The sequence below is a fragment of the Apteryx mantelli genome, chromosome 13, assembly GCF_036417845.1.
Source record: "Apteryx mantelli isolate bAptMan1 chromosome 13, bAptMan1.hap1, whole genome shotgun sequence".
Classification (NCBI taxonomy): Eukaryota; Metazoa; Chordata; class Aves; order Apterygiformes; family Apterygidae; genus Apteryx; species Apteryx mantelli.
In genome coordinates this window covers 3,318,387-3,446,744 of record NC_089990.1, presented here as the reverse complement: position 1 = coordinate 3,446,744, position 128,358 = coordinate 3,318,387, and the positions used below count along the sequence as shown (strand labels likewise).

At 55.2% G+C, this 128,358-nt stretch overlaps 3 protein-coding genes and 1 long non-coding RNA gene across 4 annotated transcripts; all 4 read right to left on the bottom strand.

The window, feature by feature from the left end:
• Positions 1-3,689: 3,689 nt before the first annotated feature.
• Positions 3,690-11,110, bottom strand: RAB9B (RAB9B, member RAS oncogene family). The gene is made up of 4 exons (XM_067304141.1): positions 11,037-11,110; positions 8,382-8,452; positions 8,090-8,210; positions 3,690-7,174 (listed from the first exon to the last, which is right to left on the bottom strand). The coding sequence occupies exon 4, from the start codon at positions 7,127-7,129 to the stop codon at positions 6,524-6,526; it is 606 nt and encodes a 201-aa protein (XP_067160242.1). The 5' UTR covers positions 7,130-7,174; positions 8,090-8,210; positions 8,382-8,452; positions 11,037-11,110; the 3' UTR covers positions 3,690-6,523.
• Positions 11,111-23,450: 12,340 nt separating this feature from the next.
• Positions 23,451-38,047, bottom strand: LOC106485372 (ribose-phosphate pyrophosphokinase 1). Its single transcript, XM_013943711.2, has 7 exons — positions 37,768-38,047; positions 34,602-34,785; positions 34,171-34,269; positions 32,131-32,255; positions 29,097-29,270; positions 28,171-28,330; positions 23,451-25,809 (listed from the first exon to the last, which is right to left on the bottom strand). Exons 1-7 carry the CDS (start codon positions 37,887-37,889, stop codon positions 25,717-25,719), a joined length of 957 nt encoding a protein of 318 aa, XP_013799165.1. The 5' UTR covers positions 37,890-38,047; the 3' UTR covers positions 23,451-25,716.
• A 9,121-nt stretch (positions 38,048-47,168) lies between these two features.
• Positions 47,169-70,857, bottom strand: FRMPD3 (FERM and PDZ domain containing 3). Its single transcript, XM_067303897.1, has 14 exons — positions 70,710-70,857; positions 70,523-70,625; positions 69,919-69,964; positions 69,587-69,691; positions 68,627-68,734; positions 68,091-68,222; positions 67,630-67,749; positions 67,150-67,286; positions 66,136-66,262; positions 65,525-65,614; positions 63,809-63,988; positions 57,690-57,834; positions 52,005-52,826; positions 47,169-51,160 (listed from the first exon to the last, which is right to left on the bottom strand). The coding sequence occupies exons 1-14, from the start codon at positions 70,855-70,857 to the stop codon at positions 48,297-48,299; spliced, it is 5,127 nt and encodes a 1,708-aa protein (XP_067159998.1). The 3' UTR covers positions 47,169-48,296.
• A 50,846-nt stretch (positions 70,858-121,703) lies between these two features.
• LOC106489767 (uncharacterized) lies at positions 121,704-123,584 on the bottom strand. Its single transcript, XR_001293473.2, has 3 exons — positions 123,267-123,584; positions 122,571-122,682; positions 121,704-121,848 (listed from the first exon to the last, which is right to left on the bottom strand). It is a non-coding gene; the product is annotated as an uncharacterized lncRNA (long non-coding RNA).
• Between the last annotated feature and the right edge of the window lie 4,774 nt (positions 123,585-128,358).

The window sequence follows — 128,358 nt, the reverse complement described above, 5'->3', positions numbered from 1 at the left end:
CCGGCCGGGGCAGCGCTGCGCTGCGGCATCAACGGGGCGCTTTGTTCCCCGCGCCGCCAGCTGCCATCGGCCTCCTCCCGCCGCGCTGAAAGGGGCCCTGTGTGCGCCGCCGCGGGGAACAAAACGCCGTCTCTTCTGCCTGCCGGGGGCCGGTGCCCCCCCGGCGGCGGCGAGGGCCGGGGACGGAGGCAGCCGGCGCGGCCAGGGCTCCCGGCTGCTTTCCCACCCGGGGATGCGGGACCTGTGGTCACGGCCCCTTCCCCCCCAAGCACCCGGCGTCCCGCAGGAATCGGCCCAGGAAAGACAAGGGGTAAAACCTGCCCTGCCCCAAGGTGCAGCTCTGCAAACTGCTCCCATCGCCGGGGCTCCAAGGCGGGAAGCTCCAAGGAAGCTCCATCGCGGGGTCTCCAAGGCGGGAAGCCGACCGCGGCCCAACGCCTCCTCCAGCTCTCGCGGCTGGAACGGGGCTGGGGCAGAGCAGGGGGTCCCGGAGCAGCCCTGGAAGAGCAGACTCCCGTGGGATCCCTTGCTGGCCACTTCCGAGCTCGGAACCCCATCCCAAGCCTGAGCCCTCGGGGATGGGTTCCCACGCCGCCGCTGGCAAGGTACGCCGGGCAAGCAAGCCGCCTGCCGTGGGACAGCGAAGACGGAAAACCGATGGAAATCCTTTCACCTTCTCCTGTGCAGGGAAAGAAGAAGGAAGGGGATCGCAGCCCGGCGAGGACGCCGATACCCCCACGGCCCGGGGAGGGCGAGCAGGCCACGGGGACGGTGCCCAGGTCGCTACAGCGGCTGCCTCCAAGGGCAAAGCGCCACCAGGCCTGATGCTCCTTTTCGCCTCCGCTCTCGGGGAGGGAGCAGGTTCCTCATTTCCAGTCTTCCATCTCCTCCTTGTGGCCGCCGGCCGCAGCACGGTGCCGGCCCGGAGCTGGCGCTGCCGGAGGGGGCAGGAAAAGCAGCACCGAGCAGCAGCGCGGGGGTAGAAGGGGGGTCAAGCACCACAGGCCTCTGGCCCTGAGCCCCAAATCCCCGCCGCTAGCACCCTCCTCCGGCTCCTCACCCCTGGGGCTCCCCCCACACCTGGAGTCGGTTCTTGGTGCCGGTGCACGGTCAGTGCTTCTCCGGGTGAAAGCGGCACGGTCCAGAGCCTCCCCAGGGAGCAGGGCGCGAAAGGCCCCGGGAGACCTCCGCACCCACGGAAAAAATAACCACCGTCTCCCTCCAGTGCCTTCGTCCGAGCTGGGCTCAGTCCATTCGAGGCAGCAGAAAAATAAAGGCCGCCCTAAATTCTCGGGCGCTTTTATTCCAAATCCCATCTGAGAGCTCCTGCGTAAGCCCCTAAACGCACAGCCAAGTCCTCCGAACCCGCAGGGACAGGAAAAGCCCCCTGCCTCGCCATCGCTGCGAGAGCACAGCTCAGCCCCGGCTCCCTGGAGCCCTGGCTTCGGTTAGGACGGGAAAAGGGATGCAACTGGAGAGCAGTATAAAGGCTGGAGCTGGCGAGCAGCCCTGCCTGCCGGGGCCAAGGCCCGGTGTTACGGGGGGCAGATCCATCTGGCCTGCCGGAAGGTCCCACCTGCCTCTCGGGCACCCCGCTGGTTTCTCTCCGTTCCTGCACGTGGTTTGGATCCGTTAGCACGATGCCCAGGGACGAGGAGGGGAGAGGGAATGGCGGGGCCTCACCGGAAGGACCGACAGCAGCATGAGCAGGTGCCGCGCTTGGCAGCCCACGGAGACCGGAGCCTTGTGTTTGCACGTGGCCACGTGCGCTAGCCCCTGAGGGACCTCTTGAAGCCACCGGAAGACAGCTGCTCCGCCGGCCTTGCAAAATCCCGGCCCCCTCCTGCAAGCCCTGGCGCCCCCAGGGTTAGCTGCGCTGCCCATCTCCGATTGCTTTGGACCAGGTAAACCAGCATTTCCCTAATTTCACTGATTGTCCCAGGCACCAGTGAAGTGACTCTGACTCACCTGAGACCTTTGGGCAACCGCTGTCAGAGCTGGCATCGGCTACCGCTGCATCCTCCTCAGCAGAGTCGCGAGCGCTCCTTACCCCGGAGCAGAACGTGCCAGTGCCACTGGTGCCAGGGCTGCGAGGAAACTCCGAATAAGATCTGCAGCCTGGAGCGGGGTTCACAGAGGCTTCCAAAAGGACGGTTTCAGACTCTTCACATCTTTTCCCTCCTCCTTGGACGCATGCATGAAGACGCAGTCCCTGGAGAGCGTGTGCACTTTCTTACGGGTGTCCTGCTGAGAGGAGCCAGCCTTCAGGTAGCTCCGAAAAAAAAGCGGAAGAGCTGCGCTCAGGAAACGCAGGCCGCGTGAGCTGACCCGGCACTCGGTGCACAGCAATCCCATGGCGCCTGCAGCCATGCGGGGCTATTTGGCTAACGGTTCTAGAGAAGATTGCAGTTTCCTCAGCCCGCTGAGCAGCTCTTCGGCCTTACTGCTGCCCCGAGCAGCAAAATCCTCAGATCTTAATCAGGGTTTAAGACCAACTGGCAGCATCAACGTTAATAGCAATGAATAGCGAGGGCCGAGCCATGCCCACCAGGAACAGGGCTGCAGAAGAGAGGGACCGGGAGACCTCCCGCCACTGCTACACCTTTGCAAGCATCCAGGGATATTTACAGCCTCTGTTCCACGCAGAAGCAGCACGCGCTCTCCTTTAGAGACACTCTTTTGCCCTCTGGGGACTCATCCTCTCCCTGACTCCTCACGTCAAAAACCACTGAGCCCTCTGCTACTCCTTGCAGCGGCCAAATGGGAAGCGAGGGTTTAGCCTCACCACCATGCCTGCCTCTGCCCCCCTTTGCTCACAAATGTCTCAAATCGCTGGAGTCAGAGGTTACGATGGCCTGAGATCAGATCCTCGCTGACCCCAGGCCCAGCCCTGCTCAACCCCGCAACTTCTCCAGGGCTGGGAGCATCTCCCACCAGGTAGCTTTGGCCCTCTGTTTTCAACTGTATTTTGAAATGGCTGAAATTAGATGCTGGAGGCCCTCAGATACCCCAGCAGCACATTTAAAAAGCAGCATTTCCAAGGACTTGAAGCCCCACGTCACCACCTCTGCTAGCACGGGCAGGAACCCACAGGCAAGCGGACGCAAGAGAAAAATAAGCCAAAGGTTCTGCCAAGGCAAACAGCAGGCTAGGACTCTGCAAATACAGAGAAAGCCTCCAAAAATAGGTGACCATCTGCAAAAGATGAATGCTTACATGGCCACTGGTAGGACAGCGGAAGAAAACAGTCCCCATATGCTGATTTCTTTCTCAGCAACCTATGGAAATGATCTCTGACTACAACCCCCTGGAGACTGAGGGACTGATTCCAAGATCACAGGAAGAAATCAAAGGAGAGCACGGTCTGTTGCTGCGAGCCCAGGCTAAAAAATAAATTGCAGTGACAGAGGGAAGCAATGTGAAATGTTTGTTATGAAAGTGTTTTCTCATATACGCTTGAATAGACAAATCCGGTCACTGGATTCAGCTTGCAAATGAGTTATATTTCTTCAACTGCTGTTCTAGCTAGATACATCCAGAAATAACCAACCGTTTTGTTTAAAACGAAATGCTTTGATCCCTTGGTGACTTTTCTCTGCCAGTTGGTATAACCAACGCAGCTCCACATCCCTCAGGAAAACAGGAGCTGGCTTAAACTTTGAGAGGAAAACCAGAAGCCACTTCCTGAATTCATTTGAATACATCCATGTTTTTATTTGCTTAAATAAAGGTAGAATCTCAGTTTTACAATTCCAGTTCTGTAACAGTAGCAACGACTGCAGCAGCACGAGTAGACACGAAGAGGGGATGGCTGTTGGCATTGAACTTTGCAACGAAGAAAGAGTTCAAGATCCAGGCTCCTTTGGAAATTGTGCGTGTAACAGTTTAAAATAAATTAAACAATTTAAATGTAATACAAAACACTATACTCTTTCTAAAGCATTTTAAAAATACACGGGGCTAATAAAATAGTTTTAAAAAATAACATCAACTATCCAATGTTGGCTGGAAATAAAGACAAGGTACCGTGCAACACCCTCCAGGGCATACGTACTGCCTGCACAGCGCGTGCGCTGGGAGGTTCTCAAGCGTCAGCTATGAGCATCGACACGCACCCGAGGTCCTGCAGAGAGCACGCTGCACGCGTCCCTCCTGCCTCACAGCTTGCTCAGCCCCTGCCCTCTCTCACAGGAGGCGCCAGTCCTCACGCAGGTCACGGGAGAACAAGGCTGGGAGAGCAGCACGGTTTCACCCGGAGGGAACTCACCCAACACCCACTCTAGCAGGAGGGGATACCCTTAAAAACACAGCCTGCGAACGAGGGCCTGAACGCATCCAGCCCCGCTGGAGACCTGCACAAATCAGCTCAAGTGGAATGTACATTTTCGGAGTTGTTAACCAGGACCACAGGTCACAGTGTTTAGGATCTTGAAGGAAACATCAAGCGGTGTTAAACTGAAGAAAAATCTACAGAGGCCTGTAGAGGTCAGAGATTATTAAATAAACAATAATTTTACAACCTTGTAAAAATCTGTTGCACCTGTGGGGGCAGAGCCTTCTCTCACACTTCAAGGGACCCGATTCTCCAGAGGCTGCAAGCGCTCCCTGCCCACCCTGCGGACACTGTGGGTGTTCAGCCCTGTTTAGAAATCAGATCCCTCCAACGTGTACTTTGCAGTAAAGCTTCAGTCCCTTCCCCATGTGGCTGCCCCGGAGAAAAGGGCAGGATCACCCTGAGTGCCCACGGAGGACATACCTGCAAACTCGGAAGCTGCCAGGTGGTGGGATTAGCTGCCACCAGGCGATGTGAAGGCAGAGACTGCTTTGCTCTAAAGCACAGCGTAAACGCGGCTGCTCTATTTGAGCTGCACGACGTGCCACCCAGTAGCTATCACAGGGGGAACTGCACTCCGCAGCTAGCTGATACACGCTCAGGGGAGCTCTCCCCCGGCAGGTTCCTATGTGCTCATGGGCAAGGTCATCAGAGCAGAGTCTTGGGCAAACATATGCACGGGGAGTTGCAGGACATGAGGTTATAATGGAAAAACCAGCAGCCGGCAAGCACTGACCTCTTTGCTGCACACAGACAGCTTGGGACTGAAACCTAGCAGGGGCAGGAGCTGGGATTAGCAAAGCCGGGGGTCCTTTCTTGAAGGTTTCCTGCCCCTCATATACCGTTTTTCAGCAACCTTGAACAAAGGTGGAATCAGTCCAGATCTCTCCCCGTCAGACAGAAAAAAGACAGCCATTAACAAAGGCCAATTAACTGCGTGGATCCTCTCTACCAGTAAAGTCTGTCAGATGAGCTACAGATAAGATGCACTGGACTCCCCTGTCGGCAGGAGGAGCCAGCACAGCTGCTGCGCTCAGCAGCACTGTCCCGGCAAAGGCGAACATTTCTATGTGCCGCATCCAGAATGAAACATCCAAGTTCAAGTGACTGAAGACACTGATCCGTCCGTCAACTAACGAAGCACAGCGGTCGCCAGCCCCACGCACAGAATGAGCGGCTTTAACAGCTGACCATGCACGACTCCCCCAGCCACCTGCACGCGCAGGAGACATCCCACCCACCTTCCACCCGGCCTGCTAGAGCTCATCCTCTGGGCACAGCAATCACTTGTGACAGAAACCAGCCAGCCGGTCAGGGTTCATGCTCCAAATCTACTGAGCTCCTGAAAAACTCTAAACCCTCTGACATGACCAGCAGGGTGTCCACACAGGTACCTTCCATCCAGGGCTATCCAGGCGGTGAGAAACAATATCTGATGTTGAGCCTCCAGAAGAGCTAAGGAAACATATATTAAACAGGAAGCAGCCAGTCTCTCCACAAAATAACACCCATAACAAGACAAAGTTAGAGGTAGGGAAAAACAGACCAGAAACAGGCAGTCACAAAGAACCGATGCTGCAGCATTCAAGCACAGTTCCTACTCCTTCATATGCTGTTTCAAATCATAGTACTAACAACTCTCAACACAGTTCAGTCTCAGGACAGGATGCACTTATCCAAAGCAACAGATACACACATCTCAGTCGCTCTAGGGTTTAGCATTCTCACAGTCACGTGGGCTAAGGTCTCCCCAGCAGGTTTTGTTCAGTATGCTGAGCAGACTTTCCTTTGGCAGTAAGGTCATGAGTTTAGCGGGTCTACTATTTTTCAGTTCAGGACTAGAATACTTCAGGAGCGTCTCGAGCTCTCTCAGCTTTGTTCTGCAGGCAGTTCTTGGTAAGGACGAGATTCACTCTCTTCAGCTCAACCCAGTCCTTTAAACCTGCTAAAAACGGGCAGAGATGGAAGCAGGACTACATTCACGTGTTCTTTGTTCGACAGCTCCCTCCGGTAGCTATATCCCCTGTGCCTGGAAACTCCAGCTAGAATTCAGATGGAAAGGCTGCAGCTCCTCGGTGAGCTATCCACCTATTGTCCTCGTGGTCGCCCTCCTCAGAGTGCCCTGAGCCGCTCGTGCTTATTCCTCTCCAGCCGCTGGTTCAAGGGAACTTCCCCAAGTGGCAGCTACTCTTAACAACAGGAAGAGCCAGATTTGGAGCTGGAATGCAGGTCAACGGTATGGCCCAGCATACAGTGCTCTAGCTGTTCTTCTACTGCCAGCACCTGTCGCACAGCTTCCTCAAAGGCCACTGCCACATTGGTGTCATCCTTGGCGCTAGTCTCCAGGTAGGGATAGTTCCCATTTTCCATGCACCAGGTCTGGGCCTCCTCTGTGCTCACTTGTCTTTCAAGTTTGTCTATCTTGTTGCCCAGAACTACAAACGGGAAGTGTTCAGGGTCCTTCACATCGGCATAATAGACAAACTCCTTCTGCCAGTTACTGAGGTTCTCGAAGCTTTGTCGGTCGTCCACGCTAAAGGTCAGCAGGCAGCAGTCTGCCCCCCTGTAAAAGGGGGTTCGCAAGCTCTTGAATCTCTCCTGCCCTGCAGTGTCCCAAATCTGGAGGGTCACAAAACGTCCATCCACCTCCAGGTCCCGGTTTAAGAACTCCACACCGATCGTGTGGAAAGCCTGAGAGTCAAACTTGTTGGTGACATAACGGTTCATGAGGGAACTTTTCCCAACTCCACCATCCCCAAGAAGAATGACCTTCAATAGCAAGGACTTCCCACTCATTGCAGCAGGACGGAGGGGCACAGGACCACGGCAAGCTACAGTGTTCTGAAACAGTACAAAATAGCTATTTGAATCACGGATTCTGCAGAGAGTCACGCAGCTCAGTACCTAGAGCTCCTGGCTCCTCTGCTGACAGACTGACCTTGTCCCCACAGGCACTTATTACAGCTGAAGGAAAAAACACTGAGTCCCTGAAATCTCCCTCGGTTGTTCTTTTCCCCTTCAGAAATTAAGCAGCACAACACTGAGACTGTGGAGCAAGCTGGAACAAAGAATGCGAGTTTTGTGCTCCTCAAAGTTACAGTGGTACTCCCTGGAGTTTTAGGAAATAACTGGAAGTCTGCTCTGGATTCCAAGCAAAGTATTAACAGGATCTTTCTACTATTATCCTATCTTCACATTATTTTGGGGAATGTAGAGCAAAACTCCAACTTTCGGATTTTGCTAGGGATGAACAGGAAAGACCTTGAATAGAACAAGGTATTGCCATCCCTGTTTCTCAACAAGTTTTGTAAATAGGAGGCAATTTCTCTTATTAGAGCAACCAGTAGAGCTAGGAATTAGGCAAGCTTTCAGGCACACAAGTCTTCCATCAGGTCTGAAATGGAAGCAGCAGGTCTCCAAACTAAGCGCAAGCTGAGAACAACTGTTGAGAGTTTAGTTAAGTGTGATATAATTGATACGTATCTAAGAGAAGGTTTTGTATTTCTGAAAGCTTATCTAGTTTTTACAAACATATCATCACTAGTTAAAAATCCTACCTTGCCTATGTCCTCAGAAACAGCAAAATATCACTGGGGATCTCCATCACCAGGCCTTCTTTTTCGTCATACACTTACTAGCTATTTCATTTGTTCTGTCTGACTTGCTATGCTGCAAGGATGTAAAAGATGCACAGGCCTAATAACAACGTAAGTCATCCAGCAAAGCATTTTTAATCACCCCAAAATGCTGACTCACCTTACAAGCGGAGCCGTGCTTGTTTCCTGTGTGCGATCTCTATAGCTCTGAAGGGGTTTCCCAGGCTCAGAGGCAGCTTCTCTGCTGCTCTTTTCGGCAATGCTTTTTGCAGTCCAGTTTGCTAGGAAACAGTTGCAAGTTCACTTTGCAAGAACCCCAGGTTCCTTAGTCAGCAGCCACAAATGAAAGGCCAAGTGCAGACTAGTCTGCTCCCTCCCAGGGGTGTTCTGCAAGTCAGGGTAAAGGTCTTACATGGAATGAGAGACCTGTTTTGCTGCTGTCTGTACTGTACCTGCTCTAGCAAAAACAGCACTTCTGTCTCCAAAACCGTCCAGGGAACACCTTCCTCCAGCATAACAGTCACTAAAAAACAAACGTCAGTCAGTGAGGTTGCCAGAGCTGGGCTCAGTGCGCTGCCTTTGAATTTGTAACATTGAGCCAGGGTGGAAGAACAAGCTGAATGTGCATTACTGATAACGGGAGTAAAACAGCCAAGAACAAGGTGCTGAGGACACGGTTTCTCTTGCCTTAAGTAAAGTGTAACACATCTCATTTCTGACCAGGGCAGAGCCAGTGCATCATGGATGCTAAACCTGAATAACAGAAGAATAAATTGAAGGCGCTCTGGCATGAAGGCACAGGCTGTGTAACCTGTTTCTCATCCCAGTCCTGAGGAAGTCAATATTCTAGGAAGCTGATTGCTTTGAACTGCTTGGCCTGCCTACCCACACACTCTGGAATCTGATCTGAGGGTTGAACATGTACCTAAATCTGCTAACCAGAAGAATGAGCCAGCTGGCGCGAGCCTGGTATGAAAGACGAAGGGATTTTGCTTGCTTACACCTGCTAGCAACATTCCTAGGAGGGGTGTGGACATGTGGTGCTGCTTCGTGATGACACCACCAGACCAGCCTCTGACAGAAACATAAGCACTTGCCTCTGTTGGGATCGGCACTCTGATTCCTTCCAGGGCAAAAAAACACTTTTTGCATTAACCCCACTGGGCCCTGCTCTGCTTTGTTTCCTCCTGCTGAGAGCTCTTTCAGCCAGCGCCTGCCACAAAGCTAAAATCAGTAACTTCTGTTTAACTCTGTGGGCAGCACAGAAACTAAGTAAAGGAGCACCAATTTCACTTCCCCAGCACAAAAATACCCCAAGTCAAAGCCTTGTCGCACAGCTGAGCTGACTTGATGGGTCTGGGGACATTTTAGAAGCATCTGTGCAACCAAGCGGCTCTAAGGCAAAGAACAAAATGACAAATGTCCCAAGAGACAAACAGGAATTGCAGCACAGCTCCCTCTGGGCTGATGATTTTGGAAAACTCTCCCCTGCGCAGGCGAGCTGTTCAAGCCCCCTGCTCTCCCTATTCCAAACCCTTGCTAACCAGGGTCCTTGCCCTGTCTCCCCTTTGCCCGTGCCAAAGTCCTTCCTGAAATAAGCCATCAGCCCCGACAGGAGGCTTCCATTTAGAAAAGGTTTACAGCAGATAAGAAGTGACTAAGAGTCACAGATGCTTTAAAAATGACTAATGGGTTATTACAGACTACCCCAAGCCTGGCAGGTCAGCAGACTACTGACAGCCGTGACACAGCCACGACACCGACAGGCACACAGCCACGCACCACACCTACAGCGGTGCCAGTGTCTGTAGCCTGTGCAGCATCATTAGCCCTTTACAAGCTATTTATAAGGACAACCTCAGCTTCCAGCAAAACATAAAACAGGCAAACGAGCGCATCCTTGGTGCAGGATACGGCACCTGTTTGTAGATAAAAACAGAAGGGGGCACGTACGGGTGTCGGGGAGTTGTATGCAGGGCCTCAGCTGCCTGCTTGAGAGGAGGCGAGAGCTTCCCCGGGACCCTGCCGGGGCTGCCAGGCACTCGCCAAGCCCCGCACGCACTGCCAGCCGCCGGCGGGACCAGCTCCCGCAAGGAGAGCCAGACCCCCACGCAGCGCCAGGCCGAGCGGTGCCCGACAGCCCCACACCCCAGCGGCGGAGCAGAGCAGGGGGGACAGGGCCCCGGGACGTGGCAGGGGGGAAAGGAAGGGGGAACGGGGCCAAGGAGGACTGAGACACCCTGCAAGAGAGGGTGCTGGGGAGGAGTGTGAGGAGACTCCCCACAGCCCCAGAGGGCTGCTTAGGGGGAACAGGGATGGGGGGGCACCCCACGGCCCTGCAGGACTGCCCGGGGGCAAATGGGGATGGGGGGCACCCCACAGCCCCTCAGGGATGCCCAGGGGAATGGGGATGGGGGGGCACCCCACGGCCCTGCAGGACTGCCCGGGGGCAAATGGGGATGGGGGGGGCACCCCACAGCCCCGCAGGGCTGCCCAGGGGAACGGGGATGGGGGGGCACCCCACAGCCCCGCAGGGCTGCCCAAGGGGAAATGGGGATGGGGGGGGCACCCCACGGCCCCGCAGGGCTGCCCAGGGGAACGGGGATGGGGGGGCACCCCACGGCCCCGCAGGGCTGCCCAAGGGGAAATGGGGATGGGGGGCACCCCACGGCCCCGCAGGGCTGCCCAGGGGGGGAGGCTCCCCACGGCCCCTCACGGATGCCCAGGGGGGAAATGGGGATGAGGGGCACCCCACGGCCCCTCACGGATGTCCGGGAGGGGGGAAACGGGGATGGGGGGGGGCTCCTCACAGCCCCGCAGGGATGCCCAGGGGGGAATGGGGATGGGGGGGCACCCCACGACCCCTCAGGGATGTCCGGGAGGGGGGAAACGGGGATGGGGGGGGCTCCTCACAGCCCCGCAGGGCTGCCCGGGGGGGGAATGGGGATGGGGGGGACCCCTCAAACGCGCCGTGAGACCCGGGCCCCACAGGGCCAGGCTCCCGAGCGGGAAGGGGGCTGAGGAGAGAGAGCCCGGGGGGAGCCCACGGCGGAGAGGGGCAGCGGCGGCGGGCCCGGGAAATGGCGGCGGCGGCGGCCCGCCCTTACCTCCCCTCAGCGCCGCCGCTCCGCGCCCACCTGACCCGCCGGGGGGCAGGTGCCGGCCCCGCCCCGCGCATGCGCCGCGCGCGTGCGCGTTCCCCCCCCGCCCGGCGGCCGCGCGCAACGCCCGCGGGGCGGGGCCAGAGCCAGCCCCGCCCATGCGGCGCGCCCCGCCCCTGCCGGACCCGCCCGGACCGGACCGAGCCGGATTATACCGGACCCTCCCGCCCTTCCGCGGCCCCATATCGCCCTCTCCTGTCACCCTCCTGTCCCAGTTTGTCCCCAGCTCTTACCCTGCTGTCACCCCGCCGCCTGCTGCTGTCCCCTCCTGTTCTTCTTCTTTCCCCTCCCTGTCACCCAAATGTCCCTTCCTGTCCCCTCGCTGTCACTATCGTGTCCCCACAGTGTCCCAGGCGAGGTGTTGCCATTGCCCTCCTCGCCCTTGTGGAGGCCCTTCTTGTGGTGGCCCTCCCCCCCCTCGTGGTGGCCCTCACCCTCATGGTGGCCCTCCTCACGGTTGCCCTCCTCGCCCTCCTGGTGGCCCTCCTTGCCCTCCCAGTGGCCCCTCACCATCGGTGGCCCTCGCCCTCGTGGTTGCCCTCCTCACGGTAGCCCTCCTCGCCCTCACCGTGTGAGGAGCCCACACGAGGGGGTTTTGCCACTTCGCCAGGTGGGACACGAGAAAGCCACCACCCAGCGGCGGGTGAGACGCTGAGCGCGCCCGGGGTGACTCGCCGGTGCCTCCGAGGGGACATCAGCCCTGGCGGTGCCTTCTCCAGCATCCGCACGGGCCGCTCGCGGTGCTCAACGAGCCTTCACAGCGCACGAGGGGCTAGTTGCAAAAAACCCTTTAACTGGGTTCAGCTGGTGTCCGGCAAAGTCCCGTACAAAACACCACCCCAGGCGGACGCGGAGGAGAGCGTCTTCCCGACCTCACTGCGGCGCTGTGGCCCCCGTTCCTGGCACCTCCGCCGCCCCGGGGTGCCACGCGGGGAGGGTGACGGGGGGAACATGCCGCGGAAATGCAAAGGACGGTTTTCCAAATTATTTTTTTTCCCAATTATTCACGATGACATTTGGGCCGGCTCCGGGCTCGTCCTTCCCGCTTTTCCGCAGAAAGGAGCTCTGCCGCTCGCTGTGCTGGAGCCCAGGTGCTGCTCCGGGAGCTACTGTTGCAGAAATAAAGCAGTAATACCCTAAACAACCTTTCCGTGAGCAGATGCGTGACTGAGAGCTGGGCTGAAAGGACCCAGAATATCCCCGTCGGGCACCAGGGAGTCAAAGGCTTGGCAGCTGCCGGCACCGGGGGGAGCAGAGCACCCGTTTCGCTGCATCTCTGCACCCCTGGGCGCACCTCCGCGGGATGAGGGGGTGCTGCGTTTGGGGGACCCACGCCGGCGCCAGAGCAGCGCTCACACGCCTCCCCCGGGTCCCTGGCCCGCGCCGGCCTCGGAGTCGTTCAATCCCATTATTCCTCATGACTTATTTATTAGCAATCTAATTCAGTGTGCAGGAACACTGAGGCCGGGGGGGACGAAGCTTCTCCGGAGCGAGACCCGGCCTCGGGGCGCAATCCTGCAAAGGGCCGCGATGCTTCCAGCGCTGCCGGCCCAGCTTTGGGTCTCTTTCCGATGCCAAGCTTCAATCCGCATGCGTTTTAAATTTCAGGTAAAACAAACAGCTTTCAGACGAGGGCAAATAGCCGCTGCCGGGTCCGACGTGCTGGGGATGCGCCCCGAGGTTGTGCCGGAGGCGCCGGAGCAGGGCCCGGCAGGCAGCTGGGGCCTGCGGCGTCCCCGGGCTGAGCTGCGGGGCAGCGGCAGCAGCTAAACATTAACCAGCGAGCGGAGCCTGGGCAGGGAAGCTGCCGGGCAGGTTTTGCTCTCGGCGGCTGTGCACAGGGCTCGGTTTCTGTGCTGGAACTGCACGACAGCCTGCTTGGCATCCCGGGGGAAAACATATATGTTAAGAGGGGGGAAAATGCGAGGTGCTGCTTGATGCTGGCTGGGGGAGAGGGGCGAGGGAGGGAGGAGCGGGCTCGCAGGGGACGGAGAGCAGCACGCAGGGCTTGTGCTTCCCACGGCGGCTGGGAACGGAGCCCCAGGGCTCAGGGGTGCAGGAGGGATGAGCCCATCCAGGCACGACCCATCGCTTCCGGTACGAGCCGAGGTAGGGAGCCCTGATACAGCTTTCACCCTCGCCGGCAGCCTGCGGCCACGCAAAGCACTGCCAGCTCACGCCCCGATGAACTCATCACACGTCCCTCGCTGCAGCTGCGCCTTGGGCTGCTGCCTTTGTTCCCAGCCCCGCACCCGGGTCTGCAGCTGCCTCTGCCGGCCCCGCGCCCGACCCGCAGCTCCACCGCACGGCGTCTCCGAGCTCTCACAACACCCTTCCTCATCCCCCACCCCAGGACGTGCTGCCAAGCCCTGGGGTGCCGCGAAAGCTCCGCTTTGCTGGGGGCTCGCCTCGCCAGCGCAACGTGGGGAGCCCGGCACCGCCTCCCCGGCGCCGGAGCCGTTCTGCAAAGCCTGGAGCGGCGGTGGGTGCGGGGAGCCCTCGCAATCCCTCCCTGCTGAGCTGGGAGAGGTGCGGGAGCGGCGCCGGGGAGATCAGTGTGCCCCCGCTGCCGAGCCCCTGCCCCGAGGCAGGACGCTGCAAGTGCTGCCTGGTCCCAGCTCCGACACTGCCACCCCGGGGCCCTGCGCCCGCAGCAGGAGCACATGCTGCTGCCGGGCATCCCCGCTGCTGGGCATTCCTGTTACTGGGCATCCCGATTGCCGGGCATCCCCACCGCTGGGCATCGCTGCCACCCACTGCGCTCCCACCACTGCCCTTGCCACTGCCCCAGCAGCTCAGCGCTCCCCAAACGGCCATCCGGGATGCAGCACCCCAGGGTGGGGGCTCAGGCCAGCGGCTGGGAGAAGAGGTCCCCGTGGGGGACTGTGCCCTGGGCACCTCCCCATGCTCCCGAGCCCTGGGGCGCCGCAGGGCTGGGCTCTTGCTCCCATCCCCAACTCATCCTCTGTAGACCCCCGGGCTGCTGATGGGATGGGATGGGGCCGGGGCGGCTGAGTCCCAGCGTGCACAGCACCCAGGCACCCATCCTGCGCTCGCCCGCACAGCGACGGGGGGAGACGGGGTCCGCCACTGCTTTGACCTCGGCGCTCACCCACTGGCTGATCCCAGACCTGCAGCGCACAGCCCGGGGCATTACCGCGTTATACTATATATAATATTATATATTTTATATATATAATATTATACTATACTATAATACCCATTATCGCACCGACACCGGCACTGAGCAACACTCGAGTCCAACAGCCAAGTTAACACCCAAGTCAAACACCTGGGTAACACCCGAACCCGCCCTGGCCCCGGCGCCGGCCTCGCTGCCAGCCGGGCGCGGGCACCGCCGCTGCCGTTTGGGGGCGAAGCAGCGTCCAGCTGGCTGCACTTCTGCCGCGCGAACCTCCGCCAGCGCCGTCCCCACCGCGTCTTGCTCCGGTTCCCAGCTCCCCGCTGGCTCCCGCGCTGTCGACGTTGACTGGCAGGCCCTTCCGCTGCACCGTGCCCGTGCTCCGCAGGGCAGCCGAGCCGGGAGCAGAGCTGCAGGGAAGCGGGAAACACAGGCCGGATCCGGGCGCAGAGCGGGGAGGCACCAGCCGTCGTTCCCCCGGGGCTGCGGTGGGAGCACGGGTTCGGCTTTTGGAGGGCACAGCACGGGGCACCTGTTACAACACGTCTCTCCCATTCCTGGAAAGACGTGGAGGCGGTGGGCAGGAGCTGACTCGCTGCTCGGCTTCCTCCTGCGCCGCGAAGGCTGTTTCGGCACAGCACGCGGCGATGCGGAGCCAGGCCAGAGCCTCGGAGCCAGCGTCCAGGCTCCAGGATCGGTCCTAAATCCTGTCCTCTGCCTGCCCCGACACCTGGGGCGCTGCCCGGCCCCTGTTATTTTCCTATCTCTAATCACATCGCCGATATTTGGCTCCGCTTTTCGCTCGGCTTGGTGCAAAAGGTGATTCCAGGGGAACTGGCAAAGGGCCGTCGGGGCTGGCAAGGCTGGCCGGGAAAGCCGCCCGTGCCGCAGCACGGAGAGGCCTCGGCAGCCCTTTGCCCCACGCGTCCCAGCGCCTTTCCCCAAAGTGCCCCCGCCAGGCAGGCAGCACCGGGCGCAGGGGGCCCAGCGCGCCTCCGGAGCGGCGCCAGCCCTCCCGGCTCCTCGGGGCGCCGCGCCGCAGCTGCCGGCCGCGGAGGAGCAAATCCCGGCGCGAGGCTGCGAGCAGGGAGCGAAGCAACAAAACCGCTTTTCATGCCCTAATCCCTCGCCACAAAGCCGCGGGGCAGGGGAAGGCAGGGGACAATGTCTCCTGTGTGAGGCAGCTGCTCCCGAAAACACCGGGCCCCCCTCGGCCGGCAGCTGCTCCCAACCCGGCGCAATGCTGGAGCTGCCAGTGCCGGCACGCGTTCCTCGCGCCCCGGCGGAGGAATTTGCTGCAGCGCTTTCCAGCCCGTTTCCACATCCCTGGGGAATGTCCAGCGTGCAGCGGGGGGTGGGAGACGAGCCGCTCCGGCTGGCTTTTGGAGCGAGCCGTGACCGCTGCAAACGCCTGGGGACCGCGAAACCGGAGATCCTTCCCTGCCCTTCATTCCGCCGCCGTTTCCCTCTTTTGCAGCGACGCGTCCGCATGCGCACCTGAACGCATGCCGGCAGCCGACGCGAGGGGCTTTTCCGCGCGGCGCGGCCTCGCCGTCGGGCCCGGCGCTGAGCACGCACGCACTCGCTGCAGCGGCACGGGGCGCCGAGGGCCCCGCCGGGGCAGCTGGCAGCCTCGGCTCGCCCTTATCGCGTTTGCTCTGGTGATAAACCCACACCCTAACCGGGCACGTTTGTGCCTGCAGTCGGAGAAGATGGGGGAAAACCGCAGGTCACCGGCGATCCGGGCTGCAAGTTCCCCCTGCGGTGACTCACCGCCTCCTGCCTCCGTCGCCGCCCCGGTTCGGGACATGCACGGATGTCTCCGCCAGGCACCAGAGAGGGAAGGTCCGGGCCTGGGCGAGAGGGAAAACGTTGCAGCAAACGGCTTTGCAGCGGCAGTTTTCCCCCGCTCCGGTAATCCTCTGCTGGCAAGAGGGACGCCCTGGGCGCCGGATTGGGACGGGGCTCTCGCCGCCCTCGCTGCCGGGCACGCGGGGCCAGGACAGTGCCGTTAGCAGCTCCCTGGCCATCCGCTCGGCTACCGCAGCCCTCGTCTCTCCCAAATACCGGGAGCGCAGCGAATGGGAGCGGCTGCCAGGAGGGGGGCACGGCAAAGCCGCGGCCTCCGGCCAAGGCAGGCACCAAGGCCGCGACAAGCCGCCGGCAAAGCCACAGCGAACGGCAGCCTTCAGCGCTTTCGATTCTGCTTTTTAAAGGGTAAACGCAGCTGCAGCCAGGCACCCTCGGCGTTCGCCCCCTCGCCCTGGGAGCAGCCGGCGCCAGGCGGGTACAGCAGCTCCACGCTCCGCTCCAGCCGACCAGGCTGTCCGGGGACACTGGCCAAATTTGCCGGTTGGCGAATCTGTCTCCACCTCGCTCGGTGGCCCTGGAGGCCACGCGGAGGCAAGGAAACCCTGGCAGCACCAGGAGGCCTCGGCACACAGACACGGGGGGTCACCAGCAGCCCTGCTCCCCCCTTGCTGTGCCAAAGCCTTGCCCCAGGACACAGGGATCCCCGCTCCTGCAAGGTGGCACTTCAGACAGCACAGAAGGCACCCAAAGGGTCACGTCTGTAAACCCATCCCTGCAAGCCTGGAAAAGCCTCCCCCAGCCAAGGGCTGAGGCTGGCTCAAGTTGAAGGAAGGCCATGCCAGGAGCACCAGCAGTAGCTGGGCCAGCAGCCACGCTCCCAGCACATCCAGGCGTGCAGGCGAAGCCAGCCCAGGCCCCCAAGGGATGTTTTAGGCAGAAGACACTGCTCTGCTCTTTAAAGCAGCAGGCACAGCCAAGCAGCACCCTCCAGGCGAGCTGGACACCAAGCACAGGGCAGGAGGGATGGCTTCTCCTCAAGGGTGCCCTAAGTGCCATGGGGAGGGGGCTGCTGGGGCAGGCAGCAGCCTCAGCCTTGGGCCAGGGCATCCCACTGCAGGAAGGTGTGAGGGGGTGCCGCATCCTTCCTCCCAGGACCTGAGCCCAATCCAGACCCTCCTGCACCAGCGCAGGAGCCCCCAGCCTGGCCTCCACAAAAGCCCCCCAGCATACCAGTGCTGACACCAGGCCACCAGAGCCAAGCCCCACACAAGCTGGGAACCATCCTGTGGCCCTCTGAGCAACACCAAGGCCCCACAGCACCAAGAGACCTTCCCACCCCACTGGGCAAGCCAGGCTGCAAGCCTGCACCTTCACCAGGGAAGAAGCCACAAGCCTTAGGTAGGTCATTAGATTTTTTTTTTATTTTATAATAAACTTCTCATTTTTTTTTCCCCCAAGGAAGACAAATTGTGAGTGAGGCTACAGAACACCATCAGTGAAGAGTATGCAAGACAGACCCAGGCCACAGGCCAGATCAGAAAGGATCCCTGCTCCCCCATGCCAGAGGGGTCCATCCCCAGGAGCTCCACAGCCCTTGCTCATCTCCCCACTGCACCTGAGCAAGATCAATGCTGAAAACAGGAGCTGGCTGGGCAGCAAGGATGAGGCTTGGTCAGGTCAGGTGATCAAGGATTCGGAGGGGACCACACTTTGTCCCCCTCCACCTGCAGAAGCTGCCAGCAAGGTGGGACAGTGGGTTAGATGCAGCTGTTTTCTATACACATACATGATGTAAAATTTAAAAAAACAGATGATTTAATTCAAAGCAAAAAAATTAAGTGTTGGCTCTTCCTGCCAGGCCATCTCACTCTAGGAAGACTTCACACACTCCTTCTCCTGCTCAATGGCTGAAAGAGAAGAGACAGCTCCATTAATCTCTGGGTTTTTCAGAGAAACGCCCATTGGGGAAGCCTGCAGAGCAATTGCAGGCTTTGGCACCCAGTTTCAGTTTGGCCCTAAGCATGTAGATAACCAGTCAGAGGGCAACAGGGGACACAGGCATGGGCAACAGCAAGATGGGCATCCACCTTCTGCTTTCCTCAGGGAAGTCAAGCCCCAGCACAAGCTTGGGGCAGCTGCTCTGCACACCAGGAGGTTCCCACTGCTGTGGGGGGTGGCAGAACCCCCCCCCCAGGCATCCGAGGTCTCCGCAGACCCCAGCCCTGCCTCTCCAGGACTCCAGACCCAGAGGAAAAAACTGAGCAAAACTGCCTCTCTCCACCGGATTCCTCGGCAGTGAGGTCAGCACATGAGACGCCCACTCCATGGCTCCCACAGGGAATGGCCGCTCCGGGAGCCCAGGGAGGGGCTCGCCGGGACGCTGGCCCCGGCCAGCTCCATGCCCTGCTCCCGCCTGCCCGGCCCGGCCCCGGGGGCTGCATTTGGGGCACGGTGGCTCCGCGGGCACCGAGCCCCGGGAGGCTGCGGAGCGACGCTGCCCTCGCCGCCGTACTCACTCTCCTTGGAGGGGAGCGTGTTCTTCTCCTCCGTGTTGGTTTTCTTCAGCTTCTTCTTGTCGAATTTCTCCACCTCCGAGAGGTCCGGCTTGTCGCACATCTTGCCTGCGGGCACCAGGGCGGTCGAGGGGGGGGGGGGGGTGCTGGATTAGGGGGGGGCGGTGGCGGCGCAGACAAAGGCGCCCCCCCCCGCACCGCGGACAATAGCGCAGGGCGGGGCGCGCCGCCGCCCTGGGCACCGCGCTGAGCCCCCCCCCCCGGCCCCGCTCCTCGGTGGGGCGGGCACCCCCCCCCTTCCGCGCCCCCCGCTGCATGCATGCACCCTCCCGGTGCATGTAGGCATGCACGCATACATGCACGCATGCATGCACGCACTCCCCCCCCAGGCCGCGCCCCGCGGGCACAACCGGGAGCCCCCTCCTTGCACCAGCCGTGGCCCCCTCGGTGCACGCGGCCCCCCCGCCGCGCACGCAGCCCCCGGGCCCGGGGCAGCCCCGCCGCGCCCCGGGGCCGCACCTCGGTGCCGCTGCGCTGCGCCCCGCTCCGCCGCCGCCGCCGCCGCTGCTGCCGCCGCTCGTCCAGGTGAGTCTGGAGCGCGCCGCGTGGGGCGGCGCCTTATATACCCCGGCCGCCGCCCAGCCCGCGCGCTCCCATTGGCTGCCCGCTGAGCCTGCTGGGAGCTGTAGTTCTAGCCCCGGCTGCCGCGCCCGCGCCGCCCCTCCAGGAACTACCGCTCCCGAGGTGCCCCGCGGCGGCGCTCGGGGGCCGCGCGGCGCGCGCGAGTGTGTGTGTGTGAGTGTGTGTGTGTGAGTGTGTGTACTCAGCCATGGGTGTGTGTGTGTGTGTGTACACAGCCGTGTGTGTGTACACAGCCGTGGATATGCGTGTGTACACAGCCGTGGGTGGTGCCTACACACCCCTTATGGGCACCCATCGACACAGCCTGCACAGCCCCCCCCCCTCCGTGCCTACACCCCTCTGCGCGCGCACACACACACACACACACACACACCCAGCACGGCGCACACTCTGTGCACGCAGACACACACAGCTTTGCACACCACACCCTGTGTGCACACACACACACACACACAGAGCTTTGCACACACCTCTTTGCACCCCCGGTCTGCACACACAAGCACACTCCCGCCCCGCACAGCCCGGCGCACAAGCACACGCCCTTGCACGCACACACACACCTTGCACACACCCTCGCAGCGCGGCCCCGCGAGCCCTCGTGCCTGCATGCCCCACGGCGCAGGGGCCACTCACCCCGGGGCAGAGGGGGAGCCCTGCGGGGCCGGGGCAGCCTGAAGGCCCTGCCTGGCGCCCGTCGGCGGGGCTGGGGCACGTGGGGAAGCACATGGGGGCGAGCGTGAGCGTGGCAGCCCCGCGGCCCGGCATGGCCCAGCACGGCTGAGCGAGCGAGCAGGATGCAGCTGGGCAACCCAGCAGGGCCACGGGCGCTGAGCAAGGGGCAGCCAAGTGGCACCTACATGCCGGGGGTGGCCGGACCCTCACTGCCTGGCCCGGACACGGGGGCAGGCCACGGTGCAGGCCGTGGTGCAGGCCATGATGGCAGGCCATGGTGGCAGGCTGTGGTGGCCAGTCATGGTGGCAAGCAGTGGTGGCTGGTGGTGGTAGCCAGTCATGGTGACCAGCCGTGGTGGCAGGCAGTGGTGGCCTGTCGTGGTGGCAGGCCATTATGGCTGGCAGTGGTGGCTAGTGGTGATGGCAGGTGATGTTGGCAGGTGGTGGTGGCCAGCAATGTTGGCAGGCCATGGTGGCAGGTGGTGATGGCAGGCCATGGTGGCTGTCCGTGCCGGTAGTGCGGTGCCATGGGCCTGGCGGAGGGAGCCGGCACGGCGCTGTGGGCGGAGGATGGCCTCGGGAGCAGCGAGGGCTCACGGGGCTGCCGCTCCGCGACGGGGGAACGGCCGGCTGCCCCTTGGCGCACCCCAAATTGCCTTTATTTCCCCTGGGGTCCCCGGCCCCCCGCGGCCCTCCCCGGAGCGGGGGGGGTTTGCACCCCGCCAGAGCCCGACAGGCACGTTCGGAGCGGGCAAGGCTTTCCGGGACGCTTTTAGGGCCTGATTCCCGCAGAGCGCGGCCCAGCCGGAGCGTTTTCCGGGGACGAATTTGCAAAGCCCCCCGTAACTGCAGGACCCGTTCCTTTCCCGTGCGTTTTCGGTGTTTCTGCTTTCAATGATTTATAACGGCACCGGCTGAAGGGGAAAGCGAAAGCAGTGCCGATGCGGAATCGGAAAGGAGGGCTGCCAGCCATCTTAGAGCGGTTTTACGTCTCCCACAGCGGCGACGGCTCAGGCGCAGCCTCGCTGACGGCCGCTTCCAGGGAGGCTCCGGTCACCTCCGCAGGGAAAAGGGGGCAGGAGGGTTTGGAGAAGTGTCCGCCAGCCTGCTGTGATGCCGATGGCGCCGCTGTGGCCAGCCGGGTCCCGAGCACCCGGAGGTTAACGGAGCCCGTCCCCCGCCTTGAGCAACCATTTTCAGTTTCGGGGCCACACTTCGCTTTTCCTGCTCGTTTTGAACCCTGGCCTCCTGCCATGATCCTCTTTTCCACCTGGGACCGCACTGGCCGCCTCCGGAAGGCAGCAATTGGAGCACATGAGCTGTTGTGAGCTGTTGTTGGTGTTACGCTGGGGCAGGGGCTCGTTCCTCCCATGGATTTCGCTTCTCCTTTATCTCGCCGAGGAAGCAGTTTTGAGAAGGGCTTTTTATTAACCCTTCGTGCTTTCCCGTTACCCAGGAGCTGCAAAGCCAAGCCATCGGTTTCTCTAGAGCGCGGAGGCACCGAGCCCAGGAGGTGAAAAGCCCTTCTTCGTGCTAGTGGGAACAGGAACAAGCTGCAGGAGAGGCGCCGCTGGGGAGAGGAGTCGGAGACGTATCTCATCTCGCTCCACCAAACACAGCAGACAAGTCCTGCCACCTGCAAGGTCGGAGTCTGGCTCCGAGAGCACAAACAGTTTTGCAGCGGCTTATGTATTCCCACCCCGTGCGTTAGCTCAAACTCCCCAGGCAGGAGAGACGGGCTAAGACGCAGGCCTGAACCGTGGCTGATATGTTCCTTCTGCTGCTGCTTTTATGGTGCAGCTATCTGATGGACAGGAGACCACCAGCACCAACCTCTGCTTTTGCCAGCAGCTACACACCTGCAGCCAGCAACACGCACCAGCCAGGGCGTTCCCGGTGTGCCCCAGCACGGCAAACGCCACAGCTCCATCCTCCCCTCGCCGTCAGCTACAAGGGCATAGGGCACCACCCATGGGGGATTTTCTACTGCAGAAGTCAATGTTTTGCTTTCTACCGCCTTTCCTCAGCAGTTGTGAAGAACGCCTGAGAAGGCACCACGCGATTCACCTCCAGAGCTGTCCTCACGCGCCCCACAGCCTCCAGAGATGCTCAGGCTCCAAACCCGGGAGAGGCTGGAGAAGCATCTTTGCTACAAGGAGCATCTCGCCTTAGCACAGCGAGCGCTTTGCAGGGCAGCCAAGGCTGCGGGAGCTACGCTTGCTTAGCTTAACACACCAGCTCCCACCACAACGGACTCCTGCATCCCCAGAGCCTGCCCCGAGCTGGAGGGCAGCGAGGGATCTCGGCCCTCTCCTTGCCCCAAGCCAGCTTGCTGGGTTGGGTCTCGCCTATGCTGCAGTTACTACAGCTTTTGATACTAGAATCATGAAGGAGGAGAGTGCTCTAATCCCACTACATGCGTGCGTTAAAGGCAATCGCACCCATTTCAGCAGCACAAGGGCCACTTCTAGGCAGACAGTAGCAAATTTCCTCCAAACTGGTTAAGCAGTAATTGGAGAATAAGTATGTTTTAATTTAAGCAATAAACTTCTGGTAAAAGTGTCAGTCCAACCCTTCTGAAGGAGGCTCTCGGTGCAGGAAAGCTTTACCTCCTAGAAATAGTTCTCATACCCTGTGCATCAGCCACGCTTTTAAGCAACCGCATTGCTATCATACAGGATTTCAAGTGCTCTCCTCTCGTCAGCACCAAGAAAAGGTTTTAGTTGTTTACTAAAAGAAAACAGTAGTAGCAGTCACCTTCATAAAAAAATCTTTGGCTGTAAAGCTCTTATGTTCTCCCTGTTTCATCTCCAAGGCTGATTGAGTCTGCTACACCACCTTGGCAAGACCCACATCAACCCTTGCCCCCCCACTTTCCAGCTGTTTGTGGGGAAAAATGCACAATTCAGGTATTCTTGGTACAGTTCTGAAGTATGTTTTAACATAAAAATGACAGTGGTGGTCCCAAGCAGAGGTCCCACTAAGCCCATGGCCCCGTTTCCCCAAACAAGGGTTGAACCTAAGCCAGAGTCTACTGTAAGGCAAAAGACCTTTCTCTAGAGATACCATCTCATCCCCTTGACCTCATTTATATTTGAGATTTACAACATGCAATACAAAAGGATCATGGTTTAGTTAAAACAAGCATTTCTCAGTGCATAATCCTGCTGCTTCAAATCATTAGCCTTGTACATGATACTTAGCAACATTTCATTCAAACTTGCTAAACTATTCATGTTTTCCCCTACCTGGACATTATTTGAACCGATCAGCTCAGATACATAGTAGAACAGTACAAGAAAAATTGCACTGCCACCTCTAACAGAATTAAGTCCAGGAAATCAGATAGAGACAAGAGTCACTGGACCCTAGGAAAATAGCTTGGTCCCAAGCATTTTCTTCCATGCAAAGGGAGCACAGCAAAGTTAAACCTCAAAGTCAGCCCTGCTTTAAGAAGGTCAAACCCTCCCAAGGTTCCTTCCAAACTATACTATTCTATGATCTACCTTACAAGGGACCCAACTCAGAAGATGCGCATCACCTTTGTAGAGTTTTGGAAGCATTTATGAACAGAGGCCATGGTTTTTAAATAAAAGTTTAATTCCTTCATCAAGGTCTTAAGTTTAACACAAAGGCTGCTGAAAATCCTCACACCGCTGCTGATGTCCTGGCTCTCGGGGCATTGGCAGTGCAGCAGCAGGGGCTCCAATGTAGGAGGCAGGAATCAGACTCAGTAGAGCTCAGTGCAGGATGCAAAGCAAAGAAGCAGAACAGACACACACACACACACTTTCCAGACAAACACCAATTCTTATACAAAAGAAAAAACCCTACACTGTAATAGAAGTGTTAAAGTTGCCACAGGACAGGAGTTTTAGGATGGGAGAGGGGAGAAGTCTTCTATAAAGGCACAACTAAAGAAGTACTTCCCTAGATCTTGACCAATGTTTTCAGTTAGTTCCACTTACTCCCCAGCCCCTAGCCTCTCAAAGCCATGCTGGCTATCCTAGCAAGCAATTTCAAGTTCCTTCTCTACCCTTTTTCCCTTCCCTAATATCAAAAACAAATCAAAGAGGAGTGCTTGTAAAAACCAGACTGCATAAAATAGCTTGGTCTATAACCCCTGTAAGGGTCCAGGAGAGACTTAACAGTTTACCTTAAGATTGTCTGGTACAGTTACCATGCATTCAAGTTTTGGATGATACTTATTTTATATCCAGGAGCCTCAGCCAGCTCTAGTTTTGGTATTTTTCTTTCAGGCACTTTGCTGCCTGTCAGATTGGAGTTAGATCCACACTTTTCCCAGTACTACATATCACAAGCCTCTTCAACCCATTGCCACAAGCTCTTCTCATTATTTGCTGCATCAGATCCACTGCAGAGGCTTCTTCAGGCTCTGTAGTCCTGCAACCTCTCATCCTCCATAGTTTTCAAGATCCCTTGCAAAGTTGTTATTGGAATGAGCAACACGTTCAAGGCAAGGCAGATAGTGTCCAGGACAAGCAATGAGAATGTCAGTAACTTACGGGACAACAGGATTGCAGACAGCCTTCAGAGGCAAAGACAGCTGGACACAAAGCTGTTGCACAGTAGGTCACCCCATGTCAGTCTACTGAGCAGGCACTTGCTAGATGCAATGACTATGCTACTAAGGGTCAAGAGGCTCAGTTTACTAACGTACTGGCGAAAAAGGATCAAGGTACTTTTGCACAGCAAATCAAGGTGCAGAATCACAGAATCACTGAGGTTGGAAGGGACCTCTGGAGATCATCTAGTCCAACCCCCCTGCTCAAGCAGGGTCACCTAGAGCACATTGCACAGGATTGCATCCAGGCGCATTTTGAATATCTCCAGAGAAGGAGACTCCACCACCTCTCGGGGCAACCTGTTCCAGTGCTCTGTCACCCTCACAGTGAAGAAGTTTTTCCTCATGTTAAGATGGAAGTGTCTGTGTTTCAGTTTGTGCCCATTGCAACTACAGTACATGACAGCAGTCCTCTAGTCTCTAGCAAGGCTAACAGTAACTGCAAAGGTTTTAGCCTATTTGATTTAGCCTATGCTAGGAACTAGAGCACACAGCCACCAGGAGCCCTCTACATACAAGTCAGGAAGAAGAGTGCTTGTCCAGGATGCACCTTTTCACCACTGAGTTAATGCAGCAAAGCACTACTGAACATGCTACGCTCTCACCTTAGTTTTGCTGTGTAGCATGTTAAAGGGCATAGCATTTCTTCAATAATTCAGATTAATTCAAGTTTGCAAGCTACACTGACCTCCTTTCATGGGAAGAAGCTGTAGCAGAACCACCTCCCACCCTGAGGTGTGCCCAAGGGATAAGCTTGGCCAAGATGCAAGCCTTCCCCATCCCTCTTCAAGGGCTTCTGTCAGGTACAGAGTGGTAAAGACAGTCAGCAGTCTCTCTGGCTCTTGCTGTAGATCCAGACCAACATGTCCTAGGGAGCTCCACTTCCCAAACAATTCAGGGTGCGCATGCCAGATCATCTAACCCTGCCCACAGACAAACCCTCTCCCTTCCCCACCCCCCTCCAAAAATAGTTGTGGCAATTAGCCATGTGTCAGTCCTGCTCTCCACAGATCTGCAGTGTTGAGTCAATACTACTGACGAGCCCCAATGCACAAGGCTGCTGGTGGAGTTGGAGTGTTACAGAGATGAGCCTCCCCCCAACCTCCCAGTGTTGGGATCAGAGTCAGTAAGCCTGACTTATGCAGGAGCAGCTGTGGAGAACTGCACTGGAACAAGCAGAGTCTTCTACTGAACTTTATAACAAGCCGAACAACTTTTGGTTTTAAAAAAAGCCATACAAGCAGCAGCTGGCATCTGTTGTTATAAAGGGACATGGCTGAATAGGTAGGAGACAGATTCCCCATTATGAGTCCTCCTGATGGCCTCTGCGAGGATCATTGAGATGTCAATCACCTGGAGGGAAAAAGAGATGCATCAGCATCACCAAGAAGAAATAGCAAGCCTGGGAAAACAGCTGGTAAGTGGTGAAGAACTTCAAGGAGCAAACCCAGCACCCTAAATTTGTAAGATGCTAGATGCAGAAAAACAAGTTCTAGGCCAGAAGGGGATTTCATTCCACATCCTTCTGAAGATATTCAGTTCTGTGCATAGTACTGCAAGAAATATTTCACTGCTGATCTTTGTCAGGATCATGATCTACTCTAACCCTGCTTTCCTGACACTCCCTAAAGACAGTACATTCCTCACCCTAGAACTATCTTGTTCGCTTTGTCTGGGTTACACAGAAGTCAGGAAGTCTACATCAAGATCAAACTGCTTCCCTTAATTCATGAGACTTTATTCACTGCTACCAGCATTAAAAAAATAAGTTACTGTGCCACAATTCAGTTTTCAGTTATTGTGCTAGCTCCACCTGGTGGAATAATCCAGTTAACTGGAGGAAAAATTAAAGTCTCAATAAAACTCCAGCTTTGAACCCCAGCAGCTGAAGCATTTACATTTAATGCAGTCTCAGTAAGAACCAGCATGTTCACTGTTTGTGAATTAAGTTAAGTGAAATTCATGTTTAGCATTTCTTCCTTCTGTGTAGTTTGCCTCCTGAGAAGGAAGGAAAAACACTTAAGGAATGCAAAAACAGAGCATGGAATTCTTATGACAAATCCTTTAGTTCAGTATTTCCCAACACTGAACATCAGACATTAGTGTAAGAGTGAAATCTAAGTGAGAGCCTGAAAAAATTCTCCGCTGCAATCCTTGGTTACAACTATTTACATCCTAGTTACCATTTTAACATTTTGCCTACGTTAACTGTAGCGTGGAGTTTCCAGACAGTATAAACAGACTTTTTAGACATGCTGAGTTACAGGAGCATTATCCAGAAGCTGGAATTGAAAAACGCAACCCAGTAACCACTTGCAATCAGCTCACAAGTTGCCTCCAAAAGCAGCTTAAAACTCACTCAGCTTCTACCAGCTGAGCTTCCTTTTCACCAGAACCCCACTACTGTGGAACCTGCTACACTTACAGCAAAGGACTAGCTGAGCCTTAGCAGCACCAGTCACTTTCCAGACTAGGCAGCGAGCAGGACTGTTTCCTTCCAGAACTTCCCCAAATGTGTGTCCTATATATCCATGTGCTGCAAAGCTAGTGTCGAAGGTTGTCCTGATGGTGCAGCATATGCTCTAGCAGTACCTGAAGCTTCTGAATGAGCTATTATGCCTGCACTCTCAGGTAAAGCCACAACTTCCACATCTGTCTGTTAACAGGAAAAACCCTGAAGTTCTGCCTAATTCGAGTTCTACAGGCAATTTCTTCTTCTAAGAAAGTTAGACTCAGCATGGGAGCCCTAAAGGGAAAGCCAATATAAAGAGTGAGGGTCAAAAAGACTAGTTTTTAGCTTTGATATGAATGACAAAGGTTTTTTTTAATGTTGGCAAGTATCTGAACACTGCATTATGGAGCTGTGTCGCCTGCTCTTAGTCAAACCAGCAGGACATGCAAGTGAAAAGAAACTATGCTCCCTTTTCACATCATTTTCATTGATATTATGACCAGACATTAAACGTTCACCTTTCCCAAACCAGGCCTGCTTTGTTGCACAAAAGGTCTTCAGAAGGAAGGGAAATGTGGATAAAGAACTCTGGTTAAAGGGTTAGGCACAGGCTTGGGAGAAAGTACAAGACATCCAATGTTTAAAGTAGTCACATCCTTCCAAATCATGTTTCTTGGCATCTGTTGTTACGGATTCAATAGCATCTCCAATCTTCCAAGAGGAACAGGAAAGGCAAGAGCCAGATTTCTAGAACAGAAAGCAGAAATCCTTCCAGATAGCTTTCTGGCCTTGATTTTTTGCAGGAGGATGATCTACTGTGGTGATAGCACACCAAGGTGATAGTTTCACAGCTGAAGCTGGCATCACTACTGGCTTGAGGAGTTCCTACCCATTTCTGCTTCAGTGCTACACATCAGCTTGTCACCCCTCCAAAGGGTGCTGACAGAACTGCTTGCTTACATCATGACCCCATTAGATCAGTGATCTGATCTAAGTTATGATAAGCTCTGCAAAAAAGATTAAATGAACTGTTTGAGATGATCTTGGTTAGGAGCTCCATTTTATCAGTATAACAGGTCTGTTATCCCACTGCAGTAGGAATAAGGGAACTCCTTGTCAGCACTGCCACCGAAACCAGCATCAATGAAACTTTATGTCCAATAAGCACTGGGCAGTATTACAAGTTTTCCCAGCAACAGGCAGACAGACAAGCCCTGGGAGCTGTCCCTTAAGAGCTGAGAGAAGAGAAAACAGATGCTTACCTGGATTTTAGGGCAATGTTTCATCTTGTCCTCCTGGGGTATTGTGTTTGTGACAACCACCGCTTCAAAACAGGCATTGTTGATTCGAGAAATTGCTGGCCCAGAAAAGATCCCATGAGTTAAGATGGCATAAACTTTGGTGGCTCCAGCTGACACAAGCCTGTGAGGGAGAAAAAGGAGGCAGATGAGAAATATTCTTAGCAAGTATTAAAATGACATAGGTGTGGGGCAAGGGGTAAACAAGAAAGGAGAGAATACCATATGCTTAAGGTACAGACTACCTTTGATCATCCCTGATGTGGGGGAAGGAAACAGTTTAACAAGTACCATACAATCCACTACCAGCAAGCTACACATTGGAAGAACATTGTTCTCGGTCCTGGGACATTTGGACTAGATCATACAAATTCACTTTCAGTGCTTTTGCCAACATAAGGTGGCAGGTATTTAATACCCAAAGCTGTATATGCTGGCTTCTCTGGTGTAGAAGGCTGGCTTTAGAGCTTCAAAAGCTTGCTTCTAATAGAAATTCAGATACATGACCTCATGCTGGACCAGACAGCATCTAATCTTACCTAGGGTTAAGTCAGCGATCATCTAGTGGAAGACATCTGAAGGACAGCTGAGTCTCACTTTGAGCTATTACTAAATGTTAGCAATCAAGCATCACTAAGCCTACCCTTCAAGTATATAATATCCAGCACCCATACCTTCAACACAAACTTTTCAAAGGAAAAAGGAAACTATGTTCTTCTAGTTATTTCTGCTAGAAAGAAGTTTAAGTAGGCTTTTGTGTGACATGAAACAGAAAATCAAGAAACTGTAGGTTACTTTGTGAAACTTCACAAGCAAATATTTGATTAATTCATTACATAATGTTTGCTAACAGTAAGTCTCTGATTTAGGAAAGAGTCAGCCCTACTCACTTGTCTGCTGCATGACAGATGGTACCACATGTGTCTGCCATATCATCTACCAGAATGGCCACTCTGTCCTTCACATCACCCACCAGTACCATGCGATCCACTTCATTGGCCTTCTTGCGCTCCTTGTGAATGAGGGCGAAGTCTACATTCAACCGATCTGCAATGGAGGTCACTCTGAAGAGAGAACAGTTTCCAAACCACACTTTACTCCACATAGCAGCTTTAGTTGAAGGACAATCTCTTCCAAAACTATAAGCACTAACCGAGACTGGAACAAGAGAAGCTGTCACCACTTCTGTTAACTGCTCCCAAGCAATTCACAGAAGACACTTTGCCACCTTAGTGTAATTTCCTTTCAAGCAGTTAACATGAAACCTCTAATCTACTCTTGATGACAGCCCCTAGATTGAAAGTCTTTCATCCTGACTGGTGCAAATTAATTTGCATTTAAAGCTCAAAATAAACCTTAACTAGCAAGCTCAGCAAACCTCAAGTGATCAGAACGCTTGGGAAGCTGTCATTTTTGTAACAAGACAAGGGAAAGGCTTAAGCTATGTATGACATTGAGGAGTTAGTCTGGAAGTGTGAGTGGTACAGCCACACTAGACTTCCTGAATTTTTCATTATTAAAATCAGACTACCAAGAGGAGCAAGAATAAGGAGCAACTAAAAAGCAGCAATTGATTGTATATTTCTAAACCCAAAACAATGATACAGAACTATTCTTTCCCACTATGCAACTGGTTACTGAAAATGCCATTTCACTATTACTCCATGGAACATTTTAGTACTTTCCCCGTTACTGCCATTCAGCTACGAATGGAACCAATTTAGTTCTGCAGGACAGTCACCTGTGGTTCTGCACAGGCATGTCATCTATATCACATAAGGGAATTGGCTTGCTCTGACTTCAAGCATATTTCCTCATCTCATAGCTACTTTTAGACTTTGAACCCATATGTGAAAGAGGGGTGGTCCCCAGGAGAAAGTGCCAGCTAGAAATTTTGTTCATTATGGCCACGATAAGCTGCAGGCTAAGAAAAGAACGGCAAAGAGAAGATGCAAAGGATAATGAGATCAGAAAGTTTGTCTTTGCTCGATTTTACTATCTCATCTACAACAACAGATTTCTAAGTGAGATCCAATGACAGTCGGCTTGCCTTTAAAGTCTTAGGCAATGTAGCCCTTAGGTTCTAGCACAGGTCAGTACATCCCTTCCCCTTCAACACTAGTTAGTGACCTACACTGTCTACTTAGGAGTACAGAAAACCCTACTTATCCCAGATTGCAATGCAGCGAAGACAGCCCAAGTTTGCCTTTCAACACATGACTGTAGCCACTAGAACGAGGGCACCTTATGCAATTTAAAGTTAGTGCATGCTATACCCAACACGATATAATTCAACGCACTTCTGGATACTCAGACAAGTTTGGAGTTGAATTCATCTGCATAGAAGTCAGTGCAGAAGCATCACACTTTCAGCTTTTCCTTCAGATTTGTCCTTTTTCCCTCTTTGGGACAGCAGCCTCCTACAGCTCACTGCAACAGCAGGAGCCAGTTTTACTATCCAGTAGATCAAGCTTCCAGTTCTTTGGTCATGTTGAAGTTTTGAGGACTACAAATAAGAACCTAGCTTGGATGACTAGAGATTGACAGGGATTTACTTGCACTCATAAGCATCCAAGTGTCATGGGGCCAAATGCATACGAATGTTGGCACAAGGAGAGTGGCATTCCCTGGACCTGCAGTCCTGCAAGTCCACTCACATTTACTTCAGGTAGAGTAACCAAGGAAATGTTACTGGAGGGACCCAGACTTTATATACTGATACTGATGAATGGTAGAGTTTAAAACCATTAACACATAGAAGGAACAAAATATACGTGCCTCTAAGAACTTCTGTACTTGAGATCAGCAGACTCCTTGCCTCAATAGATCAGTCTCGTCATCCCAATAGTCTTAAGGTTTTTTTACACACATTCAACTACTTAGAAAAGTATTTAGTTCTGCAGCATCTTCATGCAATATTGCACCAGCTAAGACCACTGCATTTCAGTTCAAGGGGCTTTTAAGAAGGTCTTTTAAGGAATCAGATTATAGTTGGCTGATTTGGCATTCAAGATACTGCATTATGCAACAAGCTACAGAAGTAGCTGAACATGCAAAAGGTCATGTCTGGCACATGGATCGCAATGAAGCTACAGTAAGAACAGTGGCGACCTACAGCAGTAGTATTTCTTGGCCATTTGTAACAGTGAGCTTAAATCACCCCAAAGTATGTGAATCAGATCAGCATGCACCAACATTTTCATACGACAAAGCCTCTTGGATTACAGAATACATCTGTTTCCCTTAGCTTATCCCTTGGAGCCACTAGACAGCCTTCAAGAAAGAGCCTAGTTTTGCCTAAAGAGCACTTGGAAGCCCTTTGAACTGCCCACAAGCTGGTGTGTTTATCTGAAGACAGACAGGAGTGTACTTCCCATGTCAGACAAGACAGAAAGGTGCTTACATACACTGCTGCTAAGAAAGGAACCATCCATCTTCCTTGCTCATGGGGAAGAGTAAGAGTAGCAGTGGGCTTAAGTCACAGCAAGAGATTTAGATTAGGAGTAATAAAGCAAGAAAATGCCTTGTTAAAGAGAGTTTAATATAACAAACAGCTTGGACAAAAATGATCATGAACCAGCAGGGCTAACCTTGTTTTGGCATGAGATATGAACTGCATGATACCCTTCCTCGCCAACCCGAATAATTCCACTGCTCCAAAAAGAGCTTTAGTCCAAAGGATGTAGAGATTGCTCAGTTCTATCTATGCAGTTGTGATTCCAGAAGCCATTTAAGCCTCAGAGACATTCTATACGTTCTCTAAGAATATTTGACTATTCTTATCTATGCCGTAGACTGTCTCACAGAAGGCAGGCTGGCAGAGAGGGAATATGCATCTTAATAGCAGCATCACAACTACATTTACACTGTGTTAACAATTCAAGCAGATGAAGAACCATCTCCGCCTGCTGTCTGACAGCTCACCTCTTGGCTCCACCAGCATCTGGTGAAACAATTGTACAGTTCTTCCACTCGGCAATATTCTCCTTGATCCACTTCAGTACAGCAGGCTCAGCATACAAGTTATCAACAGGGATATCAAAAAAACCCTGCAAGGAGGAAGACATTAGTAGATCAATGTAGCTGAAGATCACATTCCAAAAAAATTGGAAGAAGCCTTCTATATAGTCAGGCATGCAGTCACTGCTTTGCTAGAGCATTTTCAGCTTTCATTTTCCATAACAGAACCACAGTAACCTTTGGGATACACAAAATAGTAACATTAAAAAAATCTTCAGAGCTGAAACTAGTTTGGCAACATAAGTAACACTTACATCTGACACCTTCACAACATGGAACTAGTTCTATCCTAACAGGTGCAGAAAATATCCAATGCACTTGTTTCCAGAGCAGCTAGCTGCTTGTTTACAGAGTCAATCTGATCTTTAGTGCTTATTACCTACACTGTTTGCACCTACAGGAAACCGGAAACCCATGAAAAAGGCTTCAGTAATGTTTGCTTTTAAGCTAATGCAGCGACTGGTTCCACGACTTTACATTGACCCAGCAGACTCCTGCAGGTAAACCTCAAAGGTCACTAAAAGCCAGAAGTTAATCCTGGACAGGGAGTAAGGGACAGGAGGGCTGGTATAGAGGAGTCTCTGCCAAAAATAGTCATGCCTTACATTCAAGGTGCAGGGGTAACACTGATCTCTCCTAACACTATTCTTTCTGGGCTCACCTAACTCAGCACCTATAAGAAGCTGGCTGGAACCAGCCAGATGCTGGAGATGATCTACACAAAACCAATTATTCAGCTGAAATCTCACCACTGCTGCTGTTGAAAGCTCAACCCTATGGCACACATCATGACTCCAAGCCTCTTAAGGAAGAGGAATACCCCCTTGGGCTCTGCTCCTCTATTTCATGAGCTTTTTGCAAGTCTTCTCAGCTGCATCCCCAGAGATTTTCCATCTGAGACAGTATTTCTGGACAAATTATACTGGAACAAATTATACTGAAGTGCTAATGGCTGCATTTTCAACTGTTAAAATGACAGTAAGTCCATCTACTTCACCCAGGCAGTAGATATGTAACTACTCTAGGTTCAAAACATTTACAGCAATACAATGGATATCCCCACCTTTGCCACCCCTCCCAGTTGCATTGAGTTGGTTTCCTAGTCTGAGAGCTTGCTCAAGATGGAGCTAGACAAGACCACCAATTTAACAGCTTGCTGCCCCTCCTCTCTCCCTGGTACACGCTCCTGCTGCTTCTCTTACACAGTCCTAGTGAACATTTTGGTTTCTCAGTGAGACTCTTCAGTTCACTAATCCAGCAAAAAGCCATGAATACTTTTCCGCCAGTGTAACCAGCTCAGTCGGTTCACTAGCAGCTTGGGAGAGGACCAAAGCCAACTTAAGAGCAACGGTGGAAGTGAATGGATCCACACAGGATCGCCCATCTTGGCAGCAGCAAGCTATCAGAGCAGATCACTGCCCTGGTCAACTGTGCCCTCGCCAGCAGCTGTGCTGGTGCATCTCGGGGGGAGCTAACCTGGGGGCAGCAGTATGGGCAGCCACTGGGCCAAACTAACAAGAAGCCACTGCCTCAGTGCACTGCTCACACCATCCTGTGAGTTCAGTATCAGAAAACTCTGCTCAATATTTAAGAACAGTCTAGACTATCAAACCATTCTCCATCTCTCAAATTCCTCAAAGCACCAGCTAAGAATGCAGTGTCACTGCAAGGTGATAAAGCTGCATGGACAATCTACTAACCCAACATTCACCTAAACAGTCACTCAGCCCAAACAAGAACAGCAATAATTTCATTTACAGATGAAACCATTATCCATTCCCCCATCCTCTTCTGATGACCCTACAAGTCCCTTCCAGTCCTGTGCTCCCAAGTCCTGGTTGTTGCTGGGTCCAATAAAAAGCAGATCACTGGCAAGCCTGCAAGGCAGTAAGTAGGCTCAGAGGTGAGCAGGTAAGTACTCGCTCTCATGATTTCGGCTCCTACCTGAATCTGAGAGGCATGCAGATCCATGGTGATTATGTGATCTGCACCTGCCACAGACAGCATGTTCGCAACCAGCTTGGCAGAGATCGGGGCTCGACTCTAGTGCAAGAAAAAACAGTATTTAAGACAAGTTCAACTCCCTCATCAAGATGTCAGCCTTCTGCTTCTAGGCAATGATTCACAGGCAGTTACTAAAAGGAGCGCTCATTAACATTGCATCTTTTCATCAACGGTGACTACAGTATTTTCAAGAAGAACTAGATTTTTATGAAAAGATGATTTTATAGTCCCATGCCCCGAGGTTTAAGAAGTTAGTCAGTCCTATCATCTCTTCTTCTACATATTCAGCTTCATCTAATCCCCTACCAGCAGCCAGGACTTTCAAGACATGCATCCACCTTCCCAGCAGAAACCTTTTCTGAAACCCTTACCTTGTCCTTTTTGTCCTGCCGAGCATAGGGAAAGCACGGTATGACAGCTGTGACTCTGCTGGCTGAGGCAATCTTACAGGCATTTATCATGATAAGGAGCTCCATCAGATTGTCATTGATTTCACCACAGCCACTCTGCACAATGTAGACATCCTCCCCACGTACGCTCTCACCTATTTCCACACTGGGAACAGATGGAGAAAGGAGAGTTAGAGCCAAATACAAATTAAAAACACAGCCATTACATATGCCTGCAGAGCAACCAAGGCTGCAACTCATGGGACTACAGTCCCAAGGGCCTGTGGGTGACAACATAATATAATCAAGGGTGGTGAGCAGGAACACTGCTGCTTATTTGCTCAGTAACTATTTTACACTGCTCACTGATCAGATTTAATGGTTCAGCCAGTAAGGCTAAAAGCACTCAGCCTGCACTTTCAATCTCAGCACAATCCGAGCATGTACACATCCTAGAAGAGTCCTTGTTTGTCCCAGATCAGAGATTTATGCCCATCTCAGTGAAAAGCAGCAGTGTATAAGGAAGTAAGCATGATGGCAGAGAAAGCTGAGCCAAACTTCTAACAGAAGCTACACTGCAGCAGATTAGATTTAGAATCATAACAGCTATTCGCTGGCTTGGACAGAGAGGCCCTCCAGCATTTCACTTTGGAAAGGCTTTGGGGGTTAATTTCCTCCTGGATGTAATGCACACTAATCCCTGCTGATGAAGAGACACTGAATACCAGCCAAAGGTCCTGTTTGCCAGCAGCAAACGGCCAGAAAGCTTCAGTGCATGTGCTGAGGCACCTGCACCAAAAGCAGAGTTGGAAAAAAAAAAGTAGCAGTCTCAGGTTTGGGGTTTTCATACAGACGAGTGCTGCAAAAGGCCTTTTGTAAGAACAAACTAACTACCCCTACTTCCAACATTTCAATTTAGAGAAGCATGCCACAGATTTCGAAATAACCAGAAGTCAGTCTACAGAGGACGAAGTTCCTCCATAGTCTTTTTTTCTTGCCCTGATGTTCATCCTCTCTGCAGACTGCTGCCAGGTCGCTGAGCCACCTCTAGGAGCAACGGGACAGTCACCCAACATGCTCCTAATGACTCCATTTTTGCAGACCCTTAGGGTAGATTTTTGATATTGATATTTCATTCTCTCTTCTCACTTCCCACCCTTCCTCAACATGTCTTTGATGACCACTATGCGTTTACAGTCCTGCTGCTCAAGCTGCACCAGCAAGCTGCTGATTCAGTCTTTTTGCTATCTTATACACTGGCTTACAGCATACACCAATCCCTTGAGCAGAATTTCAGCCAGCATAAGGCCTTTCCACTAGGTAAGTGTCTGACTTAACAGTTGTCAGCATACAATTGCCATCAACTGTACCTACTAATGGTCAGAGCTTAATACAAGTGCGCGCTGATATTTATTGCACAAAATATTAGTCAGCTGTTCTAACAGCTGACTGTTTTAACAATCTTGCTTTTTCAGGCAAATATTTGCTATCAGTTTATCAGGGTACACAAGATGCATTAGATCTTTAACAGTCACACTACCTGCTGGCATTAAGACCCTGACTAGCCAATTGGACAGGTAAGAACAACTGATAAATAGTAATGAGAACAGTGCAATGGCAACAGCTGTAAGTCATAAACAGAGTCTTTTTACTGGTTTCCTCTGCAACTCTTTGTAGTACCTCTCAGGTTTTCAGTTACAGTGTATACCCATGCAATGGAAGCATCTGTGGTATTCTATCTCCTGCTTCTATCCTGGATTTTCATGGAAAAAAACACTGTCTCCAGAACAGTGGTGAGTTGGCACAATCACCTGAGGTTCTGTGGATTACACTGAGAAAAATACATGCTTATTAAAGAACGTTGTTAGACCAAGCTCTAAGACCCCTAACTAACTTTCTAGCTTCTCCTAACATCTTCAAGTAGGATGACAATAGCAAAGACTTAAAAAGGATACAGAGAGAAAACAAAATAAACGTTAGGTTTCAGAGCTGGGAGGGGGGGGAATAAACCAGAGGCATCACTGCAGCTTCTCGCACTGCACAGCAATAGGGAAGCTAACCTCCTGAAGTCACTCTCACAGGCTGCTAGGTGATGCCCCTGTCTGATCTTTCCTGAATAACGTTAAGTCCTTCAAAATCCTGATGTTGTTCAGAGTAGTTTAAAGGCACCAGCCACACCCTAAGCACTAAACAGTCTAGCCTCAAGTCATCGTAGCCTAGAGCTCAGCCTAAGCGTGGAAAAGACTGATATTATGAGAGCCAGTGAAATCCCCAGGAGTATGTTCATCCCAGATGCTAGCTTTCCAAGTGGTGGGCACAAGGTCCAGCTGGTGACTTCTGCTGATCTAACCTCAGCCACAGACGCTGCTCCTGACAAAAACTTCGCTCCAGCCACCTATTTAAACAGCCTGGACTTTTTGCCCCCAGATGCAGTGCAGAAATTAAAAACGCCCGTAGGAAGCCCAGCATGGCACAGCAGGCATGGTGGCACCATATGGCACCGGTCAGCCAAGGCCGCTAGAGGGATTAAAGCGGCAGGACTACCCCGCACGGCACATGGCTCACCTCCACCCCAGAGCTCCCCCATGCCATAACGCAGTACCTCCCCCCCCCCCCCCCCCGGGAAAGGCAGCTCCTCCGGGCCTGCCCGGCGGAGACCTCCGCTTGACATTGGACGCCACCGGGGTCACAGGATGCTGCTTTCGCTCCCTCGCGCCGAGGACGTGCCGGATTTAGGCCCGGCAGCGGCACGACTTGCTGCCGAGGGGCGGCGGCAGGCTGAAGGGCGACCCGGCACCTCCCGGCCCAGGCCGCGGCCCCGGGCGGGGGAGGTCGGGCAGGCGGCGCCGCGCCAGGCCCACACGCACCCGCGCCGCCCGGGGCTCCCTGCGCGGGCGAGGCGGCGGGAAGGGCCCTGCCCGACCGGGGCCCGCCGCCTCCGCCGCCGCGCTGCCGGGCCCGGCAGCCGCCCCCCCCCCCCCAACCGAGGCCCCGCTCCACCGGGCCACGGCGGCGAGCTCCCCGCACTACAACTCCCGGCAGGCCCCGCGCGGCGCTCGCGCAGGCTGCAACGCGGCGGCGCCGCGCGGCCTGCTGGGAGTTGTAGTGCCCGGCTCCGCCCCCCTTCCCCCCCGCTCCGCTCCCTCACCATGTCTCCTGGTTGCTGAACTTCTTGGTCACCACCTTGCCGAGCTCCAGGCCGAGGCGGTCGGCGATCTTCTGGGACAGGTCCTGGTGCGAGCTCCCGCTAAAGATCTTGATGTTAGGCATGACGGCGCGGGCGGCAGTGGAGGCTTTGTCCTCCTCCTCCCGCCTCACACCGTGGCCGGCTTGAGAGTCGGGATCCAGCCGCCTCCTCCGACAGGAGAAACACGGGCGCCTGAGGAGGGGGAGGAAGCGCAAGACACGCCAACTCGCGCCTACACCGCCATCTTACCCCTTCCCGCCAGCCGCGCGCCCCCTTTATAGACTCCCCGCCCCCGCTGCCACGCCTTGGCGCGCCTCCCATTGGCTCCTCGGGACCCGGGGGCGGGGCCCAGCCGGGCTTTCCAATGGCGCGAAGGGTCTCCCTCCTGCCCCGCCCTTCGCCTAAACAACAGCTCCTGGTGGGGGTGGGGGAAGGGGGGGGACGTGAGCGCGCACGGCCGCGCGTGACACCCGCTCCCCCCGCCCGCGGCCCTGGGCGCGCTCCTTACCCGCTGCAGGGGGTGGGACGAGGGGCAGGAGGAGTGGGCGATTGGCCGGCGCCTGGCCGCCTGGCCCTCTATTGGTCAGAGCGGCAGCGGCCGCAGGCGGAGCTGGCCGACGGCGCTGCCTCACGTGGCTCCGGGGAAGGGGGGGGCGCTTTGGCCGCGTGATTGGCAAGCGAGCCCCCCCCCCCCCCAGGCGGCCATGATGGCTCCCCCTTGCTGAGGGCATGCCCCGGAGAGAAGGAGGGCGGAGGACAGAAAATGGCCCCCTCTCACCCGCCGGGCCCCAGCCCTGTGCCGTGCCCGAGGGGCCGCGTTACACGCCCACGCTTCCCCGGGGGGCTCAGGGCCCACTTACCTCAGCATGGCGCCCTGGGCGGCTGGGGCCCTGCCGGCCCCGGGCTGAGGCGCCTCGGGGCCACCCGGCCTTCTGCCACATTCCTCCGTTGCCCTGGCTACGGCCACCCCGGCCGCTGTGTAATGCTGTACCGGCGTCACCTCGCTGGACTGCTGTGTAATGCTGTACCGGTGTCACTTCACCAGGCTGTTGTGTAATGCTGTACCGGCATCACCTCGCCAGGCTGTTGTGTAATGCTGTACTGGCATCACCTCGCTATGCCCCCCCGTAATGCTGTACCGGTGTCACCTCGCCAGGCTGCTGTGCCTGTGTAACACTGTACCAGTGTCACCTTGCTGTGCCGCTGTGCCATGTAATGCTGTATGGGCGCCACCTTGCCGGGCTGCTGTGCCCCCATGTGACGCTGTACCAGCATCACCTTGCCAGGCTGCTGTACCCCCGTGTAACACTGTACAGGTGTCACCTCGCTGGGCCGCTGTGCTCTTGTGTAATGCTGTACTGGCGTCACCTCACTGGGCCCCTGGGCCCCCGTGTAACGCTGTAGCAGTGTCACCTCGCTGGGCCCCTGGGCCCCCATGTAACGCTGTACTGGTGCCACCTCGCCGTACTGCTGTGCTCCTGTGTAATGCTATACCGGCGTCACCCCTCCGGGCTGCTGTACCTCAGCGTGACATACAGCTGGAACCTCGCTGTGCCGCTGTACAGGCGTCACCTCACCATAGCGCTGCGCCTCAGCGTGACGCACGGCCGGTCCCTTGCCGTGCCCCTGTGCAGCCGCGACCTCGCCGCGCCGCTGCCCCTCCGCGCGCTGCCTCGGCGTGATGCTCACCGAGTCGGCGCGCCCGGGCTCGGCGCCAGGCCCCGGGGGAGGCACCAGATCCCGCTAAATCCCCGAGGCGTTGGGCTCCGTGCCCTCCGCCGCACGAAAGCCCTCCCAAAAAGCCCGCCCGGCTTTCCCAGCACAAAGGGGAGCCCGGCCGGAGGCTTGGCAGAGGCGAGCGCAGCCGGAAAGATGGGATCAGCCCTTCCCGGCAGCGCGCAGCCCCGGCTGTGAACTTCAAAGGCTGGGTGGGACCCCACGCCGACGCTATCAAGCCCCAGCAAGTCTGAATTTCGGAAGGATAGGTTTTATCTTCCTCCAAATACACCTTTTGCTTTTTTCGTCTTGCAAATTTCTCCTTCCCCGATGGCAAAAGTATTAATAATTGATTTTCTTTGCTCTTTCCTCGAAATAGGCTGCTCGCTCTCGTTCCCTTTGGCCAAATCGCGAGTTGATCCCTTTGCAAGGGGCAAATGGTGGCTTTATGCGGGAAGAGGTACTGACTCCTCACACGCAGAGTCTCACCGCAAAATCCGCAAGAAAAAATACCCCCCTAATCAGCATTTCTTGCTCTTCTCCTCAAAAATTTCAGCCATACTTTCTGCTATTTATTTTTCTGATGCAAATCAGAAAAAATCAGAAATCTTGGCCACATCTGGAGATTAAAAAAATTGTAGTTGTGGTGGATATTCTATACTGCAAATACACTGTCTTTTGGATCAATGTCAAAACCTACATGGGTATTATTTTAATGGGCCATTTAATTTGATTTCTGAGGGTTTTTTTGTATGTATAATCAGGTATTTTTGTACCTAATTCAGTAATTAATCTCCTGTGAGCTTTTAGTCTGTATGTGATTAAATTATGTATATTAATTTAGCTTTTGCTACAATAAACATTGTGGTTAAAGGGTTTTAATTATACAAAATAAAAACTAAGCCACAAACAGCTTCTTCAAAATATGCATGCGATCACGTAATTCGTACAAGTTTTACTTAGATGGTTCATAGATAACAAACTTCTGCAACTAATTTGGCATCGATAAGTCTTTACTTTGAGTTCTTGGGAATTTAACAGAAGAAATAGTCTATAGTTCATTTAGGATGGCCACATTCTCTTTATCTCTTATTGCAAATATTCTGGCCCAAAAGGCTAATAAACTAAAGATTATAGAATTCTACTTGGAGGAGGTTTCCTCTAACCTTTTGCAGGGTTTCATTAAACTTGGAATCCATCTGGATTAGAATAGATACTAATTCCCATACTTAGAATTGATGCAGAAATGGAATATCATATTGATGGTAATTCCCAGTACTTGGGGGTTACCGCAGCAGCTTGTAAAATGCTGTGACACACAGTAAATCCAAAGAATGGGAAAAGAAGAATGCAGCCCTTTATTTATAATTTTTTTCTAAACATTGCTCATTTTAATAATACAGGAAAAGCTTCTCTGTCAGGTGGCTTCCTGCTGGTTCAAGTGAAGGGATTTGGGGGCATCTCCCAAATTCCTAGTAGCCGAGCACCTGTAAATATTTCATTCGTCCTTGTTGTGGTTGGTCTCAGCAACAGCAAAGCCCGACTGGAGCATTTAGTCTGACTAAGCCTTTCTCACACGTAAAAATGATAAGTCCCCATCAGAGCTGAGGTACAAAGATGAGATACTGCTGGGGAACGGCTGTCACTGACGTCTGTTCTGTGCCCGTCCTGCAGACGGCCAGAGCACTCCCCTATCTGCTGCTGTCAGCTCTTTGCTTCCACATCTCCGCTAAACAGATGTACTTTGGTACCACAAACAAGCCATTTTAGTGACTCCTCTGCTTTTGTCTGAAAGACGCCTGAAAAAAAAAAATCCGACTTTGTTGGCATTCTTATGATAAGGTCCTTTTCCAGTTCACAACAATTTTTTTCAAACGGTGGTTTGTGTTATTTGCAAGTTTGGTTGTCTTGTAACGGCTGTTTGTTCTGTGCATATTTTCCAGTGATTAAAGCTATATACTCTAAAAATAACTTCAAGGCCTCTCCTCCCTACAAAACACAGGCTTACAGCAGGTTTGTTACTGCTATTACAGTCTGAAGAATTTGGGGGACGGATAACTTATTGCCGGTCTCTGAAATAGTTGTTTCTGAATCATTTGCTTTGGCCTTAGTTTAAATTCTAGTTTTGCTCTTGAATGCAAAAAGTGGTGTCTTGTGTGTCTCTCTTCCAACCTGAAACCACCACCCCTGCCTCTTCCCAACCTAGCCATCAACCAGACCCTGAGGATCTGAGGCTGAAGGCAGCGGAAAGTATATTAAAACGTGCAAATTAAACGTGTCATTTACAGGTTCTGTCTCAGAGCTTCCCCTATGCAGGATTTGTGAAATAGCATTTCTATCTGTTTTCTCCTGGGATCATGGAGATGGGATCTGCAGGAGTGAAAAATTTATTAATAGATAAAATTAGGTCCTTAATCCTGTAAGCCAGGGACAGGCAAAGTTTTACGTGCAGTATGAAAGACTATTTTTTCCCCTTTTCTCAAGCTAGAGGTCAAATATCCTTCTGGGAGCCCCTGTGAACCAGCAGATATTGCCCTCCATGAGGCCAGATGCTGCGGAGCCGCTGGTGGGTGAAACCTTTCCGTCCAAGGCGAAGTGCAAAGCCGCAGGAGCCGGCGCTGTGTGCTGTGGCTGCTCGCAGATGCGTCGCCCTGCTGCCTTAGCTTGATGCTATACAAACGCAACACAGGAAAAATCCCCAGTACCCCTCAGTGTTTCGTTACCATAATGTCTTTGCAGGGTCAGACACTTTGATTTCGCGCCTTGATTATAAGGACAAAAGTCTGTCTACCTTAATGATTTATTGCTATCGTTAGTGAAGCTCTTACGGCAGGATAATCAGAGATTTTATTGAGGAAAAGCTTTTAATCAATATGCAGCAACGTCTTAGTTAAACACATCCAAAGAGCTTGCTCATGATCTTCCCCAGCAATTGCTCGCCTGTTGACAGCTTGCATTTCCATTTACCATACGAGTAGGGACAAGGAGAATCAGCTTTGAAGAGGGAGATGTTTATCTGGTTCACCGCTTGCTTTGGATGAAGGGAGAGACTGTGTGGTTGAAAACCATCGGCCTGTTATCCAGGTCGTCTATCAAAGGATGCTCAGGAAAATGAGTGCAGATTAACTAAAAAACGTTAGCTGTGAAACTGGATTGAAGTATCTTAACTCTTGTGTGGACATTTGGAATGAAAGCATCTCATTCGGTTTGGCTTGCTTCATTTCGAAAGCCAAATGGGATAAATTGCATTATGTGCTTCCAGTGTAAGAAATTCAATTTAATTGTCCCGAGTTTTGTCATGAGGGCAAGCACTAGTTAATTTTGGTGCTGGAAGGAATTAGCTCATAGTTTGAGCTGCTCCGTTCTCTCACGTTTTGGGAATTAAGAAATAAATTAATGTCCACCTAAGGACATTCATGTACCTGAAAGTACATGAATAGCAAACCTCCCTTTTTATTTATCTGATTCTATGGAGGTTCATTTAATCAGAAATGCCTTTGTGTTTCATGGCCTGAGAATATATTTTCCAGGAAGTTTTAAGTAGCACATTAGCTCTATCAAATTGCAGAGTGATGTCAAGACAAGTAGCTTTTTTGGTCTCTTGGCACATTCCTACATACAATTGCCACTCAATTACCGCCAGTCACTTAATCAAGGACCTATTTTCATGCAGAAAGTGCGTTGCTGAGAGCTTTTTTTCTTTCTGTTTGCCTTGTGACGGCAATGGCTGGTAGTAGACCATCCTGTTAATGAATGGCACTTGATATGAATAGCACAACTCTCTTGCCCTTTAGATGCGTGAATTCACAATGTTGAATGCGTTTGCCTTTGTGGCTTAGGGCCTAGCTCCGCTCTTACGACATTTTGGATTTTACCCCACTTTCTAGTACTCACTTAACAGTTTTGAAAACTGAGGTTTTTTCTGCGACTGCAGGAGAAACACTAACCATGAGTCCTAGAAAGCATTTTTAGTGGCTGCTTGTTTTCTGTCAACTTCTCCGCCTCTATCGTTTTTTCACAGGGATTATTTTTAGATAAATCCCGCTCTCTGCTACTATCAAAACCGCTAGGATCAAATAAGAAATGTCTTGCTTCCAAATCTTTACTGAGACTATTACAACACCCTGCTCTTTCCTTTGAAGAGGAAAAATCACTTAATCATAGGTCTCCCATTGGTTTCAGATGAGTTGTATTTAGGAACAAAGCACACCCATATTCTGCTCAGTGATGGCCGTGTAAATGCTGACACAGTTACACTGGATGTAACTAAGCCGGAGCGCGTCCACCATTTATCAGGGAGAGGACTAAACTGTGGGAAATAAATGGTATTTTCAAGCCTCCATTAGAAACGGAGGTAAGAATTAAAAGCTCTTCAAAGAATTGTGACCAGTCCCTTTGAATAAGCTCCTAATCCTTCTACCCAGCATTTATAGCCTGTGAGCGCTGCCTCTCTAAAGAGCCTATTTTAAGATGTGAGGATGGAGTCCAGGCACTCCAGCAAGGGGTGAATATTGTTCGCTGAAGTCTTTTGCTTAATGGCACTAGATCCCTGAGCATTTCTAAGGTGCTTTTCAAAAATGGGGCGTCGTGGAGCCTTACAGCTGCTTAGCCCCGGGCAAGTCCACGGCCTGTTTGTCTACGTCCCCGATGCTTAGCGTGTGCAGCTAACCTCGGAGCGTGAATGCAGACAGGCGGTGCTGGGGTTTCCACCACTTTTAACACAGCATTTTTGCTTTTTAATGACTTTATAAAGTAAGATAGTTCAGCTGCAGGAAAAAAAACCAACAGCCCCCCCCTCTGTTCACTCTGTATGTGGGGGGAGAGGGAGACGGCAAAGGGCAATGCCTCCGCTCAGCTGGGCGCTGTGCAGCTGGCTTCACGGGGATGAGCCACGGGCCAGCTCGTTGTCTGCTAACGTGCTGAAAGGGAATTAGGTAGCTTTGGAAGCCACTTTCCCATCATGTGTACTGTCTGTTTTCACGTACACTGAATACAGGTAGGAAATCTAAGTAAGCTGGGATGCCCATCATCTTTCCCAGCGGACTTTTCACTCGTGCAGCTAGAAGCCCCGGGTATCGCTGCCGGCTCCACCACGTCTGCCTGTGCGAGGGATTTGTTAGGATGTTTTACTCAGGCGTCCATTGTGTTTTAAACGGGGCTAAAATGTAGACATTACTCGTTTATATTTGAGTGTCAGCTCTCCGGGGCTTGCTGCAAGCATCGTTGGGTCTCAGCTATGCAGCTGGCCCCGCTGCTGTCGCTCGGCCGCAAAGCTGCAAAGTCTGCGGCGGGTTGCCGGCACCTTCGAGAGCGACTGACACCGCCCCGGGTTAGTGGAGCCACTGTGCCGTGGGGATTAGGGTCGCACGGTTAAAATGCTTCGGACCTTGGTGCCCAGTGGCCCGTTTTTTGTTCCTTTTCTATCCATCACCACTGGCAGAGTGCTAGGCAGGTCTCACCAGGAGCGCATGTAATTCAGAGAAGATGAAGGCAAGGAAGGAGGCGACCTGAGTGCAATCATATCATACGGGCACGAGTGCATTTTTGGGGCTGGGCAACACTCACGGCAGCTGGGGAACCTTAAAGGCACCGTATACTTTGCTGTAACCTGCCGGGGGACAGCGGCGCCGATCTGGAGCGGCCGCTAGCTAAGAACAATGCTGCCCGCAGGTAGATAAACCACATGGGCGCTGAAAAGTGAACTGGATCTGGGAAAAAATAATTTATTTCTAATTCTCCACGTCGTGTAACTGAGATGAAGCTTTTTTTTTTAAAAAAAATCTGACATTAAAAAACTTTAAACTAGAAAGTTTTACTTGGCTCATTTCCTTCAACAGACCTTACAAGTGCCTAACGCAGAGAGGCCACAGGACAGCACCAGAAAGATTAGTACAAAGATAATAAAGGCAGGGATTAATCTTTGATACGTCCTAGGATAGCTCCTCCTTTCAGACAGGGGCACTTGACTGTCTCTGGAGCACACGTCACCACTGCTATACAAATAATAACAGTGTATTACGAGGAAATAATTCTTCCTGTCAGGATGCTGATTGCCCACTAGATGGTACTAAGAGAGCTCACAAAAAACTCTGAAATTGTCCATTAAACTGCCTGCTGTCAACGGTATTTTCAGGATTTGTGTGTCAGTAAAAAAACCCTTGGCTCTTCCGTTTTTTTTTTTTTGATCCATACCCAGCTTCATAAATAGGTGTTTCGTCCCCTTCAATGTCAGGCATCATTAGTTATTTCAGCTTGGGAAATGGTGTGATGCAGATTAAAATAACCAGCCTGGAGGCACAGCGAAAGTGTGAGTCTAGACTGCGGCTGTCTCCGCGTTAGACACATTCAACCCCCATACAGAAAACGGCCCCGTTCCTGAGATTTTTGTGTTGCATCGTTATCGGAGTCGGCTGGCGTCGTTTCCTGGAGGCTTCCTGGAGGTATAGAGGACACACGCTGATGCTTTTCTCTCTGATAAATAGACAGTTCATTGTACCAGGCAAAACATGTCCCCAGAGGAAACGGGATATCGGAAACGTCACTTGTAGCTAGGAACCAATTTGCGTTGTTCATACACCCCCCCGCCAGACTTATGGGCTTCCCAGAAAAGGGGGGGGGAGGCAGGAGTCCTGCCATGCCAGGTCTCTCTTCTTCCTCTGCAAAGTTCTTAAAAAAAGACACAAAGTGCTAGTTTGGATATTAAGATTAATATATTTAATCTTTCTTGTTTGTAAAACAAGACATAAATTTGTGTATATATATAATTTATATATTTTTTATTTATATATACTATATACAGACAATAAAAAAATTTTCCTCTGTATTAGACTGAGAGATTTATGGAGGAATGATATAGGCATAATGGGGAGCTCAAGGAAACTCATAGTTTCTTAATAGATAATTCACGGGAAAAGAAAAACACGGCTCCCTGTCGGCCTTCAGCATTATAACAGGCTTTGCCCACCACGGACTGAAATCCGAATTGGCTCTTCCACTGTATATTTGCTACATGGTTCTTGAAAGCAGGAGGCAAGAGGGTGCTCTGTCCACATAGCAAGATCCTCTCTGCCTCGCTGACAGCAACGGCCAAAGTCCGGGACAGCCACGGGCCAGGGTACGTTATTGCACTCAGTAGAGGATGCGCATGTTAAAAGCACATTGTGCATTTCCATAACTCCTATGGAAGAACAAGAGATTTCAAATGTGCGTATTCTATAAAAAATAATAGAGATGGGAGGTGACTGATCATACGGAGATCCCTGATCAGCTCCGTGCGCTCAGCCAGCAATGGGGCAAGCCAGCTGAGCGTGACAACCCTTCTCGTTTCTGATATCTGGCCCCACGAGGCGAATGCCTTGATCTCCCTTTTGGACATGGGTGCGCTGGGGAGCGGCGCAGGGATCCCTGCGGGGCCTGTCCTCCCCAGGGGTGGATGAAGCGCAGTGAGTGGCACAGTAAGGGCTGAATGCGTAACCTTGCATTTTCTCCTCGCTCTGTTTTGGAGGGTGGGTAGGTGCCCTGAAGCACCAGTTAAGGCGGTCTGATTCATTAGGTCTAGAAGCTAGACTGGGAGGAGGAGGGGAACCTCAGGGTATGAAGAAAAACAATTAGGAATCATTTTTTACCATTCATCTGGAAGTAAAAAAAAAAAAAAAAAAAAAAATCCAAATAAACATCCATCACATAGTACTAAATAACACTTCTCATGGCAGTCAGTCCAGCAGAGACAGAAGAAGGATCCCAGCCCCTCGCACGGAGGGCAGCTCCTTCGGGAGATGGCAGGCGGCACCGCTTGGCTCAGGAGGAAGCCGTGGATCACAGACAAGACTGAGCTGGGGTTCCCCTCTAACGGGCTTTGCAAAAGGGAACGGGAGGGGGTTCGGGCTGAGCCTCTGAGGCACGGACCTACCTCCGGAGATTGGGGTGGAAGAGGTCTCCTCTCAGCTGCTAGCCCAGCTCGTGGCTTGCAATGATCACGGAGCAGGCGGGGTCCCTGCAGGCTCCCTAACGGGGATGCAGCCATCCAGCAGAGGAAGGGGAAAGGCTCCCTACTCGGACGCGTTAAGCCGTCACCTTTTGCACAAGTCAGTGCCTGTGATCGGGGATAGCGCGCTGGCGCCTCGGCCGTGACAACAGAGCCTGCTAGGGGTCTGTGTCAGGACCAGGGCATCCTCCCCAGGCTAGGACTGCTTCCCAAGCCCTAGCTTAGCAGCAGGGGCTCGCACCTCGGAGATCCCCTCTGCTGCTAACTGTGTTGCATTTGTGGGCCAGGGAGACCCTGGAGGCAGAAGAGCTGTTTACGTGGCAAGACACTGGTTTGGCTCCGAACTAGACCGCTGCCCAAGTGAAGCCAGGAGATCTCAGCTCAGTTCCTGCTAACTCACTGGCCCGGCACGCTGTGACAACGGGAGACAGTGTCAGGTCTTTGCACGAGGGAGGCCCAGAACCGCGCGAAACCAAACTAGCACGGAGACGGGGTGACTGCGCCTCCCGAGTAAGGTCATTGAGAAGCCAGCATGGGAGAGCAAGCAGAGCAGCTGCTTGAGGCCCCCGGACAAGCTGGTGGGACAGCTTGCTACAGGGCCTGAATTTACCCTTCAAGAACTCCACCAACATAACCATTCATTCTGTAGAGAAATAAAAGAATGTCTTGGCCACTGGAAACCCCAGCAGATGTGGGCTTTCCAGACACTCATCCTCGTCAGACCTACGTGATACGAGAACCACTGACGCACGGCTTGGCACACGCTGGCTTGTCGGTTTTCGTAGCTGGCTTACTTATTGATCAGTGTCTTTAGGGAGCGTGTGAGCGTGCTCATAACAGTGGCGACCGTGGCTGACTGGCGAGCTAGCTGCTCCACCGTCTGCTGATGGCTCAGCGTTCTGGCCGTGGACTCCTCCGCCGCCCGCAGGAGGAAGGTGTAGTTTCTCACCACTTCCTCCACTTTGGTCAGCAGCTCTTGGCGCTGGGACTCCGAGCGCACGATGTACACCAGCCTCACAAATGTCTCGATGAGGCTGCTTAGCACCTGGAAGCTGCTCGTGATGGCGGAGAGCATGTGAGTAGGACTCTTGTCGACAGCTGCCACGCGGCGGCAGGACGCCCGGAACTCCTTGAACTTGAGGGCGAGTTCTTGCTTGTATTCAGCCAGCTGGGAGATGTAAGGTTTGCAGTCCCGGACCTCAGGGCTCACCACACACTGCCTCAGGATAGTCAGGAGCTCGTTGGTGTCCAGCTGCACTTGCAGAAACCCATCCGGCAAGCTGTAGGCATGGCCTCGAAGCATGTTGATTTTTGCCAGGCTCCCCTCAAAAGTGGAGGTCCTTAAATCTATTTCCTGGGTTTGACTACCATTGGGACTGCTGCAGGCTGTTGCATCTAGAACCTGAAGGGTCCTGCTCATGACTGGGACCATCTGATTGTTCAGCTTCATTCCTGGGAGTATCTGCATGGGGATGGAATAGGACAGCTCATCCTTCTCACTCCCATCATCCGCAACATCACATTTCCTGTAGTAGAAGCAGTACCGGATGGAGCAACACTTCTCATCCTCCATATCTTCATCTCGCAGCTCAGCAGGACTTGGATACATCTCCTCCTGGACAGAGAATACTGCTGAACCTTTCTGGTTCTTTTTCTCCTGTGCTATTTGGACATAAGATGGATCAGCCACTCCAGAGGCTTCCTGGATTTTGCTTTTCAGAACAGAGCCATGGATGCTGGGCTCAGACTCTTTCCGGAGGCCCTTCTGCTTTACAGTATAGATGTTCTGGTAGATGTCAGAGGAGAGGGATGTCCTATCAGTCTTATCTATTTCACTGACACTGTAGCGACGCAAGAGCTTCTTGTAGTGCGGAGCACCCATGCATTCCCCCCGGGAAGTGCACGTGGTCAAACACGACACGCTGTTCTCTGGATCTGACCGGTAATCTCTGGACTCTAAACTTGTAGATCGTATCCGCTTGCCCTTGGAAGGGCTGCTCATGCTTGTCAACCTAATTGCTTCTGCCTGCTTCTGGTCATCAGTAGCTTTCTCCCTCCCTCGCCTCTCCAGCTCTGGCATCACCAGCTGGTTAGGGGGAGGCCTCACCCCCCTGCAAATCCGCTTGCAGTCACAGCTGCGTCTTTGCTCCCTGGACATACCTGGGACTTTTTGCACAGGACTGCTCCTTAGCTGGCAGCTGCAGCGTCCAGGGGCAGGAGGATGCAGATACTCCTGTGGTGGGAGGTCACCTTTGCCCTTTGGCTTGAGCAGCTCTTCAAGGAATTCCAGCTCATACTGCTTCACCTTCTGCAGCTGGGCCTGCCGCTCATCAGTCTCTTTCTTCAGCCGTGTAGGAAACGTTGCAGAGAATAGGTTCCTCAACCTGAAGGGAGCTTTTGGAGCTTTGGGTTTAGCTGGGATATCAGCATTTTGATGGGTCACCTCCAGGACTTTTTCTACTTTTTTGGAAGGCACAGTGCTGATCTGCAGGCTCTCAGGCCTGGGCACCAGCTGGATTGGCCCTTTGGGATCCTCACTGGTGCTCCTGAAAGTGCTACCAGGTGATGGAGAGTGCAGACTGCCACTCTCAACTTTTAAACTTTTGGCTGAATTTTCCTGTTGCATTTTCTCTCCTAGGTTCGAAGGAGCCGTGTGTCTCTGAAAGAGAAGGTTTGTGGCTTCCCCCTCTGCCTTCTGACCTGCATCTCCACTTGGAGCTTTTCCCAGGGGATCTCTACTCACTTTTTGCTGGTAGCTTTTAGAGGGAAAAGTCTTACTAAGCATCATTTCCTCACCTGCTGAGGCAAGGTGGGAAGTTTCAGTCCTACTGCCAGAAGCTTCTTTAGGACTTGCAGAAACTTCACTATGCTGCTGCTGAGAGAGCTGCTGCTGCTGCTGACAGTTGCATAATGTGTCTTCAGTTTGTTGACCTCCTTTAAGTTTCAAAGGCTTGCTGCCGGATGATGCAAAGCTGCTGGTCCCATTGATGTTCTTGTCTTCTTTTGGAGTTGCTATCACTTGGGAAGCTGAGCCTTTTGCATTTGCCACTTGCTGCAGAGCAGCTGTAATGAAGGCTGGGGTTACACCACTTTTCTGATCCAAGAGAAGCTTGGGACTTGGCCTGACCTCTTTGGGCATCGTCTCTCGTAAATCCTGTGCCTGCTCCCCGCTCAAGGCTGCTGTGGTGTGCAGAGATACCTCGAAGGCAGCTTTCTCATGGCTGGCACCTTTGCATTCAGAAGGTGACACCAGAGCCCCCTTGTTCTGTTCATTGAGCTGGGGGGACAGCACTGGCTGGACAGCCAAGGTGTAGCTCCGCTCAACGTGCTGCTGCTCCTGTTTGCTCTTGCAGTTGGTAAGATTGGGGCTTTGGTGAGAGAAATCTGGCTTCAGCAAAGGGCTCGGCTCCTGGTGGCTGAGGGCGTAGGGCGAGGTGAGAACAGCTTGGGCAGCACAGCTCTGGATTCGGAAAGGCAAGTCCTTTCTTGCCAGGAGGTTTTCTTTGTTGATGTGCTGTGCAAGGAAGTAGGCTGCATTCTGGTGCTGCTTCATAGCAGAGACCATCTCCGAGACATCAGTGAGCTCTGAAGAGTTGGTTTCGTGGCCAGAATCCAAAGATGACTCAGGAGTGATGGCAGCCAGGACAATAAGACCTGAGGAGGGACACAAAGAAAAACCCACGCCAATGCTGTGTTCATGTCGCATCGCTGTGCGGAGGAGAGAGGAACTCCATGCGGGAGGAGGGACCCAGGAATGCCGAACACAGCATCACAGCAGAGGAACTGCAGTGACTTCCTCCCACTAAGACTTAGCATGTTCAAGAGAGATCGTTTGTCAGCACTGAGCTGACTTGCTAGCTTAATTCAGCAAGAGCGCTTGGCCCAGAAGAAGGTCCTGGGAAGGGTTCCAGGGTTAGGAATAGCTACGGAGAGCTGTCTGGAGCAAAAAGGAAAATCTGGCAACAGCTGCTCTGCCATAGTGAGTGGGCAACCAGGGGAGGACATCATGGGGCTGTGCAGCCAGCAGGCTGGTCCCAGAGCAACCCGTCAGAGAGCAGGCTTGCTCTGTGAAGGGTTCACACGCTGCAAAACCTGGGGGTGAACCTGAGAAGACCAAGGGCCGAACATACCAACCGAGTGGGGCCACAGAGAGGAACCTATGCTCGCAGCGCTGATTTGTTAGTGCCTCACTGCAGCAACGGGGCATGCGGACTACCGCAGATATGGGATAACCAAAAGACTCCTTCAGCCACCATCGGGAAGAGGAGGATTCCCATCTCCGGTTCTTAGAAATCTGAGCAACAGTTTGGCTGCTCATGCTGGACCCTGTTGCCACAATTTAGTTTTCATTAGAAAGTGCCCCACGATCACTTATTGGGAGGGTTGAGAAGAGAGAAGACAGGGAGGAGAATGAAGGGAAGGATATTCTAGGAGATAGGTAGAAGGATATTCTATAGAAAGGCTACAGGGAAAAAGAAAGGCGCAGTGACTCCAGTACCTGCTGTCTGCTGTGGTGGGGGATGTGGACAATCCTCTGAAGCAGCCAGGGCTTCCAGAGCCTGCAGGGTGGACACCAGGGCATCGTCCAGCTCTTGGGCATGATCTCGGACTGTCCGCGTTTGCACGTTGTCTATCAGCGTCACGGGGATCTCATCGTACAGGAGGCCGCAGAGGTGCCGGCCCTGTTCCTGGCTCTGGGCAGCCGCCCGGCGCTTGGGGTCATCCTCGTCCGAGCTGTTGTCTCGGAAGCCAGGAGGGGGGGCAGCGATGGCAGGGAGCAAGGACGTCGTCTCATCTTCTTCTTCATCGCTCCCAGGAGGGGGAAGCGACATCAAGTCCACCATGTTGTCATGGGCGCTGCCAGGCTTGCCGCCTTTCCGCGAGGCCAGACGGCTCTTGATTTTGGCTTTGCAGGAATCACAGTAGAATTGCGAGGCATCGCTCCTCGAGTGGGTGTCGATGGTGTGGGCCCTGGCCCTACTTGCACAGTGGTCTCGGTCAAGGCCATCCGGGTCGTACTTGTTTGCAACACCATCATAGCCTTGGCCAGAGCTTTTGGAAGTGGGGTCAGATTTGGTCCTGGGACGAGTTTCCTCAAAAAATATCAGGTTTTCATTGATATCTGTCCTGCTCTCTCTCTCCTTCCTCTGCTCTCGCATGTGCAGGTAACAAAAGCTGACGAGCTCCGAGTCCGAAGCCCTGCCAGTTCGAGCCCTGGCTTCTCCGGGGCTGGAGGCAGTGCCACCCACGAACCCGCTCTCTGTCTTCCCCGCGTGCCCCGCTGCGGCGGGCCGGTGCAGATTGTGCGCGTTGATATAATCTAAACCCAAAATCACAATCGCAACATTAGGAGCGGCACCTGGGAGAAGGGAAAGGGGATAGGAAACCCTGGGGAAGCGTTCACGCGCTCTCTGCCCTGCAGCCTGCGGGGTCACAGAGATGTGCTCCTGTGCCCTGGTCCACCTTGCCCTGGGGGCTCCCCCCGCGGCCGCGTGCCCTGGCCACCTGGCTGGCTGCTTTTCCAGAAACGTATCTCCCATCTAGATGTTGTCTTCTGCAACCCGCTGGGCCTGTCTGCCACTAACGAATGCAAGAATAAGAGTCCAGCGTGAGGAAATCATGGGTTGGAAGGCATTTCAGGGGGTCCTGCCTATACCACTGCTCTGAGGCAGGAACACCATAACTAAACCATCCCTCCTGAACACGCGTGATGGAGGGAAGCCCACCCATTTGCACCTCATCATCACCAAGACCAGGAGGGGGTTGCTGACAGGGAAGACAAGGGAGTTTCTGGCTCTGAGCCATCAACTCTTCCCTGCAACAAGGAGAAAAGGGAAGAGCTGAAGGAAGCGGAGGGGAGAGAGACATAAAGAGATGGATTTGTTGGATGTGGAAGATGTCCCTGCTAGAAAGAAGCAGAAGACCGTGAAGTGAAAATCTCCTGGAGGCTGCTCGTAGCCTTGAGTCTGAACTCAACTCGGACTGAGCTGAGCTTGTGCTGCGAGGCCCCAGAATCGCTCCTTGCTCTGCAGCTCCAAGGAAAGCCCACGCAGCGTGGAAGAAGTGGACATGCCTTTTCCTCTAAATCAGTAAAGTCTGGATTCTCATCAACAAAGAGCTGTTGAACGTATTTTAGTGAGGCCCTTCGGTGTGGCTGGGGCGTAGCAATGGCCAAGTCCAGAAGAGCCTGCAGGCAGTGACCATCCAAAGGGTGGCTCGAAAGGATTTAGGAAGCAGCTGAACATCAGCCAGCAAAAGCCCCGTGCACACTGACCAGGACCTGCTCTCACAAGCTCCAGTGAAGGAGCAGGCCACCTCCTTATGTGGTTTGTTCCTGTGTCCCCAGAATCATACATGTTATAGAGTTTAAATCATATAAATTTTATAAAGTTTAATATTGTGACATTTATAACGAAGTATAGATCCTAAAGCTTTTTTTTTTTTTGGCTAAGAATTAGATCAATGACACCGTGCACCTGCAGAACAATTGATCACTGTCCTTTTATAAACAACCTTTACACATCAGAAAGATTGCCTTGGTCCTCCTCTCCGCCTTCTCACCCTTCTCTTTCCTAGGCTAACCCCACCACATGCCTTTAACCTTTCCTGACCCATGTGTTTCCTCCACGTCTCAGCCATCAGCAATATTCAGAGGGCAGCAGAAGCAGCACGCCTGCAGGCATGAACGCGGACCCTTGCTCAGCCTGCCGGTTCCTCGGTTATACGGCAAGAAGGAGTCGTTGTGATCCTTTTTGCATAGCATCGGCCAGACCAGGCCATTTTACTCAGCCGTTCCTGCATCGAGCCCAGCAGAATACTGCTAAACCTTGTGCAATTATTGTCTTTTAGGGAGACATCCAGTTTGGCTGGACTGACTTTAAGCGACGGAGACTCCACCTCCTGGTTGGGTGCTCCCATGCCTCCTTCCCTCGCTGCTGAAGCTCAGCACATTATTTCTGCCAGTGGCTGACAGCTATCGGATCAGGCTCGCTCAGAAACAGCCCTCCTCTGCTGCCGTTACACGTTTCCCCTGCAATAGCCTCCTCCTGCTCCTCTCTGCCGTGCAAGGCAGGCAGCTGAAATTCGGCTTGAACTCCTGCCCGGTGGTCCAGCCCTCCGCAGGGGCATCCGTCTGCATTACGAGTTGAATTGCGCAGCTGTGCTGCAAACGGGTGCCGGGGGATGCAGGCTCCATCTTACCAAGTATAAATTAAATCAAATAAATCCTAATTAAATTCATTAGCTCAACAAATTGGACGATTTGTCTCCCAAAACGCACATTTGCGTTACACTGTTCATCACCTGCAATGTGCAAATCCCAATGAAAACAATGCATCTCTCATGTACGGACGTGCTGGTGCTGGGAAACGGCAGCCCTGTGACTCAACGCGGGGCTGCGGCAGCGCCGGGAACGCGCTCGGCGATGGGCGGCGGCGGGGCAGCCCTTCGCGTGTCTGCAGCCAGCCGCCTCCAACAGGTCGCGCCGGGAGCCCGCCCCGTTTGGGATAAGAAGCCAAAGCGTTTAGCCAAAGGAAAGGCTGGTCCCTGCAGAGCTGCAGCCTGCCGGAGCGCGCCTGGTTTGTGCTACGGCCAAAAAACTGGGCTCTGCAACGCAGCTGCCAGCGCTTCCGGATGCTCCGCGGGAGAAAGTCCCAGCAAGGAGCAGAGGCAGCGACGCAGGGCACGGAGCTGCTTTGCTAATGATTTCTGCTGTGCGAGAGGAGGGGGGCAGGAAGGTGCAACGCTCGCGCAGCTACAGCAGGGCATCGCCGTTCCCGCGGAGGGCGAGGATCCGGCATACTGCTCCACGGGGAAATGCGGGGAGATGGATTCAACTGACAGCATCAGGACAGAGCACGCATTTCTAAAAACGTCTGCAGTTTGGCAGGAGGTTTTAATGGGCCTCGGGGAAGACGGATGCGCTCCTCTCCCAGGCAAAAAGCACAGGTCGGGACTCGACTTTACATTTCAGATTTTGGCACAGCCTGTCTGCAGCCTGCAAAGTCAAAGCCTGGGCTAACTTGACTCATCCCAGTGGGGCTTTCCTATCATTCCAGCAGAGATGTGCTAATGATCGACAGTCCCTGCTCGCTGTGATCTGCCTAGCTCCTGACAGCTCAGTCTGCAACTGTAGCGAGACCGAAACTGTGGGCAGACTTTGTTTTCTCAATACAAGCCAAATTCACTCCTCCTGCATGACGCCTGAGCAGCTGGGCTGAGTGTACGAGGTCTGCAGGGAAATTGCTTCATTGCGCTGGGCAGAGAGGATTTTATTGTAGCCCCGAGGAGACAGCGGCCATCCAGAGAGGGGCCAGCTCTCCGATCCGAAGTGCCTGGGTCCATGGTGGCATCACGGTCCTGCCTGTACTCAGGCTTCCCATCACACTCAGTCCAGCCGCCCCTGCAAACTGACATTGTGTTTTTTGTGACTGTCAAGAAAAGGGCAATATCTACTATTTCTTCTGACCTAAGTTTGGACCGTGCCCTATATTAAGCAAGATCTTACCGATGAAAAGTCCCAGCTGTTATCGCTGTTGCTAGATTGCGGAAAAGCATCTCTTGGACATGCTGAGCCGCTGGTAACGGTGGGAACTCTTCTGAGATGCTCTCCCTTTCCTACTGCATGTGTGCGGGCTTTCCTGCCTGTCCCCAGGCCCTGGAAGACCTTTCCTCCTCACCTACCATGAAACACTAGCTCTTACACCAGCGTGTGCCAGCCTGCCCCCATGGCACAGCCCACCGGCCTCCGAACCCCTCCAAGCCACGGGTCCCACATGTCCTGGTAGCCCATCTTGGGCTGACCACGACCCGGGGAAGGGCTGCTCTGATGACAGCCACTTCGCTTGAAAACACCCTTCACTTACAGCAAAATGTGACTAAATGTATTTTTTTAGGCCGTCCAGAGCAGAGAGCACAGTGACCGCTGTTAACAAGAGACGTGGGTGAAGAAACGGAAGGAAGCCGTGCTCACGTACTTACAGCAAGGTCACCTGCCAGCTCTCCCCGTGATGCTTTCCTGACTCCTCTCGGGGTCTGTCCTCCCACGCGTGCTACGCCGGGGTCCGGCCGCGCTCCTCAGACCCCAGAGCCCTTCCTTTCCCCAAGGAGCGTGCCAGCGCTCGGCACTCCTCCCGCGTAGGCATCTTGAGGAGACGGCGTTGACACACTGCCAGCTAACCTGACGGCTTGTCACAGCTCTCCGGAGCTGCAGAGTCACCCTGGCAGCTCGGGGACAACCTTCTCGAGGCAGCTGGCAAAACACCGGCTCCCAGGCCTGCCCGCACGCTGCACCGGGGAGCGGCTCCCGCCCCCGAACCTACGTTTTGTATTCACCTATCCACGAACAAAACGTACGCGACACACACACCCCTTGCACGGGATAACGGCAGGGAGCGCGTGGTTGGCTCTGGCCTGATGTCACTCTTGACAACAAGCAATCGTTTTGACGGTGACGGGGACCTGCAACCCGTCTTCAAGGCACAGAGAGGACGTGACCGCTGCGGCGCCCAGACCAGCCTTCTGCTCCCCGCGTCACGCCGGCACCCGACGAGCCGAGACACCGAAACTCCCGTCCCGACGCAGGAAACCGGGCACGCTCCCAGAGCCTCCCACCCAGCTCCAGCACCCGTGCTGAAGGCGACGGTGCCCAACGGCAGCCGGAGAGAGCCCTCCCTGGCTGAGGGCGCCCGTTCCCGGTGGCCTCGGGAGCCTGCAAGCTCCCGCGGAGTGCCGGCTCCCAGCCAGCGTGCCCGTGCCGCGTCTCTGCAGGAACACGCAAGCTGTTCTGCGAGGACCCAGCGTTTCGCTGGCAGCATTAGAGGACTTTGCAAATGGCAACGCCTCAATCTGCCGTAGGAGCCACCAAAACAACACCCGCGCTGCTCTACGCTTGCCAGGAGGCAGAAACAGCTCTTATTACTTTCTCGCAGCCGGCAACTTCTGGGCGTTCAGGGATTTGCCCAAGCTCACAGCACAAGCCAGAGCTTATCCAAAATGATGCCTCGTCTCCCTATTCCCTGCTTTCTGGTCAGAAGGAGGCCTGCGGGTTCTCCAAGGGGAACGGGAGCAGAGGGGAAACGCCGGAGTAACCCATCTCCTCCTCCACCGCCACAGACCCCGGGCGAAGGGGGGGAGGAGGCAGCCGGGCAAGGGGGCTGCGCGGAAAGCAGAGGCTTAAACGTACCTGCCTTGATAATCTGAGGCGGCGGCGGCTGGCTGGGAGGTCTCGAGAAGATCATCTTCTTGGAGTCCACCAGGAGACGGCAGTAGCCTGCGATCAGGCAGGCAAAGTTGGTGGCTTCAGGCCACTCCATCAGCAGCACCAGCGGCTGGAAGGCAAGAGAGACGAAGCGTGTGAGGGCTCAGCGGGCGCGAGGGACGCGCTCCAAAGGGGCCGGGCTTGGGGCCCTGCGCCGGTGTCACCTTGCGCCGTTAGCACCCGCAAGGGAAAAAACAAACACGCAGATGTACGTCCTTGCTCCAGAGCACCCAGCAAATCACCGTGCGTGACAAGGTGCCTCGCTTCAGCTGTAATTCCCTGCCGGCTTATTCCTCTAGGAGCGATTAAAGAGGTGCAAGCCACCTCCTGTTCCCTGCAGGGCACAGGCGCGTGCACGGCAAAGCCCCGATGCAACTGGCTCCCGGTAATTTGTCTGCACGTCAATGCCCCAAACCTACCTACAAGCACCAGTATTAACCGCCAGGCCCTGGGGAGCTCGGGAAGCTTGAGGAGTCCCCAGATCCCAGTCCTTTTCAACGGCAGGCGCCGCATCCCCCTTCCGTAAACGAAGACATCTGCTTCCAGTGAGCTGCACAAGGGGCGAAAAACCATTACGGCCCCCCCCAGCCACCGCTCTGAGCCTGGCGGATCTCATTCAAAGCCAACCCTTTGGAAAATTAGATCCGTGCCTAGGAGCAGATGGTGTCTTCTGTTCTAGGAGAGCATTTATTCTCCTGCTAAAAAAGGCCTTCGCTTTAAAGAGAGGAGAAAAGCAGACACGAGCCAGGCGCCAGGTATAACCCCACGGCGCACTGCAGCGGCAGGCACGGAGATTCCCCGGCTCGCTCGCGGAGGCGGCGCGGGCACCAGTCGTGCCGGGGCACGCTGCTGGCAGGACAAGGGCCCCCGGGGACTGGTCCGTCCCCGCATGGTCTCCGGCCAGATCCAGGCCCCCAGCGCTGCCCAAAGCGGACCAGAGAGACGGAAAACATTTCAGAGCGCCTTCGATGCCGGTCGTACGGCGGCTCCAGCCCCCCTCTGCCTTTCGGGACGAGCCCTGGCCCAGACGGCGCTGACGCCCGCAGGCAGGACAAGTGGAGCTGCGTCCCCAGGGCACCGTGGCACCCACGGCTGGGGCCGGTGTCGGCACCAAGGGTCCCCGGCAGCCCGGCCCCGCTGCCCCGCTGTCTGCTTCCGAGTCCCGCCGGGCTCCACAGGGACATCCATCACTTCCCACGCGGAAAAGTGCTGCTCCCAGAGAAGAGGCTGGAGGTGCTGGCAGGTCTCTGCTATTGCTGCGACTCCCAGCTTTTAAATGCAACAGCCAGCTCAGGATCCAGAACTTGTTTATCACGCCCAGGGCAAAACAAGCCCCACTTAAAGCCATTTAAGCCCACGCAGCGCGGAAGGCACTAAAGCCATTTTTGTTTTCTCGTTTTACGGCCACGGGAGCTCCCAGCGCCCTTTGGCCAGTTCTATGCTCGGTTCAACAGCTGCTTTACTGAGCCATCAAGCAAACCCCGACCCATCCTGGCAAAGGAAGACCTGGCCTCACCGTACATCGCAGCCTGGCCTACGCGACACACTGCGCCTGGGTGCGCAGCCGTGAGCCCGGAGCGGTGCCACTAGCTATCCGCAAGCCCTGCTAGCCCGGGAGCAAAGCTCGTCGCTCCTCAGCCGCGGTGCAAGACGGGGAAGAGAAATAACGTGCCAAGCGAGCGAGGCTCTGCTTCGGCTGGCTTGCCGAGGCTGTGCAAGCATCACAGCAGATAAAACTAGGCCGACGCAGATCGAACGGAAAGTATTAAGACGGAGAGAAGGGAGAGAAGAGGATTCTCCGTGCGGCTCGAAGGAGGCAGGAATGCAGCGGTGAGGAGGGGGATGACACCTCTTAGCCCAGCTCCAGGCTTGACATAAGTGATGAAAGGTAACCATGTGTTCCCGCGCTGCCATATGAAGCATTCTTAGAACAAGTGCCTTCCACCCAGGGCGAAGCCTTCCTGGGTTTTTCGAGCCATCTGTTGAATAAAGAGACATTTGCACATTTTTTTCTCCCTCTGTTACGCAGCAAAGAGGGTTTGAGTGCTGACAACAAGAAACCAAGCAAAGACCAAGGTGAGAGAGGAAACGGCTGGTGATTATCCGCTAAGGGATAATTAAATTAAGAGGCCGAGACCCGCTGAGAATCCTCTTTGCAAAGGCAAACCGGGGGAGGCGTTGCCACCACGCAGGGCCGCCGGGCCAGACGCATGCGGCTGGTCCTCGCGGCCACCCAGGCTGGTGGCACGGAGCCAGGGACATCGCCTGGTGAGGCGCGGACACCCTATTTCCGCCTTAACTCGGCTATCGATCGCAGTTTTAGGACACTCCCAGCCATTCAGGGAGTGAGACTGCGGTTTCTGGCTCGCGAGAACCGATCCGCAGACGGATCTACCTGCAGCGAGCCCCAACAACGCAGGCTGGCGTTTCTCGCCTATGAAAAAAGCACAAAATACATCAGGATGAGCAAGCGCAGCCTCCAGATCGGCTCCCTGCAATCAGCACGTTGCACGCTGCAGTTAATTGCAGCGCTCGGCTCTGCAAGGGAGACGTCTCAATACTGATTAGCTTTGCAGCTTAGCGGGGGGGCCTTAGCTATGATTACTCCCCTATGCCGGCAAGGGAGCGGTGTCGGAGTTCGCCTCTAATTGTCCAGCATTCAAATATTGTTATTACGGATTAAATCGCTCCATCGGCTGCGGGCTGCGAAACCTCAATCTCGCTTTTCTTCAGACGACGGTGTTTCAGAATGGCTTAAGGCAAAGAAAACTGCTCAGATCAATTCAGCTCGGAGAAGCGGAGCCCGTTCGGCCCGTTGCCACTCTGCAGCACGGCGGAGGGTCGGATCAGATGGGCACGATGGCCTTTCGTTCCCTTTAATTCCCATCGGTGCCCGGATGCAGCCCGCAGGCCCCCGAGACGCCATGATCCATCGCCCCAGCCCGGCGCAGCAGCGGCCGGGGGCGTCTCTGAAGCAGTTTTTCCTTTGCTTTCCTTCCGCGGGGGCTAAACAGCCGGCTGGCTGCAGGCTCTGCCGGGAGGCACGGAGCCGATCGCCCCGGCGCCTTTGCTCGAGCGGCGCTGGGCTGCCGCGCCGGCTCCGCGGGCGGATGCACGGATGCACGGATGGACGGCGCGGTGCAGACCGCAGGCACGCTCGGGCGCTTCCCATCCCGGCCGTCGCCCGAAGGAGTTAACGGATCAGGTCAGAGCCCACACAAATCGGAGATCTGCCGTTTTGCTTGGCGGGAGAGGGAACATCTTGGCCCCAACGCGGCTCAGCAGCCGGAGAAACCCCCGCCGGCTCCAGCCCCGCGTCTCGCAACCCCAGCCCGCGGCGCCAAGGCTCCGGAGCAAAGCAGCTTCCGCCCCGCAAACGATTTCTTAGACGGACGCTCCTCCTTTTCCTCCTGCACGGCGCCCAAACGTGTCTGCGATCCGCTCCAGCTCGCTCGTTACCTGCAAACGCTGCCCGGCTCCTTCCCCGCCAGCCCATGGCGGCGGCGGCGGGACGCGCGGGTCCCCGGCCGCGGGCTGCTCCTGCGCCCCGACCCTCCGCTCCCGCCGCGCGCCGGCCGGGCGCTCGCAAATTCAAAATGGCCTTTGCGCACCGCTCCTGCAGCCGCCGCTTAACATCTGCCGTTTCCACAGTAACCCGGCGGCTGGCGGCGCGCGGAGAGGGGCGGCACGTAGCCGGCGCCGCCTCGCTCCCGTCCCAGCCATCCTCCGGGCGATGCAATCCCGGCCGGGCAAAGCCCCCGGGGCCGGCGCTCCCTCCCCGCTGGGGTTATCCCGCCCGGCGGCGCGGCTTCGGGTGTCCGCAGGAGCCAGGATGCCGCTCGGAGCATCGCTCCCCGGAGGTTTGCAAATCACGGAGGATGCCGGCTTATTTGCATCCACGTGCTCAGTGCAGCAGAAACACCGCAGCGAGCGGATTAAGCCCTTCAAGGCAACGGTCTTTTCGCCGGCTTTTCTCAGCCCGCCTCATCCATCGCTGCCCGGCGCGGCACCAGCGGACGCCTCATTTTGGAGCGGACGCTCCGGCGTGGAAACCCGGCCCCCAGGATGGCGGCTAAATGAAGACGGATAACGGCAGCCTCTCCGCTGGCAGGGCGCTGCGGAGCCTCGCAAACGGGATATTCTCCAGTGGCAGGGGCGGCTCTCCGCGGCCGCACGGGGAGATGGAGCCGCCGGGATGCGGGCGCACGTGCGGGAGGGTGCGCGCAAGAGCTGCCGGTTGCGAGGCTGGCCGGAGGGGAGCCAGGAGGACGGCTGCTCCCGCGGCGGCAGGCGCCTCGTGGCCTCGCTCGGAGCTAATCCGTGCCACACAGGCTGCCTCCCGCGCAGCATCCCGGGACGAGCTGTGGGGGAATTGCCACCTAATCCCCGGCAGATGGGTGCCAGCATCCCTCCAGCCTCCGGCGCATCTGTCCGTGGCGCGGCCGGTCTCCGCTTCCAGGGCTGGGAAGTGCCAGATCAGCCGCTTGCGCGATGCCGAACACCGTCATTGGCGTATTAATGCCCCAATTTGCACATGTGCACGAGGGGCGCAGGAGCCAGGAGGGGAGGCCACGACGCGGATGGGACATCCCGACCGGACCGGCTCCGTCAGATGGCCCGAGGGAGCCGCGAGGGGCTGGCGGCCCCGGGCAGAGGGTGCTTCCAGCCTGCCGGGCTGCAGCCGGAGAGGCCCGAGCGGAGACGCCGAGGCTGGAGGGGGAACCGCAAGCGCAAACCGCGGGCTGCACCCGAGGGGCCGCAGCGGGAGCGGAGGGGCCGAGCGCGGCCCTGGCCGAGGCTGCCGCCGATCCCGCTGCGGCGCAGCACGGCCCCGGGAGCGGGCACGGCGGCGGCGGCAGCGGGACAGGCGGCGCGGGGGGGAGGCTTTGAGGAATTAATGAGCCTGGTGGGAGGAAGTGCTAAAATCCACCAGGAGAGGAGGCAGCAGGAGAATCCTAAACAAATCCACCACGATCACATCTGCGAGGCTACGGCTGAAACGGAGACTGCAAGGAAGGGGCTGCAGAGAGCGCGGAGGCTTTGAGACCCCCCCGGGAGAGGAGAGGAGATGCAGAGGGAGCCTGCCAAGGAGCTCAGCTTCGTCAAGGACGAACGTGGCGGGAGCAAACCGGACCCGCTGGGCGGTGGGCTTGTGCACGTACCCCCCGCCACGGCACAGCCGTGGGTCCATGCGCCAACAGCGACCGCAGCTCCGCCGTGCCGATGCTGCGTGCTCGTGGCAAGAGCCAACCTCTGCCCAGCACTAATTCAACCCAAACTCCATCCTAACTCCGTCCTGTCCAGGAGACGGAGCAGGCTCGGCAGATCCATCACACCACTGCCTCCCAGCTCCGTCCTCTTCCCCCGGCGGGGACTTACGGAGGCAGTGCAGGAGGCCCTGGACAAGGCGGACGGCTACCTGCCGGCAGCTCTGCAGGAGATACGTCCTGGCTTATCAAAACCCGGGGCGGCTGCGGTGGTGGTGTGTCCTGGTGCCCTGAGCCTGGCGCCCCCGGCCCGGCACCGGGAGCAGCCCCGCGCGGGCAGACGGGTCCCTGCACCGCCTCGCTCCGCTGGCCGGAGCACGTTGCAGGCGCCAGCGGGCTGGAGGCGGCTGCTTTCCTCCCTCCCTCGAAACCTCCCTGGGCAGGGTTGGTGCTCACGAGGGTGAGGATGGCAGAGCCAGAGCCTGGCACTGCCGAGACCCCTCCGTCCCGCTGGGTTACGGCAGTGCCGCTGCTCCAGCTGAGCCATGCCCGGGCTTCGGCCGTGCCCGGACGCATTTCCAGTTCATTGCACACCCCGGCATCAGCTTGACAGCCTCCGCAAGCATTGCTAATACGCGAAAAGCCACCAGTCCCCTCCAGGACCAGCGTTCGCCCACGGTTCCTTGAAGTCTCCAAGCAGACGCTCCAGCAAACCAAGGCGCATCCATGTCCGCAGCCCTCCCACGGGCGAGCTCGAACCCCGGCCGGCCGGCGCGCTCCGCAGCCTCGGCGCCAGCTGCCGGCCCCCGCGCAGCCCCCGGCGGGACCCGTGCCTACCTTGGCATCCAGGATGCTCGTCTCCACCCGGGCCACCCCCTGGTTCTCCCGGAACAGCTGGATCTTGCTGACCTTGCTGAACTCCGACAGCACCGTGGTGAGGTTGGTCTTCAGGTCGATGACGTGGCTGATGCCGTGTCGGGGGCCCACCAGGAGCGTGGTGGCCGGCTGCTTCTCGTCCTGCGAGCACGGCCGCGCGGACAGAGGGAGACAGACGGACAGAGGTGAAGAAACGCGCCCGGCGGCTGCGGCGCCGTGCCGGCTCTCTCCGCAGAGCCGAGCCCGGGTGCCGCCGGCTCAGCGGCCGGGTGGCTTGCGCGGAGCGAGCGGCAGGCGACCCCCCTGCCCGAGCCCCTCCGCAGCGCTGGGAACGGCGCGCGGCGCGCCGAGGCTATTTAAAAGCAAAGCACCGAACTGACCGTCCGCATGAAATATTCAGGGCTGCTGGCGTCGCTACGGGGAAGGAAGAGCATGTTACAAATCTGACTGATCTGACACTGCCTCCGAGGGAGGGAGGCGGAGGAGGGAGCGAATGAATTTTATAAAAGAAGAAGGAGAGAAGCCTCGGCTGAAAATAGAGCCTTCCTCGTCCTGGTCTGCCCAGCGAGGATGCTTCAAGGCAGACCTGGAGGTGAGGAGGAAGCTGGGCAGACCAGGGTGGAAGAGAACAAGCGAATAACTACTGTTGATGATGATTTGCCCGATGCTCCCCGTCCTGGCAGCGTCAGAGCCGCTGCTCTGACCGCTCGGCCACGGCGCCTGCAAGACACCGTGTGGTTCAGCCTTTCCTTCTTACCCGCAGCCCTTTGAGCTGCGAGGTAGGAGCTCTGCACCATCGTGGAACAAAACAAATCGCAGGCTGCAAGAGATGAAGGCAAGGAGGCACAGCAAGGGAAGCCAGGGAACTGCCAAGACCTCGGCCGTGGGGTAGAGGGATGATGGCGGAGAGGTGGCACTTACAGCATGGAGTGGCCTGGATGGGAGGTGGAGCGAGAGGGATGGAGATGGAGAGGTGAGCCAGGCAGCGGGGAGCCTTAGCAGGTCCTCCGTTCTCCTGCTTGGCTTGGTGGCTTCCCTCCTGCCATGGAGAAAGCGAGGTGGCTTGGGTGAGGGGTGGAGATGCCTCTGATGGAGATGAGGGTGGAGTGGGCCACGCCGGCGGCAGCTTCCCCAGAGCCACCAAGCAGCGGCCAGGCTGGGCCGCTGCCGAGGGAGACGTTACGGCCAGCTGGTCTATTCCCTGCAGGGACCAAACGGGGAACGCGCTGGCCTTTGCCAAGGATCCCCCTCCTCCGGGATGGACGGCAGGACGCTGCCGGGCCTCCCAGGTGCCGGAGGAGCGGGAGACTGGAGAGCTGTGACGAGCAGCCCAGCGGGACTGCGCAGACGCGAAGGCCAGGGCAGAAGGAAGGTTTTAGCCTGTGCCCGAAGCTACTCGGATCTCGCCGAGCAGACCAGCTCATCACCCAAACCAACAGAGCAGCAGCTCCCCGACCCTGCGGCGCCGCGGATCCGTCCCACCGTCAGCAGCGCTCTGACGGCCCTTCCGGATGGGCTCTGAGCCCGGCCGGGGGACGGAGCAGGAGACCGAGGGAAGCGTCGCACGGAGCGGTCATCTCCGTGGACGTCATGGGCACATCTCGCAGGGCTCCTCGCGCCAGCCACGCACGCAACCCGGGCCAAGCGCCCCCCCAGCCCGCGCTGGAACTGCCATACCAGCCCCACGGTGTTGAAGAGGACGCCGGCGAAGGTGGGCAGCTCGTTCAGGATCCTCAGGTACTGCAGCTTCGCCTGCGCCGCCGACACCTGCGGAGACACGTCACCCGCGCGCTCACCACCAGCGCGGCGGGCTGGGCGCAGCGACGCCGGGGCGGCCGGGACGCGTGGACGGGTTCCCGGGCTCCCGTCGCGCTCCGGCACGAGGAGCGGCGGCGGTGGAGGGGGATCTGCTCTGCAGCAGCCCCACGGGGGGACCCGGAGCAGAGGACGACCCGGGAAAGGCGCAGGTGCTCAAGCACCGGGGGCCACGTAGCTCCCGCCGGAGAGCGCCGACTGCCGCCGGGAGCGAGGCAGCTGCTCTGCAGCCTCAACCAGAGCTTTCCGGGCTCCGGCAGCCCGGAGCACAGGAGCAGGGATGACCGCAAACACGGAGGTCTCCGGCGCGCGCCGCTTCGGCCAAGCCCAAAGCGAGCTCTCGGCTGACGTCGCCCTCGCCGCAGCCGGGGACAGCCGGAGCGGCCGTCGGGAGCGCAGGCGGGACGGAGCCGAGGATGTCCCCCCCCCGGGCAGGCGCGGAGAGGCGGGGGCCGTGTCCCGGCTGGGCTCACCTTGGGGCCGCCGGGCGGCTGGCTCTGGTGGGCTTTCAGCTGCTGCGAGAGTGACTTGCGCAGGCTCTTCTCCTTGACGAGCTGCAGGAGCGAGGGCGGCAGGAAGGGCTCCAGGCCCCACTCCTTCCTGCGGGGAGGAGAGCGGCCCCAGGCGGAAATGGTGGATCCGAGTCCCGGTGAGCCGAGTCCCGGGGGCCGCGTGCCCTTCCCGCCTGGGCTGCAGCCCCTTGGTGCAGCCGAGCCAGAAGCTGCTGCCGACGGGCAGCCGCTTGCCGAGAGAAGGAGCCAGAGCCGTGGTGACGCTTCCCACCATCCCAGGCCGGGCTGGTGACACCCTCCCCGCCTGGCTCCCCACGGGGCGGGGGGCAGCGAGCCCCCCGGCTGTGGCCGCGCCGGCCTGGGGACATGCTCGGCTCTGCACCGAGCCCGACACCGGCTCTCCTTCACCCCCAGGTTAAGGGGTGCTGGGCAAAACCCAAACCCCCTTGTTCCGAGGTGCCACCAAGTTGCCATCTCCTGCCCTTCCTCCCTGCGCACCCGCAGGTGGACTCGTGCGGGTTTAACACGACCGGTGGAGCCTCAGCAGGAGGTTCCTTGAAGAAGCTGGTGACGGGCTGGAGTCAGAGAGCCGGCGGCTATCCCTGCTCCGGATGCCACGTGAAAAATCAGCCCAGGTTCCCACGGGCACGGTCCTGGGCTGGCACCCAACATCTCCACCAGCCCTGGCAAGGCCATCGCGCGTGGCTGCAAAGCAGCGTGCGTGGGTCTTGCCCGCCTCCGTGCACGGCCCCACGGAGGGGTCGGGGAGCGGGTGTCACCGCTGCCAAGCTGCATCCCACCGGCCAGCCCCAGCAAGGGTCTTGGGGCACCTCATGCTCGACACCCTGAAACGTTGCTGGGAGCCCCCCAGCGCCCTGTTCCCTGCAGCCTACCCGGAGGGACGGAGGACAAAGCCCGGGGAGGGGACACCGAAGCCAGACGTGGGGATGGCTTGGGAAAGGGAGCAGGACTCACTCCACGTTCTTGAGGGAGACCTTCTGGCTGGGCCGGGTGGCCGAGACGGTGATGTAGATGTGGAGGGCGGCCAGCCCCAGCAGCATCTCTGGCTTGGGGTCCATCCCGAAGCGCTCTCGGATCACGTCGTTGCGGCTCTGCGGGCGGAGAAGAGGGGTGCTCAGAGACCCAGGGGCCGGGCGCCCGCAGCACCCCGGGGTCCTCGCTCCTGGAGGAAGGAGCACGCTGCGTCACCGGCACAAGCCTGCCGCTATGGGCGAGCAACCGCCGCCGGGGCTTTCCCTCTGCCGTTGGGAGCACGGCAGTCCGCCCGAGGGACACCTCCGTGGGGGAGACACGACGTTACAGCCCAGCCTGGACAGGCGCCCGGGCCACGAGGCACTGCCAGCTCCCAGCTGCCAAGGCAGAATGTGCTGGGTAGCACTGGGAGCACTGGGAAGGGGGCTGCGGGGGGGGGGGGGGGGTGTCCCCGTCCCCTACCTGGATGTACAGGTACTCGAACGCTGCAGGATCCCGGCGCAGCAGCTCCACGGGGTCTTTGGGGAAGAAGCTCACCCGGAAGAGGCATCTCATGCCCTGGTAGTGCGTCCTCTGCACGACCTGCGGCGGGAGCAGACGGCAGCCGTGAGCCCGGGGCCTGCAGCAGCAGCCTCCCGCCTCTCCCGGGCGCCGAAGATGCTCATGGATGCTGTCCTGTCCTGTCCTGCCGCTCCCGGAGCAAAGAGCAGCTCCGCGCTGCTGCCAGGAGAGGGAGGGGAAATCCTCCCGTCATCCCCCTTTTTGGCCCAGACCATCCCATCCTTCGTGCCCCAGAGCCCGCGGGTCCGTGCCGGGGCGAGGAGGGGCTCAGCCGCCCCCATGGCACAGCTCCCGGGAAACCCGCCCTGCTCCCGGCCGGGGGCTGCGGCCAGCGCGGCGGCATCCCCTCCCCGGAGCCTTACGTGGGCCAGAGGCTGCTTGTCTTGGAGAAGCAGGAACCGGTGGCTCTGCTCCGGGCTGGAATACTCCAGGACCAGGGCAAAGTGCTCGATGTGTCTCAGGGAGAGACGGTCCTGCAGCGTCACCATCACATCCTGCAAATGCCATAGGTGGATTTAGGCGACCCTCGCTGCAGGTGACGGGCCCCCCGGCACGCTCCGGGGTCATGCTGCAGCAGATCCGGGGCGGATATTCCCAGCCAGGCAGGGACCGACGTGAGAGCCCGTTCCCGGCAGCGAGACTCCCGGGCACGTCTATCCCGGCTGGAGGGCTCACAGCAAGTCGGGACTGGGGAAAAGAGGAAAACACCGTCCCTTCCAGCGGCAGAACGCATCCTGCAGGGAGGCTGAGGGGCTGTTCATTACGTGGCAGCAGCCTGCGGCCGGCCGAGCGCCGCTGCAGGGTTTGCGCGCGGAAGCGGGAGACGAGGAAAAACGGCTCGGGCGGCGGCGAGGCAGGGCAGCGCCGCGGGGCCGCGGCAGGGAGCGCGGGGGCCCACCTTCACGGTGGTTCGGCCATCGAACGTGAAGGACTTGATCTGCCCATTCTCCAGGAAAACCTTCAGCACGTTGGGAATGAGGAGGAGAGCTTCCTTCTTCAACATGTCCTGGCAGGCAGGGCCGGCGGGAGGGGAGGACACGGAGGAGGGGGGCACGGACGGGGAGGGGAGGGGAAGGGAGAGAAGGAGGGAGCAGAGGGAGGGAGAGCGGATGTCAGTGATGGAGTGGCTACGGCATCCTCCGCTTCCCTGGGATCATGCGCTGAGCGGCACGTTTCCCTTGAAAAACCCAGCGTCTCCGCGGAGCGATTTAGAAGCGTGGAGCCCGAGCGATTCGGAGCTGCCGGGTGCAGCCGCCTCCCCAGCTCCCATTAGCGGCAGCGGGAATTGGGCGTCCGGCTCCAGCAGCCTCCTCCCGACGTTCGGCCCCGTCTCCCGGCGGGACGCGCTGGCGGCGCCGGTCCCCCTCTCCGGACCCCCCACCCCGGTTCAGCCCGCCTGAGGCTTGCACGAGCCCTGCGCTAACCCACTCCCGCCCCTGCGCAGCGAGCTGAGCGAAGGCTGATTTTTTATAGTGAGCAACGTTTGAATCAGATAATTACTTAATTGATTTTGCTTAAAAATAGAATTTGCTAGAAGCACTATAAAGCTTTTTTTTTTTTTTTTTTTTGTACTAGTTGCTGCTTAATAAAAGCTTTCTGCAATTAAGAGATAATGTCACCGGGCAGGAACGCTGCTGCAGGAGAGCAGCTTCCCGCTGCTCCGCGGAAACACCGCGGCAAACCCGCCCCGCTCCCGGGCACCGTTCCGAAGCCTTTGGCACCGGGTTTGAATCCGCACAACCCTTCCCTAAGGCATCGGCACTGCCCGGCCGTCACCCTTGTGCATCCGGGAACCTCCAGCTGGGGAGGGAGAACCATGTGGGAAGGGGCTACGGAGGGAAAGCGGGTCAGGACTTACTGGGTCCGTCTCGCCGACCGTGACCTGTTCGGAAAATCGGACCTTCGCCGGGTTGGACCTCAGTTTGGCCTTCTTGGCTGCGCTGATGAAAGCAGATTTGGGGGACTGGAAAGAGAGCACCGGGTGAATCGGCGCAGGGCTCGGGAAGGAGGGGTGCCGGCGCCGCCGGAGGATGCTCTGCCCGGCCCTCGGCTCCGGGATGCCACGGCGGCGGGGCGTCCCCGGGCACGGCGCGCTCTCCGCCTGCCCCAGGCGCTCCTCAGCACCTCCCGCCCGTGCTCTGGGTTAGCCCGCAGCTCGGGGACCTGCGCTGGGGGGACGCTGGCTCTCACCTGGTGGGCGTGCAGGACAGTGAGGACGATGAAATCCTTGGCGTTCCTACGACGGAAAGGAGAAGGGAAGGAAGGGTTCGCTCGACACACGCATACGGCCACCAAGAGATGGAAACGCCATCAGAGGGAGCTCAGCGGGCAAATTCTCCCCCACCCGGCCAGATGGTGGCCGAGACCTTCTGGTCTCCTTGAGACGGTTCTCGTGCTGCGGGTGCCCACGTGCTTCCTTCACCCACCTCTGCCCCGCTCTGCTGTGCCCGTGGAAGGGCTGGGTGAGCTGAGCCGGGCGCCTTGGCCTGGCTTTGTCCACAGCCCCATGGTGGTCTTGCTGACCAGGACACCCTGGCCACCTCTCACGTCCCCAGGTCCTTCCCGGCCAGCGTCCAGCTGCTCGGGAGCCAGAGGCTGCAGCCCAGAGGTGCTGGGCATCAGCCTTGCCGGCATGGCTAGGTTTGGCTCATAACTAAGGTCTACGCAAGCCCTGCCTGGACATTATCCAAGTCTGGCTCAACCTGGTGGCTCAGGAGGTCCCCCCGGGTGGGGATGCGGGTCCACGTTCAGCTCCCAGCCCCGCGCCCCGGGGCCGACGGCGGGGCGTCCTCACCTGACGAGCTCGATGAACCGCTCTCGGGGGGCTTCGCTCACGTCCTCATCGTTGATGGCCAAGATCTGGTCTCCAGCCAGGAGCTTCTCCTCGGAGGGGCCGCCTGCCGGGGCGGAGCGGTGAGAGCCGGGCCGGCGAGCCCGGGCAGCGGGAATGCCGCCCCGCGCCGCGCGCCCGCCCGCCGTACCTGCCGTCACCGAGCGCACCACCACGGGCTTCTCGCTGCCGGCCACGAAGCCGAATCCGTAGAGGGGGTGGCGCTGGATCGTCACCTGTCGGAGCGTGTCCGAAGGCAGCTGCCCACATTCCATATCATCGCCGCGCTCCTCCGGCATCACATGGCTGCGCCGGGCGGCGAAGGGCAGGCGGTGAGCGAGCAGCCCCATCCCTGCTCCCCCCCCGCTCCCCGTGGCCGCCTTCCCGATCCCGCCGCGTTCGGGCACCCGGCGCCGGGACGAGGACCGGCACGCCGGAGCGCGCGAGGCCGCAGCGCTGCACAGCCCAAGCCGGAGCCCGGAGCGCGGGAACAACCCGGGGCCGGCTGATCCGCGGGGGGCGCCGGGCTCTCCCGCGGTTCCCAGGGCGGGAATGCTCCCTTGCCGGGGGAGCTGCCGGGGCGGCGGAGGCTTTCGAAAAAACGCCGCCGCCAAAACCGCCCCGTTCAAGCCTTTTTCCTGAACGGCCGTTTTGCAGAGCCGTCGCCCGCGGCTGCGGAGCTCCCGGCAGCGCCGGCAGACCCGGCCCGGCCGAGGGCAGCGCCGGCTGCTCGCCCAGCCGCGGCGGTGACAAAACGCCCCGGAAGCCGGCTCCGAAAGCACGACGGAAAGCCCCAAAGGCACAAAGCGCCCCTCCGCGGAAGCAGGACTTATCCGCTCCCGGCGGAGCGGCAACGTGCCGCCGCAGCCGAGCCGCGGTTTGCAGCACGGCGCTGCTGCACGCCCTCCCCGCACCGCCGCCGGGCGGAAGAGCCGCGTCTGCCCCCGAGGCGCCGGGTACGCTCTCCTCCTAACGCCTGGTAATCGCAGCTGGGCGAGACCACGGGAGCCACCTCTTCCCTGAAACCCGTGCCTTGTTTTCCCTGTTCTGCTTCCCAGATACAGGAAGGAGCCAGGCTGCAAAGCCCTTGGCCTCGCTCCGTGCCTGACCTCCCCTCCTGCCCAGCATGAGCTGGCAGTGAAAATAAAACCTGCCCTTCCCATCCCTCCCGACAGGGCCGGAACAGCTCGGGCCATCACCCATGAGGCCATCGTTCACTCTGAAACCTACTGATGGGAGCGCAAATGACTATTTTGCTGATCATCTCAGCAGCAAAGATATAAGGGCACCTCCGTACTGCTGGAATAGCTGAACATAAGATCAGCAACGCCAGGGCATGCTTAAGGTCCGGTCAAACCTGTAGCTCGTCTCATACGGTAAGAGGCAACAGATATAGGGAAGAGCGAACAAAGCAGGAGACTGGGGAAGGATTCGCTCCGTGTCCCAGCAGGAAACGTTTCAGGTTCCCCGTCGGCTCTCCGCTCTGCTCCCCAGGCAGCCCGCGCCCCGGCCGCGTTTAGTTTGAAACAGTTCCCGCTCGGCATTAACCGAGACCGAAGAAACCCTCTTCGAGCAGACCGGAGAGCGGCCCCTCCGAGAGCGGCGGCACGGCGCGGGCGGGCGCCCCGCGTGCAGACGGAGCCGGCCGGGTGCCAGCTCTCCTCCCCCTCCCTCCGCTGCCGTAAGCGCCCCGGGAACGCGCTGAGCCCGTGCGGCCCCGTTCCCTCCTGCTGCCAAGCTCTGCCCGGCTCCTCCATCTGCCGCCGGCGGACGGCTCGCGAGGCACGTGGCGCCCCCGGCACGTGCGGCACAGACGGCAACGGCGGCGGATGGGCCGAGCGCTGCTTTTACCGGGGGGGGCGGCATATGGCAGCCGTCCGGGTGCCCGGTGCCGGCAAGCATCCCGTCGCGCTGCAAGATGCCGCGTGCACCCCGCGACGTGCCAGCTGCCCCCAGCAAGGTGCAAACAGACGCAGCGCCGTGCCGCAGGGGAGGCCGGCCGGGCGGCCAAACGCCGCCGTAAATAACGGAGGAGCAGATGCAGCCCGGCTCCAGGCAGCCGGCGCAGCGCTCCGCTGCTCAGCCGGCAGCTTTTTGAACAACCCTGGCATCGCGGCTGGTGGTAAACGCAGGGAGCGGTGCAGGCAGCGGTGCAGGCAGCGGTGCAGGCAGCGATGTTGGGCCGGCACAAATCCCAGCGCCCGCAGGGCGCCGCAGGGCATCGGAAACCCGCGGGGATCGGCGCACGGGCAGCTCGGAGCCGCCCGGCAGCAGCGCAGCGCCCGGGCTCGGAGCAGGTGCGACGGTGCCCACGGCACGTCCAAGAGCGGCGCCTCACCCACTCACCGGCTGGCCGCGGCGCGGGATGCTCCGTGGCCGCTCCGGCGGGCGCGGGGACGTGGGGACGCGGCCCCTCTCTCACCGGCTCAGGCAGCGGCGGCGTCTGCGGAGAGGGAAAATCGCTGCAGCCTCCGAGCTGGGGGCGCGCGGCACCCCGTCCCGCCGGCAGCCCGGCCCCGCAGCTCGTCCTCCTTTCTCCTCCTAAGAAGGGACGCCCAAGCGGCCCGGCGCCAATCCCGCCGCCGGGACACACCGGCTCCCAGCCCCGCTGGCCCCGGCTCCGACGACGGCGGCGCCCCTCGGCTGGCGCGGCAGGGACTCCGATCTCGGCAAGGGCTGCGGGAACGGAGTGAACGGAGAGGCAACCCTTGGCTGAAACGAGACGGATGCGTAAGGGGATTAATCAGCGATAAGCAGCAATGAAATGAAATTTGCAGCACTTTCCTCCCTTGACATTTCGGCTGTGTAATATGTGCTTGGAGTGAAACATATTCCATAAAAGAGCCGGGCCGCGCTGCGCCGCTCGGCTAATGGGGCTCATGGAGCCCCTCCGCTCCCGCCTTTCCCAGCTCCGCTGATTTTAACCCGCACGACCTTCGTGTATTCGCTCGGCTTTTTGGCGTTGCCGGGAGCCAGCGCTCCGGCTGTGCCGGCACGAGCATCCCTGGCAGCCGGCAAAGGGGGTCCGTGGTGGCGGCGGCGGTGCGGCTCCTCCCGACCGCCCTGCAACGCGCCGAGTCACTAATGCACTGAGTTTCATAGCAACAGATCTCAGCCCGCCTGTCGCGTAAGACCCCGACGCTTCCCCGCGCTCCCGCAGACGGCGTAGTAATTAGCTTGATCAGCCCATGCAAATCAGCTCCGGTGTGAAACCAGCCGTATTTAATCTGAGACGCTCCGTATTCGCCTGGGGAAGCTTTCCTACGGATCCGTCTCCCCAGCTCCGGGTGCGAAGGCAATGGGAAGCGGGGGGGGGGGGGGGGGGCTTCGCCTGCAGCCGAAACCAGCCGCCTGGGCGCGGAGCGGGCGGCCCAGCGGGAGCTTAGCGGCTCTGCTCCCCCGGCGCGATTTGACTTCGCTTCCCCAAAGCAAGTGGCTCAGGCTCTGAAAGCCGCCTCCTGCGGCACGGGAGTACGGAATTGGACGGTGCCGGGCATTTGGAGGAGCATCCGGATAGCCGGATTTGCGCAGTTTGGCCTTGGGCGGCAGCGGATGCAGAGGAGCAGCCCCTCGCTTCGAGCACGCCGAGTGGCCGCGGACGAGGACGTGCGTTGTGCCAAGCCCCCGCTGCAAACGCAGCGCCCGCTCTCGCCCCTCTGCGGCCGACGCTTTCGTTAAGAGGTTATTAATTGCCCCCGCGTCCCCGGCAGCAGCGACGGGCGCCCTTTCGCCCTGCCCTAAAGCGGCGCCAGCGCCTTTCCCGGGGAGCCGAAGCGGGGGCTCCCGGCGCCGCGGAGGGTTTGACGCCGAGGCCGCAGACCGCGCTGCTCTCCCCGCCGCCGCACTGCTCTCCCTTCCCTTTTATTTTTTTCCTTTCCTTCCCTTTTCCCTCTCCCTTCCTCCAATTTATCTTTTTGACACGTTCAACGATGCTCCTGCAGACTGGAAACAATAGAGACGGAGCTGCAGCCAAGGCAATTTCTAAGCCGAACCGAAGCTAAAATAACCTGGGCGAAGAGCAGCTGAGGAAGGAAAAAGCCACGGCGGGGGGCGAGGAGCAGGGAGGGGGCTCTGCCCCGCGCCTCCCCTCCTGCGCCGCTCCGCAGGCGCGCGGGTCCCGCCGCCCGGCTTGCTCCGGCTGGGATCCGGGCGCTCCGCGGGTGCACAGCCCCATCCCGGCAGGTGCAAGGCGAGGTGCACGGGTCCCGCCGCCCGGCTTGCTCCAGGTGGGATCCGGGCGCTCCGTGGGTGCACAGCCCCATCCCGGCGGGTGCAAGGCGAGGTGCACGGGTCCCGCTGCCCGGCTTGCTCCGGGTGGGATCCGGGCGCTCCGTGGGTGCACAGCCCCATCCCGGCGGGTGCAAGGCGAGGTGCACGGGTCCCGCCGCCCAGCTTGCTCCAGGTGGGATCCGGGCGCTCCGTGGGTGCACAGCCCCATCCCAGCGGGTGCAAGGCGAGGTGCATGGGTCCCACCACCCGGCTTGCTCCGGGTGGGATCTGGGCAACCCACGGGTGCACAGCCCCATGCCGGCGGGTGCAAGGCAAGGTGCACAGGTCCCGCCGCCCGGCTTGCTCCGGCTGGGATCCGGGCGCTCCGCGGGTGCACAGCCCCATCCCGGCGGGTGCAAGGCGAGGTGCACAGGTCCCGCCGCCCGGCTTGCTCCGGGTGGGATCTGGGCAACCCACGGGTGCACAGCCCCATGCCGGCGGGTGCAAGGCAAGGTGCACAGGTCCCGCCACCCGGCTTGGTCCGGCTGGGATCCGAGCGCTCCGCGGGTGCACAGCCCCATGCCAGTGGGTGCAAGGAGAGGCACATGGGTCCCGCTGCCCGGCTTGCTCCGGCTTGGAGCCGGCAGCCGAGGAAGCGCCTGCTCGCCCGGCACGCCGGCTCCGTGCTCTGCATATCAACGCGGGGCTTGTTTTCGTGACGCAGGCGCGTGCCCGTCACCCTGCCGTGGGCGCAGGCCCTCCAGCCTGCTCCGCCGCTCCCGGTGAGCACAGCCGAGCGGCGGCTCACGCGGACCCGGGCTTGAGCAGCTTCCCGAGAACAGGCAGGGAAAACTACAGCCCTCCCGGCTGCGACCCGCTAGGGGCGAGTGCTGCCCATGCTGGCTGCACCCGCTGGAGCCAGCGCTGACAGCTCCGGCGACGGCACGCCAGCTCCGGCTGTCCCAGCAGGACCTGCCACCCTGCCACCCGGCGTTATCCACAACGTGTCCCATGCAGCGCGACGCCGGCACGGGGCAGCCTCTCCCCGATGCTCCTAGTTGGGCCGAGAGCATCAAAACAACCTGCCAGAGGAGATGTGGACCCAAGGAGGCATCTGCCCCTGCTTCCCCCGCTCCGGCTCAGCGCCTCCGCGGAAGGAGAGCTCTGCCTGGGGGCAGCGGAAGATCTGTGCAAAGCTTCTCCCTTTTTTTTTTTTCACTTCACTGTCCAGATTAAAAGCCTTCTGTTAGCCTATAAAAAAGGTAATCAGAACAACAACGAAAAAAACCGGAACGCTCTCAGCAGACGTGCCAGTTGGTCCTTAATACCGCCTGGCTGCCAAACAGCTCGCTGTCACAGGGCGACGGGAGTTATGAATTCTGCTAACAACGCTAGGACGGACTCGTGAATCCGTCCTGGAAAACCGAGGGGCTGTCAGGCGGCGGCGGCTGGAAAGGACTGGGAAGGGAGGTGGCAGCAGATGTGGAGAGAACACATACAACGCTCAAGGCGTGCAGAACGAAGCACTCCTGGCAGCTGGAGAAATGCAGACAGCGCAGCCAACCTTGGTGGGGATCCATCCTCACATACCCGGTATCTAAACAGGCTGTGGCTTCAAATCCAGCCCTGGGATTGACTGGGATGACCAAAGCTGTGGCCAGGGAATGGTTTTCCTACCAGCCCTATACAAACAGTGAGAAGGCCATCAAGACAGATGGAAGGCCATCAACACGAAGGGCACCCCAGGAGAAGACCAGCCATAGTCACCCCAAAACTCTTCTCGCTCAGAGAAGCTGCTGGCCTGGCAGAGGTGCGCTGGGAGGATGGTGTGTGCCAGGCAGAGGGGATGGTCTCCAGGTCCACCTACTCCGTGCTAAATTCATATGGATTCATATAAAATCCTTCCCGTTAATTAGGAAGTGCTAACGCTGACTTTACCTGCCGCTGCAGCGGCTCTGCAGGAGGCGGCGGCTGGAGCTGACGCAGACGCGCCGGTAGCAACGGCAGCCGGCTCACCCGCCGCGCCAGACCGTGAAAACGCAGCTCTTCCGACCCGCCAGGACTCCGGGCGTTTCCGGGGGCGAGGAGAGGGCGCTGCAGCCCACGCCGGCGAGCCTTCGCCGCGAGCGCGCCCGGGCAGCCGGACCGCGGAGCAGATGTGCCCGGCTCCCTCCTTACAGCCCCGCCAATGCTGCGACCCAGCTGCTCAGCTGTGCCGCTTGGGCTCCAAAGCGCCGCCGCGACGGGTCAAGGTCTAACACCGACCACCAGCAGCAGGCTCGGGGTCTAGGGGCAGCTTCCAAATAACGCCCAGGAGACCTAGGCGGGGAAGATGCCTCCAGACCTCCTGGGCTAGGGAAATCCTTTACACGTTGTATGGGACCGGGAGACCAGAGATGCATCTGGGTCAGCTCCTTGAGGAACAGGGCTGTGCAACCCAACCGCACGTGGACTGAGAAGAGCCACCAAGCCCACAGATGTTATGCGCGGCCTTTGCTTTTCATACTAAGCAGTGATTCCTGGGGAAGCAGCTGGAGCCGGACCCCAGCTAAAGCACACTGCCTTTTTTAGCAGAAGAGCCAGAAGAAGCTGGGGTTTTGGCGTGCGCACGGTTCAAGTAACTTCCGCAAGGACCCCCTAAACAAGTGCCAGGTGGAGGAGCGAGTGATGAGGCGCTGCCATCTCAAACAGGCTTGTGAGATCAAGACCTCGTCACCCGCCATCCCGGGTCTCCGGCATCCCGCTGGCTGCCAGCGGAGCTGCTCCTCCTCGCGCGGTCCAGCGTCGCTTTATTGCTTTCGTAAAATCCACACGCGGCGCCTGGCGTTCGCCAGCTTCCCTGCTGACGCCTCGTTTGCAAGAAGATTGCCGGCGGCAGGTAAACACCGTGTCCAGCCGGTGATTAGGATCAGCGCTGTCACCGACCGTCTCACTTGGATCTGTCCTGAAGGCAGCGAGCAGGAGAAGACCTTGCCGTAAAGATCTCCTCCTCCAAAGAGGGGAGGCGACGCAAGCACCGGCGTCCTCCTCTCGCAAGCGCCGGGGCCGAGCGCGAAGCATCCGGCTGCTCGTCCCGCAAGGACGGCTTGGAGGCGACAGGGCCGCGTCCAGCAGCAGGGCGACCCGCTGCTCTACACCCAAAACGCGACTGAAATTAAAGGCGGGGGGAAACCACACACACACACCCCAAAAAAAAAGATCAACCAGGTGTTGAATCACTTTTCTTCAAAGCTTCCGAAGCCCAACCTGGGGAAGGGTCATCTGCTAGCGTAGACCCTGAGGGATGAAATCTGAGGAGGAAATCGGGAGAAGGGGAGAGGAGAGGCAGCACCCCAGGAGGGATCGCCACCACCGAGCGAGCTGCCAGGGCTTCGCGGGACGGACGGCAGGAGATCCAACCCGGGACACCGGGCAGCTCGGAGCAGACGATACGCGGGAGCCGAGCGAGCACGGCGTTTTGGGAGAGCCGCCGGCGCAGGGTGAGCCGGGACGGCTTCAACCTCCGCCTCCCGGGCCAGGCTCGGTCCTGCTCTGCCGCCCGTCCGGTCCGCGCGGGATCTGCCGAGAGCATGCGTGGGCTGCGTGAGAGCGAGGAGCGGAAATAATCCGAGGCCAGGACTGGCTCCGCTTCCTGCTGAGCTCCCGGAGCCGGCGCCCGGCAGCCCGGACACCTGCGTACCGGTATTCGCCCACGTACCGGTATTCACCCGTGTACCGGTATTTCACCTGCCGGCAACCGCATCCCAGCCAGCGGCTGCTTCCTCGTGGCCTTTCTCCCCTCGGCCAGCAAAGCCCGGCGTGAGAGCCAGCTCCGTGCGCCAAGCCCTTCCCGCGCCTCCCGCCGGGTTTCCCATGCCGAGTAGGGAGCTGCAGGCGCGAGCGATGAGACGCTGCCACATTCCCATGGGATCAGGGGAAGCAGGAGCAGCCCTCCGGCAGGCTGGGCTGGGCAAGGAGCTCTTGCAAAGACACCTGCTCACCCCGCGCCAAGGGCGGCACGAGCCCCCCCCCAAGCCCTCCTCGGAAAGGGAACCATCGCCGCGAAACACGGATCACGCAAATACCTCGCTTACGCCAACGATGCTCCCTGCAAGCCGAGCGGGAAGAGAGCCGCCGCGAAGGAAAACTCCCTTAGCCCAGAGCTGCAGCACGTCTCCTCCAAGCGCCAGCGGGTGCGCCGGGCCCTCCCGGGGCAGGGGGACTCGGAGAGCCCATCCGAGCACCCCGACGCGACAGCGGGGACCGGGAGAGCGCTTCGCACTCAATTTGCCTCCCAAAGCACCTTCCCGGGAGTCAGCATCGCTCCCGCTCGGAAGGGGGAGGAAACGGAGGCACAGCGGGACGAGAGACCTGCGCGCGTCCCTGCAGGCCAGGGACGGACGAGAGGGCGACGGCCGCCTCCTTGACACCAAATTCCCTTATTTCTGCCTCTCCCCAGCGAAGCGCCTTGCGCTCCGCAGGCCCGGCAAGGGGCTCTCCGGAGGCACCAGCGCAACGAGCGGGAGCAGCCTCGGCTTCCGGCCGACCGCCGCGCTCGCTCCTCCTGCCCGCCGCAGCGCCGAGCTTTGGGGATCGAAGCGTCTCCGCCACGGAGCAGAGCAAGCGGGAGCGGACACGCAGGGAGCGGGATGCCAGCCCAGGACCCAGGGCTGGCGCAGAGACGCGGCGCAGGCGGACGGGCCAGGGGAGACGCGGGAGGCGAGCCGAGCGCATCCGTAAAGGCCTGGGGCCGGACCCGACTGGGAAACTCGGGAGCATGGGAGCAGGCGCCACGTCCCTGCATCCTCCGCAGCATCCCAAGGGGACGACGGGCTGCCGCGACAGCGAGCCCACGACAGAGCAACCCCTTTCCCGCGCCTGTTCCTGGCCTGCGTGCCATTTATTTGGGCAAATCTCGAAATGCAATTCCACCACTCGGAAGGAAGGGCGCGAGTTTTGCTTTACGCGCCAGTCTCCACGCAGCCTTAACGGCGCAGTCATTTACCGACATCCCCATAACACTCTGTGAATAATAAGGTAACTCTTCCAATTTACGGCTTACCATAAAGCGCTGCTACAAATCTGGAGAGAGTCTTTTTTTTTTTAATGCTGTAGCAATGACAAAAAGCATATTTTACTGCAGGAATGGCAGCGTAGGTGCATTCAGCCATCGGCCAGGCTTCTTTGGTATACTTTCCTTTTTTAATGGCTGTGCAAATATATTTATATCTTGGATTTAGACACTCAAATTTTTCTATACTTTTTAATTTATGCAATACGTGCAATCTCCTATGTAAAACAGAGATGAGCACTGAGACAGTACCGTCAATCCGGCCACCTGAACTCAAAGGTTTGGCACCGCTCCCGCTTCCCAGCGGTGCCCGGGGGATCCTGCAATAGCATTTGGTGTCCAGACCTGGAATTCCCAGTTCGGGATCCCAAACCGGAGGAACACGAGCAGAGCAGGCTCCGTCAGCGCCAGGGAAAGGCGCCTTCGACACCGCCCTGCCGAGCAGCTCCCTCCACCAGCCCTGCGAAACACCCGCGTTTCTTTTCCCTCGCTCTCTCTCTTTTTTTTTTAATATTGTGGAATTAGAAATTTGACTGATATGAATATGTAACAACACTTGCTTTATTAATAGCAGCTGCATTATCAGTTAGCTCCCTGCTATTGGCAGGAGATCTGGGACACTATGCGGCTGGAAACCTGAAGAGAAACGCAGCCCGCAAAGGCGGCGGCAGCAGCAAGATCGTTTCCTTCCTCTCCGCCGTGAGCTGGCCAGGACGAGGCAAATGCGACAGCCGCTAATATATTGCAATAGCTCGCGCTGCCCGGCTGCGGGAGCCGGCTTTGGACCGGCTCCAGGGCGCGAACGGCCCCCACCGCGGCACGTCGCTGCCTGCCAGGGGAGCCGGGGCCGGGCGCGGGCGGGAGACCCCCCCTGCGAGCCGGGCAGCCCCGCTGCAAACCGGGGCCGGGCGGCACAGGGCACCGTGCAAACCTCGCCGGCGCGGGTCATAAACTCCCTTCACGCTTTGCTTTCGCTCCCCCCCCCCCCAAAAAAAAAACAACCCTGCAGGCTTAAACGAAAACAAGATTACAAAGGAGATTGGATTGGACGTATTTCTGGTGTGCTATTTTAGCTGTGAATTCTGCCAGCTTCACAAAACCCCAACTGTTCTTCCCCGCGACCGCCGCGCAGATTGGCTCGCGGAGAGCAGGCAGACCGGGCGCTCGCTGCTGCCGGAGACCGTCTGCAAAAACGCTCACGGGCTCCGAGCGATCCGCAGCTGCTACAGCGCTAGGTGCTGCATACGCAGCGTATGTGTGCGTGTGCGTGTGTATATACACACACGGCTCGTGGCGCGAACGGCGCCGGCGCTTCCCCGGGGCGCCGAGCGGCCCCGCCGCGTCCCAGCCCGCGCTGCTCCCCGCCGGGCCCTGGCACGGAGCTCGTCCGCACACGCACGTATCTCCCAGCGCGAAAGCAGGCTTCCCAGGCGATCGATAACGCTATTTAGGAGAGAAACCTCACCAGCGGCTGGCTGCTGAGGGCAGCTGCTGATTAATTGAAAAGGAAGAGAGAAAAGAGAGCGGATGCCAAGGAGCTCAGGAGCGCTCCTAACGTCCCTGGGCATCCATCCCGCGCCCGGCCGGGCTGGGACGAGCGGATGAGCATGGGACCCATCTCCGGAGGGGGACGCAGCTCCATCGCCAAACACCTCCGCCACCCCAGACCAGAGCCCCGGGTCTCTTTAAACCCAGCAGGGACAGCGAAGTCACCGCTAGGAAATTCCCACGCAGACCCGAGTCTGGCACCACCCTCTGTCCCTGCCGGAGGGAGACGGGACAGGGGGAGAAGCCGGGAGAGCTCCGCAGACCGGGTTGCTCTGGTGTCAGTGAGCCTGGATCCACCAACGCTGGCAGAGACGTGCTGGCTTCAAGGATCCATCCTTGGAGAAGAGAAAGCACGTACACATCTGTGAACGTGTGGGAGCATCCGCTGTGCTGAACGCACGTTAAAGGCAGATGTCGCATTCCCTCAGACCAGCTGTGGCGACGCTGGGTTTGAAGTTCCTGCACCATCCCGCTCCCAACCGAGATGTTTTCACGGTGATTTAGGGCTGGCCAAAGGTGCTTGGTGGCTGCCAAGCCTTCAGAGGTGGTGCCCGTCTGCCACGTCTCGGCCCCAGCCTGCAGGAGAAGTCTCTGCTGTAGAGCAGGGTCTCCTCCAACCCACCTCCAGGCCTCCGTGCTGGGGAAAGGAGGGCTCCCACCGCAACGGGCGGGGAAGGGGCTCCCCGCCGTCAGCCACGGCGAGCGCAGGAGATGAGCAGAGCTTGCCCAGGCCGGCCAGCGAGGGCCGCGAAAGGAGGACAGCCGTGCCTCGCCAGGACTCCAGGGAGCAGGGCTCAGGTGAAAGCGCTGCTCCACCAAAAGGATGCTCCTGCCACACGAACCAGCCAGTGCCGGACCATCCGGAAATAATGTTCAGCCAGATAGGAGATTTCCAGCCCTCCGGGCAGCAAAGATCCCAGAAGGAGTCATGGGAGAAGAAAGACACTATCGGTTTTAGATAGGGCTAGATCAGTTGGAGAAACAGATGTGCCCTGCAATAACCCCGTGGGCATCTCCCAGTCCTCCGTGCCCACACCACCACTTCCCTGCACTGGAAGGCTTGAGGACGGATAGTGCCGCAACGCCGCAGCCGAGCCCTGGAAGGGGAAGGGGGCAGAGCGAAGCGTCTGGGCCCCAGGAGACCGGGGTGGCTTTTTGCCCCGGGCACACTCAGCAGGAGAGACAGAAACGCTGCGGCTGCCCCAGGCCGCGGTGACGGCAGGTCGGATGAGACACCCCAGCACCAGGGCCTAACGGGACTCAAACGCAAAGAGCCTTGCTGCAATCCCCACCGCCAGCGCGGGGCGAGACGGGGCCCCTGCGGATCCCAGCCTCGTCCCCTTCGGGCTGGAGGCTCCTCGGGGCAGCAGCCCCCCTCGGTATCCCGCAAAGCTTTCACCGCAGGAACGTGGTCCCGGCGGGCTGGAGATGCCCTGGCGAGCGGCGCTTAACCCACAGGTCCGAATCGGGAGATGCGCTGCCGATTTCAGGGCGAGCGGGGCAGGAGCAGCGCTGGCGAAACCCCGCCAGCCCGAGGCGGCGCGGAGGACTTGGAGCTTTGTCCTCTGGGGCCGGGGAGCAGCTGCTGAGCAAACCCCGAACGCATCCTCCAGGCAGCGCGGGGCCGAGATCCGGGGCAAAACCCGATCTCTGCGGACGCAGGAGCCAGTCCCGCAGACCCGCTCCCCGGGGTGCAGCTCCGCTGGCAGGACTGCAGGAGACACGGCAAAGCACGAGACGGGCAGCTCTGAACGGCGCCTTATCACGAGATCGCATTTTGCCCTGCGCTTCCCCCGTGCTAGACTGGACTTTCCGCTTTTAAGCTTCAGCTGCAAGCTAGAACTAGCTGGCAACGAGCTCCATCGCTCACCGTCATTCGCTGCATGCACAAAACCTCCCTCTCGCCTCGGGAAGCTTGAAGCCGATGGGCCTCTATCCATGTGGGTTTTGCAGGGGACACCTTTTCCCTTCCCCGGCCTTAGCTCGAGCAAGCTGCCCTTCAGCCTACGGAGACAGGGACAAAGTCTGAGCCCTGGGTGGCCCATTCCTATGGGATGGGAGCGCTGGGAGCACCGCTGGGTGCTGGGAGCTGCCGCGAGGAGGGTCCTCCGAGGTGCAGCCTGCTCCCGAAAGGATGCTCCGAGCTGGGCGAGCTGCAAAAGCCAGGGCTGCTCTAGGGTGCGCCCCAAGGAGAGCGTAGGGCCAGCGGCGCCGGAGCACCGGGAAGCAGCAGAGCGGCTCCGACCCCCGCGGGGGCCAGCTCCGCGACGGCGCGCGACGCCGGAGCGCCTCGGCCAGCAGCGTCCCGCAGGCGCTCGGCGAGCAAGCCCTGCGGCGGCCGGCCCTGCAGGAGGCTGCACGCCTGGACACCGAGCGCCAGGCTCCGGAGTGGTGCGGCAGCCGAGACGGAGCGGTCAGGGCTCGTTGCCATGCCAATCGGGCGTGCAGTCAGCGCATCCACCTCCCAGGCCACGGAGAGCGGCTCCGCTCCCGGAGCTGGAGCGGCATGCGGGTGCCCTGCTGGCACTGACACGGGTGGGGGGAAAACGCCCCAACTTCCCGAGTCCTGGGGCAAGCGGAGGAGGCTGCTTGTCCCCACGGGGGCCCACGGCAGCTTCGGCAACGGCAGGGACGAGCCCAGGAAGGGGGGCTCGGGGGTGCACTAGCTGCGTGCCGGTTTGGCCGGTGCTCCCGCTCCCAAGCAGTCCCCGGAGGCTCATCCCCAGGCCTGCGCCGGCTCCGGCCAGGAGCTGCGTGCAGGCTCCCGCCCCAGCGGCGAGTCCTGCCTCTCCTCGGGCTCTGCGTAACCGGCAGCGCTCGGATGAGGCAGGCAGCGTGTCACCAAACACCCGGACACTCGGGTAGCAGCGGGTCCCCGCGGCCGGCTGCGGCGCGGCAGCTCGGGGCTGGGCTCCGGCGGGAGCCGAGCAGCGCTCCCGTCCTTCCCTCCTGCCACCCGTCACGCGCCGGCGAGCGGCGCAGGCGGACGGCGCTGCTCCGCTGGACAGGCGCCGGCCGGGGGGTACGTCGGAGCTGCCAGACTGCGGACAGCACAGCTGACTATTCCCGCTCCCTTCGAGCCGGCGGCGCGTTAAAAAACACAAACCAAGCGACGTTTGCTCGCTCGCCGGTAGACGAGGCGGGGGAGTCCTCGCCGCGCGCCGGCGCGGGCGCTCACAGCTCGCACGGGGGCCCGGGGAGACGGGCAAGTTCGTGGAAGGGAAAGCAATTAAAGACTATTAAGCGCAAGGAACACCACGTTCAGATCTGCCCCTCAAACAGCGGGTATTTGCCTTCCCCTTTTCTAGGCATCTGCTTCCAGCCCGAGACCAGGCACAGGCTCGGCGACCCGCGGTCTGGCCCACTGCTGCTCCTATCCTCAAGGCGGTTTCGCATCCAGCGAGGCTCTCGGGCACAAGGAAACGCATCTCAGCCCGCTTCGGTGAAAACCACCTCGTCTCTCCCCCACCGATGGCAGCCAGCTCGCTCGCCCCCCGCCTGCCCCGTCGCCGGCGAGCTGCCGTCGGCACGTCCGTGGCCCTCCGAGCTCCCCGGCCGGACCCTGCACCTCTCACTCCAACATGGGGAAGGGGGAAACGTGGGGAAACTGAGGCACGGGAATGCGAAAGGCGGCACACGGTTCGCGAGTCGCCACGAGAGAAGAGAAAGGTACAAACAGCCCCCGGTCGCTCTCTGGCCCCCGCAGCCCCCCGCTCGGAGCCAGCCCCATCGCTCCGCCAGCCCCGCTGCCGATGAGGAGCAAAACTCATTCCGTCCAAATTGCATTAAAGCAGGAAAATAAGGGGGGGGGGCGGAGGGGGAACATAAAAAAACCCAACCCCAAGCGCTTTCCTCGCCCTTCCTGCAGCTGCAGCAACCTGAGGCACGATCCCCGCGACAGCGGCTGCCGTGGCACCGGGCTACCGGCGAGGACGTCCCCTCCCGCGGCCGTGCCAAGGTGACCCGGCGGGCGGCGGCCGAGCTCGGCCCGGGGCGGGGGGACACGGGACACACCGCTGTCCCGGGGGCAGCCGAGCGGGGCCGGGCTGCGGGCTCCCCTGCGCCGGGCTGACCGGGGGCCGCCGGCCCGACCTCCCCCCGCCCCCCCCCCACCCCCACCCCGGCCGCCACCGCCGCCGCCGGCGGCAGCGCAACAGGACGGCGGCCCCCCCGCGCCCGGCGCCGCTCACCTCGGCTCCGCCGCCTGCTCCCGGCTCCGCGGCTCAGGCGGGCGGCGCGGCGGGCGGCGCGGTGCGGCGGGCGGGCAGCGCCCCGGCGGGGCCCCCGCAGCCCCCCGCCGCCGCCGCCGCCGCCCCCCGCCGCATGGCGCCCGCCGCCGCCGCCGGCCCCCTGCCCGCCGCCCGCCGCCCGCCGCCCGCTGCCGCAGCGCGGGGCTCCGCGCCCGGCCGCCGCCGCCGCCGCCGCCCTCAGCGCGCAGCCGGGGGCCGCCGCCGCTGCGCTGCGGCCATGCCGGCGGGGCGGCGGCCCCGCGCTCCCCCGCTGCCGCTGCCGCCGCTGCCGCCGCCGCTGCCGCCGGGCGCCGCTCTGCGGGGCCGCGCCGGGCCGGGCAGGGCCGGGGCGGGCGGTGGCGGCGGCGGCGGCGGCGCGGGGCGGGGCGGGGGAGCGCGGGGCGGGCGGCGGAGCCCCCGCGGCCCCGGCTGCCCCCGACGGCCTCCTGCCCCCGCGCTGCTGCTGCGGCAGGGCAGCGACCCCCTCGGGGGAGACCCCCCGCGTGGAGCCGCCTCCCAGCAGGGCCCGAATCTCCTCGTGGGGGTGGTGGTGGGGGGGGGACGGGGGTCCCCCGCTGCCCCCCGGGGCGTTTGCTCCCCCGTCCGGGCAGCGTTGCCCTCGGGGGTCCCCGGGGAAGAGGTTGCGCCCGACGGTCGCCGGTCACCGCCGAAGGGCCGCAGGCGGCGATGACGATGCTCGGCGCAGGTCGCTTCGCCCTTTCTCGCGGTCCCGGTGCCTTTTTGACCGCTGCTAAACATTGAACACGTAATTCAGGCGCGTATTCGGCAGCGACGGAGGGTCCGGCTCCACGTAACGGCCCGTTTGGAGGCCGCCACTGCGCCCGCCGCGCTCCCCCCGGCCTCGCCGCGTGCGACACCTTTCCTTCGCCAACCCGCCGCGTTGTCACCCACTCGCTCGGCACCATGAGGCCCCGCGGCGGTTCTGCCCTCGCTCGTGTGTTTTGGGTTTTTTTTTTGGAGTGCTTCTAGTAATTACGTATCATCTGCAAACGTTGCCACCTTACTCTCCATCCTCTTTTCCCAACGCGATGGAGTCTCTGCTCGCCCATCCATAGGTAACTCCATGGTAACCTCCCTCCAGTCTGCAAAAATCAACAAAAGCTCTTAAGGAAACTATGTTGTCAAGGCTTAAAAGGAAGGTTTTGGGTACGTTTCTTATTAAAAGATCGAGGAACGAGGGCTAGGAGGGAGGTTACCATGGATTTGGGGAAATTAGAGTGTATTATATTAGCTGGATCACATCCACAAGAGAAAAATGCTAATCGGTCTGCAAGCCAGGCATTCCTTCTTTGAAAATCTCCGACTTTCTTCCATCATATCATTTTCCAGATCTCCTATTTCTATTCTTTTTCAGAGCTTCAAGCAGCTTGTTTGCTCAGAACAGAAGATAAATTCACTCATCTACAATTTCCTGGCTCCAACGTTTACAAAAATCAGCTTGTTTTACGGTACCAATGTTCATCTAAACAATAGGTTGCACATCCCAAATGGTAGGTCAGTGGTTTCCTGCTGATCTTCCTCCCGATCCCTTCGGTAAATCCTACCTGATCCTGGTGATTTATTACTCTTATTACTATTATTTTGTTGATAATTTCCAAAAACCTCTTTTGACACTTCCATGTGAGGTACTTCTGCCATTGAAAAGGGTCTAGTATGTGAATTTTCCTAAGTTCTCCATGGCAGATATTGATGTAAAGAAATTAATCCTGTTTTTATGTGATGCCCTTAGAGCTTTTCACAACCGCAGGATCACAAGCCTGCACAACACTGGCTGGCTTCCTTCTAATGTTGTTAAGATTAGTAGGGTTTTTTTTTTTTTAAAAAAAAACTACCAGTTTTTATGCTTTCAGCATGTTCTGCTTCAAAACTTGGTCTTGTCCTAGAGGTTTGCATTTACCTTGCCAAAATTTACATCCTTTTCTATTTTCCTTGCTTGAACACGACATCCATCTTCTGAAGGCAGCCTGTTGACTTCTAACAGTCTCCTTCACATGGCTTTTTTAAACCTTGTTAGCGTTTTTTGACCCTTTATGCCAAATACAACTATGAAAAGAACTTCTTAGAAGTATTTCCAGAATGACGATCGAAAAGAAGCTATAACAAAGGTAATATGTTTTTCTAGATTTTAATATCAGAATTTATTCCATTAAAAAAACCAAACTCACACCCCTTTGTTACCTGCCCTCCCGCTCCGTGGGGACATCACTCCCGGGACACGAGCTGTTCACTGCGGAGCATCAGGCTTCGTTCGCTTGCGCCCAGCCGCTTGCAGCCGTCCTGCTGAAGGATGAGGTGGAGACTGCGGGGCTGGGATGCAGCACTCGCCATGCTTCCACCTTCCTGCCCTGTGCTGCATCCGTCTCTCCCCAACGAGCTGTTTTATCGCTCTCCCAGCAGAGACTCTCACTGTCCGTGGTGAGATGAGGGGTTTCGCTGCAGAGCGCCATGCTCAGGGAGCCTCGGACCAGGCTCAGCTCATGTTTTTGACATTCACAGAAAGATTCAGAACAGAGGAGAGACCGAGATGACAAACATGCCCAGAGCTCACAGACAGCGAGGAGCAAACTTCAAGGGAGCTCTTGCTCTCCAAAGAGGAGCTGGACCGGTGGGAGAGCAGCTCCAAGATGTCCAAGCCAGGTAGACCAAGCCATAGCATGGATTGTACATGGACCTGACCGTGCCACCCCTTCCTCATCCATAAGGACATGTCTCCATGCAGCTCTACAGCTCCTGCAGGGTGCTGGGAGCTGCCCCACGGTGCCAGGCCCGTCCCTCCCCATCACGCCGCCCTTCCTTGCTCCCCTTTCCAAGTAGCAGCTAAAGGCGCAGGCTGACGAGCTGCAGCTCAAATGCAGCTGTCTGGAAGCATCTGGCTGTAGTTGGCCTCCCAGGACAGCTCAGCCTGGTGGCCTTTCTTGCCAGCCAAGACCTCGCAGAGCTCACGGGCACAGTCACCAGCCAAGGCTGCGATGCTTGCAGAAGCGATTGCTATTGCAGCAGCAGCTGCCCTGAGAGGGCCCTGGTACAAACCTCGCTGCCCCGGGAGCTGCACGCAGAAGACATGGTGAGGGCAGAAGGTGGGGACAACAGCCAAGGTCTTGCCCATGCCCAGGGGACAGATGAACGTGACAAATCTGTGCACACCTGGGATTTCTCCTTTCTACAAGAGGAGCAGAGCAATCCCCTCCTACTCCGTCCCTTTGGATGGCTCCAAGCCAGAGTGAGTAGGAGAAATCACGACTACCTGATGGGCTGTTCGGCAGTTGTCATGAAACAAGGCCAACAGTTTTCAAGCCAGATCCTTGTCGCCTGGTGATAGCTGCACTGTCACGACACGGCAGGACCCGCGTCCCAGCCCCAGCCGTTGCGCTCCGGAGCGAGCCACCTCGTGCTGCAGAGGAACGCGGCCACGGGGCAGGACTCTTCACCCCCCCTACGGGCTATTTCTGTCTGCTCTGAACTCAAGCCCAGATTTACTCCCCAAATCGAGACAGAGGTGACACGTAGGGGGCTCAGCAGACCCACAGCAGAGCTGTGCAGCCCCTTGACCTGCTGCCCCTGCTCTACCTACTCAAGGGAGAAGGGTCCTCAGCGGCCAAACTGTCGGCAAGTTGCTTTTCCCCGCGCTGAGCTCACCCGGCGGAGATGCTCCGGTCAGAATGAGCTCAGCAGGACACAAACCCTCGTGGTTAGATTTGGGGCCAGCACCGAGCTCCCGGCGCTGCCGGGAGGGGAGGGAGCTCACGCCTCTGCTCCCAGCTCTGCGCCGGGGTGGGGGTTCAGCGTCCCTCCTGCCGGAGGCTGCGGGAAGGCTGTCGAGGAATAAACATCCCATTAAACCTAGGAAAAATAAAATTAGCTTGCAGAGCCCACTGGGGTGGGAAGCAAACAGCTCTATCAGCTCTCGAGAGCCAGCAGTTTATGTAAGCAACGGGCTCACCAGCAGAGCGAGGCGCAGAAGCGCAGGAGTGGACCTAGGATCCCTTCCCAAAGGATTTGCCCCCGGCAGGCAGGGCACGGTGGCGGCTGCAGTCATCTCGGGGCACTTCGGAGATGCTCCGGGATGCTCAGGGAGCGGCCGGCCAAGCCGGGGGGTGCAGAGAACTGGCAATTTCAAGGCTGCAGCTGCGAGGGGGCAGAGGTGCGGGGACACGACGGGACCCTTGGGAAGGGGCTTGGGGAGTCACCAGGGCGCTCAGGAGCAGCATCGGCCTCGCGCGCAGGAGCGAGGTGCCCAGCCCGGACCTGGGGGAGCAAGTCTGACAGCAGCCACCACGCGGGAACCTCCAGGTCGTCATGTTCCCACCAGTCCACAAACCCCCCCAGATCTGTCTCTCCGATGCCCAAAGCCCGTCTCCATAACGCTCTCCGATTTCCTCTAAGAAGAGTTAACCTCCAACCGACCTCCCGTGGAGGTGTCCTCCTCAAGTGCAGCTGCCTTGGGGGGAAGGAGAGGGCGCTCGACGCCTGTCCTCCGTATGGTGCCACCAAGGCGTGCGCTCGTGCTGCCCCGTGGCACCTCCACGAGGCGCCGGCAGGGCGAAGGCGCCGACCCGGAGCAGCTTTCGCTCGCGTTTCCCCGAGCCCACGCCGTGCTGCAGCAGGCACGGGGCATCTCTGCTGCTCCCTCCCCTCTTTGGGCCGTTTCTCCCTGCTCTTCAGCCGGCAGCAAAAAGGAAAGGACCCAGAGGGGAGAATGAAAAGCTTCGATCTGGCCACGGGAAGGAGGCGGAGGCATTTGCTAGAGAGCATCCAGCAGCCCGGGGAGAGCGCGCGGAGCCGGCTCCCGAGGCACAGCGGCGATTAGAGGCCGCATCCGTGCTTGCATGTCCGCCTAACTCCGGGAGACGTCCCAACGGGTGGCAAGGAGGCAGCTCTAGTCCCAGCACGGGGACGCGCTGCGTGGAGCCGCATCGGCATCGCGTGCACGCCGCTCGGCGAGCCGCCGGGCGCCCCATCCGTCACCGCTGCCCCCGCGCCGCTGAAGGAGCCGGCAGCGCTGCCGCCCCTCCTGCTCCGTGCTGCTCCGTCGCCTGGCCGAACGCCGCTGCCTGTTGTTATTTTTAGCTGCCGGGAACTCTGATCTTTCTTCCTTAACGGAGCACGTGCGTCATGAAACGCACGCAGGCAGCCGGCTCCGGCCAGGATTCGGGCTCCTTGCGCCCGGTGCTGCAATGCGCCTGGGACCAGAGCAGCTCCCGGGGGACCTTCGGGCACCCTACGGCACCGGGGAGGAGACAAGAAGGCAGCAATCAGCCCATTTATTTAAATACCTGAATTAGGAGGTGGGAGGCTAATTTTAAGCACCTGGCGTTGCCCCTCGGCGTGATGCACTGAGCACTGCGAGGGTCTGGCTGTGCAGTGCTGCTGCCCTGGCGCCACGGGCCGGGAGAGCGAGTGGGACCCGGCCGTGCCCCCCCTGCCGCCGCCAGCGCGGGACGCCGCAGGGGCCCCGGGGCTCCTGCGAGCCCTGAGCAGCCGCTTTGCAGCCGGTTTTGCGGCCGAGCGCGGCTGCGGCTCGGCAGCGGGGGAAGCCGAGGGCTGCGAGCACCCCGCACGGGCAAGGGGACGCCTCCCGTGACGGCTCCGCTCCCTGCGGCGTTCCCCGGCGAGCCGGGCCGTGCCGGGAGCCGGACGCCGCACAGCTGGGAGTCCCGGGGGAGCCGCCGCGCCGGCGAGGCTGCAAACCCCCATCGCCGCCGCCGCTGCCTCGCGCTCGGCAGCCCTGCGCAGCATCGCGCTGCCCCTGCGGCACAGCGCGGCACGCTTCGTTAGCGCTAATGAACCGAGCCCCCCGGCGCCCAGCTAGGAGAGGGGAGCGCAATTACGGCCGTGCCGCTGGGGACGGAGCGGGCTGGCAGTGGCAGGGAGGTGGCAGCGGAGCGGCGGCTGCTTCCCGCGCTCCGGGCCGGCAGAGCCGCCGCTGCACCGGGCTGGGACGGCACCGCGTTTTCCACCGCAGCCTCGGGTGCCCGAGGGCAGGTGCCCCATAACCCCCCCCCCGAAACGGCAGACGTCTCCCGCCATCCCTCCTCCCGCGGCGGGACCCCGGCGTCGCTCGGGCACCCGACCCGGTGTCGCGGCTCAGCGGCGGGCGCTCGGCGATGCTCAGAGCCGGGAGGCGCCGGTCGGGGCTGCAGCGGCCTGGTGATGCTGCGGCTGCTTTGGGGGGGACGAGGCAGGGCAGCGTCCGGCCGGGTGGGTTTCCCCAGCTGCCTGGATCCGTGCGGCGAGCAGGAAACGGGAGCAGACTCGGAGGGAACGGCGTGGAGCAAAGCATTGCTCCCGGGAGAGCTGGCTCCGGCTGCCGCCCGCCCGGGCGATGCCTCCGCCCGGCTCAGCCTCGCCGTCCTGGATCCTCCGCACGTTGCCACGGCAACGTGAAGCCCTTCCGCAGCTCTGTCCCCATCCCCATCCCTATCCCTATCCCTGCCACCGGCCTCGCGGTGGGCTGCACAGAGCCGCAGCCGTGAGCGCCCCGGCCCTCTCTGCTCCCTGCTCCTCCCGCATCCCCGCTCCGCTAGCACGTCCCTCGGAGTGGCCAGGAGTTCGGGACCAGCCGGCGTTGTCCCCGCCGGCATGCCGCGGGATGCGAGGGGTCGGCGCCGGGCTCCGTGACCGCTCTGCAACGCGCCGGGCGCGGTGGCAAACGCCTCCAGGTCCCGTCGCAGCTCGATGCCGCGTTACGGAAGGCAAAAGGCTGCGTTTTAACCGCCCTCCCGGAGCCCGGCTCGGGTCAGAGATTTCGGGTGTTGCACAAACACAGATCCGCTGCCGGAGAACCGCTGGTGGCCGAAGGGGACACGAGCTGGCCGCAGCCCTGGGTCGCCGTCGGCACAGAGGGGAGACGAAGCCAACGTGGCCCAAGTCCCAGCCCGGGCCACGGAGCCGGGACCCCAAAACGCGCCCGGAGTCTGCCCGGGCATTTCCTTATTGGAATCTGTGTCGCAATGAATTAAACATGTTTTAATATCCAAAATGAAAGATCCAGGATCGGCAGCACTAAATCCTCCGCGCTCATTTTCTGTATTAAGCCGGTGGGTACCCAGGGCAAGCGCAGTAATTAGAGTCACGCGGTGATTTATCGGGCAGAAGGAAGCGAAAGCATTCAAATGTTGGCGTTCTCGCTGTTGGCAGAGTTTCTTGCTCCTGTTTCCCTCCTGCACGATAAATCCCGCCGCGGTGGGGATGCTGCAGGAGCGGAAGTGCTTACGGCAGGGTGATGCACGGCTCTGGTACACGCCACGGGTCCCAGCCGTCCGCTTCCAACGCGTGAAGCACAGGGCGGCGGGTGCCTGCTGCTGGCTCCCGGTTTCCCAGTGGGGTGGCCAGCTCCGGCAGCGTGGGGCCTGCAGCCCGGCTGCTCCCACATTCCCGGCTCCAGCTGCACCACGCCAGGCTCCTGGTGGCACCATCCCTGAGACCCTCGACTCTCCTCGTGGAGGAGAACCAGGTATTTTTATTGCAGCAGAGCGAACGACGTGCCGGGAATAATTTAGCGGGTGAATTTAGCCCCTGAGCCGGCTTCCCCAAGGAGCTCGCTCGCTCGCTCGGGCTCGGCAGGGGTCTCCGGACGGACCGTCGCACCCGTGTGAAACGCTGCCAGGTCTCGCTGTGCCGCCGCGTGTCTCGCGCTGCTTGTTTTTACCTTTAGATCCCCGGCCCTGAAATCACAGGGCTCCACAAAGACCTGAATTTTTAATGTATCCTTTCAGGATTAAATTCCGAGATCTCATAAACGCCCGGGGAGGCTTGGGAATACACACCTAGAACCAGAGGATAAGAATCCAAGCGCTGGTATTTAAAAATAAATGAATCACGGTTTTTAAGTCAAGCCTGCAATAAGTGAGAGCCCCGTGCCGGCGGCGGCGGCGGCGCTCGCTGCGGGAGCGCTCGGCGTCTGTCCCGCGGCGCCGAAGCCCGGCCGAGCACCTTGCGCCTCGGGGCGGCACGATAAACGCCTTGCATTTAAGCATCCGGCAGTTCAGACGGACAAACACCGCTTTCCAGCTTCCCCCCCCTCCGGCAGGCTCCTGGGGAAGGGACCGAGGTGCTCGGGGGGACCTGAGTCTCTGCGGGGGGGAGCGGAGGGTCTGGGGTGGACGTTGACCTTCTCCTTGTGGCACTGAGGGGTTTACGGGTGGCATCGCTCCTGCACGGGGCGGATCGCTCTGAATTTGGATCAAATCTGGATCAAATTTGCTCCTGTCTCCTTGGCATATGGGAGACCCGGAGCAAGCCTTTTTGGGAAGGGGAAAGCCCCGCTGGGAAGGATAGCTGCGCTGCTGGAGCACCGAGACCTGGATGGTGCCAGGTCCCAAGCGAACACAGCACAAGAAGACGGTTCCCTTCTTCGAGCAGTGGTGACCCTTAAAGAAGAGCCGGAGGATCCTCACTAGCCTGCTCCTTTCGGACAGTGTCCGTGCGATACCCTATAGCGATACCCTATAGCAATATCCCAGCTGCTGCTCCGGGAAGGGAGGTGTTTTCCGGGAAGCTCTGCCCAGGACGGAGCTGGCAGGCGAGGCTGGCGTGAGAGCCCCGATGTGGTCGGTCAGTGAAGGAGGCAACGTTTCTCCAGCGATTACAAATGCTCCGTGGTCGGCGAGGCTCCGGCAGCCGGGGCTTCCTTCCACGCCGGCTGTCCCAGGAGTGACCATCAAAGCACCGTCTCCTCCAGTCCGTCGCGGCACTGCTGGGGGCCGTGGCGTCATGCTGCAGCAGCACGGAGGAAGGAGAGGAATACATTATTTTTAGGTGCAAAGCACTTGGTTTTTTTCTTCTTTTACAGAGAATAGCTGAAAACAGCGAAAGTGGACTACTGCGTTGAATTCCTGATCCGACGCCTGAGATGCTTGCTGTCAAAGCGGGAGCTTAGCTGAGATCTTACAAAACCACCCAGGAGCTCAGTGGAGCAGCGCCGGCCCAGCGGAGGCAGTGGGGTGGCCCGTGGTGCCGGGCTCGGAGCCACCAAAACGTTCGACAGCGACCGGTCTCTCCGTGCCGGTTCCTTTACACGCTAAAATGGCTGGAAGCGCCTTCCGACGTTGCCTTTGAATTGCTCCTTTCTCTCCCTTCTTGTCCCCAGGATATTTTATTGGGCTCTTTAATAAAGCGGGGAAGGGGTGGGAGAGGGAAAAGTTCTCTGAGCTTATTGTAAAGGAGAAGCAGCTTATCATCCCTGCGCTTCCTTTTCAGATTGACACTGTAATTGTATTTACAAGCTGAATAGCAAGTGCCGGAGTAATCGGGGGGGGGGGGTGATCGATGGGTGCGAGCAGCTCCCTATCCGCTACCACCTAAAATCAATCCGTTGCTGTGCCTGCAGGCAGGGAGGCTGGGTTTGGGGGGAAAAGTGCCATCGCGAGAGCCCAGCACCGTGGTCCCCTCCTGCGCCTCGAACCGGGGTGGTGACAGGCCCCCCCGTCCTCCTGCCGGGACCGATCTGTCCTCCCCGGGGCCACCAGCCCTGCCACGTCCCCGATCCTCGGCACAAGGCGCTGGAGGGAGCGGGGCTTGCGCGGATGATGTGCGACCCAGGTTTTTCCATGCTGCTTCCTTCAACGCCGAGCGGGTCTGTCCCACGAGGCCGTGACGAAGCCACGCGGGATCCCCCGGGCGGGACGGTTTCCCTGCCCGCTCCCTCCCCTCCAGCTCCTCGGGATCCCGCACTGGCACTTTCTTCCCTCTCCCTGCAATCTCTGCTGTTCGCTCGCCGTTCCCCGCGCGAGGCAGCTCCAAAGCACAGTTTCACCTTCACGCAGTAAAGGTGACGCTCAGCTGCTTCCCCCCTGCTCCATGGCTACGTGTGCCTCAATCCTTCAGCTTCTCTCCAAGGGCGCTTTGCCAGCGCTAATTAACTGGGCCACGTAGCTCCACGGGTGCCAGGTACTATTTTATATAGGACGCCCAGGGGATTTTCTCACCCAGGCTTTGCAATGCAGTCATGCTCCGCGTTGCACCAGGGTCGGGGCTGGGGTAGAAGTCCTGACTCGGTTCACCCGGTCCAGATGAGCTGGTGCCCACCTTCCAAACCGGGCGGTTTCAGGAGCGCTGCAGGGCCCTGCAGGCCTCCCAGCAGTTTCCTCCAAGCTGCCTTTCCCGTGCCCAGGGACCGTACGGGCTGGGAGGATCCATCCCTTCGCAGCAATGTGCCAAGTAAAGGAAACAAAGCGCCATAACCGAGCAGAAGAGGGAGGCAAACGCTACCGGACACGATGTTCTCCTCGGCACCACGTCCTAAACCAGTGCGCGGTGCCGCCACGGGGGAACAGCTTTCAGATACCTCTGTGACAGAGGGACGTGACTGCGCAGCTCTTCTCCGCACGATTGCCGAGAAGCTGGCTGGAGGGAAGGAGCCAGCTAAATAGGAGCTCTGATTTAAAAGACAAGTGGTGGTAAGTGGTTTCATTGTTTGGGAGCCGGGACCTCCAAGCTGTTCATTGAAAGAGGCACAACCAGCCCCAGCGGAGGCAGCAATTAAAGGTAACTGCAGCCCAGAGCAGTCACAGCGCTAATAAAGCGATGAATGGAGATTACGCTCCCCCTGCTGCGACCGGCCGTAAAAGCGGCGCTCGTCCTCGGCTGGGCGTGCGAGGGAGCTGCGGTCGCGGTGGAAGCCGGCGTCGGAGAGGCAGGTTTCTTCCCACCGTCGCTCGCCGGGCAGCGAGGGTCCGCGGCAGGAGCGGCGGTGCCGGCGAAAGGGGGCTGCTGCGGCTGCGATCAGCCCGGAGCCCGATGCCGGCAGCCTGGTCCGGGGGGCTTCTTCCCGCGTGCCGGTGCTGGGGCTGCCCGCAAGAGCCGTTTTTGCCCGAAAGGCTGAGGAAGCATCGCGTCAGAGCTGGGTGAGCGGCACGGCAGCCTCCTAAGGATGCTCGTGCGCCGGCGGAGCCCACGGGGTGCTCGCCGGCCGGGGGGCACAGCCAGGCTGCCCCGATGCGCCCAGCGTCGCCGTCGCCATCGCCAAAGCAATTCCTGGTGCCTCCCGGGTGAGAAGGAGAGCATTTCGTCCAAACACTTCTTGAGGACGTAACCTTCATCTTTTCCAGCCTCCTCAGGTTTACGGAGTGGGCTGCAATGTTTAAATGAGGTAAAATGGAAAGATTTAAGAGGTGCCGGGAGGCCTCTTGAGGAGAATGAAAGGAATAATCTGCGGCGATGAAGAAAAGAGACGGTGCCCGAGCCACCGAGGGGAAGGAAGGATCTGAGGGCTAACGAGCCGCAGCGCCAGGCAGGCGCTCGGAAACCCGGGGGATGTTGTTCACGTGCGTCACGAGTGCGAGTCGTGCCGGCACCGGTGGGCGTCCTGCGGCCTGACGCAAGCCGAGCGTGCCGGTGTGCGATGTCGGCCTCCTTCAAAGGTGAGGGACCTGCTCCTGCCACCCATCCGTGGGTCAGGAGGCCACACGGTTCACGAGGCGCTTGAGGTGCTGCAAGGGACAGTCCTCTTCAGGACAGCTGCTGCCCTTCGCTTGAAAACTAATTAACTTCGAAACAGGAATGGCTTCTCAGTGCCAGGGGGAAACACACTGCCGGTTTAAGTGTACGTGTCTCCAAGCACACCAGGATCTCCGCGTCTCACAGTCATCAGGACTTGCAAAACGAAGACCTCTAGATCTCCACCAGACCTCTTCTGCAGAAGGCAACGGTATCATCTCTGCTTCCCGAATGGGGAAACAGAGGCACGGAGCTGCTCCAGCCACCCTGGCCACGTGGAGGTTTGGGTTGCTGCCTTGGCGGGCGAGAAATGCTGTTCACCCCCCGGCCCAGGGGGATTTCAAACCCAAGCGTCACCTCGGTCACACTGAAACCAAGTCACATAAAGAGCCTCAAACAATCTGAAAGCCGGGGCAGATACCAGGAGCCTGGATAGGATGCAGATACTTCTGCAGGCATTTAAATCCTCCCAAAAATCTTAACCCGACTTACAAGAGGGTCCAAGAGTGCACAAGCACCTTGAGCAGGGCAGTTTGCCCAGGGGACAGGAACCGGAGGCAAGTTTGCTTGTCCCAGATTCACACGTGAGCCTCAAGCTTCCCTCGTGGTCTATGGGGGGGGGGTTTGCAATCCTCCTTTCCCGTGTTTTAAGCAACGTCTCGCTCCCCCTCCCCTGCCTGCGGGGAAGCTCTGCCCCGACTTCAGCGAATCTGAGCACCTGTCCAGGAGAGCAGAAGAAGATTGATTTGATTCCAAATGCTGCCAAACAGAGTCAACACACTGGGAAGAATAAGAAAGGCAATTTTATCCTACTCTCTTTCAGGAACAGCGACATTAGGTGTTATTTGACACAAAAGAAGAGCCAATATTTCCAAACTGAAGGGCAATTATTTAAACTGATGATATCTTCAGAGAATCTGGAAGCTGTTCATAACGCGAATGCTGCGGAGTGGCTGTTGACTCAGGATTATGTCTATCCAGGGCCACACATATTTCTTCATGATTTCACCCCGCTCCAGTGAAACCCTGGTTTAAAAAACAACAACCAGGCAACGCTTCTGAAAGCAGTGTTGTCATAACACCTCTCTGAAGTTCACAGCCATCAGCTGGATTACAGCTAAAAGCCAGCGCTGAAAGCTTCTGCAAAAGCTGTGTTTCCAGCTAGAAAGGAGCTTGAGCAGCCCTATTCGCCTCGATGGGCAGGAGCTCAGGACCCCCCTCGCAGGAATGGAAATGCCGATTGCTGAACCTCCAGCTGGCCTTTGCGGGCGTCTCCGGCACGGTAAGGCACCGCCAAGGCTGTGAAATATTAAACGAGGAGCTAGAGTCAAAAGAACAAAATTACGCATCCGAAGGCCACTTTCCAGTACCCTCAGGCTTTGGCACCAAACGGCTGTGACGTAAACGGGTATGGATTTATAGCAAAGCTGCCCTAGCGCAGGCGCCAGCGCTGGCAGGGAGCAGGAGGTGGCTTCTCCCTCCGTGCCTCAGACAACGTGCCTCACGCTTGCGGGATGCAAGCGCGCGTCCACAAATCCTTCCAGCCAGGCCCACGCAACGCGTGCTGCTGCACCGCTGTTTGCTAAAGGCCAAGTCCCCGTGGATATTCGGAGTCCCCCAGCTCCCTCTAATTTCGAACGGGAGTTTGGGGCTTTCAGGGCTCTTCCATACAACATGCTCAAGGTCACCCGCAGAGCTGGAGGCAGAGGGAGATGCTGGACGAAGGCCTCCCGAATGCCAGGTTATCGCTCTCCCCTAGGTTCGTTCGGTTTTGCCATGGGAGTAGCCAGCAAGCCTCAGGTTGCTGCAGCTCTGTCATATATCTATTATTTCCTCCATATAGGCTGAGCTGCCGTGGAGGTCCATTGCCCAAATCAGACCTATGAGCGAGAGGTCCTCTCCAGAGCCCGGCCAAGGGCTGGAAGAGTTCCAGAGGGCCAGGCCCCAGGCTGCTGATGAAATGGGGTGGGAGGGCAATCAGAGAGATCAGGCTCTGCAGGGCTGAGAGAGAGGAGGGAAGAGGAAGAAAATTGCAAGAAAAGAAGCAGACAGAGGAAGGGGTGAGAGTTGGCCCCGAGGGCCAGAGCTTTCAGTAAAATAAGTTGTTCCGTTCCGTTCTTGGCCATGAAGGGCCACAAATTCCTCCAGGCTCCTCATATGATGCTCAAAGTTGCCAGCCCTGGTCAGTGCCTTGCTGCACCTGCTGGCACCCAAGCGGCTTTGAAAGATCAAGCTTCAGACCTTATCTGTCTGAAAGGCAATAAGGAGGCTCTGCCAGAACGGCAAAGGCATCCCGGAGAACGGGCAGGAAAACAGAGCGGGTGCAGAGAGGAGAGATGCTGAGATACTGCAGGCTACGGGAATCCAATTCCCTGTTAAATTGGAAAACGGCAGTGCTTTGAAGATAATGCCGATAGGGTAGCATCGCTCAGAGATGAGGCCGCGGGCTGGAGATGCAGAAAGGCACTCGTGTGTATACACACGAGCATGCGGAGGAAGACGACTGAGCGAGCCCGTAAGAGTAATAGCGGAGAATATGGAAACTAACACCAAAATCAGCTCTGGAAATTCAAATACTCAGCACCACACAGTGGACTGAATGCATCTTCAGCACTGAGCCGCTGAGAGCTCTGGAGTTACGTTAGGGAGACGTGAGGCCTAGGATGTTAGGAACATGCGTTAGGAACACAGCTCCTGGGGCATTTTAGGAGCTATTTTTGCAATTCTATGCAATTATTCTCCAAGATGTTCAGTCCCCCTCGCTCCCCCAGAGAGAATTATCGTTTTCTCTTGGCAGATGCTCTCCATTCATTCAAGGTAATAGACAGAGGCCTGGATCACACGGCCATCAGGAATGCGCGTTTCCTAGCCTCAGACCATCAGCCAGCTCCTTGCTGCTATTGCAGCAGAGACAAGGGAGACCTAGAGGAAGGTCTCTAACCTCATCCCTGGGGACGAGGACAGGAGGGGGCTGTGCTTGTCCATACACCAGCTGCACTCATTCTGTGGCCGCTGCTCCAGGGGTGTCGCAACAGGCCCATCTTGCAGCACTTTAATTCACAATAATCCCGTTCCCCTGTTGTCACGGTGGGAGCATGGAGCTGTTATCCGTCAGCACGCTGGCAGAGAGCCGGGAGTTGTAATTAGATTCTGCTCTGTGCAGTCTCTGGGGTGGCTTCGGCTGGCTACAGCATTCTTCATGTCCTTGAGTAGCACGCAAGGCTGCCGTTAGAGCCTCCTACACCCGAGCCCTACGGATGGCCACCTTTCAGCTGGACACATGGCACAAACCCACCTCCTGGAGGCAGAGGAGACCACCTATCTCCACAGGAGCTCCGGACCTCAGCCAGGCACTAATACCTCCATCCCTGCTGGCAGCTCAGGTGCCCGGGCCACTGGCTGGTGCAATAACCCACTCCACTGCTGTTCAGAGCTCCCCACTCACCCCCACCACTGCCACAGGCTTGTCAAGCCTCACAGCTTGAGCACGAGACGGGCAGCTGGCTTCTGTCTCGCCACCCTTTGCAGGCAGATCTGCCTCCTGCACAAGCAGTGCCGTGCCGCAGCCTCTCCTCCTCCCGTGCAGGGCACGGCTGGTCAGCCCGAGCGTTGCTTTGGGACCAGCTCCATCAGCCACGCAGGGATGCAGAGCGAGGGAAGTCTGCACCGAGGCCAAGGGTCTCGCAAGAGGGTGCACCCACGTCTGCAGCCAAACGAACGTCTAGCCCTGAAGGGCTTTGCCCCCAAACCTCCCCAGCAGGGTTTGGTGGAGCTGGTCCTCACCCACGCTGAGTGAAGCCTGGGATGCTGTAAAGGAAATTGTTTCTCCTTCAAAGCAGGAGGGAGGAGAGTGTTCAAGAAACAGGATTTAGAAGCAGCAACCACAGGAGATGCCGCCACCCTTACCAAAGGGCCAGCTGCTGCTCTCCTCACTGGACTGACTTTCCCAACACAGCAGCCAGCATGGAAGCATCAGCATCTTCATTCAGTTGATGAGGAACAGGGCAAATGAAGGCCATGTTTCAGAGGGGGGGGGAAAAAAATTAAGGCCGTGGCAGACGGAGCAGTGGAGGGGGGGGCTGGGCAAGGCCCAAGAGGACGCAGGCACAGGGAGAGATGGGGGGCTGAACAGATGAAGGGGTCACCAGGATTACCAGCCATCCACATATCTATCACATGCTGCCTCCGTGACCCAGAGCCCACAGAACGGCACTGCGCGGGGGACGCTACCCTGGCAGGACAAGTCGATCCAGCACACTACACGGCGCATCCCCATCTCCCCACCTTGGAGACCTCTGCGCTGTGCACCGTTGCTGCATGCAGAGGGGCCTTCGGATGGCTCCTGCTCCCTTCAGTCTTGGGGGCACAGGCTAAAAGCAACCCACCTTCACATCCACTAAAAACCTTCCTAACAAGGAATTTTCTTGGGATGGCAATACCTGAACCTACAAATCTCAGGAACTATTGCTCTGCTCAAAGTTACAAGAAAAGGGTCTTTAGATATAAAACAGTATCATGTATAAAGCCCAGGGCCATCTGTGGTAGTGAAAATCCCGGGCTGCTGCTGCAGGACAGAAGCGTTATGACTCAAACTACACTGGTAGGACAAGAGGCTCTGGATGAACAGCTCCTGCTAGGACAGGCAGGGTTATTTCCAGTCCTTTGACCAGAGCTCTAAGCTGATGCTGCAGATCTAATGAGGAACCAAGGAAGCTCTTATTAAAGGAGAGAAAGAGGATTAGTTTTAAGTACCCTTCTTAATCACAGTGCCCATGAGTCAGGAAGCAAGGGCTCCTGAGGAGCCTGAGAATGAGAAGAAACAAAGATCCTGGCGGGACTGCAGAATATTGGGATATTGCATCAGCACCTCCCTGGGAAAAGGAGGCAGTTGTAGCCTCAGGGGGGCAGGAAAGCGGCTTCCAGTGTATCGTGTGCATTCGGCTTTGGAATTTCAAAGGGGTTCAAGGGAATAAAGGCCCATGCCCTGATAATCCTAACTCTTCTTGTCCTATTTCTCTTGGGAGCTACCGAGGATGAGATTTTGTTTGCCTAAGCAAGTTTATCACCAGAGCCAGCCAGCGGTCCTGCGTCGACCCGGCCGAGGCTTGTGAGCAGTCTTCAGCAGATGTCTTGCTGAATGTAAGGTTCGTGCTGCACAGCTGGCCCGTTTAGTTTTCGTCATGCCCTTCTCCTCTTTGGAAGGTTTCCTCACCAACAAAATCTTCATAAGTACTTCTGACACCAGTTCTCCCGCAAAATTATTTCTGCATAAATATTCACTGTTTCTCTGCCTTGCAAATATTTTTGTGCCTGGAAATTCATTGACTGAAAGAAAGAGGGACCCTGCAGCCTTGACACCTGTCCCTGAACTTGAGTCATTTCCGAGCAGTGCCAGACTTTCCCCAGCCTAATTAGGACTGTCTGAGTTAAAAAAGCCCTTCCCTGCGCGGCCAGATGCTGCATTGTGCCGCTAGCCCCGAAAGAAAGCAAGCAACTCAGGACATACTGACAGAATTCCTAATGGAATAATTAAACTTAAATAATTCAATTAACATTGCAATTGAGTAATTGCATTTGGAACATTGCTTTAATTGAGCAATATTTGTATTGTCCCAGCAATGAGGAGAGGCACAGTAGCCTTTTAACAGGCAAAGGGAGACAGATGGCGCTAATGAAGGGCGGAAGATAAATGCGAGGTCACTAAATTAAGATCTCTTTCTTTTTGGCCAGAGAAGAAAGTCAAGCCACTGTGGTCTTGTTGCATTTTAAAAGGCTGACTTAGTTACAGAAATAGAAGAGCCTCTGCAGGAGTCTGCTCTATCATTAATTACTTTTTATTGAAAGCTCACAGCCCGCTTGGCATTGCGTCAACAAGAAGCCGGCCGTGGTGCCTGCCCAACTAGTCCGTTATTTTAATCAAACGCTGCTTCAGAGTTCAGGCACAGCAGCGGCAAACGGGGAGCTAAGACTTTGGGAGGAATTTCTGCCTCCCTTAGCAACCCGAGCGAGCCTACAGCCAGCGTCGGGCCAGGAGTGAGGAGACCACATCTTGATAAGACAAAACAGAGAAAGAGGGGGGGAACCCCCCCCCCCAAAAAACACTGTCCTTTAGAAGGCCTCATTTGCTGGATTAGGTGTAGCTGCATCTTGAAGACCGAGAGGACCATTGAGGACACTCTGGATCAGAGGAGACAGCAGTTAAATCACCATGCGACTCCCCACTCGCATCACAGCCCGGTTCTGGGGAAGAGCGTCCAAACAACTTGTCTCACCACCCTGCTGGGTTTGACCCAAGCAAATCCACTAACCTTTCTTCCCCCCGAAAGGGGCATTGCAGTGAATGGAAAAGCCAGTAACTCCTATTGCCCTGCTAATGCAGGGGCTTCAGGTGCTGGAGGCTTTTCTTTCCATTGATGCTCAAAGGAGTTTTGATGCCTTGGGAAGGAGAATTGATGCTTTGGGTTTTCATTGCAAGGATTAGCTTCAAACCAAAAACTGCAGCTCACAGCTGCCTTGTCCGCATTTGCAGACAATTTAGGAATATGAGTGTTTTCTGGGAATCCAGCTTTAACATGTAGCCTAAGGTGCTGGGAAGGGAAAGGTTAACAACATGTTGATTTTGTAACAGTCCCTTCAAGCCTGCTAAGTCATTGCAAGCATGATGTACATCACCTCCAGATACTCTGATCTGGGTCCTTTGCAGCTCTGCTATAGCGCTGCATATCTGCCCATCTCTTCATCTCCCTGAGCAATTTCAGTCTTGTTTTCCCATTCCCAGAGCTCTCAAAGCAATTTAATTTGTTTTGGAAGGTTTTTTTCTTTCCTTTTTTTTTTTTTTTTTTTTTTTTTTAAAGAAAAGGCAGCTGATATGATTGTGCTGTTTGCGGATCCTCTCCCCTCCCACTCCCAGCAACTTCTGAGCTTCCTGGTTAATTACTACGAGACCTCTACGCCTCTATCAGTGTTAGCTGGAATTGTGTTTTTACACCTTGCATGTCAACAAGTAACTAGATGGAGGAAAGAAGCCTACTAATGCTCCCACTGCTGGAGAAGCCACAGTGTGGATTCAGACCTATCAGACATCTGAGAACCCACGCATTTGACAACCGCAGTAGGAACATCCGGCTTCTGCAGGAGAGCTCTGAGCAGCGCACAGAGGTCCTTGCTAGGTTCTCTTACACCCAACTGCAAGACAAATCCATAGAAATTGGACTTTAACTCGGCTCATTGCTCTCATTTAAAGCAAGTTGTCCACATATGGAGCAAAGCAGGCTCAGTTTAACTGCACCTGAAATACATTTTGAAGCTCTTTTCCCAGGCACTGCATAGCCAGGAAAGAACAGGGGACCCTTTTAGGATGCAAGAGCACTGCTAGCTACCCCAGGGGCTCTTCTTGCTTGTGACTGGGGAGGGCAGTTGGCCACAGGCTGCCTGCAACTCAGTCCTCACACCGCCACTTGGATTTGCAAGCTAACTCTCCTGTTATCAAGCACTTCCAGCTTTGGCTTTCTCAGGAAACACTCTAGGGACACTACTGTCACCTTTGCCATGCTGCATGCTAAAAGAGGAAGGGGGACAACGGGAAGAAGAGAGGGCGGGCAGAGAGACAGTGTTAAAAAGGGGACGGGGCCTTCAAAGTCTCTGATTTGCTGTTTAAAATGAAGTGGTGGGGCCGACTAGTTTAGTTCTCCCGCTATGGCCATTGCATGAGCTGCACACCCCTAAACCCCCATATTTGTGGGCTCCTGGAGAACCATCAGTGCAGCACGTCTACTGGCAACTCCCAGGCCATGGGAAGCCACACGCTTGCACAGCCGCTCACTCTCACTGACATGGTAGCAGGGGACCCACAGATGGATGCTCTCTGGTACAAAAATCTAAGGCCTGAACCAACAAGAAGAATAGGAGAAAACAGAGCCAAGACCATTCCTTTGGGCACCTAGGGTCTTGCCGCAGACCTGTGGCAGAATCAGGCACAGAGCTGAATTTAGACTCTTATTCCTTCAAGGCACACAGCAACCTGAGTATGAGAAGGGACAAACACGTCCCTGTGACTGGAAAGCCACATGATGGTGACGAGTCTGGGTCTGACTCATAGCACAGGCAATGCTGCAATACACCGCCAATGGCCTGCTCTGTCCACCCGAGCACGGAGGCAGAGTTTCAGCGTTCATACCCATATTTACTGCAGGATCCCATTTTCCAGCACAAGGGCAATCCAGAGCTAGGGGAGTTGTCCTTGCTTACAGCAGCAGCCAGTCTCCCGTTTAACATTTTTGCCCCCAAACTCATTCCCAGCTCTTTCTCTCCAAGAAAGATTACCAGTGTTTCTTGGGTTGTGCTTGGGGTTTCACTGTGTGCTTTGGCTTGAGTCAGAACGAGCCAGCAATAGCAGCGTTCCAGAAAACCCCCAATTTGCAGCTCTGATAAGCCTAGACACTTGCACGGTGGCGTCGCCATATGAATGGCCCCAGTAGCTCTCTTTTTGCACTCTCCCCTTGAAAGCAGGGACTGCATTAACAACAAAAGCAGCAAAATCCCTACAGTGTCATTCTTTTGTGCTGAGGCAGGTTGCCTGGGTTAAGACTGATACTTCCAATAACCATTAAAAAAGAAAAAAGAAAAAAGCAAAAAAAACTAACACACAAACTCTGCAGATTTGACTGATCCAGACAAATCATATCTGCCAGCAAAGCCACAGAATCCATTGCGATCCACTTCTAGAGCCTCACAAAAAGACAGGAACAGATAGAAATCCCCACCCACCCATAATGCTTCTTCTGCCAGCCCCCGTTAAGCCAGCTCAAACCACCCCAGATGTGGGGATGGGAAGGTCTCACTGGCTCCAGGTGGTCCCAGGGAGGTTCTCACCACAAGCTGGTCCTGGTATGGTTGATTCCTAAACTCACTACATGCAAACAACCAAGAGCTTCACTATTTCAGTATGTAGTATGTTTGCTGGAAAAGTATAGGGTTTTTTGGTTTTAATGCTGAATTCTGGCTTGTGTAAACGGGAATGCAGTTGCCATCAGCCTCTCCATACAGCCAGTAGTCCATAGTTAGTATATTTGTTCAGAAAGTAGGTAGACAAATACTGGAACATTTTCTGAACAAAAGAATGAGTGAAAAGGATGCTCCTGTCTAGTGGTGAGGGGTCCCTACTCTACACACACACACACACACACCCCAACATGAGTAGGAGAAAGTGCACATGCAGCCCCCGCCTCTGACTACCCCATTGCAGGATGCATAGGTGCATTTCAGGACATGCCAGATGGAGGTCCCAACCTTGCCAGCAAAGGTGGAAACTGAGGACTTCTGCAGTGGACAAGCACACTAGCTGGTGGAAAAGCTGTCACTACCACTTTCATGAATCCAGCCTCCAAATTCACCTGCTTTTCTTAAAGAAACCTGAACTCAGGTGATTTTCCATCAGGCTGAATGAAGAATTTTAAGTTGCAGGAAGCAATAACAGAAAAGTTCCTTTTGGCAAGGAAAGAAGACCTCAAAGTGTTATTTCCTCTTTGATCCGAACCGAATTTTAAAATTAGACTGCTGGACTTGAAGGGGGAAATCAATTATTTGCAACTGCCAATTTACTACCTGATGGGTATTTACCATCTGATACATACCAAGTGCATTTGCACTTGTAAAGGGATCCACACGCCAGAAGTCACAATTGCTATCAGCTGTCAGACTCTGCACGAGTGCCAGAAGTCGACTGGATGCTGAGGAATAAGCTTCCTTCTCTTTGAGAGCCCCTCCAGGCCAGTGGGCCACTGTCTGGTCTCCTAGGTTGGGTGCTGTGACCAGAGGCAATGGGCTGGTGTCTGCTTTTAACTTTGCCCCTTTTTACCCATTCCATGACCTCAGTAAGTTACTCTCCTCTGTATGCATCCATCCATCTCTCCCATCTCTGGGGGGCTACACACTGGGACCTCTAGGCCCAACTGTACAATAAAACACCCAAGAAACATCCATAGAGGGTTCAGGGTGTTTTGGAAAAGCATTTATAACTAATTGCCCCATAATTATGCAGAGAGGAGCCCAAAGACAGGACTCATCTATTCTGCAACTTCCAGTAGCAAAATCTCCACTGCTTAAGAGAAAACGATGTCTGCATCTCTAGCATGAAAGGTTTCTGAGAGATGGAGCAGCGTGGCTCTCTCTGGTGGTGTGATGCAGTACATCGGCTTGATTTAACTGGGCGTCTCGCTCCAGGCGCTCTGCCCAGAGAGTCAGAGGTGAATCTTGAGTCCACTGCCACCTCCAAGTCAGGGAACTCTTTTAAAAAGATTGGTTGAGTGTGACATCTCCTCTTCCCCATCCTGTCCTCTGCCATGCTGTGTCCTGCCTCTGTGGCTGCTGATCGGGAGCTGAGAAATTTCTCTGCCTCCTGACACTGCGTAACCAGCTTGCTCAGGCTGCATCAGAGCTCACATGCAGGGGACAACAGCTGGCCCCCCTGCCGCAAAAGCTGTTGTCATATCATGTCAAAGGCTGACACTGCACCCTTCTCTCCCCTCCAGTTTGACTAACAGGGTTTACTTTATAAAGATCAAGATGCCACCACAAAGATATTTATCCATGGGAACTGAATGCCTTGGTGCATAACAGGCCTATGAGTTAAAACGTTCTCAGCAGATATTCTCTGTACCTAAGCTCCGAGTCCCATCAGCTCCAACACCCACAGCATGTCATGCCTAATACAGAAGAAGCCTTCTCCATTCATCTCTTGATAGTTTCTCCCCTTGAGGAACAACACAACTCTTACGTACTCCCTGCAGCCATGGAAGTGGTACAAGAAATGACCAGTCAGGGCACCCTGCAAGTTCGGGTGTCTCCAACAGGAAAATGCAGGCACGGCACAGTTCAGGATCACTGCCCATTGCAGAGAGGGACTGGACACACGTTCAGGTCTTTAAACTGCCACTCTCCACAACCTCTGCCCAGCGCCACCCCAGTGACCTGCATGTCCTTCACAGTCAAGGAACAAGGTCAGAGCCCACCAGAACTCCTCCAAACCAAACGCTAAGTGGAAAGAGCTGCCCAAGGGATTGCTTCCTGCAGTCTACCACCTCATCCTGCCCAGCGGTTTGCCCCACAGGTACTCTGATTTCAGTCCCAGGTCAGATGGGGGTCACTAACGCTTTTCTCCAGCTGATTCTGTCCTTCATGTAGCAGGTTGCTGAAAGGCAGCACACGGGTCAGCTCCCGTCTCCAGGTAAGTTTTATCCCCTCCAGTGAGTATCAACAGAGGGTTAGTCTGCTTCAGTGCGACAAATTGTTATATAAAAAACAAAAAACACTACCTGGATGGTCAGTGGTTTTTTGGCATGGCATATAACCAGCAAATCGGTTCTCCCTTTTGATCCACACCATACTTTCTCCCATCTTCACCATAATGCTGGATGCTGCCCTAAGGCACAGCGTACATCTTTGTGTCGAGAAATACTTCATATTAGACTCATATGTGAGTGGTACGTAAGCTGACCCGTGATACTTCCAGAGAGCAATGCCAACAGAAAGAAATCCAGCTTGGTAGATGCTGCCCAGGAGCAGCCCCGAGCATCCTTCCACTGCACTGCACAACCTTCATTAACTTACAAATGAATTCCTCCCGCATCTCTTGGCTTTCTTCAGTTGTTATTATTCCAGCCTCCAAGGACATAAACAATTCTCTTGATTTAAGGAACTAGGTTGCTTGACTAAACTAGATGCTGCTTCACTACGGTTTGGGGAGGGGCAACAGCACTGGGGAAGATGTTTTATTCAAGAAAATGAAAAATTACTTCCAAACAGAAGCAAAGGTCTGATTTAAATAAACTCTGAGAACATAAGCTGGGGAATTCACAGTTAAACAAACAGCAGACTCAGTTTTCTCTTACTTCAGCGATCCTCTGCATTCAGGACCCACATCACAGTAAACAGTCAGTCAACTTCATCTCCCTGTTACCTGAGCACTGGTCCTGGACAACCTTGCGGGATCTTTCTGGGCGATGGCTGTTCGTCCCTGGCTCTTCATCCAAGGGATGCCTTGACCCTAGTTTGAAGGTAGACTCTCGCTGCAGATTAACAACAACTCTGGTCCTCTCATTTATCCACTATTTCCAGAGCAAGGGCTCTTTTACAAGGTCCACTCAGAATGGGGAAAATAATAGAGGTAAGAACGCACAGGCGTATGGTCCCAAAACCAGGTGCGACATTCACTGTTCGAGGCCAGGGCACAGCAATCTCTGACACTCAGGCACTTCCCACACTAACTTCGCTCACCCAGAGACAGGCGCAGCAAGGACAATACGGAAAGTCAAGCTGTTTTAAGCATTCAAGGGGGTTCATGAGCTGCAGCCACATTTCCTGCTCCTCCCAAACTGATTCCCCTTTCACTGTTGAGAAAACTAATTACCATGTGCCACCTTGGGCTGACCCCTGGAGCGAGGCAGGGCTCCCAGCTCAATAGATCTGTGCAACCTTAGCGCTCGGCTTCCCTTGGAGACCTCATAGCTATTCCAGGCACAGGTCCCTTCCCCCAGCTTCTTCTGGCCCAGCATTTCTGGCGCTGGTGACATTCTGATAGAGGTATTTAATCTGTCTCCTCAGCTTGGGGTGCTCATCCATCTGCTCTGACCTCTCCCTTCAGCACGGAGATTTTAAAGAAACTTTGATAATTTCCTTCTCCTCCCTACTGTGCTTTTTGCACAATACACATCATTCTCCCCCACTCTCACTGTCACACTCCACCACCGCATGCACTCTTCAGCCTGTCTCTTGCTGGCTTACGGTCAGTTCCAATCCTACATCACTCCCTGCAACACCAGCCCTGAATTCCCATACAGCTTGACATGCACCCTCTAATCTCACCACTGCCCTCTACACCACAGCAGGCCCAGCATTGCCCAGGGCTCTACCACACACCTCGCTCAGGACCTGCAACACCTTCACCCACGTCAGTCACTGGCCTCCAAGCTGCTTCACTGATACACAGTTATTCAGACCTGATGGCAAGCTACTAAAGGCAACTCATGATGTAAGTTGCAGTCGTGGCCAGGGTGGCATTTTCAGTGTTTTCCTGTGACCTCCTGTGGCTCCTCTCAGCACCTCCAGTTCCCTCCAGAGCTTTGCTGACAGTTGCTGCTGACCAAGAAGCCATGCACCCAGCTAAATCACACTGACACCCCAGCCTTTGCAAGATGCCTGTGCTCCAGAATAAAACCAGAAACATCTCTCAGCTTGTCAGAGTTTCCCTCATCCAGCCATCGGCCAATTGCCTCTTGAATCTCCCAGGCACAATGCAGACCCAAAGACAGCACAAATCACACATCTTCTGGCTACCTTATTATTTCTTGTATGCTGACCATACAGCCTCCCATCCCTTTATTTTCCCTAGGAAAACCACCAGCATAGTGCGTGCTGTCACTGGTAGCTCCCCTGCTCACTTAACCTCTCCCAATCTCTCTCTGAAATTATTCCAATCCTCCCAGGTGCAGCCCTCGGATTCCCAGGCAGCTAGGGCCAGCTCAGATGAGAAGAGGTAGGGCTGACTATCCCAGGTGAGGTTAGCACCTAGTTCCCCTTTTACACATTTGCTAGCTTGCCACAGTGCCACCTGTAACCCCTGGGGTAACCCATCCAAAGTTCAGAGCATCACGAAGCTCAAGCATTATTAGCTACCTCTGTGAGAGCTCCAGCTCTCTAGGGGATGTCTGGCTTGCCCACATCATCTTCTCCTTACCAGCTAAAAAATCAACTGCGTTCATCCCCATTCCTATCCTCCCCTTCCCAACAAGAATTTCCCAGAAGAGGTCTGTGGCTCTTTTTTTCTCTGCATAGCAGCTGCAGAGGACAGGTGGCCAAATGTAACTTAGCTGCCTTAGCAGTCTTTGCTGGGCTGTGATACCATAAGGTTCAAATGGTGTGAATGTATGGGTTTTGAGAAAAATGCTGATCTACCAGAAGTGAGCTAACAGGCTGCTAGGATCTACAAAGGATGCTCATGAATTAAAGAGGGATGGTCTCCAAGGATTGTAGGCGGACAGTATCAGCTACCACACTAGTAACTTCCTATCATCTTCTCTTAAGAAATGAGTGCTTGAAGACAGAAGGAAGAGATGAAAAGGAGACCTTGAGATGAGTAAACACAAGACAGTCAAAGATTTGGTTGGATTGAGATAAATTTCCAAAAGCAGCATCCAAAGATGCTCCTCTGTTTCTGTCACTGTTTCCCTGAGCTGGATGTGGAATTCCAAAAGTTCTTAAATTACCCAGCGGGGACACAGGAGCACAGAGACAAACCAGGGAGCAGAAAGAGACTGTTCAAGCCTTGGAAAAGGATGAAATTCTACACAAATCCTACTTTTTTCTGGACTGGTTCATTCCTTTCTAACCTGCCCTACTTGTACCAAACAGCTGCGGGCTCGGCCATGTTTGAAGAATAGGTTCAAGCTAGTTCTCCCTGTTTAGAGGGGTCCCCTTCCCAGTTCTGCCTTTGCTCCTCATGCAGCTCAGCCTTGACCTGCAGCATCTGCTGCTTTTCTGCCAGGGTCCTTTGATATTACTCTGTTAATGGAGTTTAGGTTCTGAGCTGCAGTACTCCTACTTGTGCCCGCCTCCCGGGCACATCGACTAGATGCATCGTAAAGAAGAATTAAGTACTTCATCCCTGCATTAAGCTGACTGAGGGGAGTTGAATCACACACTTTACCAACATTTGGCATATCCAGTGAAGGTCAGATATGTTAACTGCCACCTGTGAGGAGACCCTGGTGAGAAATGTTCTAATGGGAGAATGATTGGGGAAAGGGAGAAAAAGCACTTAAGAGAGAAGAGATCAGAGGTCCCTGAGATGGGAATGGAAAAAATAATCAGGAGGAAAAAAGCAAAATGGGGGTTGGCTGTTCTGCATCACGAACTAAATGTAAAATCTATTTGAAGAAGAAGACCAAGAGAGAGAAGGGAGAGAGAAAATGAGAAATAGTCACCTGTTTGTGATGATTATAGGAACGAAAGAACCCACCCCCCTAATAGATTCCAGGCAGCTTCCCCGGGGCCAAGACGACATGCAGACAACAGAGTGACTAACTGCATTTGGCAACAGCTCTTGAAGGAGATTCCAGAGAATCAGGATAAATCCAAGCTGCAGGTGCTGCAGAGAAGAGGGATAAAGGTCTGCCAAAATCAGCAAGCCCCAAAGCACCCACTCCAGTGTAGGATGGTACATGGGCAACTGCTGTGTGACAGTGCGCTGAGTCTCCTGAGCGTATTCGAGCCATTGCACATCCAGCTTGGTGCTGGTGCATGCCCTTGCCCGTTGGCCTGGTTTGCTTATATCCAGCAGTCCAGGTGCCAAACAGTTGGAGAAGGTACAGCTAAAAGCTACCAGAATGAGCAAATCTTGGGAGATCTTGGGGACAGTTTACTTCATTGAGAGCTTCCTTGGTGTATTCACACCCCTCTGACTGCCAGTACCAGCCCTGCGGTTTGCAGGGAATGCTGGAAAGCTCTGTCTGCTTTGCTCACAGGAGTCCAGTCTCGTGCACTGAAGACTGGAGTCCAAGATTAGATAAGAAAGATAGAAGCGATACTGTACTTGTCTCCTTACTTACTCCGCATGCTGTAGAAGTGAAAGATCTTTCTGTATACAGAAAAGTAGTTTAGATACAGCTTAGTTATTTTAGATAAACTTTATCTGGAGGGAAGCAGTTACTGATAAAACTGTGTTTCACAGAATGAGAGAAAGAAGTACGTAGAAATTTTGCATCCAGGCTTTAAATTGATCAGAATAAAAATGAAGCAATCTTCCTTTTAAAACAAATAAAGAGGCGCTGGGATGACGAGACGAAGAACAGACTTAGAGAAACGTGGGAATGAGAGCAGCCCAGAACCTAGGGTTAAACCGCAGGGTTAAAATTGGGAAAATCTAGATTTAAGTTCCAATTCTGTCTTAGGCTTGATATGGAACAACTCTTCTAGTTTTTCTGATTCTCAGTCTGCAGAATGGGGAAAGTAGCTTTGCCTCAGCAGGTTGATACGAGGATAAAAACAAGGAAGACTGAAAGTCTGTGAGACATCATGGTAATGGTGGCCCACCACAAACTTGCCCAAGCAGTGAAAGGTCTTGTGAAATAGGCATATCTTTATATCACCGAAATAAGCAGTTCACTCAAGAGGGCCACAGAGCTTTCAGTTCTAAAAACTAAAATACCAACCCTTTACTCGATAAACCAGCTCAAGGCAAGGGAAGATTCTTCCTCACCTATCCAAACTTCATCCAGAGCTGGGACACGTTAAAACGCAGCCTGTCCCTATTACCCTGCTTGCTGAATCCTAATTCACTGCCCGTTCTCCTAGCATTTCAAGGAGTAAATCTTGTTTTCAACAACCGTTGACCACAGATGGTCTCTGTAAGCTTTCACTGCTGGTCAGACCTTGCTAAAGAAGCTTTGATTGGGCAAGCAGTCTTAATACTGTGAGCAATTCAGCAGATCCTGTCAAACACAGCATGCTTAAGTAGTGGGAATGAATAGAAAGTAATGCACAGGAGCCAGGCACATCTTCCTGCCTCCAGTGTCACCAGAGGTGGCCCAAATTGGGGAACTGGGGGTAAGCAGACTCAAATCTGTACAAATAAAAGCCAGGCAGCTATAACACCAAATACCCTGCAGAATACCTGTTAGTCATCGTGACTAACATGAAATGAGGGAAGCTGAAAGATGGACCACAACACACGTAAAATATGAGTAAGTTTTGTAAAAATTCACATAAACCGAGTGAGAGGATATTCTGAAATTGGCTAAAGGCTGAGTAGCGTGTCCGGGAGGTGCCTCTCTGGACTTGCTCCCTTTCCCACTTGCAGTCTTGCCAGAACTGGGCTCTTGCTGCTGACAGGTTCCCAGAGGGAGCTCCGTTGACCTTCTGGCTGCCGGGTGTGCTCCCTTATTGCTGCAGCCTCGTTTGCTCTGTCACCCCGCTCCGTGCAGAGACTGGGCCTTTTGTGGGGGTGACAAGGCAGAGTGGCCACAGCAAAAAACCTCCTGTCATTGACCAAGAAATCCCACTGAAATTAAGAGAGATTGGCAGAGAGGAGGCGCATGGAGTGAGTTTTCTGTCATGGAGCTGGAGTCCTCAGACTGAGTACAAATAGAGAACAACAGAGTTACTCTGACTTTATATTAATGTGATGGATGTCAGCTTCTGATCCACTCCCATGGCTGAGATTGTCTGGGGAAAGAACTGAACTGACTGAAAAATGGTTCTAACAGTGAAGACGGAGACGGACTAGAATACAACAGACCTCCAGGAAGGAAAAAATCATTTCCAGACTGGACTTCAGGAAGGATATCAAGATGATGTAAACACCAGAGCTATATGCAGGAATAATGCAAGCTAGGATGAGCAATTTAGGGCAATGTCAGAACGATGGGAGGCAGGAATAAAGCATACTGGTATCTTACTTTGAAACAGTATCTAAGTGAGGATGGGTAAAAAAACACAAAGCAACCTGGGACGCGTAGTGTAGTGCAGTACCGTGGTTCAGACAGAAGGCAGGAGCAAGTCAAAATGGGGGTGTAGTTTGCGACAGTGACTCCCTGACCACAGTTGGAGGACATAATGCATGGGCAAGGCAACACAACAACCTGCAGTTTATTGGGATGAAGTTGTAAACAGCTTCTATCTCATTTCCACAGCTACAGTACCCTCTACTTAACTGCAATACATTTAATCAAGATGTTTCTTAGGGAACCAAATAAAGCTTGATGATGTTTAATGGCTGGAGCTTAATGGCTGGGTTGTTTAACTGGGCTCATAATTTTGATTAATTAAGATGCCTGCAGGTGCTGGAGTGGTACTTAGGCAATGGCTTTGATGTTCAGAGGCAAAGGGGGTTTTGTATCCCCTCCGAAAGGATTTCTGCCAGTGCTAGGTCAGCAAAGCAAAACTGCCTTCAAGCCCTTGCAAAAAGTTTAACTCTCTTTTAACCAGCAGTACCCCAAGCCTTCTTGGAAATTTGGCAGCCTGTGTGTCCCCTTGACCAGGTTCGTCTCAGAATGATCTACAGAAATAAATCCCTTTTGTCTAGGGCAGCCTCTGTCTCCTTGATAGGAAGGAAGAAAGTGGGAATGTGAGAGGCTCTTCAGGTGGTGACAGTGCATTCAGGCGATGGACCTGATCAGAGCACCAAACCACATGTCGAGGCCCCCAGACTGATGTTCCTACTCTATTAAAAATAGCAATAGAATTGGTCCTTTTGAGCAGTGGAAAATAAGAAGCCTGGCTTCCATTGAGTTTGTTGACTATGTTCGTATTCCCTGTCCAACACTGTGACTTCAGCTTCCCCCTCCAGCATATCTCTCCTACCGTGCAAACTCTTTCCTACTCTGCTATATCACCAGCATACCAGCTTCCTCCCGTTCACTGGTGGGCATGATCTATCTACTGCAGTCTTGAGCATGAGTGTAGGAATGACTGACTAGCCAGCAGGTGACACAGATCACGCTAGCACTTCCCCTAAGGGGCACAAATTTATATGACCCTATTCTATTCAGTAGCCAACTTTCTTATAAAATACCCTTACCTTTGAGATTTTTGTCTCTTGAATGCAGAAGAAATGGCCCCTGGGTTAAAAAATATTTGGGGAGAGAATAGGACACAGGTATCAGAGAGGCATATGCTCATTTCCTTTGGAGACCAGACAAAAACATTGGAGAGAGGCACAATGAGCCAAACTCACCCTTGAAAAGAACCTTATTAGTATCAAATGTAGCCACCTATCGAGAGGGATCAGTATCGATAGGTATTGATAGTTACAGATAACTGTCAATATCAATCCCTACCGAAAGCCATCGATAACTCTCAATCTCAACTGGCATCTATAGCTTTCGTTCTCTGACCAGTTTTGCTTTCCATATGCACCAACAACTGTCATCATTGACCCTTCTCAATGTCAAGAGGCCTCGATGAGTATCCATTTCCAGATGTATCGCTAGGAAACAACATCTCTAGCTATCCAGCCCTATCGACAGGCATCAATACCTCTTGATCTCAAGCGTCACCTATAGCTTTCGCTCTTGGAGCAATTTTCCCCTCAGGAGGCATCGACAATAGTCGACATCGATACCTCTTGATATCGACAGGCATCGATGCCTATCGATTTCCATACCTCTCTTTAGGGATCAACATGGATAGGTCGCCACAGCCCCGGGGGTGGCCCTCGGGACCCCCGACACCGCCCCTATCGATAGGTATGGAAATCGATAGGCATCGATGCCTGGGGAGATCGGAAAGTATCGATGTCGACATTCGTGGATGCCTAGAGAGAACAAACTCGGTCTGAGAGCGACATCTATAGGAGATCGGGAGGTATCGATGCCAGCGATAGGGCTGGATAGCTGTAGATGTCATTCCTTTGCGACAGGGATTTTACTGATTTGCCCCAAGATCACAGCAGTGGGCTTTGGCAACCTGGGCTGAGGGTAAAGGGGGGACACGCTGGAGAAAGTTACAAAGTCCTTAAGCTAATGGCCAATTTTTCGTCTCTCTTTATGGCCATCTTTTTTCCAAAATTCCAACTAAACGTTCTTGTCTTCCTGGTATTATCTTGATAATGGATAATGCATACTACAGGGCAGTAGGTGAGGACAGCCAGCATCATCACTGCATCACCGTGCGACTGCTGCAGGCTCAGATGCCCCTGCGGGTTCAGGCACTGGGGACGCCCTGGGGACACCCTGGACACTAGGGTGACTCTGGTAACACTGTCTGGGTTTGCTGTGACGCTGTGATCTTTCACTTGGGAAGGGTACGAAGGTATTGGACTCTGATTTTGCTGCCACTGCAAGTATTTCTGCTGTATATGGAAAGACTGTTTTGTATAACCCTTTGCTAAATAAATTCTCCCTTTTCTTTTCCTATTAGAGTACACAAACCAGAATTGTTAACCATATAAAAAGGCATGTACTATTGGCATGTACAGGTAATATTGTTATTTGAAAAGCCTAAATATTGGCAACTCCCAGTTTCTTAACATTGTAAATTTAGATTGATATTATGGTATTGAATTAATTACTCTCTTTTATTTGTTTCAGAAGAAAGAGGGAGGGGAAGCTGGTTTGAACTGTAGTATTTCCAGTCTGATTTCTTTAGTAGGAAAGAGTCTTTAATTCAGTGCTATAGAGACTGAGTTAGGCCAGGCTTAAGGTTAAGCCTCCCTTTACCTCCTCCTTAAGTTTAAGCCTGGCTTAACTTTAAGTCTGGCCTAACTTTAAGCCTGGCTTAAGTTAGTGAATATTGTCTTTTGTGTATGTATTGGATGGAGTAGATTTCTACCCAATACAAAAAAAGAGGGAGTGAGGCAGAATTAGTTGAAATGTCATCTCAGGTAAGAAACCTTTATGTTAGAACCTCTCCCTCGTCACGCTGGTGGAAAAGAAATGGTGACACTTGTCTGCATTAAATCTGTTGCAGCGTGGTTGGTGGTGCCCTAGTTGTGAGGAACTGTCTTGTGTCATTCTTTCTATAAAAAGGAGGGGAAAATGCATTTTGTTGGGATTCGTTTTTGAAAAAATGAAATGTCAAACCTAAAGTCCAGTATAACAATTCTATAGTATAATAACAGTTTAACGGAGGTAAATGCCAGCATTTGGAAAAGTAATAATTAAAAAATATTCCTAAAGTGTGATTTCAAGGAAAAAATGTTTCCTAGAAAAACATAGCTGTTCTTAAATAATTGATAGGTACTGTACTAAAATAGTAATGAGTACAGTGCCATCCCAGTCCGGCTTTCTGCACGGCTGAGTTGTGTCATACAGACCCCCACACTCAGTGGTGGTTCTTATATAGTTGTTTTTGATCCAAATATGTCATTCTTTTATTCTCAGAAAACTGAAAACCAGGCTGTTCTTTACTCAGTTTATCTGGATACAAGTCTTACTGAGAAAGACTGCCTTGCAAGCAGACAGAGACTCAGAACTGTGCCGTATGAGTCCAATAATCTGAACAGTACTTCAAGAACCAGTGTCTTTCAACCTTCAAGAGTGTTTTTTTCCCCACATATGTGTATTAGACGACAGAAGAACCTTAAATGAGAGCGTTGAGGGATTCTCTAAGCAGAGGCTTATTTAACTTGGTTGAACTACTTCTCTTGAAAAGTTCCAAGAAACAGTTTTAAATTGTATTTTCTGAGCAGTTTTCGACAGTGCGGTACGAGACTGAGAGGGGCAGTCGCTTGCCCCTGCCCTGCTTCATCCCACTTCTTGGCAGCTTCGAAGAACAACAGAAATCATCAGTTATTCTTTCTCCTGTTGATTCATAACTGTACGCTGTTCCAGAATGCTTCATTTGTTTTTTAAAAACAGTATAAAAAAAGTGTTTTTATAAAGATATCAGCGATGCTGTTTCTTCATCTATTACCAGATCTTGGGCACCAATTTCTGCTTCCAGTGCCGAGCTGCAGGGAGGCAGCCCCGAAGTGCCGGGGTGCCAGAGTAGGATTTAACCGCTTTCTCCTTACAAGAGCGTCCAGGTAAAACATCGCTTTTCTTTCCCATCAGCCCTGGGGAAGATTGATCCAGAGGGCATGACCTCCAGGTAGGTATGTCCCAAGCAGTCCCCGTTCAGAGAGAACCGTTCTCACTCCACCCCAAGTGTCCCGGCGCTGGCTGGTGCCTCCCTGGTTCCCCTCCGTAACATTTCCTGAGAAATTCCCTCACTAGCACTTCCAGGGCAACACTAAAAATTGCAGCCTCCTCCTTCCCTAAAACTAGGTTTCCTTTCAAATACCCAAAGCCCCACTTAAAACCTTTATAGAGTTAAATCTTGCCAGCGTGAGGCTTATAAATAGGAGCAGGCTAGAAGAGAGCCGGTGGCTTCTCCGCTCTGCCGGTAGCTCCAGCGGATTCATCCCATCGTCCCAGAGGATCACTTAGTTTGGAAAACCAAGAGAATGTTTATATAACTGGTGGTTGTTTCCTTCGGGTGATCTTACATACGATGCTAAGACAGGCTGGTATGGTAAGTTCATTTGTCTATATTTAAATACTCTGTCAATAATTTTCACTCTGTAATATTTGCAAAATCATTGCAAGCAAAATCCCTTAGATGCTGGGCCTTATTTCCAATAATAGCAAGTAAATGGTTCATTGTAATCTGAACTATAAACAGATTTTAAGAATTCTGCCAGAAGTTTAATATTGAATTATTTCTCTATGCCCACATGTCTTTCCTGGTTTTCTTAATTCTGCCAAATATTTAGCTCAGCAATCTCTTCTCTCAGCAACCCACACTCTCCTAGCTACATAATCCCATTTTTGGACCATTATTGAAAATTTCAGCATTTTTTGCAGAGCTGGCCATAGAAGCAAAACTCATCTGAGAGGAATTAAATGAATGCATTTGTTAAGCTCCGGCTTGCGGATCAGATTATTCACGGATTACATGAAATCTGATGAACTAATGGTGTTGCCATCCTGCCGGGCTACCAAGCAGCCGGGGTGCAATCTAACCAGCTAAAGCTGTGCGAGCTGTGAAAGTTGCTAGCGCCTTGGAGAAGGCTGGCCCTGCTTCCCTTCGTCTCAGTGACACGGTCCCCTGTTTGTCAACCCTTCGTGGAAGCGGCACTTTGCAATTTCCACTGCTTTTGCTTTCTGAAAGAAACACAGATTTTTTTTTTTATTTTATTTTTTGTAGGCACACTAATAGCTTAATGTGCTCTTTTCCACTATTTTCTGTGTATCAGAGTGCAAATTGCCCCCTGAGGGTGTCTCTCTGTTGAGCTAAGGTCTGTGGGAAGCGGAGGGATGCTTGATTTGCATGCACAAGGCTTTAGCATAAATGATTGCCCCGTGACTGCCGTTCAGAAATATGGCTTTCTGTTTTTAGTTTCTTTAGAAAGGTTAATTTATCTAAAATGTAATCCTATAAGATGCTGAGCGCTTCCCTGAAAATGTCATTTCTGGCTGACGTCAGTGAGCTATGAGCTCACTCGTACCTCGTACGACCTGTTTCCTCATCGGAAAGCAGGAGGAGCACACGTGACCCGATTTGCAGAGTGCGCTGCTTATTTGTCCAAATGACATATGCAGAAAACAAGACTCAGAAATAAGCCTTGCTCTGCCGTCAGCTAATGATAAAAAACAAATTTGTGCGCATATTCTTAATGAAGAGTTAAATCGCCTTTGCATGCTGCATTTCAATTCTGTCTTCTCCCTTTAAACCTCTTTTAAAGGCGCCATCTAGTAAGATAATGTGTATTAAAATCATGAGCTGCAGGTGCTTGCTCAGTGCCCCGGGGGCGAAGGGACGGCGGCAGCGCTGCCGGCGCCCTGGCTCGCCTCTCCCACGCTGAAGCAGTACGTTGATTCGCTGGGTAATTGATTTCGGCGACTCGAAGCAACTGGTTTCCAAGATACCACGTCCTTCAGATATTTAAAAAATCACAAAGCTGGCAGGATATTATATTTAACTGCCGCTGTGTGATGCATGCATATAGGCGCCGCGGTGTCCGGGTGCGTTGGGTGCGCGCACACAGGGACGGAGCGCGCGGGGCTCCCTCGCGCGTCATCGCTGCTGGCGGCTGGTGTCGGCAGTGGCACCTTCCTCTGAGGCCGCGCTGATGCAGCATGTCAGCGCGACGCTGGAGGTTACGCTTTTATCCGCCGTGCTGGGGTTTTCCGCATCCAGCTCGAATCAAAATCCTGACCACGTGCCGTTATTAACGACCAGCTTCGGATTTTCCCTGAAAATACACAGGCAGCAACCAAATTCCAGCTTGGCAATTTTATTTACTGTTTCTCTCGGAAACGTGGCGGTTCCTCATCGCTGCTTCCTGACCTGAAGGGCTGCTCAGCTCTCCGTGTTACTCGACAGCTGCCGCATTTCACCGTGGGGTTACTGCCATTCAACAGCAGAAGGCCGACTGCCTATATAAAGATAATTACTAGAGAAGAGAACATTAACATAGGAGCTATACGTAATATAAATAAATATAAATGTGTGTATAAATATATATATACACACATACATATATTTGTGTGTATATAGATACACATACACATATATGCACATATACATATTTACTGATGACTCCCTGGTCCTTGTCCCCTGCAGTGCCCTGACAGCAGGGGAAAGCGGGTGCCACCGCCGGCTCTGCTGCACCGTGTTCGGGTGCCAGCAACGCACCCAGCCGGGGCAGGTGGGTGACTCTAGGCAGGGTGTCAGGTCAGGGCACGAGGTACCACACAAAGGGTTGTCCCAGGAATTTGCAATATTCCTCCGAGGGGCTGATGTTGGTTAAATGTTATGAGCCCCAGGGCTGCACATCCATCGGCCCACACTGAGTTTTTGAACGCACGAGAAGAAGGACCTCGGGTACATGGAGTTTGGGACGAAAGCACACCGCGTGCCTCATCTCTGTCTGGTCACAAGTTGCAGGGCAGCGCTTGTGAGGGCCAAGGGGAAGGACCGAGATGGGGAGATCTCCTCTCCTCCCCAGTTTGCATTTCTAGAGCAAGAGTTGCCCTTATTTAAATGTTGAGGTCTGCCACTAGCCACCAAATGCAGGCAGTGCAGAATTTGCATTACTTTGAGGCAAAGCCAAGGTGTAAAATATCTTTATTGAGAATGGAAATGAAGCAAAGGCTTGGCTCCACACCCTCCCAGATTTGTGACTATCACAGTTTGGATTTGAATGTAAAGCTGGTGGATCCAGGATCACCAGAATGCTCCTTTTACCTGTCCCTTGGTCATAAGTAGCAGTAGAAGACCATAGAGGAACCGTAAATGAACAGAGCCACTACAGCTTGAAACTACAGGTAATAAAAGCAGGTTAAATTGATAAACAAAATGCCAGTCTAAATATGTAATAAAAGAAAGGTAATTCTGTAAAGAAGGGCTCAGTGTGTGAGACATGCAAATGCAGAAAAAGGAAGGATTTAAGTCCGTAAAGAGACTAGTGGAAGGAAGAACAAGGGAAGAGAGTGCAGTGTATTGACCGAAGAGATAGAGCACTGTAAATGAAATGAAGTGTTTGCTTTAATGTTCACTGTAAACAGAGAAAGGCTGCAAATGCACCAGATGCCCGAAACACACCTACAAGTCTTGGAGGAGAGAGAAAGAGGGGCAGGGAATGGGGACCAAGCCTAAAGAGCTAAGCGGTTGCCTAAAATCCAGGGTTGGTCTTTGGGCATTATTGACTTTGGTAAGACACTGGCCAGAAAGGCGGATGGCAGAGGGAGAGGAGCAATACGTCAGCAGAGAAACAGAAGATAGAAAGCAGGAAATGGGGGAGATGTGCAAAGGGAAATGTCATCTTTATCAGCGCATTCAAAAAAGGCAACAGACAGTATTTAAGAGCTAAGTGGCAAAGCCGTTATCTGATGCACATCCCATATCAACCCTTCTTTGGGGGATGGGACAAGAAAAACTAATTAATAACACTGAAACCCAATTGCTGAAAACATGGAGGTGTCGGTTATGATCCTGAAGTGAAATTCGCTTAATAAATCAGAAATATGATTGGGAAGGTCACCTGAATAGAAGTGTGTCTTCCTGCTTTATGTCAGTCTGGATTGGCACATGTTCAGAGGGAACAGAATCCTTGGTACGAAATCTTGTGCAGTACGCCACTTCGACAATGCTGACTGTAGGTGTAGCAGTGGGATGAAATGACGGTTGATTTTTGGCTCAATAAGGAAAAAAAAAACCTTTTTGTTTGGTTATATCCTAACTATAAGCTATATATTGAAGATTTTTCATTGAAACATTTTACATGCAAAAAATCAAATCTGTGCAGAAAATAATAATTTGTATTAAAAGCAGGAAAATAGTTAAAAGCAGAAATTCAAATTCAGTCATGCCAAAATTCTCCTGCTCAAAAGGAGTTTTAAAGGCTATTTTTACCCTTATCTAATAATAATTAGTTATTAGGGTTATTCTATTAGGGTTACATATTATTTTCCATATCCTAAAAATTTTGCAGAGACCAATACTATACTCACAAGCGTTTTTTCCAAAAGTATTTCTTACTTGAAGGAAAGAGATCTTGAATAGATACAATTCATACACTGAAATAAATGGAATTATACTAACTTTCCATATTCAAGATCTGACCTGATATGTTAATAGACATTTTTTGGTAACTCCTTCAGTCTGTTAGTCATTTAAAGAATAACTGTAAGCTTATAAATATGTATTTCTTTTTTGTAGTAAAAGGAGAAACTTGTACCCCTGAGGAGCTCTTGGCGGAGCCAGCTGGGCCAGTGGAGTTGGTGGTGGGCAGTGCTGGTATGAAGCAATGGTGAGTATTTAAAAAAAAAAAAGCAGATCTTTGTCAAATGCTGTTTTTGAGTGATTTCTGACTATGATGCACCAGGAATATAATAACCCATGTGTAAGACTGGAGCTCTTGAAGTCCCAGAGGAGCTTGAATCTCTCAGGATAACACGAAAAGGTTTGCACGGCTCTCGGGGTGAAACAGATGCCACCTGAAAGATGGATGCTCTGGAGGTAAAGTAGTTGCTTCTGAGGCACTCCGGAATTTTCAGCAGGCTGGAGAAGAGATTAAAACAAAAATTGAGAAGCACTGCACTCATATGGAAATAAAACAGAAGAAAGATGTTTTTGCATAGAGAGTGGGATGAGGACAAAGACATAGAAGAGCTCGTGATTGCCTTAAGGCCAGTCAACGTTCTCATCAGTTTTGGGGTTGAGGCCCCCAGTAAAAGCTCAAACCATGACTTGCTGATAAAAACTAGGCCTGTTTAGGAAGGATTTTGTCTTACGCTAGGTACGTTGCTGTTAGGCAAGTGAGATAAGCGGAGGTGTCCAAGACAGGTGCCCCAAGGCTGATGGCACAGCAAGGCTGTTGCTTGTGCCGGGGTGGCCTGCTCCCATCCGTCCTCCACCATGGCCTCAGTCCAACATTTTAGGAAAGAAAATCCTTATGACAAAATGTTCTGCTCTGTAGGAAACCAACGCAGCACGTATGCTCCACTGGAACCCTACTCGACTTTGCAACGGGGCGTCAGTGAAGCGGGAGCGCTGCGCCGGTTCTGCACCCAGCCAAGCGTTGCTCCTTGCCTAAAAATTCCATATATCACCATTGCAGGGATCCATAGGTTCACCTGTAGCTGTTAACAGAAATATAACATAGTCTCTGAGTGAAAATATCTTCCACCTAGTAAGCTAAGTAAACAATAGTAATATCTGGATGTAAAATGACTGCATGTAAAATACTTTATAATTGTCTTATAAAAATGCATTAAGCAATGAGGACTTTGTCATAACAGAAGAAATATGCTACTTCTGTTGCTGCAAGCTTAATAATTATGCTTAATCACCCATTGTTTAGTAATTCAAAACGGAGAAGTGTGTTTTGATTTAAATTTTAGAGAGTTCTCACAGTTCATGTGGTTTGAAAAAGAATTATCAGAGAACAGTTATGGTACTCTACATACATAAAATCTAGCAAATCTTAAATGTGAAGTTCCAGAATTGTTACATGCAGCTGCACACTATCTAGAACCCCTATTGCTATTGCTGAGGTCAGTGACAATTTCAGCTTTCATTTCAACCATGCTCGGATTTTTCCTTTGAGTTGATTTGAACTTTATCCCTGTCTCAATAGCCTGTGTTTGTGTGTATTTATACGTACTTCAAAATTTTAGAATTAATATTTAAATCTGAATATTTGAATTATTTTAATTCTGATGATCTCTTTCAATGGTTCCTGTAATCACAAGATACATCATTCATTTTAGATTTAAATCTGCTTCCTTTCCACACAAAGCCAGCAATATTTCATTCTTTAATTCTTTATATTATAGTTAGCATATTTAAAAAATGAGTCATTACTTTTTTATGTTAAGAAATTACTTCCTCCTCTTTTTAAGAAACTAGCCCTGCTGTTTTTGCTATCCTTCCCTTTGAGGCTCTCACAAAGATGGTGCTAGACTGTGCTGGTTGCAGGAAAAAATACCAAGAGTTTTTCTTGTATTAGATAAAAGTTGATGCTCAGAATTACAAGTTAAAACAACAAAAAAGACAGGTGTAATAAAAATAGAATTTTATTTCCCCAGCTATACGATATACTGTTGTTTCTAAACTCTAGGGTACCAGGCACCCATCACTTAAGCGACGGGTGTCAGGATCAGCTGAGCTCCATCCGTAGTTCAGAAGAGGAGAGTGCAAAAGCACCCCAATGCGCTTCTCAGGGCTGCAGCATAGAGCCTGAGACTTAGGGGTTTATTGCTGCAAGAAACTGCTTTACTCACATGTTGCAGACATTGCTAGGATAGGAGCGAGTCCATTTATGAAGCTACCTAAAATTTAAAGAGAAATAACACTGCCAGGTCATTGCTATAGACCTTAATTTTGAGGCAGCCTTTTCTTTCTCCCATTCCCTTTAAGCCTGGCGGGTAAGGCTCTAGGTCTAGCTCCTTTCTGCTGTATTTTTTAAAGTCTTGTCATATCAGCTGTAGGGTTCAATTAAAATTGGCTTAAATTCAGTGAAACTCCACTAATCGGTGAAATTACATAAACTCAGACCAGGCTGGAGTTGACCCTTCATAGTTTTATCATTGGTTTTCAAGGTATCTTCTACCAGCATTATTCTTTCTGCTAACAGAAGATTATATACTGTTTTCTCTTTAGTGATCTACTGATGCTCTGGTTTGCTGGGTCATATCCATTTTTTAAAAGTCTGAGCTCATTCTACTAGATGCTTCCTTTGCATTGCTGAGTGCTCTCATTTCTCACTGAAGCCAATACACAACATTTACTAAAAAACCCTCCCACCCAAGCCAGTGAGAAGCTGCCTTTCAGATGGTTTGGACTGCATTTTTTTCTTATCATTAAGAAGTCTGTTAGCCTGTCATTTTTTACTGCTTTCATCTGTTCTGTCATGGCTCCTGATCGATGTCGGTGACAGCTCGTCATCAGGAGAAGCAGCTCTTTCAGTGTCACAGTCAACTTGTTGAAAAAATCTTTATAATCTCTTGTCCTTGTAGATTTATGGCAAATGAGAAAATGTTACAAAGAGCTGGGAACAGTCACAATACCGTCCTTTTGCAGCTGAGCATTCAGTTGCCCTATGATTACTGTCTTTTATTAAAGCAGTAGAAGAAACAAGATAATGAAATGAACTGTGAAGCATTCTGTGACATTTCCCTGTATGGAAGACATCGTTTAAGAATAAATTACAATTGTAATTGCTGTTTCAGATTTGTCCTGGAAAAGCACAATGTGACTGGGATAAATAGTTTTGACTTTGGTGGTAGTGTTTTGTTATCAGATAGCACTGACATGACTGAACAGTTAACTCTTGCAGAGCAGTGTGTTAAACTAAAAAGACAGAAGCAATGAGCGGCTATGAGTTATGATACTTAGACTTTCTGTATTTAATATATGTGTGCAATGCCAGTTTAGAGTAATGTGAGTTTATAGGCAGGCTTCAAAGACAAACTTGCATCTTTCCTTAGTCTTTTAAACAAAACATATGTGATTGTAAAGGTTTCTCAACCTGACATCCAGTATACGATAGAGTTTCAAGCAAGTTCTATTCACTTACCTTTTCATCTGCATATATTACCGTTATTTGTCTAATTGTTTCTATTCTTGTATGTTTGGTATGTAAAAATTCAATAAAGCTATTATTCAGGAAAAGAAAAGGAAAGTAGTTGAGATGATTATTCTGTTATCAGTCATGACTAAGATGAAGAGAGATATACTAGCAAGACATTGTTCCTAAAATAGATATCTTGCAAACAAGAAATGTCAGTCAAATGAGGTTTAAATTAAATTCCTGATAGCAATTACTTACAGAATGATCATGCTCCTGTTGAAATTATTATGAATATTGTCACCATTTTCAATGGAAAAAGAATTTGGGCTTCAGATACTGATTCTGAAAAGTATTTCAGAATGTCCTCGGCTTTTACCACACGCTTAAACCCTGCTGAATCCAAAGTCACGCTTCTGCAAAATAGACCCTTGGCTGAATTGTGGCTTTAAGAAAGGCTCTTTGCACAGGACAGTATGAAAATGAGTTAAACCGAGAAATCCGAACTTGAAGGAGTATTGCATGGCCACAAACAAGTGACCTCACTGGGAGGAGAACTGATGAAGTGAAGAAATGTGATGTCTGTTCCAAATAAAGAACTGATGAGTCAAATTGTGCCCCAATTGGAACAGAAGCAAAGACAAGATGGCTTGAAAATAACCTTGACTATAGTGAAAAAGAAATAGCAATCAATTCAAGTTATGTTGACCCTTAGAAACTGCAAGAAGGGTACTGGATGGGAAAGTTATGCTGATTTCTGTTTCTCCAGGAGTGTGGATTCTCCAAGATTGGGTATTATAGCAATTATCTCAAGACCTAAACTGATATTACTCAAGTGGCATTCAGCGACCTACTCTGTATTCCCAGTAAGATTACTCATGCAGTCGAGTCCTTTTGTTCCATGGTGAGGACAAAACAATTTCTAAATATAATATTTTAAATCAGTATCTTGTTACTGCAAGACACAATCAACTACTGCTGACTTATTTCTGATAGATACTAACTCCCTGTTTAATCTTCCAGGCTGAGACATTTTTCTAAACCTATCTCGGTAATAAGTTAATTATAATCTTCCGAAATGGGAAGAATTTTTACCTGAGATGATCAGGGTACTAGTTTGAGGCATGATGTGTGGGTTCCTGGCTAAAGTTAGGAAGCAGCATTTCAAAAGTAACACCCTCTGCTGCCATAAAAACTTCCCTGAAGATTGAGATCATGAGGATTTTAGATGCAATATCAAATCCTTAAGTATTCATCATTGTTGATATATGTGCACATTGGAATATCATGATGGTTTATTCTGTGCTCTGAGGCAAAATTCACTGTGAATTCAAGTTGAATTTTTCAGGCTTGGTTTCAGCTTCAAGGATTAAACAGGTTTGAAGAAAAATAATGAAGCAATTTTTGGAAAATAGGAAATTATATGAGATTCAGTTTAAAAAAACAATCATTTGTGTAGATTTGTCATCTCTTGATATCTTCACACTGTGGTAGTAATTTATTTCTATAGTTAATTACTTTTTTTACCTGCATTTGGCACAGCAAACCTGAGGTGCTTAAATGAGAAACAGAGTTGCTTTAGTTTTCTTCTGTAGTTTTTGGAAAGAGAACTGAATTACCAAAGAAATTCTTGTTGATGTGTGCTTAAAATAAGGTTTGATAAAGCTGGACCTTCAGGTTTTTCACAGCAAGTCTTTAAGTCTAGGCTTGAGTACTTCTGCGGTTCTCCTCCGTGCTTTTCTAGACACAGAGTCCCCAC

Excerpts from the sequence above, each read along its gene's own strand:
- RAB9B (XM_067304141.1), bottom strand. The coding sequence starts at position 7,129 with ATGAGTGGGAAGTCCTTGCTATTGAAGGTCATTCTTCTTGGGGATGGT.
- LOC106485372 (XM_013943711.2), bottom strand. The coding sequence starts at position 37,889 with ATGCCTAACATCAAGATCTTTAGCGGGAGCTCGCACCAGGACCTGTCC. Across the intron at positions 29,271-32,130 it reads GATGCTGGTGGAGCCAAGAG|AGTGACCTCCATTGCAGATC; the intron begins GTGAGCTGTCAG and ends TTCTCTCTTCAG. Across the intron at positions 25,810-28,170 it reads AACATTGCCCTAAAATCCAG|GTGATTGACATCTCAATGAT; the intron begins GTAAGCATCTGT and ends TTTTCCCTCCAG.
- FRMPD3 (XM_067303897.1), bottom strand. The coding sequence starts at position 70,857 with ATGCCGGAGGAGCGCGGCGATGATATGGAATGTGGGCAGCTGCCTTCG. Across the intron at positions 69,965-70,522 it reads CGGTTCATCGAGCTCGTCAG|GAACGCCAAGGATTTCATCG; the intron begins GTGAGGACGCCC and ends TTTCCGTCGTAG. Across the intron at positions 66,263-67,149 it reads GTCTCCCTCAAGAACGTGGA|GAAGGAGTGGGGCCTGGAGC; the intron begins GTGAGTCCTGCT and ends TCCTCCCCGCAG.